Below are 121,896 nucleotides of genomic sequence, written 5' to 3' on the forward strand. Positions count from 1 at the left end.
CCGCGTACCGCAAAAAAAAAAAAAAAAAAAATCTGAGTCAAATCGCAAGAGCGCATCTGTTTCTCGCAACTCTGCCAATAATTTATGTTCTCGTTTTTATGTAAATATTAATGGAAGCTTATTGTCATTTTAGGATGTTCTTTGCATTTTTAAGTGCTGCAAAAGTTATAAAATGTGCTACTTTAAATATAGCTGAACGTCTAAAGAATGACTTATTTTGCGCTCATAAACTGGAATTGTACATATAAGTGTAATAATTAAAGGGTTAACCATTATTTTGTTAACAAAAAATGAGAGTAATGAGAATACTGACCTCACAGGGTCTGTCCTGAGGATTAAATTAGATACTCCAGGTGAACCACTCAGCACATTTCCTGGCATTCAGAAGGCATACATGACAGTTGATTATCATTTTTATGGACCTCTGTTTTTATCTTTCTAAAAGAGCCAAAAGGTATCTCGGAAAAATATCAGCTGCTTCGGATGTTATGGGAAAGTGATATCTGTGTTGACCTAATTAGAACGAAGTGGAAAATCCTTTTTGTTTAAACCTTGTTGAAAATCTTCTAAATTCTGTTAGCTCTTCTGCTTTAGCAATTAGAAGAAACGTTAAAGGTTTTCTGATAATTGAGTTGCTTATTGTGACCAAGGGCATTATTAATCCCGACATGAATGCTTACAAAAGATTACTGCAGATGAAGATAGAGAAGCGATGGGAGGTTGCAGTAAATTCGATGGAAGCCCTGACATGAGTGTTTCTTCTCTGCCTCCCGCGATTAGAACGCAGCTTACATCCTACTTAGGTGATGGTTCAGGTCCGCTACGTGCTTTTGTAGGCGCTTGGCCTTTCACAGACACCCTCGTAAGAATCATCCTCTGGTCCCTCTCAGTGTAAGAAGCCTGAGGGACAGAGGTGCTTTAACATTGAGTTTACAACGACATATCAGTTCAGTAATCCAGACAGCACCTGACCCTGCAACGCCAGTTTACACTTTGAGTTGTGTCGGCATCCGCTATAGGTTTGTGAATTTAGGAATGTGGAGAAGGTCCCCTCTCTTCCAGGGAGCATCTCTCCCTGTTTCTTAGCATATCTGAGTTTCTACTACTAAGTGCTTCACTATCTTGTGTTAAACACTAACCTCTCACTGCAGTTTCTCCTTTAAAAGCAAATGAGTTTTAGGGATGGTGTTCATATCAGATCTCTTTCTTTGGTCGGAGAACAAGTTGTTGTTGGTGGTGGGGGGTGGGTGTGCTATAAAACGGAAAAATGTCTCCAGAGGAGAAGGGAAAGGAACTAGACAAAAGTACAAAATTGTGGGAAGGGCTTTGGACTCAGCCCTGACTCCATAACTATACCATTTTCTAAGAATGTGAAAAGCTAACTTCCAATTTGTATTTTATTTTTCTTTTCTCTAAATGTCTCATATGTTCACTTGTGGAAAAAAATTTATTTCAAACCCTGGGAATAAAAGGTAGGTGGAAACACTGATCAGAGTTGTTTGTGATGCTTTGCAGGGGTCTAGCTGCCTTAAATTATTTTGTGGAAATATTAATGATCTAAACCACTCAGAAGAGAAAAAAAATCCTGTGATTAAAAAGCCATTTACCCAACTCCTTTTCAATGTCCCTTAATCTTTCCCCAAATTCTCACTTGATAGATTCCAGGTCTGTCATTAAAATCACTCTCTTGTGCTGTCACCCTCCATCACACACACCTGGCAATATCCCACCTGGGTAAAACCCAGCAGTCTGTCAACCCCGTGTCTCTTCCTGGCAGCTGAATGTAGTTGGAGAAAAATACAACCATGCTGGCAGGTTTCACAGTAACTTCTCGACCACAAATCCAACTGTATATCTCTAGTCGACTGAGTCCCTGCACCCCTAGAGAACTATTTCACACCTTCTTTCCTCAAACCCCCAACCGTGGGATGCTCAACTCTGGCCACACCTTTGAATCACCTGGAAGCCTGTAAAAAGCACCAGTGCCCAGGCCCCAACTCCAGAAAATCTGATTTAATTGTGTAGATAGAACAGGGGGCCTTGCTATGAATGTGTTTTTTTTTTTTTTTTTTTTGCGGTACGCGGGCCTCTCACCGCTGTGGCCTCTCACCGCTGTGGCCTCTCCCGTTGCGGAGCACAGGCTCCGGACGCGCAGGTTCAGCGGCCATGGCTCACGGGCCCATCCGCTCCGCGGCATGTGGGATCTTCCCGGACTGGGGCACGAACCCCTGTCCCCTGCATCGGCAGGAGGACTCTCAACCACTGCGCCACCAGGGAAGCCCTATGAACGTGCTTTTAAAATTCTCCAGGTGACTCTTGTGTACAGCCAAGATTGAGGACCAACCCCTTCCTCAGACATAGCTGATCACCCTTCTGATGACTGCACTGAGAAAATCCAATCAGTAAGGAAAAAACACCCACAGACTCTCACCAAATCTACCTGCACGGGGCCTTCACTCCCTTCTGAGAGAAGACCAACCCCTCTGCTTCTGCATTCCAGCCCATCACCATTCGAACAACCAAGGGCTTCATTTAGTCACTGCTCCCTCTCTCTCCAGCATCTCCCTTGTATCCTTTCTACTGAATCATGTCCACAACTGTTCAAACTTCTCTTGATTTTAAGAAATCTCTTCTCCAATCCCAAACCCACCTTTGCCACCTCCCTTTTCTCTCCTCTCTTTGCAGCAAAATTCCTCAAACTTTGTCTTTACTCAACACCCAAATTTCTTCTCTCATTTTCTGAAATCCGCTCCAATCACAGTTTCATCCCCTCGTTGTCAAACCCAGTGATTAATTCTCAGCCCTCATCTTACTAGATCTCTCAGCAGCATTTGACAGTTACACCTTCCTCAGAATACACGCTTAGCCTCTAAAACTTTGCTTTGTCTCTGGTTTCTGAATTCTCAGTCTCCTTTGGTGGTTTCTTCTCATTTCCCTCATGTCTAAATATGAGTGTGTGGGAGACTGGGATTGACACATATACACTATTGATACTATGTATAAAATAGATAACTAATGAGAACATACTGTATACCACAGGGAACTCTACTTGATGCACTTGTGGTGACCTGAATGGGAAGGAAGTCCAAAAGGGAGGGGATAAATGTATGTGTATGTCTGATTCATTTTGCTGTGCAGTAGAAACTAACACAACATTGTAAAGCAACTATCCCCCAATAAAAATTAATTAAAAAAAAATACAAAAAATGCAAAGCTTAAATAAATCAATAAATATGAGTGTGCCCCTCAGACTTCCTAATCCTTGGGTGGTCTTGTCCACTATCTACCACCGACCTACTGATGACGCCCACATTTCTAGCTCCAGTCCAGGCCGGAGCCTTGAATTCCAGGTTCCTCTTTTCAACTGCCTGCTTTCCAGATCCACTTAGATGTGTTAAATCCGACGCATTCAAAACCAGGTTCTTATTCTTTCCCTGCAATCCTGCTGCTCTTGCAGTAGCTCAAGTAAAAAACTATGGAATCATTCTCGACTCATCTCTTTCACTGTCTGCTTTTAACTCTTCCATAAAAGCTGTGGGTTCTACCTCCAAAATATATTCTCAGTCTGAGCAGTTCTCATCACCTCCATCACTACCACTCTGTTCCGTAACACCCTTTTTATACGTCTTGGACTATTGCAGTGGTATCCTAACTGGTCTTCCGGATTCCATCTTTGCTCTGTTCCTGTTTATCTTCCACTCAGCAGCTAGAGCGATCCATTTAAAATACAAGTCAGATCTTGTTACTTCTCTGCTTTCAGCTCGCCAGTGGCTCCCCATTTCACTCAAAATCCAGTCTTACAAGATTTAACAGCCAACTTCCTCTGCAGTTTCCTCTCCTACACTTCCCTCAGCGCTCTCTGCCTCAGCTGCACCAGCCTCCTTAGTGCTCACTGAGTACAGCTAGTGTGCGCCCACCTCGGGGACTTTGCACTTGTGTCCTTTTCCTGAATGCACTGGACTTGCTCTCTCAAGGATATGCCCCAGTGTCTTCTACCAGATCAACGTCTACCACCACACACACACACACACACACACACACACACACACCATTATCACCACCACCACCACAATCACCATGATCTCTGTCCCTCTACTTTTTACCCCTTATCAACAACGGATGTATTACATATTTATTTGTTTATTTGTTTCTCTTCTCCCCCTCTACTTGAATGTAAGTGCTATAAAAATAGATTTGTTTTTTCTGATTTATTCTCAGTGCTTAGAAGAGGGCTTGGTCCATAGTAGGTACTCAGTACATTTTTGATGAATTAGTGAATGAATCAATCAATCAGTCAATCAAGCAAGCAAGCAATGGAAATGTCAGGGCATCTCAATCCCAGAAAGGGATTATTTCCCCATAGTTTCCTATCGTGTTACCCTGTATCATTCTTTCTCTGCCTCTTTGGGTTGACTCCTAGATAAATTCTTCATATAAAATCATTTTGAGCAAGGTTAATCCTTAGGTCCCTATGTCAGATATGACCCCAAAAGTCACACCTTGCCACGTACACTGGCCTTCAACCTCCTCCCCCCACATACTGGCCATGCTTCAGCAGCTGTGTCTCTTCCTTCCTGTCGGTTCCAGGAGCTCCTTTTCAGCTCCAGCCCCCTCCTTTTGGGTGATGAACGCAATGTGGGGAGAGGCAGCAGCTGCCCCGACTCTATCTCTGCCTTCTCTGCCCACGGTGACCCAGCAACACACAGACTGCCCAAGCCTGACTTGGCCTGTGAAGTGTGGGGCTGGCCAGGCCAGTCTCTGGTGCGTTTCCATTCCCTGCAGCAGCTTGGCCATTTGCAAAATAAAAATTGTAAAAGTACCGACAGGAAGAAATATACACCATATTTTATCATTCTAAGATACCCACTTTTTTCTCTCTCTCTCTCTCTCTCTCACATTTCACATCTCAAACATCAGGAATCGTCTTGTAGTTGGTGGTGGGCAAGTGGGAATTCCTACGTAGCCTGAGCCTGTGTCAGCAAGGTTACGATTCCAGGGCATGCCTGGCTGTCTATTCCCCTCGGTACTTTAGGCTGAGGACCTTTTGATGACCAATTAAAGAAGGAAAATAAAGCTGGTTGTTGTATGAAAACCTTGGATAAGACAAACAAACAAATACCAGCATTAAGCCATGCAGAACAGAGGGCAGCAACCTGGATGATCTCAAGGCACTTCTATAAGAAGTGTGGTGTGACAGAGGCTCTGGGTGGCTCAGAGGAACATACCCGTGGGGAAAACCTGGGCATTGAAAACTCTCAGTGAGAAAGTAAATAAGACTAGTGAGATGAAGTTTTAGGAAAATGCTAACCAATTATTTTAACGTATTTTTATGTGCTCATTAGAGTGCTACATGATAAAAATCTGTATCTGTATTTAGATTTGATACTATAAATAATTATCAAAGAGGTGTTTTTGATATGTTTAAATTTAAATTATTAGGGAAAAGAAAACACTGTATCATAGTTTAAATGGTGGCATTTTTTCTTTCGTGGTGATACATACAACAAAATTGTACTATACCACGAAAGGAGGCCTAGACTCAATGAAATACGGCTACTGGCCCCAGGTGCATAAAAGTACGAACCCCTGGTTTAACAAAACCTAAGGAATCTCCTACACAAATGAACTGCTTTTGCTACCTGGAGCTCTTTGAGAAGACTATAAACCAAAAGCTCAATATTAACCTACAATTACTTAATTATATTACAACATTATATTATTTGGAAGATGTTTTCAAATGACTCAAAATTAAAAGATCTTAGTGTCACATTGGTTCTGTAATTATCCTCACAAATATGTTACTTATAAAAGTTAATGGTGTAGAATCATCATGGTAGCTTCAAGTAGGAAGTTGCCAGGCAGATGGGAAAGTTTTTTTGCCTTTTGTTTTCCAATTGTTTTCTTCCTTTCCTCTCTTCCCTCCACAATGAGAAGCAGCCACTGTCTTTAAAGGTTGGAATATTTTTACTTTTCTAGGTTTTTACTTTACTGGGTTAAACAAAGTAACATGCTAAACATTGATTCTAAACAGGACTAGTCATCTAATTTTTATTTGACAAGCTTTGGGGTAACAATTTGATTTGGAAATTTGGTCTTTTGTGACCAAATAATCCTCTTCCCACTGTTACATGCTGTGTGAGCTACAAGCACTTTGAGGTCAGGAATGCACAAAGGCCCGGCATTTCCTTGGGATTAGTACCATACAAATGCAAATTAAGGACAGTGGAAGGCTGTGTCCATCCATGTGACTCTCACTGCTCTGTTCTGTGCTTCCTAGGGGTAGCAAAGCAATCCATTGTTTTAAAAACACACACTTGCCTTAGCTGCTGACTCTCATTGGCTACCTGAAGAAGAGAAGGAGGAATTCTTTCCCATAGAATCCACCCCTCTGGATCCTATTCAATTATTTTTAATAGATAACATGAAATCTCACAGGAGTCTTACACAATTTCTAATTGCAGGATTTGTACTCGAGGTATGGAGTCTTATTTTGCTCCTTGCATCTGCGGTCTATGCTTCACATGACGCTTTGTGGTAAGCCTGAGGACCTGTACATACCCTCTTCAAACTCTTTGGCTGGTTGGCACAGTATATAGATATGTTGGAAATCAGTTCTTTTCTGTGGCATAATTCTTCCAAGGGAGTTGAAATGCTTTGCAAACACTTCTCATTTGTCAGTCAATCCATAAAGCACGCCATGTTATGTGAATCCCTTCCTTCTTATATGTTGTCTTTCGGTGATTTTCATGAAGTTCTGCCTGTACAGTGGCTCTGGTTTGGGAGGAGGAAACATGGGGGCTGGGAAGAGAGGTCAGGAACAGAAATTGCCTGCCTGACAGAACTGACCTCAGTTGATGGCAGAATGGTCCCCACATCTTTATCCTTTATGCCTGCTTAGAAATAGCAACATGCCTTTCCATTTTGTGTAATTATTTAGCTAATACCTGGTAGGATTTGTAAGCCCTCACATTGCTGTGGATTTATTTTATTTCAGAGTGATAGTGACTTTATGACCCAATTAACATCAGTGTGACTTATTGCACTATTTGTGGGAGGGAGAGGGGGCGCAAGAAGACAAGACAGACGGATCCTATGTACCACCATCAACAGGATGACCGCCACACACTCCTGTCCATGGAAGAGGGGCAGTTGGAACCTTTCTGTTCTATTTATCAGAGTCCTGAAGCCCGGGTGATTGTGCTATATTTTAACAGACGAGTGTGTCAAATGTCTGAGGGAAGGAGATACTGAAATAGCGGTGTTAGAGTAATCAATATTTTGGTGGTAGTGAATATGTTGAATTTAAAAGATGTCAAACGTCAAAGACGATGACGAATGACTATCTACCTAACTGCCGATGCCGCCACCCTCAAATTACAGGGGTACGAAGGGAGACTGACCCCAGAAATGGACCGGCGAGGCCGGCTCCTAATCGCAGCAAGGTTCCCGGAAGCCGGACAGCCCTTGTATTTATAGGAGCAAGCGGCGCAGCCCGCCGTGACCCACGGGCAGCAGCAGCGCAGAAGCAGCCGGGGAATTGTGACCCTCCGCCTACCTGGAGCGTTTCCGCAGCGCCTGATTCAGAACCACCGGGGCGGACAGCTCCCCGGCGCCCGGTGCAGGGCGCCTACTGCGGAAGGGAACGTGAGCGCGGAGGGTCCGCGCACCCTCAGCGGGCTCGGGCGGCGGAAGAGCACACTGCGTCCTCCTCAGGGAGACCCACTTGGTTCCTCCCTTTTCCCCCAGGGGCAGCGAAGGTCCTGCGGTGGCCGTCCCGGGCGGCGCGTCCCGACAGGCAAGGGGACTGGCCGGAGCCGCCGCCCGCCTCCTGCCCGCCCCCTGCCCGCCTCCCCGGCCCCTCGCCTCGCCCGCTCGCCTCGCCCCGCCCCGGTGGGGCGGACGGGGGGGCGTTCCCGGCGCAGGGCCCCCCCAGTCCCTCTCGCCCGGCCCGGGTCTGGCTCCCCATTGGCCGGCAGGCTGGAGGCGCGAGGAGGCGGGGCCCGCCTCTGGCGGCTCGCGCCCGGGAAGGTGGGCCGGGGAGCGCGGGTAGCCGCTGCGGGTAGGGCGCGCGGCGAAGCGGCGGGCGCGGAGGAGACGCAGCGGCGACGGGAGCGGCGGCGCCTGGTCCGGGCCGCAACCCCTGCTTCCCGCCGCGGCCCGCAGCCCGCGGCGCCCGAGCTCCGAGGCGCTTCCCCGGGCGCTGGGCCCGAGGCGGCCAAGACGGCGGGCCGGCCGGGCGCGGGGCGGCGGGCGCTGTGCTGCGGGCTGCGCTGGTGGGGGACGGCGGGCCGCGGCGCGGGCCCGGGGCCCGGCGCGTGCGGCTGGGAGGCGCTGTGGGGGGCCGGCGCGCGGGCGGCGGCCGGGGCCATGGCCGAGGGCGGCGGGGGCGCGCGGAGGAGGGCGCCGGCGCTGCTCGAGGCGGCCCGCGCGCGCTACGAGAGCCTGCACATCTCGGACGACGTGTTCGGCGAGTCGGGCCCGGACAGCAGCGGGAACCCCTTCTACAGCACGTCGGCCGCCTCGCGCTCCTCCTCGGCCGGATCCTCGGACGACGAAGCCGAGCGCCCCGGCCCCGCGCGGGGCCCCGGCGCCCCCGCCGTCGCCGCGCAGGAGTCGGAGGAGGACGAGGCTGGCGCGGGCTGGAGCGCCACGCTGCGGGACCGCCCGGCCCCGCGCTTCGAGGGCACCGGCGGTAAGGCGCGGCCCGGGGGCGGGGGCGCGAGAATTCCCGACGCTCCACGGGTCGGCTTGCGGGTGGCAGCTGTGCGTTTCAGGAAACACACGAGGCTGCGGCAGCGTGCCGGGGCTCCGCCGAGTTCCTCGTGGGTGGACAGGATGAGGCGAGGCCGCGGCAGCACGGGGGAGTGTACCCTCACGTGCTGGGAGTGTCCCCGCGTCCCGCACCAGAAGCCACTCGCCCCTGGGGGGTGGGTCAGAGTTAGGTTCTCCTAGTTGAGGGGATCCTGAAAACCTGGCGTGTCTTAGGGCGGGGGAGTCATTTTGCGTTGCTGGCCCCAGAGCAAGCCTTACCCGGGCGCCAGGGGTGGGGCAGGTAGCGGTTGGAGCGAGGCCCTGGGAGGGCTGAGAGGCCACCCATGGCGTCTTCACTGGGCTTTAGTTTTCTGCAGTTAATCTGAGAAACTTTCCGTGTCCGTGCCGTTGAGAATCTCTTGCGAAAAACAGGGAAGAGTGAAAGGACCAGTTGGGCAGCAACTGGCGTATGCTGGCGTATGACCTAGGCGTATGCTTTTGCACCGGAAAGCACTTTCACGTGTGTCCTGCTTACTGTTACGGTCATAGACCAGCCCCTGATACCTGGAGAAGGGCTGGCAGCTCTGGCTGCTTGAGGTCCTCTTTGCTGCCTCCTTTCTTGGGAGGTGGTTTTAAAATATCTCCACTTTCCCCGCGGAAACTCGGTAGCCTCTGCTCTCTCCCGGAGCTGGAGGCCAGCCATTTGCACTTGTCCTCTGATGCTTTTGTTCCTTGCTCTGCGCCGCCTTCCGTGGCAGCCCCTGGTTTCTGCACACTGTTTTCATGGGTGGAATGGCAAGCAGCCGGTGATGCTGACGACCAGGGAGTGGCCGCAGTGGGCATGATGCTGGGTGAGCTGCGGCTTACCCTGTGGCTCTCCCCGCGGCTCTCCCCGATTATTGTTTGACTGGTCGGGAACACAGCCCATAGGAGGACAGGACCAAGGGACCCCTGGCTGGTGGCTGGACTCGGATCAGGACATCAGGCTGCAGCCTGCTGCCAGGGCTGGCTGGACTCTCAGCAAGGAGTGGTCTGCAAGCCTCCAGCAGTCAGGCTGCAGTGTGGATATGCTAAGCTACAGCTGGGCCTCCAGAGTCCAGGTTAGCTGTGCAGTGTTGGAGGTGGGTACATTTAAAAGCAGGTTCTTATTTGGGCTTTGATTAAGAGTGTGGGAGTTTTCAGTCACATCACTCTGTATAAATCCTTTCACCCCCCCCCCCCATATTTTCCAAAACGTCATAAAGTCTTCCAGCCCCAGACAGCTGTTTTTCATATCGGCTCTTAAGAATTTGTACCTACCCAGAGCCCTGGTTTGGCAGGCTTTATGCAGTGAGTGTCTGTGATCCAGTTTTTGATCTTGGAACACTTGTGATGCGTGTCTGCTTGGGAGGATGCGGTGTTTCCCCTGTCTCAGGAGAAAACAGGGAAATTGTGTTGGGTTCAGCCTGGTTATGAATAAGATTCATGAGTATGCTGCTTTGAGGAGGCTGAACACACTGAAATTTTAAAGCAATATTATGTTTCTTAGTAACCTATAAATGGGAGAAGTTCTGCAGCAGAGCAGTTTAGCCACTGCAGCACAAACGGTCAGGAAGAGCAGCATCGTGTGTCAGTTGGCGTTAGGTTCAAGTTCTGCTTCCTTCACATGTCCACTGAGTTCACACCTGGACCTGAGAATCGCAGTCAAGCACTGTAAGCAAAGACCTTAGTGGTTATTTGATGGTATATTTATACCTATTTTTGCTTTCCTATTTTGTGTAGGAGCACAGCCCTAGTTAAGAACTTTCTTCTTCCTTGCAGTGCCTTCTCCCTGAGGGAATTTGGGGTAGCGGTGGAGGGATGACATTGATGGTTTATTAAGTAAGAATTCAGGTCCCCTGAAACAATGGAATAGGGTTTACGGGGGCTGAAAATAGGTGCAGAAATACGCTGCTGGTGAGAGAAAATCCTTGTGCCTTACCGGTGCGGAGAGAGAGGTGTGTTAAGAGGCATGAGAGCTGCATCCCGGATGCCCTGAGCAAAGAAGGGTCAGCCTGCAAAGTTTACCAAGTCCAGTAGCTCAGACGCTCCAGCCAGAGTGTGCTCCCCACTTTTAAGGAACGCAGCCTGCACCTCCCTCCATCTTTGTTTCCCAGTTTGTTGATGGATCTCACTGGGCTGGTACGGTGGGAAGGAGACCAAGCCAGAGGGTGGCATTTTGACCTGTAATCAGCCCTCATCAAAGAAAACCCCTAATGGAAATTGCTGTTGCTGCTAGAATCAGATGAGGAAAGCAAAGGATTCTAGACTCATGGAACAGGCTTCCTGCCTGCCTCCTGCTGTGAAAAACCACGTAGGCGTCTGTATGGAAATAGGCGTGTACGCATGTGACTGTCTTAAGTGAAAATGCGTTACCGCTTGTGCTGAGCCTGGTTTCTTCTATCAGAAAGAGGTTATGACCGCTGTCTGCGAGCCCTCTTGATGACCTGGAACCCTTTTCAGAGAGTCCCTGTGTAGGAGAGAGACGCTGGGCACCACTGTGCCTTTGATCTGCCTTCAGAGCCGCCTTTGATCTGCATTCAGAGCTGCTTTTGGCCGGGCGTGGGAGGGAGAGTACACAGTAGGGAGACATTGGATGCCCCGGAGGAGGGGAGGGAGGAGGAAGCATTTCTGTGGTTAAGGTTGTCTTCTCAGCCTCTTCGTTCTGTTTTTTTCAGTGTATTTAGCTCCCTAAGTGCACTTAGGGAGGCTCTCCAGAAGTGCACTTATGGGTGGGGAGGTCCTCTCTCTCACACCCCCTTCCCTTCTCTCTCCTCCCGCTAGGTCCTCTTGGGATGGTTTAAGTACAGAGACCTTGTGTGGGTCATTTTAACCCCTGGTGGGTGGAGGGGTCTGCCTGGAGGCAGAAAGTGGTTGCTGGGAGCTCAGGGCCCAGGACTGTCTTCTAACCAGACTCGCAGGGTATCCCCCTAAAATAGCCCCCTCAAGCTGTCAGCCTCGTCTGCCCACCGTGCAAATAACCATGCAAGCGCACTCTTTGGAAACAGCATGAAATTCAGCTGCTTTGGGAGCTCCTGCCCTTTCTGAGCAGTCTTGTGATTCGTTCTTTCTGAGGAGGCAAAGGAACAGGCAGATTGACAGATGCTCGGGGGCTTCTTCTGTTTGGCTTTGTGGGTCCTTTGTCGTGGGAGGCTGGGATCTGAGCTATTTACTCTTTCCATGAGAGCGTGGACTTCACAGGAGTTGTCTTCCCATGGCCCATGTCAGCCACCCTCTGTCATCATGCAGTGGGGAGGTGTGACCTTGAGAAGATGGGGGGGGACGTATGGCATTGATAATTAACACTGTGAAATGTTTTATCTTTAGAGTTTGTTGTTGGTTTATTTGGTTTAGAGTCTTTTTGACTAACAAGGAAGAAGAGAAGCACCTTTCTCTTAAAACCAGAATTAAACCGAGACCTTCTACCGTAGTGGGATTTGTCAGCTAAGATCCTGGGCCCCTCTGGTGTCAGGTAAGCAGCTGCTCCCACCTTTAGCTCTGTGGCTCCGGGGGGAGCTCAGATCATGGTGAGCTATGAGATAAATCGCATGCAGTGCTACCTAATACTCAAGCGCGTGCGCAGCCAGGCAGCTTTCCGAGAAGGGAGCTTCCTGGGAGAGGTGTTTTGCTCTCTTCCTAGGAGTCTTCTCCTGTGGTGGGGAAACTTGAGCTCATGAGGAGTATAATAACCTACAGTTTGCATCTGTAACTTGCTTTTTCATGCATTATCGCACTGAATCGGCACAGGTACTCTGTGTGGGAGTTCTCTTCTCCACTTCACAGAGAAAGACAGATGGGGCTTTTCTGCCAGAGTCTGGGGGTAACGAGATTACCTTGGTTAAGTGATCACCACCGTCTAACTGCTCAGACTTGATAATCCAGGAAAGGTAGTGGGTTGGGTTTTTTTTGTTTGTGTGTTTGTTTTTCACCTAGAATTCTTTCCAGTCAAAAATATTTATATTGGTTTTCACGTTTATACCTGGATTTGCCATTCCCTTTTCTGGAAACATATATAGTCCTGTGAGGCTTAATGCAGGTATGGATTTGTGTATTTCAGTGGGATTTCAGTCCCACAGGCCGGGACTGAAACAGAAGACCTAGGATTTTATCTAGCTTCTGATTTAATCCCTGCTCCCCTGAGCCATGGTAATGGGAGGTCAGAGCCCCTCTGCGGGGAGCAGGGCTTTGAAAACACCAGCACCCTGGGGGTTCAGTGTGGTCTAGTACTCAGTTTTACAGTGTAACACTCACCTTTATTTTTAAGAGCTGTGAGTATATTTTTTTCTTATTAACAAGTAATATATGTTCATTTTAGGAAAAAAACCAAGAAGAAAAACGGTAAAATTTTAAAAAATCCCATAATCTCCCGTTACTCAGAGATAATCACAGTTAACTCATTGAGTGTACCCTTCATAAATCTTAGGTTACATATTATCGGTGACCTGCTTTTTAGTTCTAATTAATATATCGTAAACCTTTTCCATTTCAATTTTAAAGTGTCGTTTTAATGAACCAGTTCCCTTTGGGTGGGCTTTGGGTTCATTGCCCCCCTCCCTGTTTACATATATTTATTTATATTTATTCTGCTGTGATAAATATTCTTGAAGTTTAAGTTTGTGTGCTCGTCTTTAATATATTCCTTAGCATAAAATGATCAAAGCAGAGTTGAATAAGGATTTTGCACATTTTAACATTTTTGACCTCTCTTGTGAAATAGCATTCTGGACGCGCAGCTGCTTACACCCTGGCCAGCAGTGTACCAGAAAGTCCATTAGGAAGTCTGGCTTCTAAGGCAGCAAACCAACGTGTGATTCCTGCTGGTAGTGTGGCCCTGAGAGGGTGTTCCCTGTAATAAAGCTTACTGAGGTGTGACACACACAGCACGCGAGTCACCGCGTGCAGCACAGCCCTGCAGCTCCCCAGCTCAAGGTAGAGTCCCTCCAGCCCCTTCCCAGTCAGTACCTAGTACTTTTTTTATTGCGGTACCGCAGGCCTCTCGCTGTTGTGGCCTCTCCCGTTGCAGAGCACAGGCTCCGGACGCGCAGGCTCAGCGGCCATGGCCCACGGGCCCAGCCGCTCCACGGCATGTGGGATCTTCCCGGACCAGGGCACGAATCCGTGTCCCCTGCATCGGCAGGCGGACTCGCAACCACTGCGCCACCAGGGAAGCCCATATCCAAGTCTTATTTTTACAGTCTTTTTTATTTCGCCTTGTAGCATTCCATTGTATAAACACTACAGTTCGTTATCTATTACCCTATCAGTGGACTTTGGGACTGTTTTCAGGCTTTTATGAATAAAGCTACCAATATTCTTGAGCATGGTTTTGATAGACATATACATACTTTCCCTGGGCCGTATATACCTAGGAGTAGGATCTCTGGGTCATAGAACAGGTGTGTCGTTTCAGCCTTGGCGCCGTAGACACCATGGGCCGGGGGGATCCTTTGCCGCAGAGGCTGTCCTGTGCGTTGAAGGCTACTCAGCAGCCCTCCTGGCCTCTGCCCGCTGAAAGCCAACAGCATGCCTTCCTCTAGTCGTGACAAACAAACTTCTCTCCGGGCACTACCAAGTGTCCCTTGGGGAGCAAAGTCATCTGCAGCGGAGAACCACTGCTGCAGTAGATACTGCCAAATGGTTTTCCGTTTATACATGCACCAGTGGTGCATGAGATGCGCCATGTATTCGTTCAGCAAGCATGTTGAACCCTGCTGGGGTAAGTAAGGCATGTCTCCTGGGGTCCAGTAGGAGAGACAAAGCGAAGAAAAAGAGGTAAGAGTCTGTGATCAAAGTAAACCTGCATTTAGACGGGATTCCAGAGGTACCTCACCTAATCCAGCTGGGTTGCACCTAATCCTCTGGCAGAGGTGGCCCCAAAGCTGCATCTTGAGGAATAAAAATGAATCAGGTGAAAAGGAAGGAAAAAGGCATCTCAAACAAGGGAGCAACTTAGGCAGAGGCTGGGGTGGAAGGTGGAAAGAAGCTATGCCATCTTTGCCTATGGGCAGCCCCACTCTCCCTTGAGCTGAGCATCTTTACTTGAGGCCTTAGTGAAAATGGCTTGAAGTTTGATGTTTGTCATTGTTACCATTGCAAGAAAACTGTAGCTGGAATCTGAAGTTGAAGTCCAGGCATGGGTACGGATTTACCTAGCAAATGCTGGATCCCCCAGTGAGGGGAATTTGGCAGGTTTAGCGAGAAATAAGTGCTTAGAGAGGGTGGAATCCATGGAGAGGCACTGGGGGTTTTTCTTTAAGGAAGGAAGAGGGGATATGAATGACAACCAGAGTCAGTGTGGTAAAACCTTTATGGCCAAAGGATGTATAGTATCAATATTAACTTAGGGTGAGGGGGAGAATGTCATGCTACAAGAACAATAGGATACCTAAAATATCCTGTAACGTAAAGGGACGCTCTGCCTGGATTGGCACATGGTATAAAGAACTTTCTTCCCCTTGTTTGTGAATTCCAGGAAGAATTACTACAGAAGTATGACTGTCTGGCCATACTTTTTTTGATTTATTAAATGCATACTAAATATTAGGTGTGTATTTAATAAATCAGTTTATTAAAACAATTAGAACCACAAATTCTTTCTCTTCTTATATCCTTGCCATTGCTTCCAACTTTAACCAAGGCAACATCACTCATTGGTCAAGGCATTGGAGCTTTCATCTGCTGGGATTCCCAGATTCCAGTTTTGTTGATGCCCCGCCCCCTGCTTCTATCTCTCTTCCCATTGGCTGTGGAAGAAGAGTGATCTTTACAAACCGGAGCTCATCCACTCACTTCTCTGCTTAAAACCTTTCAGTGGCTTCAACTTCAAGCCAAAGGGAATTCCCAAGTCCTTCGCAGGGCCTGCTAGCCTTCCGGTCCCACGTTCCTTTGGGTACCTGTCCTACAGCACTCTCTCGCCACGTGACCTGTCCATCTCAGAGCCTTTGTGCCTGCCAGACCTTCACCTGGAATGTTCTTCCCAATACTCGAATAGCAGCCCTTGCTTGTTGGTCATTGGTGGTCTTGGTTCAAATGTCACTGCCTCCAAGAACCTAAAGTCACTGTCTTCCCTCTGGTCCCTTTTAGCACCCATATAAGCTAACTCTTTCCCAGGGCTGAGACCTTGGATGTCTTGGTCACGGTTAGAACATGGTAATTCCTCAAGTTCTGTTGGATGAATGAATGAACAAAAGACTAGATGGATGCGGAAGTAGATTTTTTAAATGGGGGTGGGAATTGGTGTCGGTGAATAAATGTTTACAAGGACCTGTGCGTTTTTAACATCTAAATTGTGGAAGCGTGGATGGGGAATGAGTTCCTTCCCAGGAAGGCACTGAAGCAAGTCTAGGATGTGTTTAACAGGGATTTCCGTCCTGGATGGAAGACTGAACTCGTTGGCCTCTGGGGAACACTCCAGCCCTGGGCTTCTACAACCTGCCCACTTTGTAGTAGCTGGAGACCTCCAAGACAGGACTGTGTTAGGAATTTGCAGGGAACCAGCTCCTTGTACAGCTTAATTGTTTAACAAACGCCTGTGTATCACTTACTGTGTGCAAGATAGCGTCCTGAGCACTTTCTAACCTATGTAATCCTCATAACAACCCTGTGAGGTCAGGACTATTATTTTTCCTTTATTTATTTATTTATTTATTTTTTTTTTGCGGTACGAGGGCCTCTCACTGTTGTGGTCTCTCCCGTTGCGGAGCACAGCCTCTGGACGCGCAGGCTCAGCGGCCATGGCTCACGGGACCAGCCGCTCCGTGGCATGTGGGATCCTCGCAGACCGGGGCACGAACCCGTGTCCCCTGCATCGGCAGGCGGACTCTCAACCACTGCGCCACCAGGGAAGCCCAATTTTTCCTATTTTCAACATGAGTCACAGAGAGGTTAAGTGACATAGTATGGACTGGTCCCTTTGATTAGGGTACAAGTAAGCATCATACTTAAGCATGAATGTGAACCATGGTATATGCCGGTCAGATCAACTAATTAAAAATAAGTCCCTTGCAGGGGGCTCTGAGTTGAAGACCATTGTCATTCTGCAAATCTGTCTCACCCATTGACTCTCATCCCAGGCTTTGGCTGCACTTAATTTTCCAACGCCCCCCCACCCCACCCCGTGCGGCGAGAAGGGCCGATGCCTGGGTTCTGGGCAATGGAAGATGAGGCAAAGTGTGGACCCCATGCTCGGGCCTGACCAGGAGGAAGGCTCCTCTGGGCCACACGTCAGAGATGCTGGGGCCAGCAGATGAGAGGACCTTGTGTCTGAATCAGCATTTGGAGCACAGCCACCTGTGGATCAGTCATATCTGTCATGGACTAAATTTATGAAGAAATGAGCTTCCCTCCTGGCAGGGGCATGCGGTGGAGGGCGCGTTTTACAGGAGCCAGCAGAGTCCTATTTGCGCAGATGGTGAAGAACAGAGACGGGTGGGGGAAGCGCATTCAGACCAGCAGGGCTCTCGCTGATCATCTATACAGGATTCACGAGGGGAGACTGTGGGAAAAAAAGCCTAGAGAAAAAGAATGAATTATTTGCATTCTCTCCGTGAAGTTCCCATTGTAACTTTGGAACAGGTGAGATGACGCAGGTAAGCAACGTGCACGGAGTATTCTAGACGCAGTTATTCATCGCACGTTGATGTTTTGAAGTGGTAGAGGGTTTGGAAGGGGCTTGGGGGTCGGTTTCTGGTGGGAGCGAGCATGCCCAGGGTAAAGGGCCTGGGCTCTGCTGCGTGCTCGCCCTGCAGTCTCGGGCAGGGGACCCAGTGGAGCTCCGCACCGAGAATCAGTAAAGACATGCGGGAAAGCACAGAGCTGGTGCTTCGTTCCAGGTGGCTGATTCTCATTCCTTTCAACTACTTTTTTCCTATGTGGCCAAAATGGATGGATATTGTGCTACTTAGAAGGTTTTCAAAACTTTTTAGCGACCAGAAACCTCAGGACAAAACCAGGAGGCTCTCTTGGAAGCCGGAGGGAGAGGCCCCGGAACCCACCCAGCTGGCCTCCCCACCCTCTCTGGCAGCCCCCGGTCGCGTGGCACCCTGTGAGGTGTTTCAGGATCCCTCTCCCATCTGTCGAGGGCCTTCATCTGGTGGAACCCAGGCTGGGTGGGGAGAGAGACTCCACGGGCAGATGATGGACATCGGTGAGAAGCAGTTAGTGTCCTCGGCTCTGCTGGGCCCCATCCTCTTTCCCATGGTGGAGAGGAAACCAGTAGGTGAATGCAGTATTGTTGCCTCAGAGCCACCAAAAAGCTTCTGTGGCAAAGGCGATTAAAAATGTAATTACTTTAGAAGAACCAGAGAGGGAGGAGACCTGTTTTCTCAAGTTTGGAAGACAGAGTTACAAAGAGAATATAAGGGATTGGGATGAAGGATAATTTTCTGGGAAGAAAAAAATAGAAACAAGTGGAATCGTTTAGAGAGTGGTTAATGAAGGGCTTGCTTACGTGAGCTCCTTCTACATTTGGGGAAGTGGAGAATCAGTAGCATCTTCAAGAAGCTTCCCTGGGACCCCCGCTGTGTCAGTGGGGTGTGCTGAGTAAAGACGCCAAGGTTCCATGAGTGAGTAGACCTTCACTTTAGAACTCACATTTGAAAAAATCTACCCCTCCTTCCTCATCTGCCTGTAATGATGCTTGCTCTCCTTGGGCCCCAGCGTTTGAGGTAAATAAAAATGTTCCATTTGGTTTGCTCTTAGCACTATTGTATTTCAGCAAAATTCCCAGTCAGGCTTCCTTGGCTAGCTGAGAAACTGGACCACAGGTACTTCACCTGAGGGGACATGCATTCAGAATTCCAGTGGAATCTAGAAAATTACGTCATTGGAAATTGGCGATAACTCCAGTGAGAAGGCGTTTAAGATTGGAAGAGGTGAATTTTAGGTAAAAATCAGCAAGTGTAAATTCACAGTGTGTATCACACGTTTATAGACTCATTGTCTTCAAGAAGTTTGGCAGAGAAGAAGTAGAAAGATTTTGAAAAGATGACGGTAAGTTCAGGGAGACGGCAGATTCCATCAGGGAAGTTGGCGCGGCCGGCTGCCAGGGTACAGCCCAGACTCCGCGTGAGATGCTGTGTTGGGAGGGAGGGGGACCTGTCCCAGCTCAGCATCCAAAGCGCCGCCTCCTGCAGGGCAGCTCCAGGCACCCAACGAGATCCTATGTGGTCTGACAGAGGAGGCGCTCGGTGAAGTACCCTCCCCACTGTCTTGCTGGGCTCCTAAGAGCAATTCCCAGTGTCCCTGCTGCCAAAGGACCAGCCAAAGCCATGTGCCCCTTGGGGTGTGCCAACATTCTTTCACCCCAGCAGGTCATTGGCAGCAGGGCTGGAAAACGTTTAAGTACAGCTGCCTGGAAAGCTAAAGTTAAACGGCCCCCAAAAGAAAAGCTCTTGAGTTCAGACGTCATCTCTTCTTTTGAATACACTTCATTCATGTGGCCTGTGATGGGCCAGGCACTGTGTCAGCAGCTGGGGCTTGAGAAGTGGATAAGGAAAGCATGGTGCCCAGCCCTGAAGACAGGAAGTGCTCCAAGACTTGTGACCCGTATGGTGGGTGCTGTCGTAAGCACAAGGGCATCCTGGTGCTGTGGGAGCCGCCAGGACCAGCACTTCTGTAGATCCGTAAATGTGACCGGCACACGGCACCAAGGGAAGCCAAGGATGGTTTGCTCAGATACCTGCTTCTCACTGGCTCCAGAGTGGCTCCCCCGGGATGGGATATCAGGAGCTGGGCACGCGGGATCGCTCTGCATAGAAGGATCACAGCTGTGACTACGTTCTGACCTGCAGCCGATTCCCGTTTCCGTTAAGGAGTCCAGCTAAAGGCGATACTGACAACAGATCATCTTATCCTAAACTTGTTACTGGGAATTAAAAAAAAAAGTCAGTGATGGTTGTGGAGTTAAAAAGAAAAGGAATACTTCTTTTCTTGGTAGTTTTCATACTGTGCAGTCTTTTAAAAATTATACACGTGAACTGTCTAATTTTATTTACATGCGTTAATATCATACATGGGGTTTAACTGCAGTCCTGTTTCACCCTTTCTTGTTAGAATTCTCCTCACTGCCTGCCTCCCTGTCGTCTGTGTTGACCACTTGTTGCTCATTCGCAAACACATTTGTGCATATACATCATGTGTAGGAGTTTTGGGGTCACTCTTTGACAAATACAGACTCACTTTATATACTTTGTATTATGCTCTTCTCATTCAAGAATACTTCATCAGTAACTTCCTTCTATTCCTAGCTTAGTTTATTTTTATAAGGAATGACTGCCAAACTTTTAGCAAATGCCTTTATTTTTATCAAAATGCATTTATGGCTGTGGTCCTATTTTTTATTCACATTTAATTTATGGACAAAGTAAATTTCACTGATTTCCTGGTATTGAGATTCCCTTAGTTTCCTGGAATATATCCAAGTCGGTCTCTTTGATAGATGGCTGAATTCCCTTGTTTGCTGGTATTGGTTTAGTGTTTCTGTAGCTAATCCATCCTAAGCCAGATTTGTTCATTGTTCCCCCCCCCCATCTCTCTCAGGTCTGAGTATTAAAATAATGCTCAGCTTCACAAAATGAATTGGCTTATTATTGTTTAATTGCCTGTTGCCATTCAGCGGTGGAATTATGCGTTAGATACAGCTCAGCTGTGAACCTGTCTGATCCCAGTACTTCTGAATTTTCCACGTCTTGAATCATTTTGATGATTTATGTTTTCTTAGGAAATTATCTATTCTAGGTTTTCAAATTTGTTAATGTAAAATTCCATGCAGTTTTGCAAAATGGTTCTTTCGGATTTGCTTTCGTAATCTGCACTTGCTTTTATGTGTCTGTTCTCAGCCCTGGTCTTCTGTGTTTGTACATCCTCTCTCTCCCCTATCCCCTCCTCTCCTTCCCCTCCTTCCTTCACTTTCTCCACTTTTCCTCTCCCCCCATCACCCACCTTCTCTCTCTTACCCTTAATTGGGCATGTGAGGTTTTTCTGTATTATTGGTCTTTTCAAAGAATCAGCTTTGAGGGCCTTCCTGGCGGTCCAGTGGTTAGCACTCCAAGCTTCCACTGCCGGGGGCTCAGGTTCGAGACCTGGTCGGGGAACTAAGATCCTGCCAGCTGCGTGGTGCGGCCCTCCCCCAAGAAAAACCCAAAAATTAGCTTTGAGTTTATTCGTCCCTGTTACGTTTTCTTTAATTTAAAAATTTATCTTTGTTATAACTTCTTTCTTTTGATTTATTGAGCTGTCCTTTTCTAATTGGTTTAGATGAGTGCATGGTTTTTTATTTTAAAAACTCTTTAGTATTGAAGGCATTTGACACAAAAATATCCTTAGAGTATAACTTCTGGTGTATTCTGTAAGTTTTGGTATCCTTTCCATTGCTTTCAAATTTTTTCCATTCCTCCTTTTGATTTCTTCTTTGACCTAAGAGTATATTTCTTAATTTCTAAGTAGTTAAGAGTTTTTGTTACCTGATTATTTAATTCTGATTTTATTGGATTGTGATCAAAGGGCTGTCCTTTAAACCTTTAATTTGAAAGGTTTGTAAAGGTTTTCTTTGTTGCCAGATATCTAGTTAATCTTTACAAACGTGGCATACATAGGTAAGAAAAAATGTATTTTTTATTTGAGGGAAGTAAGGGTGTCTGTCTGTTTCTCTATCCTCTCTGTTTTTCTTTTTTCTGTCTAGTAGATATTCCCGTTTGAAGAGCTGAGTTTTTACCATATGCTTGCATATTTAGGAGTCTTTAGCTGCCATGTTGTTTGGTGCGTGAGTACTTATACCTTTTATATCTTCCCACCTAAGTGTGCCTGTAATAATGTCCCTCTTCATCTTGCTTAGTACCTTTAACTTTAAATCCAGCTTGTTGGCTGTTAATTTGCCTTTCCTGCTGTCTCCTCCCTTGCATTTGCCGGGTATCTCCTTGCCTGGGGCATTGTTTCCAACCCCTTATTGCCCCTATTTGTGTTTCACAGACAGCATGTAGTTGGATATATATTTTTGACACACGTGATAGACTCTTCAGTTGGAGAAATCAATCTGTACACACTGTTTTTTTTTCCATTTTATTTAGTTTTTTAAAAAATTTTTTTAAAGATTTTTTTTTAGGCAGACCATTTTTAAAGTCTTTATTGAATTTCTTACAATATTGCTTCTGTTCTTTATGTTTTGGTTTTTTGGCCACAAGACATGTTGGATCTTAGCTCCCTGACCAGGGATCAAACTTGCACCCCCTGCATTGGAAGGCAAAGTCTTAACCACTGGACCACCAGGGAAGTCCCTGTACACACTTAAAAGGATGACAAACAAGCATGATTTTATTCCTTCCATATTATTTAATTCACTTTTTTTTCTTACTCTTTTCCCTGTTTTTGGTGTTTTGATCAAGTTGTTCATTCTTTTTTTATGCAATAAATATGGAAGTTCTTTCCATTTTGGGGATAAGAGCTTTATTGAGATATAATTCACATGCCATACAATTTACCCATTTTATGTGTACAATTTAGTGGCTCTTAATGTATTCCCAATTGTGTGAACAGTCAGTTTTAGAACATTTTCATCATCCCCAAAAGAAACCTTTAGCCATCACCCCGAGCCTTAGGCAACGGCTAATTTACTTTCTGTCTCTATAGATGTGCCTGTTCTGGAAATTTCATCTAAATGAAATCATACAGTATGTGGTGATTTGTGACTGGTTTCTTACCATTAGCATAATGTTTCCGAGGTTCATCCATGTTGCTGCATGTGTCAAAATTTCATTCGTTTTAAAGGCTGAATAATATTCCACTGAACTGATGTATATACATTTTGTTTACTCATCAGGTGATGAACATTTGGACTGTTTTCACTTTTTTGTTACTATGAATAAAGCCAAAACCTTCATGTACAAGTTTTAGTGTGGGCATAGTTTTCATTTTCCTTGAGTATGTAGCTAGGAATGGAATTGCTGGGTTGTATGGTAACTCTCTGTTTAACTTTCTGAGGAACTGACAAAATGTTTTACAAAGTGGGTGGCCGCCAGCAGTGTATCACTTTTTTTTTTCAGATTTTTTTTTAATGTGGACCATTATTAAAGTCTTTATTGAGTTTGTTACAATATTGCTTCTGTTGTATGTTTTGGTTTTTTGGCCGTGAGGCATGTGGGATCTTAGCTCCCCGACCAGGGATCAGACCCACACACCCTGCATTGGAAGGCGAAGTCTCCACCACCAGGACCGCCAGGGAAGTCCTGTGTTTTGTTTTTTTGGTAGTAGCCATGCTAATGAGTGGGAGGTGGTACCTCATTGTGGTTTTGATTTGCATTTCCTTAATGATTAGTGATGTTGAGCATCTTTTCATGTGCTTGTTGGCCGTTCCTATATTTGTATATTGTAGAAATGTTTGTTCACGTTTTTTGCCCATTTTGTCCAAATGGCTAAACATTTGCCTAAGGCAGGACTGAAGCCAACTGTAGAATGAACTTCTAGGATAAAGACACAGTCTGAAGTTTTGTTCTTTTAAAAAAGCATTTATATTTTATTAAACATTTTAGGTGTCAAAATTCAAGAGGTTGACAGTATAGTACAGGAATAGCCATTTCTCATGCTGTCGGTGGCTTTCCTGTACCTGTAGTTGCACCGCTGCGCACCTGTGAACACTTGTGTTCACTTCCTGTTGGGCTAGGGAAGGGGCAAGGTGGTCGTGTCTGCCAGCACAGGGACGTGTGCCAGTGACAATGCACCTTCCTCCCTCACAGTAGCTCTTGAAGGTAGAGACTTACCTTCTTTTCATCTCCTAGACTTGAGGCCTTGGTCAGTCTGTGGGGTGATGCAATGTCATTGGCAAAATCCCACGAACTAAACCTTGGTTGACTGCTTACAGGTATTCTTTGAGTATTTTTTTGGAGTAAACTTCAGATGTTGCCTCACTTGTAATTTTTACTTCTAATATTTCTGACTGCAACTGCTACCTCCTGCAGTCCCTTGAGGAAAAACTGGGAACGTGGCAGTGGAACAGTGTGTTTTTCTTCCACGATAACAAAATCATTTCTGAATTTCTGTCTGCACCTCGAATTTTGGTATACGAGCATGGATATGTGCATGGATTTTGGCGTCTTCCCGAGGAGACGATTCGTATCACGTAAAGAACACTTACGCTCTTGTGACACGTCAGCCTGGTGACCCAGGATTCTGCGGGCCAGCCAGAAAGGCAGGACCGGGGGTAACTCCCTCACCACTGTAGGCTTTCGGCGGTCAGAGGCCTCTGGATGTGTTTGCAACCTTCACACGTGTGCTGTGCAAGATGCAGAAGGAGCACATTCATTCAGGGGAACAGATCTTCAGAATCACATTTTCCAGGAGGAACTTCGTAACTAGGATTCATAGTTTGGGTGATTCAACAGTTCTTCATCTTCTAACTACTGAAGATGGTAGTTATTACCCTCATGGTAACAGACACTTTGAGTGTAGCGTTAGTTTCCATAGGCTTAAAACTACAAGACGTTGTCTTCTTAAAGGGCACTCTTGTAAGGTTATTTTAAAACTTGACTAATGGAAACAAAATTATTCTGTAACACTTTCTTTTCTTCATACTCTATTATTTTCCATAGATTGGAAGTGATTTATTGTGGATGTTGTCATAAATGATTGTGGAATTTTTTTCTGTTCCTGAATTTTTAAGCTGGCAGAGTTGACTTTCTGATTTTAATTCATCTTCACTAGGTGAAGAATTCACAAATAGGACTTTTTCTTGAAATACTCATAGCCTGAATGAAATTGAATGATTATAAAATTACATTAAGTTCTCAAGGGCTGTTTGCTTTAGTCTTATGAAAGCTAGTGCCTGAAATAATTCTACACAGATTATAATTTTGATATAATCTAAACTGTTTTTCTGCCTTCTGTCATTACTGAAATTTTATGACTCAGTTCTGAAGGATAGATATTTTTTCTAAAGTTATCTGGACTATGTACGTGTAATGTTTGTATTAACTGTCATTCTGTTTCTTGATTTAAGTATTTGAAAGCTCTTAATCTTACTACTTTTTTAAAATAAAATGGTCAGCTATTCCAGTCTTTAATTACTGCAACATTTTACTCATACCAGTAAATATACATTTGTACTTTAACTTATAGAATTCCACCATAGAAAGCTTATAAGTTTATATTTTCAGCCTGAGTTATATCTAGAATGCTTAATTGTAGTCAAAGTGAATACTCAGATATTAATATCCAGTCTGAATTGCATGTCCTGTGCCTTGTGCCTGAGATGGCTGTACTGCTTAGGCGTGATGAGAACCTACCTGACTAAATGGTGTCGATCACCCATTACTTCAGGGGTGTCAGAAATGACACTGACGCAGGCATCGGCCTTCAGCCTCGCCAGGGCCAAGACCGTTCAGCTCGTTAGTCATCAGTTTTCGCCCCTCTTTGCTGCATGGAGTCTTGTTCTATTCCATTTGTTGTTAGAGCTTTTCCTTCCTTGTTTCTCCTCTGCTGTGGTGCCTGGTGCCTAGTGGTATATACTCTGAATTCTTGTCTTCAGAGACCTTTCCTTTTATCGTGATAGCTGAGGAGCCTTTATTTTGATGCCTGGGGAGGCATTTTCAAGTCCCGTGGTTCTCAGACGTTCTCTCACCATCCGGGCTGCTCTGACATCGTCCACAGCCAGTTCGTGTCCATCTCCATGTTCTGTTTCCTTTTTAGGTACGAGTTCGTTCTGCCTGAAGAACAGTCTTTTTTTTTCTTTGTCCTTAGATTCAGAAACTTAACTGGCATGTGGCCCTTGTCTTATCCCTTATGTCCAGAGCTGGGTGTCCTGTACTGCCTGTCCTTCATCTGTCCTTTTCTCTCTCTCTGTCTCAGGATGTAGCTTGAAAGTCTCATAGCCTGTCCCTTATGCTTTTCATTTCTTCATACTTGGGCTTTTCTGCTTTATTTCTTGGACTCAGTCTTCTGAGTCAGTGATTCAAGGGATCATCTGCGACCACCTTCTCGTTCTCTTTGCCTGAAGAGTTGTTTAGTGGGGAAATCATGTTTTATAGTTACAGGGAATCTTTTTTTCCCCCATGTGTGTTGCCGTTGCATCTCTTTGAGTGCTATTATGACTATTTTAATTAAAATTCAAGTTGGCATCTGTATCTGCCAGCAGCTCTCTCTCCCTGAGTGAATGTTCTGTTTCTTCTGAGTCACCATACTCCCTGTGCTGTGAGACCCTTGGAAGGGCGACTGTCTTTCTTTGTGGGCTTGTGGGCCTGGGTGGTAGAGAGAAGACAGCTGACACGTCCACGGCTGACACCTGCAGGACCTCCTGCTTGTTCTCTCAGGCTCAGGGGCAGGAAGCCTCGCCTGTTCTCCAGCTGTTTCTCTACCTGTGGAGCCTGGGAATCTAGGTGAGCACACAGGTGAGGCTGACCGTCCTCCCAGGTCCACAGGTGTTCTCAGGCCTCCTGCACCTGGGGCTCCAGGGCGGTCCCTCCAGCGTGAGGCAGGAAAAGGTGGGGGCAGGCTCCCCTCCCCCCGGAGCCTGCGGGTCTCCGCACCGGAGGGGCCTGGTGGGGACAGGTAAGGGCCGTGTCGGAGTCACCGTGTTCTTTCAAAGAGAAACGTCAAAGACTCTCTGAAGGAAAAGAATAAAGGTTTATTGGGTAGCATTTAAAATATTTTATTGCACACTTGGGTAAGTATTGTTATCCCCATTATACAAATGAAACAGGCTTTGCGAGGTTAAGGGATGTATACCATAAGCAGTAGTGCTGGAAGCAGGGGTCTAACTCGGCTGCTTGGTCTTTCCGCGAGAAGAGGCCTGGCACGCAGTGAGCATGCCCTTGAATGTTGGCTCGTGCTGTCCTGTACTGCTCTGCCATCCCCACGGCTACAAACGTGGGTGCTTTGGAGGAAACAGCGGAGAGGTGGGTGGCTTTCCAATGAGATTCATGTTCAGGGCTTCCATTCCTCAAACTTCCTTTTTTTGGGGGGGGGATTTCTTTCTCTTTTATTGGTGGTGGGGGGAGTATATAATTGCTTTACAACGCTGTGTTAGTTTCTGCTGTACAATGAAGTGAACCAGCTGTATGTATACATATAGCCCCTCCCTCTTGGACCTCCCTCCCTCCCACCCCCCATCCCACCCATCTAGGTCATCACAGAGCACGGAGCTGAGCTCCCTGTGCTATACAGCAGGTTCCCTCTAGCTATCTATTCTACACATGGTGGTGTATGCATGTCAATCCTAATCTCTCATTCCTTAACTTTCTAACAAGGACTTGGTCTGGTAGTTGCTGGGATGAAGACAAGAAGCCATTAAGGGCAGGAGTCTCCCTGAAGACCCTCATTCTGGAACACCAAAGTCATGACCATGTGAGCAGTGGCTTGAAGTGGCCTTTGGCCGGAGGGACGGGTGTTCAGCTGGGCCAAATGTTACATAATTGAGGCCTATTAAACGTTGTTCTTGCTACCATAAAAGACTTTTAGCCTCGCTTAAAATTATTTTGACCTATTTTCCACGCTTTCTACGTGGAGATTAAAAGACTAGTTCCTCAGAGCCAAGAGAAGGTGGCCCGTTTTCTGGTCTTGTCCCGGCCGGGTTCCGTGACCTTCAGCCAGCCCGTGTGCCAGCATCGGCCGTAGCTTATCAGACGCCTGGGCAGCTTCTGGCTTCATGTTGGGTGAAGCTTGAGAGTGTAAAGAACTTTTTGAGTCAAAGTTCCCAAGTCTGCTGTGAGTCCAGCCAAATTTTTGAGTTCTCAGACTTCCCAGCCTCTGGTAACTCACTTGGCAAAGTAATTTAACCTGAGCCTCAGTCTTCTAATCTGTAGAATGGGGACATAGTGGGTCCTCACAGCCTCGTCGGAAGGCATAACATGTTTGTAAAGTGTCTGTGTCTGACCCTTAGCCAGTCCTCCGACAGTGTGTGTCCCCTTCCCCTGCTCTGCCTGTCCCCTGAACCCTTCCCAGGCCTTTCTTGAGGATGAAGAGGAGAAACTGGGCCACGTGGGCAGCTTCTATGGGCTCCCCAGGCTCACTCCCTTCGGGGGACCAGTCAGGTGTGCGCGTGGGTGTCGGTTTCCTTTAGAATCCGTTCATCTGGACAGCGTTGCTTGTGAGAAGTGTGGATGTAGAATATGTTGAGTGATGTTTGGCACAAGCATTTCTTTTTTCAGGGAAGACCGGGCAAGTCTGAGAATTCACAGGTTTAGGCTGGATGCCCTGTTTGGCAGACGCCCCTGCTTCGATCAGCCATCACTCCTGGCAGGGGCTCTGTGGCTGGGGTCCTGCTCTCTTACACTGTAAGGCAGCTCCGGCCCTTGGTCCCCCTTCCCCAGGCCCCTCCGCATCACACTTCCGTCCAGGTGCCTCTCCCGCCTCGTCTGGGGTCGGCAGGTGTTTGCTGCCTGGGCACTGCCGGCCGTGCAGATGCCCAAGGCCTCTAGTTCGGGAGATGCCCGGGCAGCAGAAATCCTGCTCAGAAGATGAGGAAGCATGTGAAGCCTGGTTACTTACTGATGCCGACGTGTTTTCCATGTTTCTTTAACCCTCCGGAAGTCAGGGGAGAGCGGAAACTCTATACACTTCTTTTCCTCCCTGCTCTGGCTGCCATCCCCACGTTCAGAAAGAAGATACCTCGTGCTGGATCCCGGCACCCCGGGCAGCTCCCCGGCCTGACCGTGGCAGGCCCTCAGCTCCGACAAGCCCCTCCCAGCACCACGGCCCCTCTCTGCCCTTGAACTTGGCCTGTGAAGGGTCTGCTGCTCGCCCTTCTGTCCCCAGGCCGCAGGCACTGAGGTCCTCCCTGTGCCAGGTCAGGAGTTCCTTGTGAGAAGAGCTACCTCAGTGCCAGCAGGCAGTCACTGAGCTTCTCCCGGATGCCGAGGACATGGACGTTCACGTGCCCCACGGGCTGGGCGCGGGCCGCGTCTCGTGGGCGTTGTGTGCACCCCACGGCCGCGGGTGGCCTGTGACCCGGGGGCCAAAGCCAGCATCCTTTCCTCACATCCCACAGCCTCCCGAAAGGGGGACGTGGCAGTCCCTGCCCGACAGTCTGCACGGGGCTGCCCTGCTGATAAATGTCAGGCACGAGGCGGGAGGGACAGCGGTTCTTCCCAGGTGACGGCAGACAGCACACGCCTCTCGGGATGATGGAATCGCCTGGGCTTTCACGTCTCGTCCGAATTCCCAACCGTGTGCCTTGGTAGCCAAGTGACCCCCTCGGAGGCAGGTTTCTCATGTGGGAACTGGAGGCCCCTCACCCCGCCTGACCTGTCCAGCGTTTGTAAAGCCCCTTCCATGGTGCCTGCATGTAAAAGGCGCCCAGGAAGTGTTGGCCCTTTTCCTGCTCCTGGTCTCCCGTGTCCATGCGGTGGACGGTGAAGTAGACAAGTGTTTATTGAGCACATGTGTGTTTCAGTCACCGTTCTAGGCTCTTGGAATTCGTCAGCGAACAAGACAGGTTCCTGCCTGCGTGAGGTATACGTTCTTGAGGGGGAGACAGACAGTTAGCGATAACCAGGGCGAACAGATGGTGTGTTAGAATGGAAACATTAGGAAAGAAGCAGTGGACAGGATTGGGGGCTCGGGGGTGCTGGAGCAGGGGACAGCAGTCCGCTGCACGGTTCAGTAGGGCGGACGGGATTAGGCCCCGTGGAGAAGGTGAGATTGGAGCAAAGGTGAGGGAGGTGGATATCCTTCCCGGGCAGGCAGGGGAGCGGCCAGTGTAAGGCCCCAGGTGGAGGTGTGCCTGGAGGGGAGGAAGGCCGAGTTGCTGAGAGTGGGTGACAGTGCGGAGGACAGGCAGTCCCAGCGGGACGGGCTGGAGGCGGATCACGGAGGGTCTTGCTGGCCGTCGGAGGGGCATGGCTTTAACTGGAGTGAGATGGGGAACCTTTGGGGTGTTTTCAGCAAAGAGTAGCCTGGCCCAACACAACTTTTAAAGAGATGCTCTGGGGCAGGTGTAGGATCTGGCCACGTAGTGACCTGAAGAGCGGGGCTGGAGGAGTGCAGGCCGCGATGGATGTGTCTTGAAACTAGAATCAACCACGTGCCCTGATGGATCGAACGATCCGACCTTAGGGACTGAGCTTTGGAGGAATCGTCGGCAGTGTTGACGGAAGAAAGATGCATCATTTTCCCAAAAGCTTGGCTTGACGCCGGGTGGAGCTGACGTCAGCAGGGTCTCCTGACATCCTGCAGTTGAGTCACCCTCGGCCTCCCCCGTGTCCTTGTTAATATCGTTGTCACTGGTGATGGTGGTAGTGGTGTTGGTAACAGCTGTCTGAGAACCAGACCGCAAGGGCTGGTGTGCGTTGGCTGTTATGGCTGAGTTCCCAGGTATGGAGGAGGTGGGCTTAACCACTTTCCCCTATGAGGTGAGCATGTTCCGGCATCACCGGGCCAGTGGGAGGGGCTCTGGAAGAGGGGCCAAGGTTATCCCTGCTGTGGAGCCCTCCTGAGAAGACCTGCTCCCCTGGGCATCCCCGGGCAGGACCTCCAGCTCTCTGAGTAGTTGGCTCCTGAGAAGATGCCAAGTGGCCGTCGGCAAAGCTGGGAGGGCTCTTCTTTTGCAGGAGGGCTGCCAGATAGAACACAGAATGCCAGGTCAACTTGAATTTCAAATAAACAGTGAATCATTTTTTTGAGTGTAAGTTTGCCCCAAATACGGCATGGGGCATACTTGTATGAAAACATTGCTGTTGTTTATCTGAAATTCAAAGTGAAGTGGGCGTTCTGTATTTAACTTTGCTAAACCTGCCTAGCCTCTGTTGGTGTGTCCTTGCTAAGGGGCGAGGTGCACCTTCGTAACCTGTCAGGCTTGCCGAGTAACCGACTTGACTTTGGAAGAGACGCTTCATTGTGTGGGGAGAAGATTCTGTGTGTTCTTGGGTCTGTCCTTCCCCGTCGTCTGAGCAGAGAATCAGGTCTCATCCCGAGCTCTCATCAGAGCACTGTGCAGCCTGCCCTTCCTCTCCTATTTCTCCCACGTGAGTTTTGCCGGGGGACTCCCTGCTGGCCCACTGCTGGGTTTGAAGTCCTCCTGGATGAGGCAGTGCTGAGGACCGAGGCTCAAGGTCTTCAGCCCGGAAAACCCAGGACTAGGAACCGTGGGAGTGGAGTCGGGTGCCAGCGGCGCAGAGGCCTTGGGCTGGCTCTGCCCTCTGAGAGCTTATGGTCTGCTCTGCTGGGGAGACCTCTGCTTCCAGCCCTGTCCTGAGCACCTACTCTGCTAGGTAGCCCCTCCCTCTGTTATGGGCTGATTATGTCCCCTCCCTAAATTTGTATGTTGAAGTCCTAGGACCGCAGAATGTGGCTGTGTTCAGAGATAGGGCCTTTAAAGGTGATTTCATTGAAGTGAGGTCATTAGGCTGGGCCCTCATCCAATGTCACTGGCGCTTATAGGAAGAGATCAGGACACAGACACGCACAGAGGGAGGGCCCTTGGGGACACAGGGGGAAGACGGCCGCCACAAGCCAAGGAGAGAGGCCTCAGGAGAAACCACCCCTGCAGACACCTTGACCTTGGACTCCTAGCTTCCAGAACTGAGAGACAATAAATTCCTGTTGTCTAAGGCTCCCAGGCTGTGGTGCTTTGTTTTGTTAAGTCCAGCCGATGACTAGACCATCAGCAAGGAGATGCGAAAGGCAGATGAGAAAGCAAGGCAGGGAGGCTGGCCTCCCAGGGCTGAGATGAGACATCTCAGCTCTGCAGGAGGCAGGTCTCGCAGGGAAAATACCATCCAGCTCTGAAGCTACGGGGCTGTCGCTCTTCCTTGAGGACCCTGACCTTCTTTACTAAGTGTCTTAGTTGTCACTTGGTCGGTAACATGTAACGGAGGAGTCACAGCTCAGCCGAGTTTTGCATGTGCATGTACCCATGTGTTCTGGGGGAGGCTTCCTAAGAATGTTATCCTAGAGCTATTTTTATGGCAGCGACATCTCCGGGTAATTAAAATTATTTTTATATCGTCGTTCTTAGGAATGAATTTGGTAAATATTCTTTAATACCCTCTGTTGCCTAGGCTAGTTTGCCATTTAAAGATTCATCTTCTTTCGTAAAAATGTCACCTCCAGGGTCAAAAACTAAGAATTTGAAGCCTGGATTAATTTGGAGGCGTCAAAGCAGCCCTTGATTCTAGATTACTGGTTTTGTTATGCTGTAGAACTTCACGTTGTAAAATTTTTAATGTTTTCTATGTAAGTGCAATTGGTGAGTTTTTGCTTTAGATTCCACAGTTAGGGGAACAGTGTCCTAAACTTAAATTGGACAAGTTAGCCCGTGAGGGTAGCAGAGCACTTGGCAAACCATCACAGCTTGACAGCTGGGCATCCTCTCCCTCCTTACAGCTTCCTGAGCTGGGATGGTGGCCGGGGGATTTCAACCGCAGGGGCCAGGTTGAAGCTTGCATGTGAGCGTACCGGTGTGGGTGGCCGGGTAGCTGTAGATCTCATTAGCGTGTCTATTCCCAGCACCCGGAATTGGGCCATAGAGAGCTGACGATTCAGCCTGAACAAAATGGAACTCCCTCTTTGTGGCACCAGTGTGCCTCTCAGCTGTCATCTTAGGAAGGACCCCGAGGTGTGACTCCAAGCCCCTGTGGCCCCCAGGTGCGTGAAGTTTCAAGGCACCCTTCTGAGTTTAAAACTCGAGTGATGGTTTACTTAAGTACCTCATTAGTGGTTACACTAATCCTCTCATCCTCACATGGCCCACGGGTGGCTCTGTCCTGGTTTAAAGGATGGAGGCTCTCAGTGGTCCATGGGTGGGCCAGGTGCACCCAGGGGCTTCCTGTGATGCCCCTCAGGTATGCTGACCTCAGCGTCCATGGGGCTTCCTGGAGTACCTGTGGAGCTTACCAGTCCCAGAGGACCTCGGGAGCGTGTGCTCCTGGGGGTGTCCCGAACCTGCCCCTGCTGCAAAGGCACAGCAGTACTCCATGCAGAGACAGGTCTGCAGGTCCCTAGGATGGAGAGCCCCACAGGGGTGGCAGATCAGGGAGGGGGGAGAAGTGAGGAGAGAGGAGGGGGGGAATGAGGAGTTCAGGCAGAGGTGCTTAGGGAGGGGAGGGGGTGAGTGGTAGGGGAGGGCATGGGGGGGCAAGGGGGCAGAAGAGGAGGGGGGCGGGAACAGACGAAGGGAGCATCTTCCCCTGCCGGCGCTCAGAAACACTGCCCCGAATGCAGCGGCAGGGCTGGCTCAGGCCTGGGCCCTGTGGAAGCTGTAAGGGAAACCACACCAGGGCTGGTGAGGGCGATGGGCAGGGTCACCAAGCGTGCTTGCCCGGTTCACGGGTGGGAGGGGCACCTTACCTTGGTGCTTTGGGAATAATCCTGACCAAGGGGTGGGTAGTCTCCAGGGAGATAAAAAGATAATAGCATGTTTCACTGAAAACCTGGGTAAAGGATGTGGGCTGGTCCTTTGGGGAGTCATAGGTAGGGTTGGAATAGGAGAAGGGGATTATGGAGGGTCCACAGCCCAGCTGGGGATGAGAGAGAAAGGAGGGCTAGGAGCTCGGGGCCCTGGGTGCTGGGTGCCAGGGCAGGACCCCACGGCCAGGGGCAGCAAAGCCTTTAAAAGCCACCTGGGTTTCTAAGCTGAGCGGGCGGTGTGGGACCCTAATGGGTAGCCTCTCTGCTGAGCTCTGTCCCCAGCTGGTGGCGGACGCTGGAAGCAGCCAGTCTGTGCCCCAGGACCAGACCCTCCCGTGTCCCCTGAGAGCCCCGAGAGCCGCCTTTTCCTCCTCCGCCACGTTGCCCTCCAGGGCTCCTTGAGTGAAAGTGACAGAGCTCTGGGTGCTTTTTAACTGACTTTGGCGGGGGAAAGAGCTGCCTGGAATTAAACAACACTTGACGCTTTAGGTTGAAACAGGCTCAGACGGCAGCCATCAGAGCCCTCCGCCTCATCGGCTGGGCTGCTCCCACCTAGTGGGACAGACTGGGGGGTAATCCCAGCCCTAGGCCCCTAGGGTGTGGGCAGAGGCGGCCATGGGCATCCCGGTGGCCACAGGGCTTCCTCTACAGGGCCGATCCCCGGTGACACCTGGCTCCCCCACACCTCTCAGTGCCACGCCTGTGGGATAGGGGTCAGGAGGTGCTGAGGCCACCTGGAGCAGGTGCCCAAGACCAAGTCCAAGGCTCATCTCTCGTTTCTGAGTCCTCTCCTCTTTACGTCTTGCTGCAGTCCGCAGACACCACAAGAGCAGAGTTTTTCAATGATGCCTCGAGCCCTTTGATGGGAGACCCTGGTGGCTGTTAAGTGGCCGTTGCCTTCTCTCTGCTCGATCTTTCAGGATGCAGGGCATGTGAAGAGAGGGAGGATGCTGGTGCGGACCCGGCTTTGATGCCGGTGCCGATACGGATCCTCTTTGCCCGGTAGATGTAGTCATCTGTTGCTTGACTCCAGCTGGGGCCCCACCAAGCATCCCCGGCTGTGGAGCAAGTGTGAAATGCACCCGGCTTGGGTACAACCAAGGGGAGAGGAGCTGTTGCTTGTGTGCTGGGCGCGGAGTCGGGTGTTCAGCATGCGTTGTATTAGAGATAAGTGGGAATCCCTCATTTCACAGATACGAGCGCAGAGGCTCAGGGAGGTTCGGCTTTGGGCGCAGAGCTGGGTCTGGCTGCACGGCTCCCTGCAGGGCAGGGTGTGGGTGCGCCCAAACCGTCCCAAAGGCCATTCAAGGTGGTAGGAAGCAGGATCTGTTGCTTGCACCGAGGACTCCCGAGTGCCAGCCTGCAGACCACTGCTGGTCAACAGGGAAGTTCCTGTTGGTCCACAGTGAAAAGAAAATGAGTCAGGACCCTGGGGTCATGGTCTCATAATGTGTCCTTGATTGAGAGTTCGTCCTTTCTCCCTTTTTTTTTTTTTAATGTTAAAATGGTTGAGGGTTTTTTTGTTTGCTTTTTGTTTGTTTTTGAGGGGGAGGGAGTTTATGGCAAAATAAACCCTGGGACACTATGAGTACTCTTCTGTTTTTCAGATTGTTACTGATGTGTGTGAAATTGAGAAGCCTGTGGGCAGGGACACCTTAGCAGCCCCCTTCCTGCCCACGATCAGAAGGGTCCTCACCTGTCCCAGAATCGGGACCAAATCCCTCACCTGCTCCCGCCGGCCAGCACCTGCCTCCTGGCCCTTGTTCCGCCCTGAGGCCTGGGGAGGGCCAGCTGTTCCTCTGGACTCAGCACCAGGGGAGCTCACCCAGGCACTTAAAGAAAAGATTCAAAGCAGGTCAGATTTTCATTTGGGCTTGAGATCTGGGAATGAAGCTTCATGGTCCTGGGAAGCGTCAGTCCTGCCTTTTCCAGTAAAAAGTCCATTTCATCATCCGCTCCTTTCATCTTCTGCTTAACCACATCATTAAATGAGCGAATGCCCAGCAGGACACCTGTGTCTGGCTCCCTGCGGCCCCTTCCCTGGGGCAGGCTTGGGCTGCCGCGTAGCCTGGAAGAAAGGCCTGCGTTCGTGGCTTCATTTTTGTCTAATGCTGTAACGAGGATTGGCGCCAGGCATCTGGGGGCGCTCCATAATTGTAAAGCCCGTTCTGTTTATTGGGTGTTAGAGATGGTGAGGATGAGGTTTGTTTCTCTTGGAAATAGCGCATTTTCTTAACTGCACCAAAAACACTGTCGGAGCCGTATTTTATGGATGACCAAAATACAGTTCTTTGTCCTCTCAGCATCACACAGTTTGGTCTTGGACACTGTTCTGGTACAAGGAGAAAAGCACGTTAGGACTTAGCCCGTCAGGTGTTGACGGGCAATAGTCGGTGTTACATTTGCGTAGCGTGTTACACTTTTCACTGATACCAACGTCATAGGTGGGTTACCCCACAGTATGTACCATTTATAATGTTGCTGTCTGAGACGCAGGCCGTCTGTAAGACCTCTGTTACATCCCTGTGGGCAAGGAGAGAGCAAACGTATTTTTTGCTGGGGAAAAAGATGAGGGGGGCAAAATTGGAAAAGTGCTAAACAGTGGTACCATATGCGGTTTCTGAATCCTTCCTAAATGTTTTGATGACTAAATACGAGAGTGAGTCAGGACCCTGTCTCGGACCCTCACTTTTGAGCTGCGGTCACGAACCCCCTTCTGCTTTGTTCCAGATGCCTCCCGTCAGCAGCCCCCGCCCCCAGTCACACAAATGCCCAGGCAAACTCCATCCTCGGCCACGTGCCCTGTGCTCTCCTGAAGGACTGAGCCCAGTACCCGACCCGTCAGTATGAAATGGGGGTGGAGAAACGGCCACTGGGCCCTGCTAAGCCCCTGGGTGACTCTGAGTGCGGAGAGGCTGGGCGGCGTGGGAGCGCGCCAGCAGCTGGGGGCAAGGCTGGGACACCCAGCCTTAGACTAGGTTTGCCCTCTCCTTGTCGGAGGTCACCGGCAGAGACAGCCAGGAATACCACTGGCTAATAAACCTGGATCGGTGTAGTTTGCTTTGGCGGGCCGGGGGTAGGATGGGAGGGGAGCACCCCAGGGCCTCAGGTGAGAGGTCAGAGGCATCAGGAGGGCTCTGCACGGGGTCTGGGCTTCTGCTGGGTGATTCTAAGGCAGGTTGAGGACACCAAGCCGCGGCCAGTTCTCGACCGGGAGATGTCCAGACTCATCAGTGACAGAGCATCTCGGTCACCTTTATGTAGAAGGTGGAGGGTGATCGTGGGCCGGGTTTGCAGCATAAAGCAACAGTGGCCGCCGTGGCAGATGGAGCCTGGGGCATTCGGTTATTTTATGGTGTGGACGCCGCCTGTGCATGTCCCACCTTGTCTGTTCCGGAGCCTTGTTTATGGTCAGTTGGGAGCATCCCAACCTGGCAGTCACTGCGAACTCCAAAGCTGTGCTTTATTTTCTGCCCTTCCCCCCTCCCCTGGACCCCAGTGTCCATCTTTATAAAAGGGATGGGTGATGCCCTCCTGCCCTAGGCGGGCTCACTTTGGGACAGGGTAGTGTTCTCAGGTCCCATCCCAAATGATGGCAGACAGGTCCCATTCTCCACATCGAGTCACCTGGGAATTCTAAGTAATAGGAGTCAGGTTGCTGTTGACGCAAGGCCACACTTTACATGTTTTAACGAAACGTTTACTGACTGGATTTTTCAGTCCTCTTTCTGTTTTATGGAGTCGGTAAAACCCTTTTCAGGGCTTGAGCATTTCCACAGCCCTTCTGAAGGTGCTGTGTCTGCAGTGCCCAAGGAAGGACAAGGCCCCGCCTGCCTGCCTGCAGAGATGCTGGACACCTGAGCTCGCAGGTCCATAGACGGGGTTTGGGGAGTCCTTGGACCCCTTCATATTTTATGGAAAGTTTTACATGTGAGTGTGCATGTGTATGTTTATACGGAGAAATGTCATCGCTCTTGCAGAATCTCCAAGGGATTTGCACTGCAGCAGAAAGCTCGCCGGAAGCCCTGGAAACGGGAGCTTTCGGTACCGACATGTGCGGGGAGGATGCGTGGCTGGAGGGCCAGGCCCACGCCCCAGGCCGGTGTCTTCCCGGTCTCCCTGGCTGGAGGGGCCAGAACAAGAACCCTGGCCTGAGGTCCCCCCAACTCCGTCTGTTCCTCTCTCCAACCAGGCCCCTCCTTTCCCACTTGGGGACCTGACTCACCAGAGCCCGGGGTGGCCACAGCTCCTCCCGGCCATTCCCCGGGTTGGGAGGGCTGCCACCGTGCACGTAGGCAGCCCTAGGACTGTGTTTAAAGAGAAGTCAGCGGGTCTGGGTGTTGTAAATGACTTTGACCTTCTCTGTTTTTGAGGACCTGTTCTCGACTGTGTGTCTGACTCCTGAGGCACGTGCTGAGGGGCCTGGTGACGTGGGGACATGCTTGTCTGTCTTTTCATTTCTGCCTGTGGCCCGTCTTCTCCCATCTCACAGATTCCCTGGGGAACATCTGCCACCCCCAGAGGACACACTGCAAACTGTGTTCCCTGAACTTGGTAACTGCAACTCAGTCACCTAAGCTCCTACCTGAGTCACTCCTCTTTTGAATAGAATTGGGGAAATATTTGGTCATTGGCCGTGATTCAAGGGGCAGAACTCTGCTTTCTGCCTGCTCCCTGATCCACGGCCTGGCGCCTCCCAGGCCGGGCATCACCCGGGAGCTGGTTGAAATCCAGGTCCAACGCCCAGACCCCCGACCCGGCAGCGCGGCAGGTCCCCGAGGTTTCCAGCACATTCAGGTTTGATGGCTGCTCTTCACACATTTCAGTATTCAGTGAAACGAATGTATCCGAGAAGCAGAAGGAATTTGGAGAAATAGGCCTGTCGGTCCTAAATCTCTCTTAGTGCCGCTCTGAGATAAGAGAGCAGATATAGGGCTTCCCTGGTGGCGCAGTGGTTGAGAGTCCGCCTGCTGATGCAGGGCACACGGGTTCATGCCCCGGTCCGGGAAGATCCCACATGCCGTGGAGCGGCTGGGCCCGTGAGCCATGGCCGCTGAGCCTGCGCGTCCGGAGCCTGTGCTCCGCAACGGGAGGGGCCGCAACAGTGAGAGGCCCGCGTACCGCAAAAAAAAAAAAAAAAAAAAAAAAAAAGGAGAGAGCAGATATAAGCTAAATGGAGAATGTCTCTAGGCTGTTCCACTTAAGGCTGGTGGTGCGCGAACCTGCAATGTGGCGAGATGGCTGGAATTCATGTTGGGGGCCCAGGTCCCACACGATCTCAGCCTCTTAGAAACGCTTCTTCCCCTTCCTCCTTTCTCCCTGTTAAAAGACATTTAAGAAAGAATCTTTCTGTCTAGGTGTTAACGCTAATGATTTGTTTCTCTTCCTGAGCATTTTGAAGTATTTTAATTTTTATCAAGACACAAGGGTCTTGACCCAAAGCAGTGAAGTCCTAGTGATGGAATTTCAAGGTTTTCCACAAGTGGGAGGTTTTTCAAAGCAATAACGTAAAGAGAAGAGCCATGAGTGCCAGGCCCATAGTTGACCGTCTGTGAGCACTTGTTCTGGACTGAACAGGTGGAGCTGGTGATGGCCAGGTGGAGCTCCGGCTGTTGGGATCTGGGCATCCCGGACCTCACGGAGTTGGTTGATTCATTTGCTGCCATAAGGGTCACAGGGTGACCAGCCGTCCAGGTTTGCGTGAGACTGAGGGGTTTCCTGGGACCCAGGACTTTCAGCGCTAAAACTAGAACAGTCCTGGGCAAACTGGGCGGTTGGTCACCCGAGGAGATGAGTCTGTTATGAAAGCACATGCGAGGTGTTAAGGGCTCTTTAAATGCCAGATGCTGTGGTCACTTCACTGCAAGGATGCTGGCCTCTATTTAAACTTTCTCCCGTTGGCGTTTGGTGGGGAGCTCTCTGGCCGGTGGTCCTGTACCATCTCGCTGTCTCTTGAGAGACCCACACGCATGAGTTTGGGGGCAGCACAGAGCCAGCATCTGGGACTGGTGGGCCTTTGAAGGGGCCGAGCTCTGTGGGTGTTTGAGAGCTCACTGCTCAGAGCCTGGCAGCCATCAGCTGGCTGTACCTGGCTTTTACCTCCATTCCTGGCTTCCCCGACGAAAGCACCTTCCTATCGGAGGCACTGTGCGTGCTTGTGCCTTGGGGACAAAAGGCCACGTGGGCTGCCAGGGTGAGCAGTGACGGGAGTGGAAACCCAGGTGTGAGGAAGCAAGGTGCCGATGGCAGGTGAGGCTCTGGACCAAGCAACAATGGTGATGGAACCTGGGGGACCGGCGGCATCCTCGTCCGTTCCAGGCGAAAACACCTTCGTGTCCGGTCAAGCTGTTGGAAAAGCTTCTTGACTTTCAAAGAAACTGGTTTGCTGTGTGGATAGGAAGATTCCTGATTTTTTCAGGGGGAATACTTTTTGGAAAGAGGACCTGGGACATGCAGATGACAGTTGGAGGAACATTGGATCATGCGACCATTAAGATTCAGTTTGAGATTACTATTGAATTATCATGTTAATAAAAACAAGAAACTAAAGTCGTCAAAAGAGGGAACGTGTGTTAGTACTTGTGATGTTTTGACCGGAGAGTTTGGTGAGATGTAGGTTTCACAAGTGGGCGACGGGGAGGGAGAGGGGTTCTGAGGGAAACAGTGCAGAGAGATTGTGTGCAGGGACTCTGGGGAGAGAAGGACCCAAGTTCAGATCCGCCCTCTGGCATGTAGGCCTGGGGTCCTTGGGCCAAGTATAAACCCTCCTCCTAGTGTTTTCCATCTGCTGAGCACCCGCCGTGTGCTGGGCACTCTGCCAGAAAGTTGCCATATGTGCCCTCAGTCCAGCTTCACAAATATGGCAGGTGTCTTATTATCCACAGTTTACAAGTAAAGAAATGGAAAGTGAGAGGCTAGAAGTGATTCGTGCAAGCCTACACAGGACCTTGGGGCAGGATCTCAGGTCCGCTGGACTCTCCCATTACGCCATCGTGCCACTTTACCTCAGTTTCCTCATCTGTAAAATGGGCATTCTTGTGATTATAGGAAATAGTGTTTCATGTCCTTAACACAAGTCTCTGTACCCAGAGGTGCTTCCCCATCTTCCTTCCCCCTTTTAGTGCTGAACATTGCTCTAAAGAGGTGTTTCCAAAAATAGCACTGCTGGTCCAGAGCCTGCTGACTTTCTAGGCATCGTGGCTTACTCACTCTTCCTTATTCTAGTTAAAGGACTATTGTTGAGTAAACACATTTTTAGTCACTGAGCTCAACTTTGCTCTTTGCAAAGGTGGCAGTTACAATTGCTGCCTTTTATTTTGCCCAGCAGCGTAATGTACCAAATGAAAGAGGCCTGCTTTTCTTTCTTTTTTGCTCATGTGATGTACTCACACCCAGCCTTAGGTTTGAAGTTTTAGTCTCCCGCACATGGTATTTCAGGATTCGGGTGTAGATTCCCCCATAGCTCACGCGGTCCTCTTGTTCTCTAAATCACAGTGTCTCCTGGCTGTGGAGCCTTGACTTTGAATTGAGAGACAGATGCTGGGTAGTTACAAGGTTTCCTTCCTGCAGCAGGGGCTTGGCAAGTAATCGCCTTGTTTTTTAAGGGAGAATTTTAAGCAGTATTTTAAAGGGCCAGACCCACAGCTTTTACATGGCAGAAAAAAATGAAACGAATCTTTAAAATAACTTGTACCCCCCTTCCTGATGCAAAAGGGATTTTGGAAAAGAAAGCTTGACTTCCATTGAAGTGATGGCAGGATGAGCAAGGCGGGAGATGGTCCAGGCCGTCTCCGATGGACACCGTGTGCCGAGTCAGAGTCGATTTCTGCGCCCACCCCTTTCCGAGTGCACAAGGAGGGCTGGGTTATTATAGGGAAAGTTAGAGAATACAAATAAGCAAAAAGAAAAATACCCAACATTCCCACATTTTGGTAAATATCTTTCCACATACCTGGATGTGTGTGTGTGTCTATGTTTAATTTAAAGATGAGCTTATCTGAACGTATAGGGTTTGTACAGATTTTCACTTTTATAATCAGTGCTGCGGTGAGCATCCTTATACCGAATGTCTTCATCTCTGTCTGATCACCTACCTGGGATACATCAGTGGAACAGAAGGTCTTTGATGACAGATGCCAAATTTCACTCCCATCGGAAGCGTGAGTGCCCGTTTTCCCATGCTGATTCTGGCCATTATCCTTTTTAAAAAAAATCTTCGATAGCTTGATAAAAATAAATGGTGCCTCATCACCAGTGGTTAATTCATCTGCTTACTTGTGTTGTTAAACATGAATTCATTTACTTATTGGCCTTTTGTTTTATGCCTACTGTTCAGTCCTTTGTGGGTGTTCCTTTGAGGTGGTTATCATTTTTGTTCTTGATTTGGTACGAACTCTTTATATATTTAGATATTATCTCTGTGAAATATGTTACAAATGTAGTTCTAATTTCCAACATGGTGTTTTGTCCTGTTATTGGATTATGTTCCAAATGCAGGAGGGGATTTTCGGAGAGGAAGCTTGAGTTGGGAGAATGTTCAGCATCACTATAGAGACTTTCCTCCTTAAACCCACCTAAAAATCATGGCCTTAGAAGAAGTGCGTTTGAGGTTACGACTGAACAACTAACTCTAAGCCAACGTCATCTGTCCCTGCTACCTTAGGGGCTCTGAAGAACCTCACCAAACTTTGGAAACATGCATTTACCATTTTCTTCTATTTTTTGATGCTGGATTTTTTTTAGAACATGGAGCTGGAAGAACTTTTAATTTTTAAATAAAATTTGTAGTTTAGCAGACAGGTAGTATATATATGTGTGCATGTACGTAGAGTGTCCTTCGTGTAAAATTTTTAAATTTCTAAATGGGAAGGAGTAGAGGCATGGACAAAAAAAAAGACAAGACATTCATATTTTGAAATGACCTTACTTGGAACGTCATTTCCAGGATTCATTATTTCTGAGCCAATAATAAAGTCACCTTTACCGAGAGTACCTGTCTCTCCTGACCCCGATTCAGTTGCTTAGTAAGGAGCTGGTATGGTTTAGATTCAGAATTAGAATGAAGGACAGAATAGGCAGAATACAGGCTGGCCCAGGATGGCCTGTGGACCTGGGGAGATCCGCTCCCCCCAGCCTGGGGATGCCTGCGGGGCTGTGCGCACAGGGCGGCCCAGGCTGTATCTGAGGTCAGGAAGGCGCCCTGTGCTGCATTTCTGCCTGTGCAGGGGACACACGGGGGCTGTGAATGGGGGCTTCTTGAACAATCAGAGGTGACCCCGCATCGAAACCTACAGGGCTGAGGAGCTTCCCCGTGACAGGCTCCGGGCTCACAGGACGCACTGGGCAGGGCTGAGAATCCAGAGGAAGAAGTGGTTGTTGTTTTGTTTTTTTTTTTTAATTTGAAAACAATAAGAAACGTTTCACGGAGGGTCGGTGACCTGTCCTCTGCAGGCAGTGCGGCCCGCGGCATTTCACGTAGAGCTGCGGGGGGGGGGGGGGTCACGCCAGCAGAGGCGATGGCAGGCTGGGGGAGGAGCTGCGAGAAGGCTGGGCAGCCGTGGCGTGAGGGGCTGCGCAGGGGCCTGGGGGAGACGTCGTTCAGGGTGTGTAGCTGCACGGCCTGCCTTGGGAGAGGCAGGGGGTGGACGGAGGGCTGGGGTGGACAGAGGGCTCCGGTGGCCCGAACGACCGTCCCGGGGCAGGTAGGGGGCGGGGAGGGGAGGAGCCGGGGTCGGGCAGGTTGGGTCGCGAGCGCACGTGGAGCTGCCAGCTTGGAGCGTAGCCGCCGGGGTGAGCGCGGGAGGCCGTGAGGCGTGGGCTGCGGTCTGTGGACGCGCGCCCACTGGTCCTCGGGCGGCCTTACTGTCTCGTGCGGATATCACAGCAGGCCCTCGGGCGACGGCTGTCTCCTTGGGTTGTCTCTCTTGTCTTCATCCACAAAGGAGGATAAAATCGGCCCCCGTCTCGGGGATGACGGAGGAGATGGGCCGCCTGCGGGCCTCGTTCCGCACGGGCATCGTGGTCTTGGGGGCGGTGGCCGCGCCGAGATCCGGCGGCTGCGGGGAAGCCTCGTGCTCAGGGCGGAGCTTGACGGGGACGTTTGCCCCCCGGGGTTTGTAGAGCAGGCGAGGAGCAGGGCAGTGTTCCAAGGGAGGTTAAGAGAGAAGCAGCATCTTCCTGCGGAGAACGGCACAGCCTCGGGAGATACCCTGGCTCCCCGCGGGCCCCCCGTGCCGTTTCTTCCCCGACTCTGAAGCATGCTTTGGGGACGTAGGGGAGCAGATCTGAACGAGCCGCACGACTCCAGGTGACTGGGAGGGTTTTGAATGTCGAGAGAGAGATGGAATGGCAGGTGTGGCCATGGGGTGGGGGACCCTGTTTTGCCCCCATTGCAGACAGCATCAACTTGACAGCATGTCTCATGAGTGAAAGGACCACCAGAGGACCCTTTTTTTAATAATCCTTGCACAGGAGATGATGTGATTCCTTAGTGCTGTATTAGATCCTGGCCCTACCGAGAGGCAGTGGAAGGTAGGAATATCGCTTCGCGTGTGGTGGCTTAAAATCATAGTCAGAAACCCGCGTGCCAAAACAAGGTGTCCCCAAAATAACTTCCGTTGCCCTTGATCCCCAAAAGCGAAAGTGCTCTCGTTACCCGGTGATGTGCTCTCCTGATGAGTTCCTGGCCTTAGACTTGGGATGGACACCCACAATGGGACCTTGATGAGGAATCTGCCTTTTTTTATCTTCAGTCTCTGGCTGTAGCATCCTCCTCCTCACACTCCGATCAAGCCGGGGGTGCGTCCTCATTCGGCCTCACTGGTCTTTAGGGAAGAGGCTTGAGTCTCATCATCATGTCAGTGTCGAGAGGCACATGCCCCGTGTCAGCGCTTGGCAGGCAGCATCAATAGCAGTAGCTGGTGCTGTTTCCAGTTTTAGTGTGTACCAGCTGCTGCGCTGTGCTTTCTGCGCAGTGTTTAATTTTATCCTCGTGGTTACTCTTGGGGGCAGAGACTCCAATCATCCCCATTTTACAGACGGGGAAGCCGAGGCTCTGTTGGGTTATGTGCCCTGCCCAGGGCTCTGTTGGACGGTCAGCTCTGCCTGACTGCAGCCCCCGCGCTCTATTTCTGCAGAGCATCCTCGGAGACTTTGCAGGGCCAGGAGCAGCAGTTGGTCAGCTCGGTGCTCGGCAAGGGTCTGCGGTCGAGAGATCCACTCCCGGGCAGAGCTGCCCTGGCGGGACCCTTCCATCTCTGGGAACCGGGTCATCCTCCTTGCGTTGCTGGCATCATCAGCACCACAGCTGCTTCTCCTCACATGCCTGGCACCGTCGGTGGCAGCATTTCACACCGATTGCCATTGCTTCTCCACTTCTGCAGCCGCCATTCGCCTCTCCGATTCCACAAGCCCCAGCGGCACACAGCTTTAGCGTCCAGACTGAGTTGTCTGCAGGACTTTGGTCCCTCTCTGCTGTGGGAGATGAGCTTCACCCCCTTTATCTCAAGGAACTTGCTTCACAGGGATCCACACTCAGCACCTTGCACCTGCGCGCTGAGGCTCTCCTCCCGCGGCAGGGGGCTGTGTGCACCTGCGATTAGGAAGGGGCTGGTCTGGCCCGGGAGGACTGACCTCATGCCAAAGGCAGGGCAGCTCCTCACCTCCCTTCTAAGATTTCCCTGGGAGAAGGGCCCTCCCTGTAGGAGCAGTCCCTTCCCCACTGGCTGCTGTGCACGGAGCACGTGGGCGGCACCAGGCACTGCGCTCAGAACTGTTCGGATACCGTCTTGATGGCCCTGTGAGGGAGAGGGGATGTCCCCTTCTTCCAGCAGGAGCCGTAGCAATGAAGTCAGAGCCGGCTTCTTTTTTTTCTGGGGGATAACAGCTTTTTTGAGATATATTTTACGTACCATACAGTTCACCCATTTCCAGTAGACAATTCAGTGGTTTTTAGGACGGCCGCAAATACGCGCAGCCATCGTCACAGCTTCAGAACATCATCATCTCAAGGAGAAACGCCTTATCTGTCAGCTGTCGCTCCCCTACCCCTGCATACTCCTTGCCTCCACTTTCCAAGGAGGCAATAATCAACGTTCTGTCTCTGGAGATTTCGTAGGGCCTGCTTCTTGGCTGTGGACAGCAATTATGTTTTTGAAAGAGCTGGAAAGAACCTTAGGTGGTCTCAGTCCAACCCCTTTATTCTGCAGACGAATATTTGCCTGGCATCAGGCTGCTCGTGGGCGGTGCAGCTGGCCGGGGCCCATCCGTCTCCACGTGCGGCCCCGCCCCTGCTCTGCCCCCTAGTGTCGGAGCTCTCCCGTGATGCCCGCCCCAGCCAGCAGGCAGCAGGCCCCGGCCCTGCAGTGTGTGCCAAAAGTAGTCCTTGGGGTTAGAATAAGAATTCTCAGTAACGGTGACGTGAACAGACCGTTGAACGATGACAGTGACGGCCCTGGGGCCGCTCTGCAGAGCGCAGGGGCCACCAGAGGGGAAACCAGGGCCCGGGCCCTCAGTTTGCCCACTTGTAAATAGAACTGCTGGTTTGGATGATCGTTATATTTTCTGTAGTCACCCAGGACCTCAAAGTGTGAGAACCCTGGCCAGTGGATGGAGCAGGTCGGGCGGGCTGAGTCCAGGAAGGTAAGGCCTCTCGTAGACACTCAGGCCAGCTCCAGGTTTGGTGGGAGGTAGGGAGCTGCCTGCCTCCTGGGTGACTTGGGATTCTCGCCTTAGCGAAGAATAAATAATAAAAGAATAATAGGGCTTCCCTGGTGGCGCAGTGGTTGAGAATCCACCTGCCGATGCATGGGACACGGGTTCGAGCCCCGGTCTGGGAAGATCCCACATGCCGCAGAGCAATTAAGCCCGTGTGCCACAACTACTGATCCTGCGCTCTAGAGCCCGCGAGCCACAACTATTGAGCCCACATGCCATAACTACTGAAGCCCATGCGCCTAGAGCCCATGCTCCACAACAAGAGAAGCCACTGCAATGAGAAGCCTGCACACCGCAACGAAGAGTAGCCCCTGCTTGCCGCAACTAGATAAAGCCCGCGTGCAGCAAGGAAGACCCAACGCAGCCAAAAATAAATAAATAAAAATAAATAATTTTTTTTAAAAAAAAGAATAATAAAACTACACAAAGCTTCTCCTCTGTAAAGTGTTCCTTTGGAACGATGCCTCCTTAGAAGGGAAGGAGTCTGTACAGCTTGGCCGTCCCACGGCCCTCTGCCCACGCTCTGCTCTCCATTGATTCCATGTCACATCAAGAGACTGTGGCTCGACCATGAAAATAATAACAACAGCAAGAGGAGGAGTGACCCATGGTTCCTGAGTGCATCCTGGTAAGTGCTAACTCATTTAATCCTCACAACAGCTCAGTGAGGTAGGTGGCCTGAGGCCCACAGAGGAGGCATCGCATTCAAGGTCACACAGCTAACAAGTGGCAGATTCACCCCTGCGCTGCTGGTGCCGGAGGCTTCACTCTCAACCCCCCATGGTCGTGGGAGGATGAAAAAGAAGTCTCATGTAGAAGCGCCCATGACGGCTTCTGACACTGGTGCCTGTTTGGAAAAGGGAAGAGAGACGCCCTCTCTTGCTTAGGTCTGCTCACATCCTCCTGGATGTTTTGCTATTTCATTGTGAGGTTCTTTGTGTGTCTGTGTGTATATGTGTGTGTATATATATATATATATATATATATATGTAATTATTTTTTTTTTTTTTTTGCGGTATGCGGGCCTCTCACTGCCGTGGTCTCTCCCGTTGCGGAGCACAGGCTCCGGACGCACAGGCTCAGCGGCCATGGCTCACGGGTCCAGCCGCTCCGCGGCACGTGGGATCCTCCCGGACCGGGGCACAAACCCGCGTCCCCTGCATCGGCAGGCGGACTCTCAACCACTGCGCCACCAGGGAAGCCCTTGTCTGTATTTAAAACACACAAACAGGAAGGGAAAGCTCAGATGAAAACTCAAAGCCCAGCCCGAGCGGCCATCTCTCTCACATGTAAGGGGTTGCGAGGATGGAGAGTTTTTCTCCTTAGTGCATCTCCGGCGTCCAGCGTGGAAATGTCAACCTGGAAACCTGCTTTCTGATTTGGGGAGCAGCGCACAGCTGCTTGGAAGACAAGAGTCTGGGGTGCGGAGCTTCCCCGCCTCTCCCCTCATTGCTACACCCGCTCCTGCTGGGGCTCTTGCATTAGCATTTTGCCAACATCTGCTCAGGCTGCCTTTTCTTCCCCAAGTCTTGACAAACAACACCCTTGGTTACAAAGAGGAGTATCTGTAACCAGTGGCAAGCACAAGCAGGTGTTTGACTACCATGTTAACTTTTGAGGGATTCTTATATTTTTCCATAAAAAATTTACCCCCTGAGGTCTGGACTGCATTCAGTCTCCATAAGTTGGGTGTTTTGGCTTGTCCGCTCGCTAATTCCTTCTTAGAAACTTAGGTCGGGGAGGTGGAATCCCAAAGAGGAAAAAGGGGCCGGAAGTCTCTGGAAGCCTCTGAAGAGCTCTGGCCCCAGGGCCCTCTGCCCCTCGCCGCCCAGTGGGAGTGCTGTAGGCAGTGAGCTGGAGCCTGGGGGCCGCGGGCTTTAGAAGGGGGGCCTGGGGCTCGACTTCTCTCCTGCTCATGTGGCCTCCTGTCTAAGGAGTAGAAGTTGGTGCTCGAGGCAGATAGGCCGTGATGCACAGAGTATCACTGTAGAAAGGATTCTAGAAACCCCCTAATCCCACTCTAGCTTTACAAGTGAAACCAACCCTTTGCCTTGAAAGGAAGGGTAGAAGGACACCAGGACCTCAAGTGCCCAGTCTTTAAAATGTCATTTGCTCTTCTTTTTCTAATTTTAAAGGCCGTATATTTAATTATATCCATTAGTCCCAGAAATCACATTCAGAATAGTATGAAAAATGGAAATCGCTTATAATGGCGGCCCTGCCCCTGGTCACCTGCCCCCACAGCCAGCATTGCTTGTGAGTCAGCACCACCTTCCCCCAGCCCCAGACAGGGCTTCAGAATCCTCCTTAACATGTGTACAGGCAGCTGCTAACTACTGGAATTGACATGAGCTCTGGACAGGGATTGACACCTATGCTGAAGTGGAGGGTGAGGTCCTCTTCTGTTCACTCCTGGGGAGGTGAGCGCCCGTGTATGCACTGGGTGTCGGGTGGCACCTGCACAGATGGGTTTTGGACACACCCTGGGCGATACAAAGGCTACAAATCTTAGCCCCACTTTGTGTCATTCTCCATACCTACTAGCCACTCTGCCACTGGAGTGATTTAGGAAGTTGAAGCCTTTGATAGTCACTAAAGCCTTTATTAAAATGAAAACCCCCGTGGGAAGCGTCATACCTGAAGGTGTTCTCTGCTGGAACTTCAGTTCTCTAATAAGATCCTGGCAGAGCTGCAGAGCTGGAGTCGTGAGGGACAGACGGGGGTGGGAGACGCACCATGGAGAAAGGCCGGGCCGGCAGGAGGTGCCGGGAGGCCCTAGGCCACCTGCTGCAGGTCATCCTCACCCGGCTGACCACAGTGAGGCTCTCTGGAAGGGACCTGTGCGTCGTGTATGCTGATTGGCGTCTGGTTATGAACAGGGGTGAGTGGAGTACTAACTTCATCCCCGTCGACATTTAGCCAGCGGAGTCTGTTGCAGAGAGCATCTCTCTAAGGAAGATATGACGTAATCCGAGTTTCCATAGGAGGAGGACAGCCTTTCTGCATCTGCTCCAATTGGAAGGGCTACCATTGGAAAGGTGCATTCTGTGCTCTTAGCACGTATGTGGGGTGAGCTCCTTACCAAATGAGAGGACAACAGGGGGACGGTGGTGGGGAGACACGTAGGGCCTTTGCTAGGTGTGGTTTATAGTGTTCTGGGTCTCCTAACTGCTTTCACTGTTGATTATTCACTCTAGTTTTTTATCTTTATGCATGAAAATGAGGAATCGTTGTGTATGTGCTTTGCAATTGGCCTTTCTGGTGTGGAGTCACCCTTAACAGGAAGGAAATCTAAACAACGCAAAAAGTGCCGGGTCTGCGTGGTCTGGGTGGTGTGACGTGTCGGAGGGCGCGCTGAGCTGAGAGCACCCTGCTCTTCCTGGGCTCACAGCGTTACAAGTGCAGCTGCCTGTGCGCCGTGGGCCTTCGCCTGCCTGGAAGACCCGCTCCTCTCTTATGAGACGCTTAGGTGATAGACCTCACTCACCTTGGCTGGGGAGGGCTGCCCCACAACGGGACCTGTTACTGCCTTCCGTCCCCCCAGCCCGCGTCCTCGTGCTCGGTGCCCAGGGAGCTGGTGCAAGGCTGGATGGCACTTGGGGCGCTGTGGTGGGAGGCGTGCTTCCGTGACGGGGCAGCGGCATGGAGTCAGGAGGCAACTAGGGCTCACGCTCGGGCTCTGACCTTCAACAGTTGGCCCGAGGTCTGTGTCTCTTCCTCATTTGTAAAACTTCCTTAGAAATGTGGTGCTAACATACGTGAGTCTCCAGTGTAGCTCTGGGCACATCACCAGCCCTAAATGAAGGTCCCCTCCCCATACCGGACACCTCAAACTTAGGTACGTTGTGGAATTAAAGGATGTACCTCAGAGGCTCCCCTCCTGAAGGAATAATCTGACTACTGTCCAGCTTGAACAGACCTGTTGGGCACGCGACAACTGGCTCTGGGTTTCTGTTCTCAGGTTCTCTGAAGCCGGGCCTCAGTGGCGGTCACCTTTGCGCCTTCTGTTCCTCAAAGACTAAGTCTCTTTTTTTTTTCCTGCATTTTTGAGTGTTTTATTTATATCAAATTGGATAAAATGTGTGTATTTCTCAGACAGAAAAGACATGTCGAGGTAGAAATGTACCTTTCCACTATTCATGGGTGCACAAGCACATGGGGAGATTGTAGAAGTGCAGATTGTGATGCAGTAGGTCCGGTAGGCCCGAGTTCTATTTTTTTTGGGGGGGGGGGGTTTTGAGTAATGTTTATTTAAAATTTTTATTTCCTTGTATCATTTTTTTTTTTTTTACTTCTTTATTAGAGTATAATTGCTTTACGATGGTGTGTTAGTTTCTAAAAGTATGGAACGCTTCACGAATTTGCGTGTCATCTTCGAGCAGGGGCCATGCTAATCTTCTCTGTATCGTTCCAGTTTTTTAGTATATGTGCTGCCGAAGCGAGCACGACCAAGTATTTCTTAAACGTCCCTGAATCCTTTAGAATTCAGGCGTCGCTGGTTGTCTTTCCAGTGGCCAGGGGCTGGGCCCACGGCAGCAGGTGGGCCTTCCAGGCAGAGTGGCCCACGATGCACAGGTGATCGTGTTTCTAGAGCAGGTCTCATCCGGGTAATTTGTCCTACCGATAATTTTTGTACAAACTTCATCCTGAAACTGCATGATTTAAAGCTGAGGAAAAAATAACATTGCCACGAGATGGGCGACAAGAATAGCATTTGTGTTGGAAAACAAACTGCAGTTTAAAACGGCGGACACTTGTCCAAGCTCTTGCTGCCGTGGACAGCCGGGCACTGGTGCCCGGACGTGGGTTTGATCAGGTGATGGTGGAGCTCCTGGTGAAGGGAGAGGGCTCGGTCCCAGGTCGGGGTCTGTGGGCGCCCAGCCCCACCCAGACCCAGAAGGGGAAAGGAGGTCCTGGTGACACAGCCTTCGCCAAGGGCCGCCCCCCTGGGCCGAAGCTGGCGGTCCCGCCAACATGGGCCATCGAGGGGCAGCTCTGGGCAAACACACGCGAACCCTCAGCCTCTCTGCCTCACTGCCGCAGAGGCGGCCTTGTGCTTACACGTAGAAACATCAGGGTCATATAGGTCTTTGTTAAGTAAGATAAACGTGATTTATTTCTACTTACTGATAAATATATGAATATCTCCCTGGGCAGCGTTTGTGGAGTTGGGCTCCGGAGTGTGGCCTGAAAGGGGAAAGGCTACCAGCAGGCCAGAGGCCGGAGTCACCCCAGCTCACTCACTGTGACCGTGACCGTCTCTGGTCTTTGTTTCCTGGTGGGAAAGTGAGGCGGACGTGCCATCTGTCTTGGAGGCCACGGGGTGACCAGCGGGACGGGGTTAGCCTGGGCCCACAGCGTCTCCGGGGTCGCCCTCCGCGTCTGCACCTGCAGCGTCCTGCCCGTCCCCGCCCGGCCTCCATGCCGAGAGCGGGGATCCCGGGCCCGTGCTGCTTGTCCCTCACTTGCCCAGGCTTTTTCTCCCTCCCCCCGCCTCAGGGCCTGGTTCTCCATCCCAGCACCCCTTTCCTTATCTCCTGCGTTCTCTCTCCCGCCAGGGTGTGGGCGGGTGTGCAGGGAATTAGAGGGATCGCCTCAGCATCCGGGGACCAAGCGGCTCCTGTGCCTTCATTTGCGCTGAGACAGGGCCGGCACCGGCTGTCTGTCCGTCTGTGGGGCGCCGCGGGGCCCTGGGGTAGTAGAAGCTACAGCCCTGTGCTGTTGCGGCTTCCTCCTAACCCCAGCTACTCTGCAGCACCCCCTTGTCCCCAGCACACGCAGACGCTCGGAGTAAATCCAGAGGGGCTGACGGTGGAGAAGGAGGAGGACGGTGTGTGGGTCTGCAGACCTGGGCTGTGTGGCCTCAAGTGACTGACGAGTCTGTAAGAGGGGGTAATGGATCGCACCAGTGATTCTAAGCCAGGAGAGAGAGAGAGAGAGAGAGAGAGAGAGTGTGTGTGTGTGTGTGTGTGTGTCGGGGCGTTGCCCAAGAGAACCAGGGTGGGGAGCTATCACCCATGTCCTGCAGGTCTGCCTGCAGAGGGAGTCCAGTGCCACCCACCTCCCCATCTGCGCGCACGGACCAGGCGGAGCCCGCTGCCCTCTGGGGAGGGGAGCCTGGGAGCCAGCAGTGCCTGGATTGTAGGGGCCAGCAGAGCACGGACCAGCTGTCCCCACCCACCCCCGCCCATCGGTGATCTAACGGCCGTCATGTCCACATACATCCTTGACCAACTGCTGCTCAGGCCGGGCTGGGCCCCGGAGAGGAGGTCCAGGTTTGACCTTCCGAGGCCCGCTGTCTGGGGCAGGCTGCCGCGTGACCGTTACTTTCTCATTTGGCTTGGCAAGGGCCGGACCGTTTCCCTGGGGGCGTCGCAGGGCCTCTGGCTTCTCCAGACTCATCCTCTCTGGCCTGTGGCTGCGATGTTGCAGGGCTCGGGGCCAGCCTGCGCCACTTGCTTCTGGTTTGTCTGCTTCTTCAGGCTCCCAGCGTTTTTTCAGTGCCGAGACAGGGTTCCCAAAACGGCGTGTTTTCTGTGCGCGGCCCAGCGTGTGTGTCTCCGTAGCCACGTATTTAATGTCATGTGTAGGTAAGCGCAAAGGGCCACATCTAGGGTCCTGAGGAATGTGAGGCCCGGGTCCCTCACCTCTTTGGCTACACACACACACTGCATGCACGCACACACAGGTGCCTGGTAAGGGCCCCCGGCTCCAGGACCTGCCCCTTTGTCTTCCCCCTCCTTCATCGGGTTCCACAACCCTAACCCTCGATGCTTTTGACCTCCTCTGTTTACTGCCCTCAAATCCTGAAGAGCCATTTCCCTTTCACTCCCTCGTTCCCTCATTCATTCATCACTCACCCGACAAGGTATCTGCTGAGCGCCTCCCGTGGGCCAGACGGTGTTCTAGGCGGTGAAGATGCAACAGGGAACAGAAGAGACAGAGACCCCCGCCCGTGGACCCTACACGCACCCCTTCTGTTACCCTCTCTCCCGGGAGTCACGTAAGTGACAGAATCACCCTGACCTCCCCGACAGTATCCTAACAATATCCACGACTTCCTGTTGGTACATCCCCGCCGGCGTTCAGGGAGGGGCCGTTTCACGTCAGCAGCACACAGTTCTCTCTGAGGATCTCCTTCAGCCACGAGGAGACCTCCCAAGCCCACGTGCGCGCCGGTGGTTGGCTTCCAGCTTTCCCTCCTTTCTCCTGGTCAGCCGCTGCCTCACAGCCATCCTCACTGTCAGAGCTTCAGCACGTACGTGGAGGGTCGCAAGCAACCACAAAGCCAGAGGGACCCACCGTGTGGGGCGTCCGTGCCCCCGTGCGCAGGGGCATCGGGGCGAGGCTCTCCGGCGCGTCTTTCCGCAGGTCAGGTGACCTCACACGAGTTGTTCCCGTGAGCCTGAGCCTCCACAGCTGCGAGGTGGGCATCCCAGTGCCTCCTTGGTTGACCGTTGCAAGAGGAAAATACTGCCAGTTACACGCCTGCTGTGGTGCTCGATGCCAAGAAGACCCTCCACCAGCGCCTCAGGGTCTTCTGTCCTGTCAAGGGCACCCTTCTGGAAGCCTAGGGTGGTGACATCCTTTTCACTGCTTCTGCCCTGGCGCCTGACGGCGTGGTCCGCTTCTGTCACCTCTCGTGGAGGAGGGACTAGGGTGGTCCAGGGTGGTCTGGGGGGTGCGGGTGAGGTTGCCATGCTACCTGGAACTGGCCAGGGCTGGCAGCAAGTTGGGGACCTCAGTGGCCTCAGCTGAGCCCTCATGAACGGGAGGAGGTAGGTGTGGGGAAGGAGCCTGAGGAATGAACAGTGTCCCGGGTGGATGGAAGTCGGGCACGGACCCGATGCGATTGGGGCTGAAAAGCTGCAGTGGGTGTGTTGGCATCAGGGAAGATCTGGGAAGCGATGGGGGACGTTAACTCGGCATCCGGGTGGCCCATCCTCCCTGGCCACTCTGCACGAACTGGGGCTGGAGGTGGGCAGGCCTTGGACCGCTCGTCACCACCACGTCCCTCCCCCATCAGGTGCTCCCCAAGTGGGAAAGTGTCCTTCTGTCCTTTCTGTACCCAAGCAGAGCTTTCAAAATACAGCCTTGTGTGAAAAATAGACACGGTGTCTAAATGAAACACAAAGTGTGGTCGCCAAGCCTGCTGTTCTGTCACAGCCATCTGGTACGCGAGCTCCTGGAAGAGGGACAGGGGCCGGGGATGCGGGGTTCACGGATGCCGTCCGCAGGTGGCGAGGCGCTGTTACTGGGCGTCGGGCGTGTGCGACGCACCTTAGGCTCCTGACCTACGTCGCCCCACTTCATCCTCACCCAAACCCTGAATTTCATACTGTTATCTTCCCTTTACCGACATGGAGACTGCAGATCACAGTGCTGTAGACTGAGCGTTTGTGCCCCCCAGATTCATACGCTGAAACCTAACGCCCAGCGTGATGGTGTTGGGAGGTGCTCAGGTCATGAGGGTGGAGCCCTCGTGATGGGATGTGTGCCTTATAAAAGAGACCCAGAGAGCTCCCTGGTCCCCTCCCCATACAGCGAGGAAACAGACCCCTATGAACCAGAAGGCGGCCGTCACCTCGCCGGACATCGAATCTGCCTGCACTCGATCTGACCCTGCACTTTTGGCCTCCGGAACTGTGACAAGTACATTTCTGTTGTTTGAGCCCCTGCCTGTGGTATTCTGTTGTAGCAGCCCAAACAGACCAAGGCAGAGAGGTTAAGCAATGTGCCCCAGGTCGCACGCCTGGCGAGTCATGGGGACCTGGGCCCAGTGCGGGCTGTCCTCAGCGTGTCTGGACAGCAGCTATTTCAGAATGACGATATGAGACTTCTATGCGATTATTGACATTCCTCAAGATAACTTACATCATCGTCTTGTTGTTTCGTTAGTCTTGGAAGGGAGATGATGCAAGTTACCAATGAGAAGCTGAGACCCAGAGAAACAGCAGCTTCCCGGAGGTTCAGGTAGACGAGAGCCTGGAGCAGGGCAGCTCCCGACCCAGCCCCAGCCCCAGAGACCCAGCCCCAGACCCAGCCCCAGACCCAGAGACCCAGACCCAGCCTTAGACCCAGACCCAGAGACCCAGCCCCAGCCCCAGCCCCAGCCCCAGCCCCAGCCCCAGAGACCCAGACCCAGCCTTAGACCCAGACCCAGAGACCCAGCCCCAGCCCCAGCCCCAGCCCCAGACCCAGACCCAGACCCAGAGACCCAGCCCCAGCCCCAGCCCCAGCCCCAGCCCCAGCCCCAGCCCCAGCCCCAGCCCTAGACCCAGCCCCAGAGACCCAGCCCCAGCCCCAGCCCCAGAGACCCAGCCCCAGCCCCAGCCCCAGCCCTAGACCCAGACCCAGAGACCCAGACCCAGACCCAGAGACCCAGCCCCAGCCCCAGCCCCAGCCCCAGCCCCAGCCCCAGAGACCCAGCCCCAGCCCCAGCCCCAGCCCCAGCCCCAGAGACCCAGCCCCAGCCCCAGCCCCAGCCCCAGCCCCAGCCCCAGCCCCAGCCCCAGCCCCAGCCCTAGACCCAGCCCCAGAGACCCAGCCCCAGCCTCAGCCCCAGAGACCCAGCCCCAGCCCCAGCCCCAGAGACCCAGCCCCAGCCCCAGCCCCAGAGACCCAGCCCCAGCCCCAGCCCCAGCCCTAGACCCAGACCCAGAGACCCAGACCCAGACCCAGAGACCCAGCCCCAGACCCAGCCCCAGAGACCCAGACCCAGACCCAGACCCAGAGACCCAGAGCCAGCATTAACCCCAGAGACCCAGAGCCAGCACTAACCCCAGAGACCCAGACCCAGAGCCAGCCCCAGAGACCCAGCCCCAGCCCCAGCCCCAGTCCCAGACCAGACCCAGCCCCAGCTCTGCGCAGCTCTTCCTCAACCTTACCACCACCCCACCCCCCAGCGCTAAGGGAGAGGGGAAGCTGTGTCTTGGTGCCCAAGTATCTTAGTGGGATGAGCCTGGTCCAGGGCGGGCGGTGGGTCGGGAATGAGCCTGGGGGGAGGGTGGGTGCAGGGGGAGCCTGGGCCAGGCTTTCTCAGTAGCGTGGACTGTTGAAGGCCACAGCACACTGGGCATGGCAGGACTCACAGACACAAATTGTCGCAGAATAGCCTTGTTGCCTCCTGGCCTTTGGGCTACTGCCGATAAAGCAGTCAGTTACAGTGACATCTGTCGTTCGTGTGACCTCTGCGTCTGCTCTGCGGCGTCATCACCTCGCTACTCACGCTGAGAACCAGATCCGGTCGGAGGGGGAGGAATTCCTGTTCTGTCTGTACAAACATGTCTGACCTGATCTCTCTTCACGAACGGAGTCCAAAGAATAGTTTGTGCACGTGAGCTCGACTGTAGAGACACCGCTGCTCCAGACAGAGAGGACACGGTCGGGCTGGAGGGTTCCCCGGGCCCAGGGGAGCGGGCACTGCCGTCCTTTCTCTCCAGGGCTGTCTTAGCTCAGTGCACGTGGAGATGGGCACGGCCACCTCTGCCCGGCAGAGCGCTCCCAGGAGACCCCTTGGAGCAGGTTGACTTCAGGTGGAGGAACTCGAGTTGGCTGTCACACAGAAATCTGAACGTTTCGTGTGAAATAGGGCTTTCTTACGTGTGTGTATGGGCCTCATACAGTGAGTGTTTCTGAAGGTGACACGTCGGGCTCGCGTGCATGTCACCCCTTCTCTGTGTACCTGTGCTTTGCCACATGACGTCTAGTCAAGGTTCTGGATTTAGTGTCTCCATTAGCCCACTAGCCTCTTTCTGTAGGGACTCCACGCTGCTCTTCTATGGTCTGTTCGCTGTGAATGGCATCAACTCAGGTGCCCGGCGCCAAAACTGTTTTCTTTGTGTGGTCAACTGCTTTGCCAACCACTGTGCTGCATCAGCTCGAGGAAGACCACACGCACGCACACGCACACACGTGCACAGTTTACTGTTACGCGTCCCTAACGAGGAAGCCCCACAGCTGACACGTTACGTGACTGATGCGGTTCTTGGGGTTTTCCGGCCAGGTTTCTGCAGGTTTTCTAACGGCCTTAGATGTTCCTCTGTTGGAAGACACCATTTAGGGGACTGTAGCACTGATCTGAGCTCATTTCCGTATGTTGGTAAGCGTTGCAGATCAGGCCTAAGCAGAAGGGGAGCCTTGGTGCTGCCTACAGCCGCCTGGTGACATAGGGCTAGGTATCCCCCTTCCCCCTGCCACACATCCAGGGATGTCGGGAACACAGCCGGGACTCCTACCCCTGCCTGGAGACCCCTTGATCCGGCTGTGAATTGCATTCGTTGCCTGTCACTTAGCTGTGAGCAAAAGTTACGCAAGGGAAGAGGCTTTAGAGCTCTCCCGTGGCCGCCTGGCTGCGTCCTGCTGTGGAGACTTAGACCTCAAGTGTTTGTCAGACAGCTGGCTTGTCCTGCCTATCAGCCACCGGGGGAAGGAGAGCAGGATGTGAGAGACAGGACAATTACGTCCACCGAAGATGAAGACCAGCTGCAGCTGGCAATGAGAACAACGGGTCCGCCTGTCTTCTGCGTTACCCATTTATGGACTGTTGCCTTAAGGTTTTTCAGTGTCTCCAGTGAGAGGAATATTTTTGTGATGATGCAGGATGTTCCCGTTATATTTTTTTATTAATTTTTTTTTGGCCGCATTGGGTCTTTGTTGCTGCACGCAGGCTTTCTCCAGTTGCGGCAACGGGGGCTACTCTTCGTTACGGTGTGTGGGCTTCTCATTGCGGGGGCTTCTCTTGTTGCAGAGCACAGGCTCTAGGCATGGGCTTCAGTAGTTGTGGCACGTGGGCTCAGTAGTTGTGGCACGTGGGCTTAGTTGCTCCGCGGCATGTGGCATCTTCCCGGACCAGGGCTCAAACCCATGTCCCCTGAATTGGCAGGCGGATTCTTAACCCCTGCGCCACCAGGGAAGTCCTCCCGTTATATTTTTATACCGTTTGATTTGGCCTGGAGATAAGTTTTTTTTTTATTTTTAAACCGTTAATTCAAAATACTTTGTTCCTCATATATGTCGCAAAACTGCTGACTGTTTGTACCCCAAAGTGCCAGTGTATGCAAAATGCCAATCTCATCTCAAAATGAAAGCTTCAGTCTCTAAAAGGTTACGCTTTCGAAAGCACACAAAGCCAGCCTTTTCTTCCAGACAGGGCAGAGGTGGGGGTCAGTGCCACACGCGGGGTGCCCGCTGCCTCGGGTCTGGGTGGTGCAGTGCGTGGAGGGAAGGGAGCAGCTGGAGAAGCTCCTTGGGGACCGGGACCCACACCCCAGCGGGCCTCAGGGCAGACTGGCCAGGACCAGCCATTGTCTGACTTCCACTCACTCCAGGGTGGTTATTACTCCAATCGGATTGGTAAGGAAACTGAGGCACAGAGAGGTTATGTGGCCTGCCTAAGGTCACACAGCCAGCAGCTGTGGACAGGGAAGGGGGAAAAGGCATCAGAAGACGCAGAAGGGCCGGGGGGAGTTCTGCAGTGGTTTCCCTCAATCCAGGAAGGGAGGGAGGGAGGAAATTAAACCCAACAAGATCCCAAGCCAGCTCACCGAAGCTGGGCACCTGGTAGGTGTCTGTGACGCGCCCCTTCCCACATCCTGTCCCACCCAGGGCTCATCTGGCCACCCCAGCTTGGTGTCCTCAGGGAGGTGCAGCCAGGGGTGTGCCAGCTCTGCCCCACCCTGCCCGCCCACTCAGGCCTCCTGTTACACACAGAAGCTGCTGGCTGACCTGGCCTCTCCACCAGGCATTAGCACGGGGGGCTGCTGTCCAGACACCAGACCCTGCCTAGGGGGCTCAGCACCGATGCCCCTTCGCATTGGTGGGCGTGGCTCCTTCCTCCCTGCCACTCACGTTCCATCCACCATCAGCGGGAATGTGTTGAACATACCGTGTACTGGGCTCCAAGGCGGCAGGGTGATAGGACGGCCTCGACCTCTGAGGGTGGGGCAGCAGAGGCAGGCCACAGCAAGTGTCAGTCCCTAAGAAAACCACCGTAGGCTGATGAACATAAGCGGGGAGACCAAGTGGGGGCCGAGACTGAGAAGCCCGGCGCTGGTCAGCTTGCAGTTGGGTGGGCAGGAAAGCCTACCGGGGATGCTCAGGGAATCCAGAGGCCAGGAGGGCTTCGTCCCCGCAGACGGGCCTGCGTGGACGCAGGGCCTGTGGTGGGAAGAGATGCCGGGGCCCAGGCCTGACACCAGCTCCACCTGCCCGGCATGCAGCGCGGCCCAGGCGAGTCTGGGGGTGGGGCATGCAGGGCCTGCACCCTGAGCGCTTGGGGAGGAATGTGGTTCTGCTTTAAGTGCAGTGGGCGCTCGTGGGGGCGTTTTCCTTACGCAGCGGGTACTGTACTCCGGTTTATGTCTTTAAAATAATTTCCCTGTTGCTGTCAGTTATTTGGGGAGGGGGGATGCCCGTGCGGGAGGCTGCTTTAATCGTCCGGGCCAGAGGTGGCGGCCGCGTGGGAGGGCGGGCTGCATGCGCTGGTTGGTGGGCACGGTGTGGCGGTGAGGGTGGCAGGACGTGCCGCAGGGGTGGGCGTGGGCTGCAGGAGGCGCAGGACCCACGGTCGTCCAGGTGTCTGGCCCAGGTAACCGGGGGGCCGGTGGGGAGGAGCGGAGGGTGGGGGGCGCAGTGGGGGCCTGGGGTTTCGGTCCAGACACCGTTAGCTTACGGTATCAGCCTGCGTGCCAGTCCTGGTGCCAGCAGAAGTGATCAGTGGATGTGGCCGCTTCTGCATGGAGGCTCCCAGGCTCAGGCCGCCCCCACTGCCCCCTCGCCTGTAGTCCGTGCCCGTGCCCAGCACACCTGCAGGGGGACCAGGGGAGGAGCCCGAGAAGCACAGGGATGGGCCGTGGCCACCCTTCCCGCTCCGTTGGGTCCCCGCCGGGTCTCAGTGACTTCAGGAGCTGCCCAGACCTCCCCCACTCTGCGGCAGCGAGGACCCCCTGAGGTGTGGTCCGTCGTGCTCACGGTGCCAGCCCAGGTCCCGTGCCCCTCGACGCCTCGAGCCGCTTACCCTCCTCCCGGGGCCTTTGCACGAGATGTTCTCTCTGCCCGAAATACTCTGCAACGTCTGCAGCCCCGCCCCACGGGCTGATGACTTTCCACCCATGAAGCCCAGCTCGCGTGGCCCCTTCAGGGAGCCTCCCGGACCCTGTCCCCAGGCCCTGGACTCAGGGTCCCCTCGTGGGCACAGCCTTCCCCAGCCTGACATCACTGGGTCACTCTCCGTGGCCTGCTCCCCTCACCCCATCGAGAACGTCTGGGGAGGGAATACCGGTCGCACTCCTTTCTGTTCCCAGGGTCACCACGACGTTTTTCACTGAATGGTGATTCCCTGCCACCCTCGAGTGACCGTCCCCTTTCCAAACAGCACATCTGCTTTTGTAGCCGCTGCTGAGAAGGGGGGTTAGGGTTTCCTCGCATGCGGTGGGCTGGGGAGTCTCTGAGCGACTGTCGGGGCCCCCCGGTCTGCAGGCCTGCTGCCACATCCTGGGTTTGATCCCCTGGAGGCCGAGGGAGCCAGGTGGGTGGTGGCGATGGGGCCTTGAAGGAGCGGCGTGGTGACACGATGGGGTGGGTGGCCGTGAGGAGGGAGGGGAGGGAGACGGCTGTGTGAGTTTATAAGAGGGTATCAGCTACTTCCCGGTTTCTTCATTAAGCGGTCGGCCAGGCCCCTGTGTGAATTCATTTTGAAATGGTCTGAGAGGCAAAATGACTTTAAACATAACTTTTGGAAGAGAACATTTCATTCTGCTTACTCAGCATGATGTAGCCATTAAAATGCTGGTTTGCCTCCTTTTTGAAAGCTACCCCTGAATAATTTATGGCCTCACCTACTGCAAGGTTCCCGGAAATAAAATGATTTCAGTCAGGGCGGCCGTGGAGTCGCCTTCCCGGCCTCATTGTCAGGTCAGCCAGGGCGGTGCCCGTGGCACCAGGACCGCCTGGAGCCCTTCCAAGAAACGACTGGTGAGGAAGAATATGGTGGCCGCTTTGCTCTCTGGGCCTTGGTTTCTTCTTCTGTAAAATGAGGGCAGTTAGAGCATTCTAAAGCCCTCTGCCCGCCGTCAATGGATTTCTGTAGATAACGTCTCAGTAAAGGTTACCCAGTTGTAGGTACCTCCGTAGGGCCAGGCACTGTGTGCGGTGCATCCCCTGCGTCCCCCGTTCAGCCTGCCCCACACGACAGCCTGGCAAAGCAGCTATTACTGTGCCCACTTTATGAACGGGAGGGATGAAGAAATCTATCCAAGGCCGTGCAGTTAGCGAGCAGTAAATCTAGGGTTGCACGTTCCAGATCTGTCCATCTGCGTTTAAGACCTGGGATGCCTCGTGTACACTGTCAGTCTTAATTTTGCTGTAGAAAAGTTGTTTTTCAGAGACTGCCTAATTCAGTCGTAGAGGAAAGTTGGGGGTGGGCTGGGGGTGAGTTTAAGCTTCCAAAGAACGTGCACAGCTTTTATTAGAAGTCACTATGAGGACGCAGTAGAAGCAAAGCTTGCCCCTTCAAGTCTCTATGTGCTGTTAGCCTGGCTTACATGGAGTTGAAAGCCATGTCTCTCTAAGGATGTGTGTGTGTGTGTGTGTGTGTGTGTGTGTTTCAAAAGGCTGTCCTTGCATTTGTAAAAAACTGTGAGGTTTTCATTGCATTGGTGAAATTATCTAAACAAGACCCTTCAGATTTATTTACTAATAAATTAAGAGTCACCACCCAGACAGTACCTAATAGGTTGCCGTCTCGCTTGAACGGAATCTTTCGGGCCCCGAGTGGTGAAAGGATTCTTATTTCCAAAGTCACCTTAACTTACAAGGAGACGAGAGCCAGAGCGCCACGCCGAGCTCCTCTGTTCCGAATTCGCTGTGTCGCTGGTGGGGGCCCTCCACCCTCCTACCCCGCGGGCCTTTCTCTCCGATGGTGTTTCTGGTCTGCCAGAGCTGTGAGGCGGGACCGAGGGCAGGGCGCAGTGGGGAAGCGGGGCGGCGTGTCCTGTCGGGGGAGGGGTGGAGAGCAGGACGCTTCGGGGCGCGTGTTCGGGCTCCTCCCTGGAGGGAGTCGGGAGGGAAGGTGGCGCTCGGGCGGAGGCCTCGAGGGGACCCAGTGGCTGTAGCAGTGGCGCTTGGCCTGCCTGTCCAGGTCCCATCCGGAAGATGCCGCCCAGCGCCAGTGCCGTGGACTTCTTCCAGCTTTTCGTCCCTGACAACGTCCTCAAGAACATGGTGGTGCAGACCAACCTGTACGCCAAGAAGTTCCAGGAGCGGTTCGGGAGCGACGGGGCCTGGGTGGACGTGACGCTGCCGGAGATGAAGGCGTTCCTGGGCTACGTGATCTCCACCAGCACCTCCCACTGCGAGTCCGTCCTCAGCATCTGGAGCGGCGGCTTCTACAGCAACCGCAGCCTTGCCTTGGTCATGAGCCAGGCCCGCTTCGAGAAGATCCTCAAGTACTTCCACGTCGTGGCCTTCCGCTCCAGCCAGACCACACACGGCCTCTACAAGGTCCAGCCCTTCCTGGACTCCCTGCAGAATGGCTTCGACGCCGCCTTCAGGCCTTCCCAAACCCAGGTGAGGCCGCCAGCCAGGGCCGGGCCTTCAGGGGTGGCAGTGGTTTGGGGAAACGGTGGGTGGTGCCCTTGGCACCCTCCCATCCTGCCTTGACCCCGAGGTCACCTCCGGGGTATCCCTGCTCGTCCCCCAGCCCATCCATCCCCATCCAATCAGAGGGAGCTGAAGGAGGAACAGCTCCAACCCACATTCAGCGTTTTGCTCCGAGATGCAGTTTCCCTTCTCTTTTTTTTTTTTTTGCGGTACACGGGCCTCTCACTGCTGTGGCCTCTCCCGTTGCGGAGCACAGGCTCCGGACGCGCAGGCTCGGCGGCCATGGCTCACGGGCCCAGCCGCTCCGCGGCATGTGGGATCTTCCCGGACCGGGGCACGAACCTGTGTCCCCTGCATCGGCAGGCGGACTCTCAACCACTGCGCCACCAGGGAAGCCCCTCCGTCTCCTTTCATTACACTTTCTTTGTAAATGATGGTTTGCTCAGGGTAATGTTAATTTTCTTGTATCCTCCGAGTACGTGCTCATCTGCTGGTGGTGCAAGGAGGCGAGAGGCCTTCTAGGGGGTGAAGGGAACGACCCTGGGGTTGCAGCCGTCCTCAGGCCGTCGGAGTGGCTCAGGTGCTGAGGTCCCCTGGCGCGGGGCGCCTTTGGACGGGAGGTGACAGAGCCCCGGCCCTGACTGTTACGGCCCCTCACCTTCCTCGCTTCCTAAATGGAGGCTGTGTGTGTCCCAGCTCCCGAGCCCAGGCCTTCTGGTTGGCTGAGGCAATCGCACTTGGCTGTGGTGAGACAGTCTCAGAATCGTCCTCAAAGTTGCTCTGCGGGTCGGGAAACTGAGGAGGTGGCTCTTTCTAGAAATTTCTCTAAGGACAACATCAGGAGGTTCTTGGCCCACGTGAGCCCAGTTCCTTTTGACCTGTTCCATATGGAGACAGAATCTTGCTTCTCTTTTATCTGTACATTTAAAGACCCATCCACCCAACTACTTCTCCTTGTGCTTTTCCTTAAAGGCCTTCGTCACGAGCCCCAGGTTCTTTCCGCTGTTCTCTTTGAGATCCTCTCCTAATTCCCTGCCTCACCTTCTCCGCACAGCTGGAAAGCACAGGGTTTCTGTGGGGAAGATAATGTCCTGTGTCAGGTCCGCGGTCCCTGCACGGTCCTCCTGCCTCTGCTCTGCTGTCCTGTGAATGTGCCGGCTCATGAGGGTCTCCAGGTGTCTGTGACGCGCCTTCTGACTCCTGGGAGGTGTTCCCTCCTCTCTGGCTTTGCAGGTTTCCCATCTCCAGGACCCCGTGTGACTCCAGGCTTCCCGAACCCCCAACTATTTATAGGGCAACGAATGCCGTTTTGTCTTGTCACTCACCTTCCTTCTTACCAGGAGGTGGGGTCTTTGGGGACACACGCCCTGCCTTATAACAGGCCCTGCAGGACCAAGTTCAGGGCTGGGCGTGGCTTTTTTGTGTGTGTCACTGAATATTTGCTTGGTTGAAAATGAGCCAGACCAGCTGGGATGCAAGGGGAAAAATCAATATTCTGGCCATCCTTGGCATCAGACATTTGAAGAGCTGCTGGACGGGGCTGTGAGCTCACTCAGACTAAGCATCTTCCCAGAGTCAAGCAAGCAACTCCCTGGATGATTGATATTCAACAGCCTAAAGATAAGGCTGCCCAGGGTCCTTCCAGCCCCTAGACGAGCTGTACCCGTGATTACACCCATGTCTGTGTGTGCCTGCCGTGTGCCGGCCCCGGGCGGTCTGATCCCTCTGGAACTGCAGCATCAGACACCTGAGACCTGCGTCCTGGGCGATCGCCATGCCTCTGTGTGTGTCCCCAGGGTCCGTTTAGCCGGTGGGCACACTGCAGCACCCACTAGCGAATTCTGAGCTGTGTGGGCTCACCCCTTCCCAACCCCAGGCATGGGTGCCGTGAGGGGGGCGGGTGTCTGGGGCGGCAGCTCTGCCCTCCTGCGTCGCACGGCTCAGATGGGTACGAGGGGAGACCCTCGAGGGACGGTCACTTTATTCTTGCCGCCCACATCTTTTCTTTGCGTCCAGTTGTTGAGACGAGAAAAGAGGGGCTGACGTGAGATTTAGTCTGGGGAAGGGCTCGCGGCTCTCTGCTCACGTTGGGTTTTTTTGTTCCCCCCACTTCGCTTTTTCTTTTTAAAATTTTACTTTGTATTTAATTTTTATTTTTACCTTTGTATTTGCAAACTTATGTGCTCTTGTTGCTACCATTTTCCATCCCGCGCTCTAAATGTCGGTCAGGATCCCAGCAGGAAACAAATGCTATGTTCCAGAAGGGCAGTTGCAGAGAATTGGAAGCAGGGACTGTGGACAGTCAGGGTTTAGGGGCATCACCAGGGTGGCGAACACCTGGGCTGGCAGCAGCGGGAAGCCGCCGTGAGCCTGTGGCGATGGCGTGGGCAGGCAGGCAGGGCTCGCATCTCTTGTTCATCCCTCCCTCGTGGCCACACAAGCCAGGCGCTGGGGGCAGGGCCCTGGGGTGTGCGGTTTATAAGAGGTTGGCCACCAGGACACAGTGCAGGGTAGGAAGATGGAAAGGGGGTCTGGGGGGCAAACAGTACCCAGTAGAGTCCACCCACCAGACAGGAACACGAGGCAGAGGGGAAGTCCGAGTCCCTGGGACTGGCTTTCCAGTGAGCTGGTAATCACCTGGAATTTCCTCTTCCTCCTGACTCTGGGCCCCATTGAGCCAACTCTGCGTGAGGAGGGCCAGCCAAAGCACGTGAGACCAGAAAGTGCAGCGTGGATTGGAGCATGCTCAGGTCATCCTGTGGGCTGGCGGTCCCGCCAATGCGGGCCGTCGAGCGGCGGCGCTGGGCACACACGCGCACGCCCTTAGCCTTTCTGCCTCGCTGCCGCAGAGGCTGCCTCGTTCTTACACATAGAAACATCAGGGTCATATACGTCTTCGTTAAGTAAAATAAAGGAAACCCTCAAGGTTTCCTGGCTTCCCAGCTTCTCCTTTTCTGAAATCCCTGTTGGCTCTGGAACATTCCATCCGAGGAGAAGGTGTGTTTTCAAGTGGCAGTCCTCCACCCCGAGGCCTCAGGGCTCCATTGACCGGTCTTCACTCTGCCTGTTGAGACCAGTGGGACAGTCCCCGTCCCATCCCCCAGCAGACTCCGCTCCAGGCTCCGGGGAACAGCTCTGCATCGCCGCCACACACACACCGCACCTGGGCACACGGCACACAGCACCCTCTGCCCTGCAGTCTCTGGAGCCTTTTTATTCCAGCAAATGGGACCCTTTGGGATGAGCTTACAGTCTCCAGACTCCATCAGCAACCCCAGCAGTGGGGTGCGCCCAGGCACGAGTGTTTATACACAGCTACCAAATGGGGAGATGCTGCGTCTCCTCAAGCCCGGGGGCAGATTAGTTAAAGGAGGGTTGGGGGAGGGATTGCGGAAGTCAATACATGGCTGCCGTGTCTCCCCTGCATAACCACTGCCCCCCCAGCCTGAGCTCGTCATACCCGGGAGGGACTCAGAACACACAGCTGGGCGACAGCAGTGCTGGCCGACGACAGCCTGGCAGAGGAGGGGGCAGTTTTCGGAGCTCTGGAGAGCGCCCTACCCCGTGCTGCGCTCAGCTGTGACCCGTTCCACATGCCTGTAATGAGGGTAGAAAAGAGGAGAAGCCATGGAAGGCCAGGCGTTCCTGCTGGCTCTTTTGCTTCGGTGAAGCATGTGATTAAATAGAAACTTGAACGGGATTCTGTGATAAGTGCAGGTGGAGTAGAGGACGTTGGCTTTCTGGAGAGCAGAGAGAGGGCCGCATCTTCCTCACTCCCCACTCCACCTGCCCGCCCCTCCGTGTGTGGGACGTGGCCATCCTGCTGCAGTGGTTCCGCATGGGCTTTGAAGGTCTGGGGAGCCGCACGGAACCGGGCACGAGGTCAGCCTCTCCAGCCTCTCCTTCGTGAGCTCAAGGCAGGGGAGGCCGGGCTTAAGGCCCCCCGCTTCCAGCAACAGAGCACTGGAGGGGCTGGTATGCACACCTAAGACCCAACACTGCAGGGCCATTATTTATTAAGTGGAATTCGAGGTAACATTGATGGGAGAGTGGAAAGCCACTGTCCACCTCACACTCGGTCAGTGTTATCCCCTGTTCTGCCCTGGTCAGACCACTTTCTGACATCACCTGGGAGCTCGCTGGGAATGCAGAAACTCAGGCCCTGCCCCAAGCTTTCCGAAACAGAACCCACATTTCATAAGATTCCCAGGTGACTAGTTTGTTCATTCAAGTTGAAAGGCCCTGATGGAGAGTGGGCATTGGCACGCTTTTTCTGTCAGTGGCCAGGTATTAGACTTTGGGGGCCGTGTGGTCTGTGTTGGGACCTTGTAGCCCAAAAGCAGCCACTGACAGCACGTCAGTGAGGGGCACGGCGGGTTCTGGGAAAACTTCATTCACAGCGGGCAGTGGGCCAGCCCCGATCTGGAGTTTTGTGAAGAGTTCTTGGAATCATAGTACTTCCAGCATTCTTCATTTCAGTGAACCACACATGTACGCACCAATCCGTAAGGAAGCTTGAAGTTGGATTGGAAGGGAGGTGTAGCAGCTTCCTAAAATTTCCCCAGAAGTCCCCCCAAAAGCTTTAGCTTGAAGAAACAAAACTTGGGGAACCCCTGGAACCTGTTTTTATGCCATTTCTTTTTACTTTATTTGTCTTGTCATTGAAAAAGTCCTGTCACCGTGCCATGTAGAAGTGGAAATAGGTGAAGTAAGTTTAAAAATTGCCTGGGGAGTCCCACGTCAGAAAGGACGTGATGACCCAGAGGAGAGCCAGAGGCTCGGTCGTGGCAATGAGGGAACTGGGTCATTTCAGGAAGAGTTTTTAAAAAGAGAATGTTTAGCCTGGGAAAAAGAAGGTCATGGGCCAGCATGAGAGCTGTCCGGAAAACCTAAAGAACCTAAAGAATTGTGTGAAGGTGGGTCGGTAGGTTTAGGTTAGATGTAGGTCACCTTTGCGTCAGTGAACGGTTGGAGCGTCCATCAGTGGAAAGGTCTTCCTTGAAAGGAAGTGGGTGTCCCCACCAGGCATGTCCAGCTGGAAGTCAGGACCCCTGCTGGAGGTCCCTCTCCCAAGTGAGAGTTTGGACTGAGGACCTTAGGCCAATAATAACAACTGTCATGATGATTTCCATTTACTAAATACCTGCTAAGTGCCAGTTTCTCATTTAATCCTCCCCCAAACACTGGTATAGACAAATGAGGAGACTCGAGGAGACTCAAGGGGACTCAGGATCAGAGAGGTAAAGTAACTTAGCCAAGGTCACACAGCTGGTCAAAGGCAGAGACTAGATTTGAGCCCAGACCTGAAGACCCACCCTGCGCTCACGCTGCCTTCCATGAGAATCTCTGCTTTTTCTTTCCCGGCAGGTGCTACACGAACCCCTGATTGATGAAGACCCTGTGTTCATTGCCACGTGCACAGAGCGGGAGCTGCGGAAGAGGAAAAAGCGGAAATTCAGCCTCTGGGTCCGGCAGTGCTCTTCCACTGGCTTCATCATCCAGGTGAGCCCTGGGCCGGCCCTGGAGGCCGAGGGAGGATTTGGTAACCGGTGAACTTTCCCACTTACCCTTTTCACTGCGCCTCACTAGATGCTGCAGCTTAGGCTGGGCTGTGCTGCTCTCTTCCTTGCTGGGACACGGGGCTAGCTGGCGCTGTCCGCTGCACGTTCTTCCTGCCCACTCCGGCCCCTGGGGTTAAACAACAGCCGTAAACACCGATCACGGCTCAGGCCCTTACAGTGTCAGCCAGAGGCTTCACCAGAACGCTGGGCACAGAGGTCGCTGCCATGGCTCTCGAGAGCGCGCCGTGTGACGCCCCAGAAACACCCCCCAGACCCCGCCGGGGCTCTGTCCTAAGGACACCTTCTTCAGAGGCCTGCAACGGCATCAGGAGCCCGGCCCTCTGAGCCTGCCTGGCTGCCTGCTCCCTGGCTCTGCCCTGCAGAGGTGGCCGAGCTCTGCTGCGGGAACAGTGTCAGATGCCGCCGAGCTGCCGGAGCGGCAGGGTGCGGGGCGCACGGAAAGAAGAGATGGGGCTGGCGAAGCGGACCCCGGCTGGGCTGGTTCCTCCCGCCCTGCCGCTCAGGCCACTCGGCGGCCCTCACTGCCCTGCCCGGCTGCAGCCCCAGGCCCAAGGCGCAGGGGCTTTGCACACCTCCTCCCCCCTCCCCCGAGCCAGGGAAGGATTCATAGGGAGGTTCAGCTGAGCATCTCCGTGCCGCATGTGCTCGAGCCGCGGCAAGGAAGGTGCATGTGCCCCAAGCAGCAGCCCGCCCTGCCCCGCAGGCTGGGGGGCTTCAGGTCGGGCTGGGCCCAGGCTCTCCAGCTGGGCTCACGCACAGGCTTCAGGCTGTTGCTAGACAGACCCACCCCAGAGCGGGAAACACTCTGGACGTACAGCCTGGGCCCTCCCTCCCCACACAACCCCTGCCATCGCTATAGTATCTTGCAGTGACACTGCCCTGGGGACAGGGGAGCCTGTTTCACTGTATATATATGACATTTAGTCATCCTTTGAATAAATACTTACTGCTGAGTGCTGTGGCCTGCAGCGTCGTGCCAGGCACCGGGGTACAAAGTCATGGCTCTGCCTTCCCAGGGCTCTGCCTGTGCGGGTTCTGAAGGAATGTGCGCATCTGGCACCACTTCCTTTTTTTTTTTTTTTTTTTTTTTGTGGTACGCGGGCCTCTCCCTGCTGTGGCCTCTCCCGTTGGCGGAGCACAGGCTCCGGACGTGCAGGCTCAGCGGCCATGGCTCACGGGCCCATCCGCTCCGCGGCATGTGGGATCTTCCCGGACCATGGCATGAACCCGTGTCCCCTGCATCGGCAGGCGGACTCTCAGCCACTGCGCCACCAGGGAAGCCCACCACTTCCTTTTTACTGTAAACTTGACGAGTAGCGAGGAGTCACGACCATTACCTGCAAGGCCTCTCTCTCTCTCTCTCTCTCTCTCTCTCTCTCTTTCTCTCTCTTCCTCTCTGTGCGGGTTCCTCCTAGTTTCTGTGAAACCTATAAAATCCCCATCTGTCAGATAAAAGGTTCGGATGGTACCTTGAAATTCCCTTTTATTTCTAAAACTCTCTGATCCTAGGAAGCTTTGTGCAGCTTGAGGGTTTGAATTTAGAAGTCAGGATGGAAGCTGGCAGCTCCCGGTCCCAAGCAGTCTGGCCTCCGCCGAGGCCGGGGTGACTGGAAGCCCCGTGCACGCAGGTGCTGAAGGGGTACCTACCCTTGACTGCAGGCTGTCCCGTGGCAGGTGGAGCGAGGACTTCCGTGGCCTCCCCGGTTCGTTGGTCGAGATGAAGGTGTTTGTGGTGGCAGCAAAGCAGGGAGGGACACCTCTGTCTGAGAAGGACCCACGCGGCCTGAGGACGGTTGTCCTTTTAGCATCCTGGCCCTTGTCTTGGTCCCCCAGACCCTAATCCTGGTTAGGCAGTGGCCCAGGCAGATCCAGCCATGGGGCGAGGGGCAGGGGGAGCCTCCCACCCCCGAGCTTTCACACCTGCATCTCCTCTGTTCTCACACCAGCCTTGAGGTACAGGGGGCAGTGGTGTGCACACCCGTTTCCCAGATGAGTTGGCTCAGCGCTGCTGATGTTTAGGGACCCCCTCCTCAGTCCTGGGGGCCAGCTACAAGCCCAGCTCTGCTACTTCCTGTGTGAACTAAGCCAGCTTCCAAATTGTCCTGGATCTTAGTGTCCTTAGCTGTAGAGTGAAGGGATGGGGGGCCTTAATCAGTGAGGCCCCTTCTACTGCAAGGGTCTGTGATTCTTCTCTTTTTTAACATCACCTGTGGGACGGTGTACACAAGCCCATTTTCTTCATTTAAGTTTGTCAAATAAATTCTTCTTCTAAATAACTTTCCACTGGAGGATCCCGGTTGCTGAGACCAAAGAGGCTGTGGCCATGCTGCTGCCCAAGTGGCCCTTCGCCCCCTGCTGCCCTCCCGCCGGTAGCAGGTCTGAGGCTGGCCGATGGGAGGCCGGCAGACGTGGCGCATGAAGGGGTTGGAAAGGGCGTGTGCATGGTTCTCCTCTGGCCTCTCCGCCCTGACCATGGGCAGATGTCCCGGCTGGATCGCCGAGTCCTGAAACCATGAACTCATAAAAGTGATCGCGGGCCACTGAGGCTTTGCTGTTGTGTGTGACACAGTAACAGAATTGCCCCGGGGCCTGCCAGTTAGGGTCTGCAAAGCTGACCAGATGCTTTCCTCCTGTTACCCTGTCATGGACACAGCTGATACCTGGAAGGGACAGTGGATTCCAGGAGACCCATGGCCTGGCTTTGGCTTTATAGTGTCATTTGGCCAAGACTGTAAGGTTTGCTGACTGGACTGCATGCTTCTGAGGTAGGGCTGCATTGGGGATTAGCTCCGCTTGAAAGATTCTAGATCAAGGTTTAAGTGAGGAAAAAAACATTCCAGATTGGGTCGTGGTTTCTCAGGTGGTCCCAGTAAAGGTCATCGTGAGAGCTGACCAGGAGCTCCAACCTCAGAAGCGGTGAGTGCTCTAAGGGCACCCGAGCGAGGAAGGAAAACCCACAGTTCGACAGACACTGCTGCTAACAGGAAGGGTGTCCAGAGGAACCCCAGTATTTTCAGTACTCTTATAGGTTCACTACTCTTGAATTCATCTGAAGGGGAATCTCAGAATCAGATGAAAGTGGTTAAGAGTCCTGGGTGATCTAACCCGTGAGGAGACGGTAGGGCGGTGTGTGGGAGAAGAGGTGAACTGTGTCGCCCTGGAAATGAAGGAGTTAATGTGTTTCACTTCTGGGGGTGCAAGAGGGAGGGAGGGATTTCTTTCAGGAGGAAGAAGCCATCAGAGGAGGTGCAGTCACTGCAGAGAGAGTCACACCCGTGTGGAGATGCTGTCCCGTGTGATGAGGTGGTGCTGCCTCGTCTGTCCTCAGCTCTCTCCTCCAGCCCTCCTTCCAGAATCTTGTATGAGAGGCCTTGATCGTGGTGGGGCCGGTCCCCCACTTGGCGCTTGTAGAGCTTCCCTGCAGGCCTACTCACCACAAAAGCCCTCGGGTCCAAGGTGTCTACCTTGGGGTCTCCCCCTGCACCGAACGCTTAATACCGAATCAGCATGTGACGATGGCAGCCTGCAGTGCTCAGGGCCGAGGAACAATCAAATGAGGCCAGCCACACTGCCCTGGGGAGGAGACTGCTGCCTGTAGGACTGGGGCCACGAGTCTGAGGTAATCTGGCAACTCATTCGAGGACTTTGAGGGATGAAATTTGTGTTGTATCTTGTGGGCCTATCCTGAAGGAGCGTATCTTTTTTTTTTTTTTTTTATTGTGGTGAAATGTACGTAACGTGAAATTTACCTTTAAGTGGCATTAAATACATCACAGTGTTGTGCAGCCGTCATCACGATCCATTTCCAGAACTGTTTCATCAACCCCAGCAGCCAGGAGCATCTCTCTTAGCCGTGGGATGATACACGATCACACAGAAAGCGTGAATTCCCCCCGAGCAAAGGCATCCTCCGGGTACACTATAGATGCTTCTGGAGCTCGGAGGCGGGGTCACCTGGCACCCTGGTCTGGTTGAATGTTCAACTCTGGTCAGGCTGCTCTACCTGCTGGGCCTTTGGGACTCCCAGTTACGGGCAGGTGAGTGGCCGGGACAGGGTATGTGCTCGGCTTTTGGCCCCAGCGCGGGCCGTCTGCGTTCCGTGCAGGAGAGGCGCTTGCGGTCACGTGTAGTGTTCTTGGGCAGTCTGTTGTCAGGTGGCTCTGGTGCCGGGGGGAGGGGAAGGGGGCGGTTGCAGGGTGCCCGTGAATGCCTGCTCTGCTTCACCTCTTTTCTGACCCGGCCTTTCTGGCTTTACCCTCTGACGTTAGCAGGGCTCAGAGGGTGTGATGGGTAATTTCGTGCCAATTTGGCTGGGCCACAGCACCCAGATATTTGGTCAAACACTATTCTGGATGTCCCAGGGGAGGTATTTTTAGGTGACAACATTTAGATCAGTGGACTTTGAGTAAAGCAGAGTGCCCTCCCTCGTGTGGGTGGGCCTCATCCAATCAGTTGAAGGCCTAAATAGAAAAAGCCTGACCTCACTGAAAGGAGAGGCAGTTCTGCCAGCAGACAGCCTTGGATACGAACTGCAGCTCTGCCCTGGGTCTCCAGCCTGCCAGGCTGTCGTGCAGATTTTGGACTTAACGAACCTCCGTAATCACACAATCAGTTTCTTGAAATAAATACCTCTATCTCTTGCTAGATGGATAGATGGATAGAACTCTCTCTGTATCTCTGTCTCCATCCCGTTGGTTCCACTGCAGAGGGATTTCTGCTACCACCTAACTCACACAGCCTGTTTGTGTCTGAGGCTCCCTGGCTTCCTAGAGGGCAGGGACCACGGCTTCTTCAGCCTTCCCTCTCTAGAGCCTAAGGGGCTTGCCAGCTTTTTTTTTTTCTTCTGAAGTCAGAGACATCCCTATAATCAGGAGTTTACAAAATAGATGGGAAAACAAGACGTCTACAAAGGAAAACCTAAGTGCAGGTTGTTTTCTAACCACACTTTATGGGATTAGCGTTGTGCTCAGCACTGAAGACCCAGAAGTGAATGGAGCCCTAATGGCCTCCCTCATAGGAGAGATGGAAGTATGAAAAATATTCATGAGTAATAGATACAATGGAATACTACTCAGCCATAAAAAAGAGTGAAATAATGCCATCTGCAGCAACAGGGATGGGCCTAGAGATTATCATACTAAGTGAAGTAAGTCAGACAGAGAAAGACAAATACCATATGATATCACTTATATGTGGAGTCTAAAGTGTGACACAACTGACGTCATCTATGAAACAGAAACAGACTCACAGACGTGGGGAACAGACTTGTGGTTGCCAAGGGGGAGGGAGGGTGGGAGAGGGAAGGATCGGGAGTTTGGGGTCAGCAGGTACAAACTATTACATATAGAATGGGTAAACAAGAAGGTCCTACTGTACAGCACAGGGAACCATATTCAGTATCCTGTGATAAACCATCGTGGAAAAGAATATGAAAAAGAATGTCTATATGTGTATAACTGAGTCGCTGTGCTGTACAGCAGAAATGAACACAGCACTGTAAGTCAACTACACTTCAATAAAAAAGCAAGTTAAAAAATATCCCTGAGTACAGTGTGACCTGCGTGTGAGGGGTGTGTGGAATGTTGTGAGGCTGTAGGGTGGCGCCTGTGGGGCTAAGAAAGGCTCCCGGGTGCCCCAGAGGGGAAGGTGGACCGTGCAGGCAGGGATTGAGGTTGACAGGTGAGAGCCAGTGTCACTCGCCACAGGCCAGCCCTGAGCATGGCCACTGAGAGGATGCAACCTTGACAGGCGTCTTGCTGTCCTTACTTTACACCTGGGAAAACCGAAGAGATTGAGTCATTTACCCCAGATCTCCAGGCGATGATAGATGGAGGCAGGGATGTGAGCCACAGGGCTGGCCGGCCCCCTACTCCACGGTCTCCGCTCCCAGGACCCCTTCAGGGAGGGAGAGGAGACACCCGGTGACCCGGCTCGGGGCCAGTGCGTGCCCATGCAGTATCTTCTTTCAAACACGGGCGGGCGTCTTTGACACCCATCGGAGTGTTTCTGTGACTCACCTTTGAAGTGTCCATTTCCGGAGAATCAGGTGATCCGCGGCGTTTCTGTCCACAGTGGAGAATCCTCGAGGCTGACGGAGGCGCCCACGGCCTGGAGTACTTGTCGCGGGTCCCCTGGAGGATCTTTAGGCTTTGTGACCCCAGGTTTTGACGGCAGTGGAACGAGCAGGTGGGGGAATCACTGGTGACGTGAGGCTCTGACCATCCCGAGACACGCTTGCTCCTCGGGTACAAAGCTCTGTGCTCTGAGACCGCGGCTGATGCCTTCTTTTTGCAAAACCACTGCCGTTTCCAGATCAGAGGCATGTGGTACACTGGAGAGAATGTTCTTGGTGAGTTACAGGCCTGCCGAGAGCTGCCCCGACCCCAGCAGGTCCTCCGGCCCGTGCCGCCTGTGAGCTGAGGTCCCCGCCTGTGCCCTCGTCCATGGCTCCCAGTGAGCTGAGGGGTGCAAGGAGGGGTTTGTACAGAAGAGGGCATGTCCAGTTTCAGGGGAAGCCGTGTCACCGGGCGTCCGTGGGTTCTTAGTCGGCGACACTGAGGTCCCTCACCTTGGAAGCCTGTGACCCTTCCATGGGCACAGGAGGAAACTCTCTCTGTAGAGACTGTTCTGTCTCTACCACGTCAGAAAGATTGAGAATAAAGTGGGGAAAACGAGCACAGTTTAGTTAATGCTGTGTTGACCTACGGTGGTTAAGAGCAGCCCTGAGACTCTTTGGGGAAGAAAGAAAAGAGTCTACTAATGGAAAAAAAAAAGCTGGTATGGTCAAAAGCGCCGAATTCTCCCATTTGAATGTGTTGAAATAGGCTGCCTGCCTCTGCAGTGTGAGACCCAGGGTCCCAAGCCGGAGGTGGCAGCTGGGAGAGCACCGGGCAGAGCGGGGCACAGAGCAGAGGCCTGGGAGGCCCGTGAGGGACCTTTAGTTAAGGGCCGGTGCTCTGCCTGCAGAGGACAACTGGACAGTCTCTAGAGGGTTGAGTGCTGGGTGCCAAGCGGGGGCAGAGCCGTTCTAAATGGCAAGCGTGGTCCTACCGTTCAGTGAGTGCACCTACACCAGAGACTGGGCTTCAGAAGCCGGAAGCCAAATGGAGCCCCCAGGCCAGGGGACCCTGCCGCCTGACCCCGTGCACGTCACCGGCGGTGTCCAGGAGACCCTGGGAGCATCTGTGAGGGGCCGCACACTTGGTGTGGCTGGACCAGCTGCTCTGGAGCCTTTTCCTCCCTTCAGTCTAATCAGTAGATTATGAGCTGCTTCTGCAGTTCAGAAAATGACAGTTTGCATCCGTGGAGCGCTTGCCGCGGGCCAGGCTCCACAACTAAGCACTCTACGTGCAGTGCTCATTTTCTGTTCACAGCCGTCTTGGGAGGTAGGGGTGCTCCTGCCTCTGTTTCACGGTAAGGAAGCCAAAGCCCAGAGAGACTCGCTACCTCGTCCGAAGTCTCAGCCTAAAGGGACAGACCTGGGATTAAACCCAGCCTTCCCCACCCCGGAGCCCACCCTCTGGACCACTAGGGTATGGTCTGTCCCAGGGAGATAACTTTTCTCCCTTTAGACAAAAACCAAGTCTCTGTTTCTTACCCGACTTGATTGTTGTGTGATTGATGTTCTAGCCTCAAATTGTCACTGGTCTCCCTTATTTGAGACATGCTTTTTATATTGAAAGAACTTGAGGATTTTGCACTGAAGGTTTTTTTTTTTCTTATTTGACTTTTAATTTTTTTGTGTACTAGTGAATTGCTCCTGACCTAAAACTAACCGGATTAGCTTGAAAAATGAGGCTCAGAATGGAATTAATTAACAAGAGTGAATTTTGCTTGTGGAATCAAAAACTGGGCAGCACATATACCCATCTGTTTAATTGTGCAGTGGCCGGGATGCTGGCTTCAATCCTGTCCAGGTTGAATGTGGCTATGTCCCAGGATGGAACTGGCCGGGGCACAGGACATCTGTCACAGACCTGAGTGTCCTTGAGCAAGTGGCTGAGCGCTAATCCCTTCCTCATGCTGTGGAATGGTTTAGTTTGCCCAGCCCTTCTTACCATATAGGGAAGGAGAGACAGCAAAGAATGTAAGTGCCGTGTAGGTGCGTCAGGCACTAACTGGACCAGATGAAACCCTGGCCCTCTCCCCAAGGAACTACACTCATGTGAGGGGTGCAGAGCCACCTTCTCCTCCAATCCGTTGTTGTTTTTTATTGAAGTGTAGTTGGTTGATTTACAATGTTGTGTTAGCACAGCAAAGTGATTCCATTATATATCTATTCTTTTTCATATTCTTTTCTGTTATGGTTTATTACAATATATTGAATATAGTTCCCTGTGCTATACAGTTGGTCCCTGTTGTTTATCTATTTTATATATAGTAGTGTGTATAATTTATCCCTAATTTATCCCTCCCCCTCTTTCCCCTTTGGTAACCATAAGTTTGTTTTCTATGTCTGTGAGTCTCTTTCTATTTTGTAAATAAGTTCATTTGTATCATTTTTTTAGATTCCATATATAAGCAACATCATATGATATTTGTCTTTCTCTGTCTGACTTACTTCACTTAGTATGATAATCTCTAGGTCCATCCATGTTGCTGCAAATGGCATTATTTCATTCTTCTTTATGGCTGAGTAGTATTTCTTTTTTTTTCTTTTTTAAGAAAGCATTCTTTTTTTAAAAATTTATTCATTTATTTTTGGCTGCATTGGGTGTTCGTTGCTGCGCGCGGGCTTTCTCCAGTTGTGGCGAGCGGGGGCTGCTCTTCGTTGCGGTGCGTGGGCTTCTCATTGCTGTGGCTTCTCTTGTTGCAGAGCGTGGGCTCTAGGCATGCAGGCTTCAGTAGTTGTGGCTCGCGGTCTCAGTAGTTGTGGCTCGTGGGCTCTAGAGCACAGGCTCAGTAGTTGTGGTGCACAGGCTTAGTTGTTCCGCGGCATGTGGGATCTTCCCGGACCAGGGCTCGAACCCGTGTCCCCTTCATTGGCAGGCGGATTCTTAACCACTGCACCACCAGGGAAGTCCCTGAGTAGTACTCCATTGTATATAGGTACAACCTCTTCTTTATCCATTCATCTGTCGATGGACATTTAGGTTGTTTCCATGTCTTGGCTGTTGGAAATAGAGCTGCTCTGAACATTGGGGTGCATGTATCTTTTCGAATTAGAGTTTCCTCCGCAATCCGTCATTTTGAAAGACGGACTCACCGATTATTTGAGCTTTGGGATAAAACAAAGCAAGGTTCTTGTAAGGGCCTGTAGTACCGAAGGTGCTGGAGAAGACGGGGTAGAGAACGGCCTCAGTGCACAAGCCCTTCCTGGCCGTGGTCGTGGCGAGAGGTGACCTGAGAAAACACTGGTAGTAAAAACCATCCACAGGGTGATGGCATGGAGACTTTGCTGGAAAACCAGGCTGGTGAGCCAAGGATGGCGTAAGGCAGCACGTCCAGTGGAACTTCCCGTGAGGATGGAATGTCCTGTACCCGTGGGCTCCACCACGGCAGCCACTAGCCACATGTGCCTGCTGCGTACCTGACCAGTGTGACTGAGGAACTGAGTTTTTCATTGTACTTAATTTCAGCTAATTTAAATTAAAACAGCCCCATGTATCTCGAGGCTACAGCACAGATATGGAGCTTTGCCATAAAAAAAAAATCACTTCTGTGCACACGACTTGCACGTAAAGACAGTGGCCTTGCGAGGTACAGAGAGTAGTACTATCCTTACAAATGAGGAAGTCAAGGCTCAGAGCAATTAACTAACTGGCCCCAAATCACATAAGCCGCTAAATGGCAGAGGCTTTGCCCATCGGATCCAGGACTTCTGCCCTCATCGTCTCCTGGTGGCAGACTCCGTTCCTCGCGAGAGGAGTGAGCATCCTTTAAACCTGATGGCTCTCACGTGTGGCCGTCCCCCCGCATGGGTGACAGCCCCGCCCATCTCCACGTGCTTGTTCCGCGTGCTTTCCATGAGTGCGGCCCCTGCACTTCTGTGCTGTTGCCCCACTGCTGGGATTACAGCCTACACCTGCTCTGTGCACCGTAGTCCCCGAGGAATGACTTCCCCGTCCCCAGGTATGCCCTCCACCAGCCATGGAAAAGCTCGATTCTCGTCTGTTCTGCGAGAGAAGTAGGGCCAGTGGTCAAGACCAGCAAAGCCCAGGGACAGCTTAGTGGAGGCATCAGCTGGTGCATCTTCATGACCCTTGAGTCCATCCGTGACGGCAGCTGTCACCAGTGTTCTTTTGGGGGAGGCGGTGATGAACTAGATCCCACCTCTCGAGGTCTTGGGGCATTTCAGAAGTAGGGCTAAGATAGACAGTCACGTGGTGCAGGCATCTCCCAAGGCATTACCGCTGTACTCCATGTTTCCTAAGATTCTTTCTGTTACGATGTCAATAAAAAATACACAACATTAGTAATAACATCCTGGGGCAAAATGTAATACCGTATGATATCATATATCAATAAATGTTCTTCCTTCTCTTTCTAAATCTGTATATGAAAAAGTCAATAAATCCTAGGAGGAAGAAGAACTTTTTTACAGGAAAAGTGAAAAGCTTGGCAACTGAAAGATGCATTTTTCTGCCCTAACGACACTTGTCAAACGAGCTTGTAGCTCAGAGGGGAACGGTCTCAACCGCACATTCCGTTTTACGCAGTGATGGGAGCCCCCCCGTGCCCCTCCTTGCTGGAGGAGGGGCTGTTGTACAGTGACGGTGCTCTCTGCGTGCGTGGACGGAGAGAGAGAACGCTTGAAAAGCCAACGAGGCAGCAATTACACACTTAGGTGTGTGGCGTTTCCTTGGCCGCCAGCGCGGTGTATGGGTGTGTGGGGGTGCTCGGTGGGGCTGCCTCTGTCGGGGTGTGATGGGATTGTCTAAGGCGGGCTTTCACATCTGCACACGATCGGCCGCCTGTCTTCAGCAGCTGGAGCAATGGCGTGTAGTTGGGGTAAGATTCCATGGGAGCTTATGACTGTTTTCATAGAGTCATAGGTTCATTCATCCAACTCAGGGGTACAGGTTCACATCTTAGACCAGCTAAAGTTATTCAGTCAAAGCAAACCCAGACCAGTGGGAGCTGGACCAGGCTGACCCAGCGGCGCTGGTCAGGCAGGTTGAGTCCTTGTGTGGCCTTTTGACTGCCCAGTTTAACACTTCATTGGAAACCGTGCCCCTCAGCTGGGACTTTTGAGGTTACTATTTTTGTAGATCATATATATATATTTTTAAAGACTTTTTGACGTGGACCATTTTTAAAGTCTTTATTGAATTTGTTACAATACTGCTTCTGTTTTATGTTTTGTTATTTTTGGCCCCGAGGCATGTGGGATCTTAGCTCCCCGACCAGGGATCGAACTCGTGCCCCCTGCATTGGAAGGCGAAGAAGGCTTAACCACCAGACCGCCAGGGAAGTTCCTATTTAGACCCTATTTTATATTCACTTTATTATTATTATTATTATTATTTGCGTTACGTGGGCCTCACTGTTGTGGCCTCTCCCGTTGCGGAGCACAGGCTCCGGACGCGCAGGCTCAGCGGCCATGGCTCATGGGCCCAGCCGCTCCGCAGCATGTGGGATCTTCCCAGACCGGGGCACGAACCCGTGTCCCCTGCATCGGCAGGCGGACTCTCAAACACTGCGCCACCAGGGAAGCCCTATATTCACTTTAAACATAAACTCACCTTACCTTCTAGTACGAGTGCCATAATTCAAGACCCTCCTTGGACTCCTATCGGTGCCACTTTTTGGCCTCAGGCTTCTTCCAGATTTCCTAATAGGAACAGGGAGACGTCTGACCCCATACCTCTCCCCTTCTCCTGATGCAGCAGCTGAGTGTCTACTCCTTGGGAAGGGACTGGCTGGAATCTGGGGAAACACCAGTGTTCAGACTTGCCTGTGTGGGCATACGAAGCTAAGTCATCTGAGATGGTCCTGTAACACCACCACACGTCATGGCTTTTGGAGAAATGTGTTATCCCAGCGAAGAGGCTGTCATCACCTCCAGGTGTGGGCTTAATGCAGTGCATATTAACAAGCGCTAACTGAGGTGGGGCTGTCTCGGGAGTAGATAAGAGTTCCACGTGGGCCTATGCTTGGGTAACCCTGATGGGGGGCTCTTCTATAATTATATTTAGCTTGTCTTTTTTTTATTAAATTGACTTGAGTGTTTAGCATGCAAAACAAAAATCTCAAATTATCTATACTTGCAACATATAAAAATAGCCATTTAAGGGTATAGTCAACGTATCTACATGCACACACGCACACGCGCACACGCACGCGCACGCGCACACGCACACGCGCACACAAAGATTGTACCAAGGCAGCGTTCCCAGCAGTGATGAACACTCCCAAACCCTCACCCGTGTGGGGTGTTTGGGTAGGGAGGTCTCACTGCTGGTCTCCGTACGTTGTACATGGAATCAGTCTATTTTCAGGGAATAAAGTTGACATCATCCACTTTACTTTTACATCAACAACTTTATGACATCATCAGCACCCTGCTGGGTTTATTACTGAGATGGGGGAGCATTGCCTTCATCAGCCGTGGTGTTTGGGTCCGTCAGGTGCATAGGCACGCGGCTGTTGAAACGCTGTGCCCCCGTGGGTGGCAGGCAGAATCGAAGACGCCCACAGATTCCTCACCCCCGTGTAATGGCCCCAGCTCTTCACTCAAACGCTGATCTAGGTGTTGCTGTGGAGGGAATTTGATTTTGCGGGTATAATTATGGTCCTAAACCCGCTGACTTTAAAAAGGAGATGATCCCAGGTGGACCTGACCTAACGAGGTGAGCCTTTAAAGGGAACAGGGCTCTCCTTGGCAAAGGGACGTGCAGCACAGGAGGGACTCAACCCAAGGGAGAGTCTCCACTGCCGGCTCTGAGGATGGACGGGCCCCTGGGGGGAGAGGGCAGGGGCCTCTAGGAACTGAGAGCCCCCCCGGCTCGGCCAGCAGGGGACGGGGCTCACACAGCCAGCGATGCTGATTGATTGCAGCCCCGAAGTACCCTGAGCAGAACCTTGACGGTGCCCTGCAGAGCCGGAGTGCCAGCAGGTGTTGTATAAGCCACTTGGCTTGTGGTGACTCGTGACCCAGCAGAAAAGAGGCGGCAAGTGCACAGTGTGTCTACATTTGAGTGTGGATATCTGTCCGGAAATACTGAATGAGTTGCGTGAGGAGAGGACAGTTGTGTGTGTGAAGGTAGAAATCGTCCTTTAGACCGGATTTTAAATAACGTGTAGTTAGAAACAGCATTTCTGTTTCAGTTCTGCGTCGAGCCCCGTGGCCTTGGAGGAGTCACCAGCGTCCTCGGGTGTCCCCCCCCCCCCCCCCGGTCACTGCTTTCCAGCCGGGCTGTTGGGCCTTCCTGAGCCCTCCCTCCTCTTCCGGGTGCCCTCCCCCCCATCCCCTCGACGCCTCCCTGTGAGCCCCTCCTCCGCGGCCCGCCCCCCAATGCTGGCGACCCAGGGGCCCGGCTCAGCCCCTGGCACCCACAGGCGCCGATTCTTCCCCTGTATCTGCCCGCCCGACCGTCTCCTCTTTCCACCTTCCTCTGTGCGTGGCTGCTGCCCGGACGGCCCTCAGCGCCACCACGCCAGGGCCCGCGCATCCCACCCGCACCACCTGCCGCCCGGGCCACCGCTTCACGGCCTTCGTGTGTTCCTCCCTTGCCCACCCGCCCGGGGCCGACGGCTCCACAGCACGACGGGATCAGTGCCGAGGCCCACAGCACTTCAGGGGCCTGCGACGGTGTTTCTGTTTCTCTTAAAATCAGAAGGGACAAAATAACGAACTTGTAAGTTGCAGGAAGTGCTTCGACGTGTAATACTTCTCTGTATGCCAATGCACTTGTAAAATATAATTTCAAATACTTTTTCATGGAGGAAGAGGCCCGTGGAAGCAAAAGGGCCCACGAAAGTCACAACGCAGTCCTGACGCCACACTGTTTTGCGGAGTGACGACGTTTGCCCTGAAGGGGGCATGCGCCACCTTGCCCGTGGCCTGGCAAGTAGGGGAGGTACTTTGAGACACGACCTCGGGGGATGTCTCGCAGCTCTGGGTCCTGGGGAGGGCTGCACATCACTGCTAAGTGGGAGCTGGTGCCTCGGCCCTCTTGTGCCCTGATGGGTGAGTCTGAGACAGGACGGTCCTCCCTTGCCTTCAGTTCCTGGCTCACATATCTTGGTGCATGTCTTATGATGAGCAGAAGCGGCCAGTCCCTCGGGGCCGTGTGAGGGATCCACTGTCCCCTGACCAGGCGCCCCGGTTCCCTTCCCAGCATTGTCCCAACAGGGACTGTGGCAGGTCCTCAGCGCCCCTGCGTGCCACCCCTTCCCCACCCGCCGACCCCGAGGACATCCACGCTTCCAAAGAGGGCGGGGGCGGGACAGGGGAGGACACCAGTCTGTGCAGCTGAGTCGGGTCTGGAAATCCAGGGGGGGTGATGTTTTGAAAGCATCTCCTATCCGGGAGCCTGGATAACCCACCTTCCAAAACACTGGCTTTATTGCTGGAAACGAGTTTATAAGGCCCTGGCTCACGCAGTGCCTCAGCTGGGAAAGCGGTTGGTGAGAAAGACGTGATTCTCTCCAGGGTATTATTAGATCCAGGAGGGAAGCGGTGTTCTCTGAATTCAGACTCCGACACCCTTTGCTGTTAGGACTGACGCAGGGCAAGGATATGCTTCAGGTGTCGCCCGCCCTGCGATGGCCACGTTTAGCCTTGCTGGCTCCAGGGCAAGGTTATGCTTCTGGTGTCGCTCGCCCTGCGATGGCCACGTTTAGCCTTGCTGGCTCCAGGGTCTTATGTGCCGCTTTGTTGGGGCACCTGAACTTGGCATCCGTGTGGTTCTGAACCGTCCTCTGACACTGGCATACACCCCCTGTACTTGAAGCTCAGACCTCCCGAGCGGCCACCAGCTTGTCCTGGAGCCTCTCTGAGGCCACCCATTCAGTGTTTGGACAGCTCTGAGTGTTAGTAAGGGCTCTGATGCTTGCAGATCTGTTTTCTGTTTGTATACATTCATCTTGGTTTTGCCTTAGAAAGCTCTTCATCATTCCATGACACAGCTCTCTAGCCAAAGCAAAGTTCTTGGAGTCCTCTGTGCTCCTCTGTGGTTCTTTGTCATGGCAGCCCTAGCAAACTAATATGCCAACCACCACCCTTCTCTTTACGCCTGACCAGGGAAGGATGAGATGCTCACCACCCTGGTTTTTAATGCGGGTCATGATCACTTAGGCCAGTCATGGTATCTGAGGCCTGCAGTTGGCCATCTCCAAGGGTTTAGTGTTTGTTTTCCAAAAATATTCTTGCTAAGTCACGTTTCTTGCATCCTGTACTAGATGCAGTTAAGTTTTTGAACTTGGCTGTAGGATTTTGCATTTCATCCTACGACATATTGCCTGCCTCGGGCCGAGTATGCCACGGTCTGCCCGTCTCTCAGGGGACTTTGGAAGCCACATGGGGTGTCATCAGGGTTGGCCTGAGAGTTTCCAGCAGCACATCTTCTGTTTCCTGGTGAGAATCCTGGGTGTGTGTAGCCCGATGATTGCTTTTCAAGGGACACACGGGACAAAACTAGCTGTCCCCAGGTAGGTTTGGGGATACAGTGCCCAGCGTGGCAGTGCCAGCAGTTCAGGCAGGATACCTGGGAGGGGCCGTGAGTCGGAGCTGGCCTCGGTGCAGAACCCATGGTGGGAGCCGCAGGACTGGGCTTTGCTGAAGGAGAGCAGGCGGGTTCTGAGGAAATGTCCTGGCTCGGTCGCAACCTCACGTGACACGTGGCCAAGACGATTGGCTTCTCTGTGTCGGTGTTTTACTCTCTATCAGAGAGGTTCCTCCTGGGAGTGAGGCGGTGAAGGCGTAAAGACCCCAAAATGAAGTGCTGGGGTCCTGCTGCGTGATCCCGCTGTTGCCTGCTGGGCTGCGGGCAAGTCGATCCTCCCTGGGGACGTCTCAGATGAGTATTCGGGACAGAATTAGCCTTGGAGGATGAGCTGCTTTTAGAGAAGGACCTACACCGCCTGCTGTTCGTCTGCCTCAGGAACCTGAGACACTGTATTTTGCAAATGATTGTCCGCAGTCGTTTGCCTGAGGGCGGTACCGTGGACTTGGCGGTACCGTGGACTTGCCGGTCCTCCCTGTGCCCGCCCTCGGCTGTGCTCAGTCTGCACGGACGGGCCTGCACTCAGCAATTCTGTGCCTCGGAGGACAGTCAGGGTCCCTGATCAGTGTGACGGGCACACTGTCTGTGAACCGCTGCCAGCAAAGGCACCCAGAACATTCCATGAGAAGAGCTGTTCTCCCTGAAGGAGGTCAGTGGTTAATACCCATATGATAATTCTGCGTGGCTCAGTCAGCCGTAGGGAGGACCACACGCTTCTTGGCTCCGTTCCCACTTCCTGCACCCACCTCTTAGATGATGTTCCTCGAGGATGTTCACGGACAGAATTTAAAATTATTGTGTACTAGTTGCAGCATATCCTTGCTGGTCCTGGGACGTCAGGTGAGTTTTAAATCCCTGATCCTGTCCCCTCCTCTGCAGTATGAAGTCAATATTACCCCTTCTGCCCACACGGTGATTACTGTAAAGAGTAAGGGGGTAATTGTGGATGTGCTCTGTGAATTAAAAAGCTGTATTCAAACAGAATGTGCACGGATATGTTTATCTCTTACAGGTGAAGTAGCCTTTACTTCTGTTTACCGTGAACTGACTCCTGTGCTTCAGAATGGGGGGATGTGTTTGCTTTTGATCCCAGCTGCCAGATTCATTACTTGTAACAGTTTGACCTTTCCCTTCTTTACCTTGACATTTCTAAATTGCAGAGTCTGGGGCTGAGGCACCAGCTGATGGGCAGCCTTGGGAGTGACTGGTGGCCTCTGTGGGCCACGGAGATGCTGGGATCAGTGGGGACTGTGGAACCGGAAGCCCGGGGAGGAGTGGCTTTCCCACGCACCCGGCCTGAAGACGGAAGCCTGTGCTTCCAGAATGGTTGGACCCCTGCCCGACCTTTCTGTGAGCTCACTGACCCTTGTGCGTTTCTGATGCAGATTTACGTCCACCTGAAGGAAGGCGGGGGCCCTGATGGGCTGGACGCGCTGAAGAACAAGCCACAGCTGCACAGCATGGTGGCCAGGAGCCTGTGCCGGACCGCGGCCGGGAAGAACTACATCATCTTCACGGGGCCCAGCATCACCAGCCTGACCCTGTTTGAGGAGTTTGAAAAGCAAGGTTTGGCAAGTGGGGAGCGAGTCTGAGCGCAGTCCCCCGCCCCCAAGAAGTGGTGGGCAAGGCTGGGGATGCAGGCGTGTGGCGGGCAGCACAGAGCACAGGATGCCGGGCGGGGGGGCCCGCCCCCGGGGGGACAGGTCATGCCAACCTGCCGGCTGCCTGCACCCTGCTGGGCACTGGAGGTCTGGAGGGAGACCAGACTCGTGGTCTGGGGGACAGGTCAGTTCAGGTCTTCCGGGCACATCTCTTTGTGTCCTTTGTGGTAAGGCCATGGCCATCCGAGGAGTCCTCCTAGTGTTTTAGTCCATTCGGGCTGCTATAACAAAGTACCACAGAGTGGGTGGTTTATAGACCACCCTATAAATCCTTTTATCGTTCCTATAAATAGGAATTCACTGCTCACAGTTCTGGAGGCTGGATGTCCAAGATCGGGGTGCCAGTGTGGTCGGGTGAGGGCCCTCTTCCAGGTTGCAGACTTCTCCCTGTGTCTTCACATGGTGGAAGGGACTAGGGAGCTCTGTAGGGCCTCTTTTATGAGGGCACTAATCCCATTCATGAGGGCTCCACCCTCATGACCTAAGCACCTCCCAAAGACCCACCTCCAAATACCATCACTTCAGGCATTAGGTTTTCGGCATAGGAATTTGGGGTGCGGCGGACACAAACGTTAAATCCGCAGCACCAAGGCACAGCTCCTACTAAGACTCTTAGGAAGTCTGAACTCCCCACCCCAGTCTGTAACGTGGCCCCTTCCAGCTGGGCAGAGAATTGTGTGCATTAATACAGGCAGCAGTACAACGGGCCTCAGAAAGGTGTTAGTTCCCCTCAGTGCTAAGATGCCTGGTTCGTTTGTTGCAAAGACTGGGCAAGCCTTCCAGGGCTCTGGCAGAAATGGGGCTATAGAGACAGACCTGGGCCGAGTCAGGAAGCCCCATGGCAGGTTGTATCTGCCTTCACTTCATCCTACATCTGGGATTTATATCCAGTCCACTCGGGAGAAACACAGAAAGCCCCCACTCAGCTACTCCAGACGCTGGAATTGCAGACCTGTTGCTTAGCAACAGATCTGATGTCTGCCCTTAAAACCAAACCTCCTCTGGACTTCCCTGCTGGTCCAGTGGTAAGGAATCCGCCTTCCAATGCAGGGGATGTGGGTTCAGTCCCTGGTCGGGGAACTAAGATCCCACCTGCCGCAGGGCAGCTAAACCCGTGCACAACTACTGAGCCCACATACCTCAACTAGAGAGCCTGCATGCTGCAACTAGAGAGAAGCCTGTGTGCCACAACTAAGACCTGACGCAGCCAAAAAAAAGAAAAAAAGCAAAACCCTCTCAAGTAATGGGGAGCCCACAGCTTCCGACCCACGGCCTCAGCCTGGACCCTGTGCTCTTGCCGGCCTGGGCTGCGTCTTACTCATCTGTAAGGCTGGTCCCAACGGGGCTCAGGGCTTAATTGTTGAGCGAATTCCGTGTGGAGAGGTCAGACTATGTGAAGAGGGGCCGTGGAGTCAAGTTGGAGAAAACTGGCGCTGACGCACTTTAACCCAGCACAATGGGTGCCCGTGTCAGAGCGTGGGGTGACCCGCTGGCCCGCTCGTGCGGGTCCCAGGATGAGTGTCACGTGCATGGCCGCCGGGGTTCCCAGAACTGCCCCCCACGGCATCCGTGTGCCCTGCAGGCCCGCTCCCTGCCCCACACCGTGGGTGTCCCTGTCTCCTGGGCCAAGAGCCGCATGACGTAGTCAGGACCCGCTTGCAGCATGTGGGCTGGTGGGGTGCTGAGTGAGGACGCCAGAGGCTTCCCTGAGAGCTGGGCCACTGGCCTGGGCCCTCCCCGCACGGGGAATTAGCGGAGGATGGAGGAGAATCTTCCAGTGGGAAGAAAATAATTAGACATGGAATTTGAAGTTTTCCGAGAGCAGACAGATTTCTTCGCCTGTTTGTTAGAAGCATCTGAGGCTGTGAGCCCTCCCACATGACCTCCTGGGCTTCCCCTGTGATGATTGACACGCGGGGAGGTTGTCTCCACGTTGCTCACGGATGGCTGCCCCCCATCCGCAGGGACTCTGACTGCCTTGTCTGGCCTGGTGCCCCCAGGGGCGTCTAACGGGCAGGGCGGCCGGGGTTGAAGACAGGCGTCCCAGCTGAGAGTCTGGCTGTCCCTCCTGGGCGCACGGAGACTGCTCTGTAAAACAACAGCCAGGAAGGATATTCACGCAAGATCGGCTGTTTTCATAAGTAAACCCGTGGGCTGCTGGATTCTCTTCCTCCCCCGTTAGGAGAACGCAGCTGCGTGGGTTCACCGAGCCCGATGGGCGATTTAAAACGTTATCCCCATTCGTCTAATCCTCTTCCCTGTTTGGAAGACACGTTCTTCTTAAATCTCAAGGCCAGCGGAGTCTGGGTAGTTGGATCTGTAGAGATGGGAGCTGCAGGGAGCCCTCTTTTTTCTGGCAGCAAGACGGGGCCTGCCCCCCCCACCCCCCCGCGGGTGTTATTCTTCACCCACTGCTGCTCCTGGGGCGGCAAGGAAGACAGGAAGTCATCAGCGGTCCTTTCAGCATTGGGGGGGATGCAGTGGAGAGGAGCGCATGGGCCTGGGACATGTGCCCATAGTGTCAGTGAGCCCGGAGGGGCGGACTGCTCGCGGGCCTTCAGTCAAAGTGCCCCTTCACGTCCCCCTCCCCGCGGGTGTGGGGAGGGGCGGGCTTCCCCACGGCTTCCTGGGCTCAGGGAGAGCCGGAGACCACGAGCAGGGAGGGCTGGGAAAGACCTTGAGTCCCGGCGGAATTTAGAGAAGCCTCCTTGTTCCTGCTGGTCTCTGCCTGGAGGGTCTCCTGCCCCGTGGAAGGTGCTGGGCGTTGAGGCCCCCCAGGAAGCCCCGCCCCCAGGAAGCCCCGCCCCAGGGAAGCCCCGCCCCCAGGGGCCTGGTGTACAGCACAGGCAGGACCCCGTGTAGCGCGCGTGTCCTGTGAGGACTCCCTGCCTCCTCTGCCTTTCACTTGGCTGCACGGGACCGGGGCTGCCCGGGTGCCCAGTGAGTCTTGGTGAGGGGGCAGGGTGATTAGCTGGGTCAGGCTTAGATGGCAGACAGATCTGTGCTAATGATGTCCGTCTCTGCCCGCCCAGCCGGGAGCCTGCAGTTCTGGTGCATCGCATGTGCTCAGAAGTTTTTAGAAGCAGGTGGGAGGTTGGGTCCTCGGGCTCAGCCCTGTGCTGGCAGGTAGCCAGCCCTCTGGCCGCGAGAGCTGCCGTTGTTACTGCCGACGCCCTGCTTGCGTTAGCTCTTCCCTGCTATCTTAGTACGTCCGGAAGTTGGGGGCGGTGGCACATCTGGGATGAAAGCCCCCGGACTTCACCATCTCTTCTAGGGGGCCCCCGAGGGCCGAGCCCGGGGGGTCGGGGGGAGCCGCCCTGAGGCCATGCGGTCCGTGTCCCCGCAGGGATCTACTGCTGCGGGCTGCTCAGCCCCAGGAAGAGTGACTGCACCGGCCTGCCGCCCTCCATGTTGAACAGCCCGGCCTTGCCGCCCGCCCGGGGCCAGCACAGCATCCGAACGAAGGGGAGCATGTCCCTGATCTGCTGGTACAACAAGGGGCACTTCCGCTTCCTGACCAATGCCTACTCGCCCGTGCAGCAAGGTGGGCACGCGGTGGGCGCTGGGGCAGGGGTGTGGGTGAGCTCTGGCGTCGGGTGACCCCTGCCCCTCTTCGGCTCTGGACCGCAGGGTGACGGCTGCTGCCCTTCACGGGACGGCAAGCGCTTCCTGGGCCCGCAGGCTGTCCGCTGCCTGGGACTTGCCAGCCGTCAACAGAAGCCATGAGGCTGGCATTTGCAGGTCCCCCAGGTCGTACGCGGTGTGATTAATAGGCTCCGTTTGAACGGTATTTACACGATCATCATCTAGGATTCTGTGAAAAATCTGTTCTGATGGGAGGCGGGGGAATAGTCAACCATTCTTATCTTTGAAATGTCTTCCTTAGAAGTTAATCGCTAGCGTTGGGTTTTTGGGGGGTTCAGCTGGTATCATTGATTTTCCTTGGGATTTAAAATCCATTGCTAACAAGGGGATTCATTTAGCAAGGAGCCTATATTTAAGGTAACCTACAGCTCAAACACGATTAAACAACAGAAAAGGAAATTGCAGTGACAAAGGGACCCTTTACAAAAATATTTATCGTTGCGTAGTGTATTTGAAAAGTCCCTTGTGTTCCTTTACATTAAGCCATCTTTCCTCTTCTCTATTGAAGGAACACTGCCAAGGAGCTCAGGGGTGTGCGATGTGTGTGTGTGTGTCTGCGTGTGCGTGTATGTGGTATGTGGGTGTGTATTTCGTGCCTCTTGTTCATTTATTCCCATCCTTCACCCCCCACACACACCTAAGTTGTTACTTTTCAGTGGGGATTGCAATCGAGGGACTCAAGCACGTGGGTGTCGTGACCCTACTTACGTGTAGGGGGTGGAGAAAGCGCCCCCCCCCCTCGAGTGCTGTGTCAAGGGCACTTAGAGGAGAGGTTTGGAATTGACCTTGTCAGCTGAATGCCAGTTTGAATTGGACTTCGGCTCTCTTGCGGTTCGGGCCTTGGGGCCAGAGTGTCTCTAGGAACAGGTTTGGGTGTAGGGCATGGGAGCTGCTTCCCACCAAGTTATGTTAAATGATAGTCTCTGAAACGATGTCCCGAAGCAAGGACTTCGCACCTGTCTGAGCTGGGTGAAATGAGGTAGCAGAGAAAAGACCGCACCTGGGGAGGTTAGGGAGAAGCCTGCACTAGGACTGAAGATGACACACCTGAGAACCCTTAAATCAGGCCCCAAGGGAAGGAGGCGGGAGGCTGTTGAGGCTAGATGAGAAAACTGGGAGGGGGGATTTTTAAATACGCCGCAACTGGTATTTGTGTTCAATTCCGTGGTAGTTTTCTAAAGTACGTACTCTATTATACATCATGCAGTCCCCAATCCTAGTCGCCCTTGAAAATTCCATGGAGTGTGTCCACAGCCTGGCCACAGACTGACCCCCACCGCCAGGCCCCTGGGCACCCCCAGGGCCTGTGGACACTGGGAGCCCGGCGGGTGAGAGGAGACCCTGGGTGCGGCCCAGGGGGCTCAGAGCGGAGGCCATGTGGCCGGCACGCGCCCCACCGGGAGTCCTTCTCCTGGCCCACATCCTAGGGCCTCGTTTCTTAATGAAGGAGGTAGTATTCCTTTCTGTGTACTTCAAAGGCATAATTTTTAAAAAGCACCTCGTGGGCTTCCCTGGTGGCGCAGTGGTTGGGAATCCGCCTGCCGATGAAGGAGACACGGGTTCGTGCCCCGGTCCAGGAAGATCCCACATGCCATGGAGCGGCTGGACCCGTGAGCCATGGCCACTGAGCCTGTGCGTCCGGAGCCTGTGCTCCGCAACGGGAGAGGCCACAACGGTGAGAGGCCCGCAAAAAATAATAATAATAAAAAGCACCTCGTATTCCATCCTTAGATGTATCATAATTTCTTTATCTTGGCCCCTATGAATGATCCTTTTTTCATAATATGAAGAATGATGTGGTGAAGATCTTCACATGTAAATCTTCAGGTACATCTTTGATCACTTCCTCCAGGTAAATCTAAAAGTTGGACGGCTGGGCCAAAGGGTCTGAGCGTTTTTAAGGCTCTCGATGCTGTGTTACCAAAAGGCTGTGCTCACTGCCGTTGCAGTGGGTTATTCCTCCTGCTTTATCAACACTAGTTTTTTTCTTTTCTAAATTTGTCAATATGATGGCTGAAAATGCTGCAGAATTTTAAATATAATTGCGGTGACTGTTGGTGGGATTGAACGTCCTTTCCTGTGTTTTCAGCTAATTTTCAATGCTTTCTTCATGTTCTTGGCAATTTTTCATTGGAGGTATGTGTCTTCCGAAATTGAAAGCAGATTTTATGCCTATAGCAGACATTTTTCTTCGTTTGTTTTCCTTTTGCTTTTATTTATGGCCAGTAATTTTAACATCAAAAGCGTTTTTCATTTCCGCCTAGGCACAGCTGTTGATCATGTTATTTGCTCTCATGCCTAAAAGCCCCGGCTGTGTCCCAAGGCCAGGCAAGTGCAGTTCACCTGGTTGTTTCATAGGGTGATTTTGCGCTCTTCGCAACCATCCACTTGGAATTTATTTTGGTCACGGCACCAGTCGGGCTGCTACGATGTTTTTTTTCGTTAAGTGGCAAAGGTCGGTTGACCAAGCAGCCCCACCTGTGTACCTGCACCATTTATCAGATAATTCTTTTATTCCCTACTTACTTTACACGTCACCCAGATGACAAAGTCTCCTGTATTCTAAAGGCTGCATCTCAGCTTTATACCGTCTTCTACCGTGACCGTATTTGCTCTTCTAGAACATGAGCAGAATTTCGAATTTTAGCAAACATGTAACTAGTTATGAACATTTTAGGGATTGATTTATTATTCTTTACTCCAGGTTCTAAGGGGAAATGAGCCCTCTTTCAGAGATGGTGAGCACATGCAGGCTTTCATTCATCCAGGGACATCCCCGTTGAGAACCACATCCTTTTGCGTTTCTTCTAGAATCCATGTTGAGTCTACCATCTCGTTGCCATCTCCGTCTTTGCCCACTTAGGGTTCAGTTTCCCTGAGGCTAATGTGAGTGTGGAATGTCTGCATGGGTCTGTGAGTCAGGTCTTGACTCATTCATTCAGACTTACAGAAGGACGGAAAGAAGGTCAGCCCAGCCAGAAAAAGCCTGGGGAAGGCAGAAGACAGAACTCACTGGAACATGAAGACAACGTGGTTCTCTCATAGGCCCACGTGGACCTACAGTGTCACAGAGGTAGACACGTGGAATGAAGCTGTGCGCAGAGGGTCCCCCACACGGCTGGAAACGTACAGGTGCACCCAGGAGAGCACGGCATTCCTGGTTATGATGCCAGGGGACACAATAAATGTCACATCACCTCTTGTCAGTATTTCCAATGTCTAAAGCTTTTCAGTCCTCAGAAAAGGATACTATAGGACAGCAGTCTTACCCTTTCCAGCTCGAATAGTATCTAAAATCCAAAACGTCAGCAGAGAGGAGCGTGGACTGGTTTATGAACTTGGGGAAATGCTCAGAGACTGACGCACACCTGGATTTTGCAACCAGTCCCCTGAGATTTCCAGCTGCAATCCTCATGCTGAGTTAAAACATTCGAAGGGATGGGAGGGAAACGGAGAAGGAAAGCAGACCCGGCACGGCTGGGTGTGCTGGGACAGCGGCGGCCCTGGCTGTGCAGAAGGCGGCGGCCGGAGCTGCAGGCGGGGAGCCCCAGGGGCACGGTGCTGGCCAAGGCCCTCGGACAGTGGGCCTGACCCGCTGGGAGCCCTGGTGACTCGGAGTGAGTTGTCCTCTTCCTCTGGGAAAAGAACGGAGGGGGTTTTATTTCCTTATGGGATGGTCTGATCTGCTCATACACACGTGGACTCTGGGGAGCCCTACAGGCGCCTCCTTAGTCCCAGAGGAGGCTGTGGTCGAAAGTCGGGCAAATTAAAATGGAGCTGGAGGTGGGAAACCTCCCAAGGCCATGTGCCTGGGCCGGGGTGTGAAACTGGGGTGTTTGCCCACTTGGACTTGAGGTCGGGTGGGGTGGTGAGCAAAGACACCAGCACAGGTCCCCTCAGGAAGGGTGCTGCAGAGACACAGCCCTCCTTGGAGGCAGGAGCCCAGCCTTGGAGGATGCACGTGCGTCTGCATCACCCGACCATGGAACGTCTCTCTGAGTGGGAAAAGGATCCCTAAGCAACCAGGGCCCAGGACCCTCTGGCCAGGAGCCCAGCCGTGGAGGATGCACGTGCATCTGCATCACCCATCCATGGAACGTCTCTCTGAGTGGGGGAAGGATCCCTAAGCAACCAGGGCCCAGGACCCTCTGGCTGGGCACGGAGATCCTCTGAGCTTTGGAGGTTTTAGGAAGTGTGTTGCCCGGGTCCTGCCCCGGGCGTCCCCAGACCACAGCTCTAGGGGCGGGGCCTGGCTTCTCAGTCTCTCACAAGATGTCCAGGTGCTTCTTCAGTGCAAAAATTCAGTACTGGGGGAGCGGGGTGGGAGACAAAAAAGATCCCGGCTCAGGGCTCAGCCTCAGCACATGGACCCGTGTGACCATTTTTACTTCAGTTACGCCTATTTAAGTAGTGCTGAAAGCCCCCAGCCCTTTGAATGGCGCTGTTCTGCTATCACACAGTTCTGCGGGCAGCGGGGATGGGGGCGGGCTGCGCGGAGGAAGCGCTCTGTAATCCCGACCTCGCTCGCAGGAGCGTCCTTCCCGCCCCCGCGTCACCTCCGTGGGCGCAGTGGACGTCCACCCAGGTGGGCGGGGCAGGTCTTGGAAAACAGGTTGTTGGGCAGCAGGCTGAAGAGGACTGATGACCTCTTGCTTCTCATGCCCGGTCAGTGGGCCGTTTGAATCTTGCCGTGACCTTGGCGAGTGGCCCTGGGACGCGGTTCCACGTGTATTTGGGAGGAAGAGGCGTTTGAAAGCGTGTGAGAGAGGGAGCACCAGGGGCGGCTGGGTGTGAAGCACTCTGTGCGCGGCGCGAGGCGTGGAAGAGCCTGGGGTCGGGGCAGCTCCTGCCTCTCCTGAGCCTCTAGTGCCACCCTCTGCCTTGATGGGGGCAGTGGGGCAGGTGGAAGGGACCCCCGGCTCCCTGACCTTGGTGGCCACCTCCTCCCACCCCGCTCAGACCCTGGAGGGAGGGGTTGAAGCCCGGGGGAGGGAGGGAGGGAGGGGGAAGGTGGGTCCTGAGCTCCCCTTCTGCTCTCAAGGCCCCATCGGGTGCAGCGGGCCCTGCCGTGGCCCGTGCCGTGGCCCGGTGTCCCGCACTCCCCTGAAGCTGCGGTGGTGGTGTTGGTGGTGGTTCCCCTCCATCTCCTCCCCTGCCGTGGCCCATGCCGTGCCCCCGTGCCGTGGCCCCGTGCCGTGGCCCTGCCGTGGCCTGGTGTCCTGCACTCCCCTGAAGCTGCGGTGGCGGTGTTGGTGGTGGTTTTCCTCCATCTCGTCCCCTGCTGTGGCCCGTGCCGTGGCCCTGCCATGGCCTGGTGTCCTGCACTCTCCTGAAGCTGCGGTGGCGGTGTTGGTGGTGGTTCCCCTCCATCTCCTCCCCTGCCGTGGCCCATGCCGTGCCCCCGTGCCGTGGCCCTGCCGTGGCCCGGTGTCCCGCACTCCCCTGAAGCTGCGGTGGCGGTGTTGGTGGTGGTTTTCCTCCATCTCGTCCCCTGCTGTGGCCCGTGCCGTGGCCCGTGCCGTGGCCCGGTGTCCCGCACTCCCCTGAAGCTGCGGTGGTGGTGTTGGTGGTGGTTCCCCTCCATCTCCTCCCCTGCCGTGGCCCATGCCGTGCCCCCGTGCCGTGGCCCCGTGCCGTGGCCCTGCCGTGGCCTGGTGTCCTGCACTCCCCTGAAGCTGCAGTGGCGGTGTTGGTGGTGGTTCCCCTCCATCTCCTCCCCTGCTGTGGCCCGTGCCGTGGCCCTGCCATGGCCTGGTGTCCTGCACTCTCCTGAAGCTGCGGTGGCGGTGTTGGTGGTGGTTCCCCTCCATCTCCTCCCCTGCTGTGGCCCGTGCCGTGCCCCCGTGCCGTGCCCCCGTGCCGTGGCCCCGTGCCGTGGCCCTGCCGTGGCCTGGTGTCCTGCACTCCCCTGAAGCTGCGGTGGTGGTGTTGGTGGTGGTTCCCCTCCATCTCCTCCCCTGCCGTGGCCCATGCCGTGGCCCATGCCGTGCCCCCGTGCCGTGGCCCCGTGCCGTGGCCCTGCCGTGGCCTGGTGTCCTGCACTCCCCTGAAGCTGCGGTGGCGGTGTTGGTGGTGGTTCCCCTCCATCTCCTCCCCTGCTGTGGCCCGTGCCGTGGCCCGTGCCGTGGCCCGGTGTCCCGCACTCCCCTGAAGCTGCGGTGGTGGTGTTGGTGGTGGTTCCCCTCCATCTCCTCCCCTGCCGTGGCCCATGCCGTGGCCCATGCCGTGCCCCCGTGCCGTGCCCCGTGCCGTGGCCCTGCCGTGGCCCGGTGTCCCGCACTCCCCTGAAGCTGCGGTGGCGGTGTTGGTGGTGGTTCCCCTCCATCTCCTCCCCTGCTGTGGCCCGTGCCGTGGCCCTGCCATGGCCTGGTGTCCTGCACTCTTCTGAAGCTGCGGTGGCGGTGTTGGTGGTGGTTCCCCTCCATCTCCTCCCCTGCCGTGGCCCATGCCGTGCCCCCGTGCCGTGGCCCCGTGCCGTGGCCCTGCCGTGGCCTGGTGTCCTGCACTCCCCTGAAGCTGCAGTGGCGGTGTTGGTGGTGGTTTTCCTCCATCTCGTCCCCTGCTGTGGCCCGTGCCGTGGCCCGTGCCGTGGCCCGGTGTCCCGCACTCCCCTGAAGCTGCAGTGGCGGTGTTGGTGGTGGTTTTCCTCCATCTCGTCCCCTGCTGTGGCCCCGTGCCGTGGCCCTGCCGTGGCCTGGTGTCCCGCACTCCCCTGAAGCTGCAGTGGTGGTGTTGGTGGTGGTTCCCCTCCATCTCCTCCCCTGCCGTGGCCCATGCCGTGCCCCCGTGCCGTGGCCCCGTGCCGTGGCCCTGCCGTGGCCCGGTGTCCCGCACTCCCCTGAAGCTGCGGTGGTGGTGTTGGTGGTGGTTCCCCTCCATCTCCTCCCCTGCCGTGGCCCGTGCCGTGGCCCCGTGCCGTGGCCCTGCCGTGGCCTGGTGTCCTGCACTCCCCTGAAGCTGCGGTGGCGGTGTTGGTGGTGGTTCCCCTCCATCTCTTCCCCTGCCGTGGCCCGTGCCGTGGCCCGTGCCGTGGCCCTGCCGTGGCCTGGTGTCCTGCACTCCCCTGAAGCTGCGGTGGCGGTGTTGGTGGTGGTTCCCCTCCATCTCCTCCCCTGCCGTGGCCCGTGCCGTGGCCCCGTGCCGTGGCCCTGCCGTGGCCTGGTGTCCTGCACTCCCCTGAAGCTGCAGTGGCGGTGTTGGTGGTGGTTTTCCTCCATCTCGTCCCCTGCTGTGGCCCGTGCCGTGGCCCGTGCCGTGGCCCGGTGTCCCGCACTCCCCTGAAGCTGCGGTGGTGGTGTTGGTGGTGGTTCCCCTCCATCTCCTCCCCTGCCGTGGCCCATGCCGTGCCCCCGTGCCGTGGCCCCGTGCCGTGGCCCTGCCGTGGCCTGGTGTCCTGCACTCCCCTGAAGCTGCGGTGGCGGTGTTGGTGGTGGTTTTCCTCCATCTCGTCCCCTGCCGTCTATGTGACGAGCAGGCGGGGGGAGGGGCGCATTTTGCACGGGGGTCTGCGGGGGGCGGCTCAGAGGGGATGTCCCGTCTGTTTCCCACAGGAGTGATCATCAAGAGGAGGAGTGGGGAGATCCCTTGCCCCCTGGCCGTGGAGGCCTTCGCCGCCCACCTCAGCTACATCTGCAAGTACGATGACAAGTACAGCAAGTAAGTGAGCCGGCGCCCGGCACGGGAGGCCTCGCCGCTGAGAGCAGAGCGGCTGCTGGGCGGTCAGTCTCCCCAGGTTCAGAGCTGACAACGGGAGAGCCCGAGAGAGAAAATCCTGGGCCCGCGGCCTGGCCTGCCCAGCCCCCCACCTCCTGCACCAGTGCCCTCTCTGCCCCTCCCCCCCGGCCCAGCCGCTGGCCTTCACCCCACACCCTCTGGGCCCTGGGCGCCGTCGGGCCGGGCCGCGTGTTTTCCGGCACTGGTTACGGAGCTCTTTCGCGTGCGGGCGCGGTCTCAGGTGTGGGGTCGTCGTCAAGTGCCCGCACGGTGTGCATGTACCCGGCCCCCTGCTGTCTCGGGGCGAGCTCCTGTGTCCACAACAGGAGGGAAAAAGTGATTGCCCTTGAACCTCGGTCTGCCTATGAAATGACTGGGCCTGAGCCTCACAGCCTGAAACAGGGTTGCACTAACCCCAAAGGTGGTGGGCATTTTCTCAGCGCTCCTTGAGGGCCACGGACGTCTCCCCGGGCTGCTTGTGGGCGGGGAGGGCAGCACGTGGACCTGGGTCCCTGGGAAAGCCCGGGTGTAAGAGGGAGCCCCGCTGCCCAGGGAGTCACTGGACGGGCTCCGCGGAGCCTGCAGCGTGCTTGGCACCTCGCGGGCCTGCACAGTGGCTCCAGGGGAATCGGCACGATTGAGCGAATGGACATCCGTGGCCGCCCTGGCTGGGCGTCTCGGTGGTGCCGAGGCTCCTGGCCCCCGGGGTGCAGAGACACACGTGCAGACGGAGGGCGCGGTGCAGGGATGGGTTCTGAGTTGGCGGTCCGGGGGGAGCGCCGTCCTCCGCCTCGGGGCAGAGGAGGCCTCCATTGAGGGCAGGCGGGCGTGGTGAAGAGACACGCACAGAGCTGCGGGCGGACGCGGCGCGAGATGGCTTGGGCTGTGCCGCAGTTGCGCAGGGCCCTCGGCGAGCAGGGGAGCCCCTAGGCCCGGTTCCCGCCAGAGCTCCGGGCTGCACCGCAGAGGCCCGGCTCCTGGTCTCGGTGTCCCCTGTGGTGACCCGCCTCCTCCCACCTGATCTTTGATAGGGGTTGTTTGCACGTTCAAGTACGGTTCACGTGACCGAGCCTCAGAGCGAGGCTGCCCCTCCCCACAGCCGGATTCCCACGCCGCGTCCCCTGCAGCATCTCGCTGACCCCGATGAGGCCTTTTGGGGATGTCTCTCCTGCACCGGGTCCCTGGGCACCGTCTGAGCCAGGCTTTCTTGCCGTTCTGTCCTCGTAGGTATTTCATTTCTCATAAACCAAACAAGACCTGGCAACAGGTGTTCTGGTTTGCCATAAGCATTGCCATCAATAACGCCTACATCCTGTACAAGATGTCGGAGGCCTACCACGTGAAGAGGTACAGCCGGGCCCAGTTCGGGGAGAGACTCGTGCGAGAGCTGCTGGGCCTGGAGGACACTTCTCCAAGCCTCTGATGCCAGGGGCGTGGCCCAGGTTAGGTAAGGACCAGGTCCAGGGAGGGAGGGGGAGCCTGACGTCCGACCCGCCGGCCAGAGACCCGGAGACGCCCTGCGTGGGGCTGCGGCCCGGGAGGGGTGCTCGGGGCCTCTGGAGGGACCAGGACGGACCTGGTCAGAGGATGGCGTCATCCCGCTTTCCACGCAAAGAAGAGCACGGCCTCCCTCCGGAGAGCGGCCACCGCCTCGGAGCGAGCACCCGGCAGGTGTGGCCCTGAACCAGACCCTCCGTGCCACCAGCGGGGGGCCATGGAGGGCACCCTCACGACCCCCCGGAGGCCGCGGGAGAGCCCACTTAGCACAGGGGACCTGGGAGGGCTGCTGCCACCAGGGGCGCCAGGGATGGGATGAGATGAGCCGGAGCGCGCTCTGCTTGGTGAAGGTGGAGAGACATCCGTGACATGGTCCGCGTCTCGCCGTGCCTGCAGGGGGCGGGAAGCGAGCCGGGTGGGCTCTGCGCAGCTGGGACCGCTCAGGTGTGTGTGGGAGCCCGGAGGGTTTTCCAGCGTTTGCCCCGCGCAGGCAGCTTAGAACGGGGCTCGTAGAAGAAGAAACACAACCCGGCGCCATTAAAAGGCAGCGATGGCGTGGGGAGCGGGGCCCTCTGATACGTCCACGCGGCCTTCCTGCCCATCCCTGCGTGGCTGGTGGACAGGGAGAAAGGGACAACGGCGATAGGATGACAGCGAAGTGTGAGGCTGCTTTTTGTTTTTAAATATGTCTTCAGGTTATTTTCTTACTGTTGCTTCAGATCTTCTGTAAAAGGAGATATCCCTCTTCTTTTCTGCCCTCCCCCTCTCACCCCACCCCGTCGTGGCTCCTCGCATATGATCACAGGCCTAGACCTGGGCCAGAGAGGCCACCTCGCCTCCATCAGAGCACGGGGGCCTGCGGGCCTTGAGCTCTGTCACCATTAGCAGAACTACCTGTTCTGGAAAACACACAGCATGGCTGAGACACCAGAATGTCTCTGCGGATGACCACTGGCTAACTCTGTCCCTCGCATGGTCACCGGGCGGCGTCTGCCGGCCTCACAGCACCCCTCAGAGCGCTGTGGTGGGCATTGGCAAACCCGCCTGTACCAGCTTGGCTGGGCCTGATTCCCACGGGCCCGGGGCCTGCTCACCGCCAGCCAGAAAGGCCTATGTGACGAGCAGCTGGCAGCAAGGGCTTTGCTTACTGCCCAGAACACTTGGGCCTTTTCTGAACCGAGGTCCACAGGTCTCCCTGGGAGACCTCGGCCAGGGTGGTCGGCTGGTCTGGCTGTCCCCGCAGATAAGAAGCAAGTCATTCCTAGAGTTACGTGATCCCCCTTCGACCCAGTTTATGTCGCCCCCTTATTTTTACAGATGCAAACCTACTCTACTCAGGCTTTGGGACGTTCTTCCTTGTCACTCAGTTAATTACAAGTGTTGCTGGCGGCATGCTCCCAACTCACATTTCTGTCCCCGGGGTCATGACGGTCACCTCGCCTGTGGTTTTAATCTGCTGCCACGGATCGTAGGCCAAATTTTAAATCGCGTCTCAACACACCTTCGCCGTGTCCTTTAATTGGATTGGAAGCACTTTTACCACGTGGAGAAATCTATTTTTAATTTGTGATGCTTTTCTACAAGGTCCACTATTTCCGAGTTTAACGCGTCTCCAACGCTTAGGGAGACTCTAATGAAAGCTGATGAATTTTCTTTTCTGTCCAAATAAGTAAAAGAAAAAAAATAAAAGTCTATTTAGATGTTGACTCTTTGTTAATACGTGAGTTTGTTGAAAAGGTCAGGGACACAAATCCAGGCTCCTTTTTTGAGTCTTGATTTCTCGTATAATCCCACGTACACGCTCTTGACTGTCTAGCACCATGAGCCCGTGAGCAGTTTAGAAGAGGGATTCAGCTAAAAGTGTTGACTGGTAGACACGCGGACGGAGGCCTGGTCCCCCCCGTGAGGGTTTAGTTGTACTGCAAGTGCCTCTGCCGTCGGGCACGTCGTGCCTGTCTCCCAGCCTGGCGGTCCGCCCTCTCCCGGGCTGTGTGTCATTCTGATTGAACACAAGAGGCGCTGCCGTGACCGGTAGCAGGTGTCTTCACATCGCCAAGTGATTACAGAGTAATTACACCATCTCAGTGCTCTGAACTCAAGACGGTGGCCACCTGGTTTCTGAGAAATGACTGAGGGGACAGCAGTTCAGCTGGGTTCTAGTGGAGGCTGCGGCGACTGCACCAGCTCTCAGGTTGAGAGCAGCGTCTCTTCCCTTTCCAGGAGGAGGACAGAGTGACAGGCAGCACTGATTAGGAAACCCTGCAGGGACCCGGACCTCACCCTTGGATGGGATGTGGACTGACCTCACCAGGCACCGTACCTCCCTGGGTCTGAGGGCCGGCGGGTCCCCACTGGACGGGCTCATTGAGAAGCTGCCCATTACTGGTGACCAGGAAGGGGCCCAGTGCGAGGTTCGCAGGGGAGGGGCGGCCAGCACAGGCCTGGCAGAGGCTGGGAGGCAGGTGGCCTCCCTGCATCCCGTGACTGCTGGGACCCCTGTCCGCGCAGGTCCTGCCACTGTGGCATACCAGTCCCGGTGGGAGGTCTTTGCTATGGGGTCTAGGAAGGAAGGACAGACAATGCGCTCCCAACCTGGTTCAAAACAAAGCACCACTGGAGCGTCTAAGCTTCTCCGGAGAACATCTGTTAGACCGAATGCAGGTTAACCTGTTTGGTTCCACAGTTTGTGACGTAGTCACGTGACCTCAGCTGTCTCTGGAAGTAGGTAAGGTGATTCTTAGGAGAATATGACTTGGATGAATTTCTGATTGTATTTGGTGCTTTCTTTCTCCGGGTCTATATTCCAGACGCATCGTCTTTTCCCCCCGCACTCTGCTTCCCCAAAAGTCTCAGATTTGAACAATATCTTACTTCGGTCACGGGAACATTACATGAGTATTTCAAAACTCAGGTGAGTGACATAGGAAAACCTTGGTGTCTGGATCATTCTGGGCAAAGGTATCCAGTTTATTGACTAAATTAGACAAGGCCTGGCCACCAAAATCGAATTGACTCTGCAGCTGTGGCCAACGTGAGAAGGTCACAGAGCCCGGCCGGAGCGGGGAGGTCCTGGGTCACAGTGTGTGGCCGGGCACCGCTGTCACCCTCCGGAACCCCGCTCCGGCATCCGCAGCGAGGCGGGTGTGAGGCAGGCTCGCCATCACCAGTGAGTGATGCCCCTCCCGCCTGCGGTTAAGGGAAAAAGCATCCCCCCCCCCACAGCAGGTCCTGGAGGTCCAGGAGAGCAACTCAGCTACAGGGTGATGGGAGAGAGAAAGGGCGTGCCGTCCACCACGAGGCAACCACGGGCGGCCATGGGCAGACAGCCAGGGCCACGTCCGTGCAGCACAGAGAGCTCCCTGTGCCCCGGCTCTTCTCCTTCCAGGCTCCCTGCTCCCTCCTCCCGTCACCATCCCCAGCTTGCGGGGGGGGGGGGGGGGGTTGGACAGCTTTCCCAGGTGAGCCAGCGGACCTGACACTGAGGCCACGTTCTCGCCACTGCACACACACCGCCCAGATCCGCCGTGAGGGTCGGCAGCTTTAGGCCTGATTCACGTAACGCCTTTATACGGTGTTCTCTCCTGTCTGGGGCTTTACGGAAAAGAGAGCTCAAACCTGTCTTCTGATCTCAAATACTGCAGACAGTCAAGGTGCACACCCTCCCTGTGTCGTTCTCACTCACTCGTGTTCCCTTCTTGCCCTGGACCAGGTGGGTGTTTTTTGGCTGAAGGCCTGATGCAGCCCAACTTGACCTGGTGGTGAGCTGTGGTCTGGGGGGCGTTGGCCAGAGAAGGGCCCTAGGCTGCAGCTGGCCTCTCCTCACCAGGCAGCACGAGGGGAGGCCGGCCTGGAGCCTCTCCCCAGGTGCCCAGGTGCATGCCGCCCTGTGGGTGGTGGGCTGGGGTAGGGGGTGCATCTCCAGAATGGCCTCGATCGTCCTCCTCAGGTGCTGCCCACTGGCCAGCATGTGTCTGGTGTTGTCCCCGTGTTGGGTAAAGGCTCGTCAACAGTCTTGGGTATAGAAAGCCAAGGGTACCAGAGGAAAGGGAACCCCCAAAAGATCACAGCACGGTTCCCAGGAAGTGACCCCAGCCCTGCCCCAGGGACGCCACAGCCCCCTCTGGAAAAGAGCGATGTCGAATAGCCCCTGCATTTCTGTAGCCTTCACTGTCACACCCAAACACCTTCTGTCTGTTTCTGATAGATCTTTATTGGAGTATAATTGCTTTGCAATGGTGTGTTAGTTTCTGCTTTATAACAAAGTGCATCAGTTATACACATACATATGTTCCCATATCTCTTCCCTCTTGCGTCTCCCTCCCTCCCACCCTCCCTATCCCACCCCTCTAGGTGGTCACAAAGCACCGAGCTGATCTCCCTGTGCCACGCGGCTGCTTCCCACTAGCTCTCTATTTTACGTTTGGTAGTGTATATATGTCCATGCCACTCTCTCATTTCATCCCAGCTTCCCCCTACTGTATCCTTATTTCTCGAGGGGGGGAAGGTGATGCCTCACAGCCGTGAGGGCTCCAGGGGGCAGAGGCGCGGGGTGGACCTCAGTCACTCCCACCAACGCCCGGGCGGCTCAGCTTTCCTGGCAGGCGTGGTACCAAGAGCCACACTGCAGGGTCTCTGCCTCGAGGGCGTTGGGGTGCAAGTACGTCGGGGCTCAATGGAGGCTGAGGTCTGCCCAGAAGAAAGGTTTCCATGAGGGGCGAGCCCCCCACGTGGTGGAGGTGGCAGTCAGCGTTGCTGCTGGGTGCCCGGCACAGCCCCCTCGGAAATGTGGGGTGTTTCACGTCCGCAGGCACCAGACACACCTGCTTACACAGACCCGGAAAGATGGGATCTGAGCATCTCGGAAGGCTGGGACGAGACTGCCTCTGACCAGGACTTGCCGGTTTATACATAAGTGTGTTTAGAAAGCGTGGCATCTGTGGGGCAACAAGGCAAAAAGTGGTCTTAGCTATTCAAGAGGTCATCACCAAGCACGAAGAAAGTTTCTCATCTCATCAGTACTCATATGCAGTTATGACCCTTTTCTTCCTTTCATTCCCCCAGCAACTTGTACCTGGTTCTGTTTTCTCCCAGGAAGCGTGGTGCGCTCACCTCTTTCCCCACCTTCCTCCACTAAGAAAGGGCCGCAGCTTAGGCAGAAAAGTGGTGGAAAAAATGATTAATTGGGCAAATGAGAGTTTTAGCTTTTTTAATTAGCTCTTTCCCTAGACTTAGCTGTTTAAAAAGAAAAAACTGCATCTAGCTTCGCAGTTGGGAGCTTCCTTCCTGTGAGTAGAACACAGAAGGAAGGAGGGGAAGGGGTTTCTATGATTTCAGTAGATTAAAAAGGTGGACTCAGAACAGTTGGATACATTTTTAGGTGTGAATTTAAGATCTGGAGTTGTGGGATTGTGGGGTTTTTGATTGAGGCATTTTGGGGTAACTTTCATCCATTTCAACATAATGGCATAGTATGATGTGACTCAGAAGTTTCGTCCCCTTATCACTACTCATCACTAGAAGTACAGTATCCAAAGTGGGACGGATGCTCTTGTCAGCTCCTGTACCAGTCAAGCCACATGTCCAGTCCTGGCTCCTCCCTACAGCAGGAGACATCGACCAGTCAGGGGTCCAGGAGGCGAGGACAGTGGGTCCACATCAAAGCTGAATGCTACGAGTGGCAGTTGTGCAAATGGGGTGATGAGTGTGGTGCAGCGCTGACTCGGGGCAGGGGTGCGTGCCAGGGGTCTCTGGTCTCCTAGTCCCTCTTGGGATACAGTGGACATCACCAGCAGGCAGCCTTCAGCTCAGTGGGGAAGCGCTTTCCAGCACTTAGAGCTGCCCCACATGGGCACAGGACGCCTCCGAAAGCAGGGGACACCCTGCCTGTTGCTAAACATCCCGCACCAGAGACAGCGTTCTTGGTGGGCAGGAGGTGGGACTGGGTGGGACACCCCTGCTGGCAGCTGGACACAGGGTCTCCGCTAGGCAGATCCTGTCTGGGGGCAGCGGCTGACCCACCTTCCCTGTCACCCTCCCCCCATGCCAGGAACTGGAAAAAGGTGGGGTGAGCTCTGCCCTCTCATGGCTGCCCCAGCTCTTAGCAGCAGCCTGACCTTGGCCAGCCTGCATCAAGCCAGGTGGTAGCAGTGGCTTTTTTATCCACAGTCACCATCCTCCAAGGCAGAAAGTCTAGAGACCACAAGTAAGCAAAGCCCTAAATTGAGACGGCCGGCCAGATAAGTGTATTCATGAAGATAACAGGACGGAATATTTTAAACCCTGGAAGGATTGTTGTCCTGCTGTAGACTGTACAAGCGCTGGGAAGGTGTGGGCAGCTTTGTTTGTTTTCAAGAGTGTTAGAATGAAAAACGATGTTTTCACACCTGGTCTTTGGTCCAGCCCCTGCCTTCCCAGAATCCGCCTGCCTTCCGTGAGCCTCTCCACGTCCGCCCAGCAGAGGGCGGCAAAGGACACCTCGTGCGCCTCTCGCGGCTGCAGACACAGCGCGTTCCTTCCATAGAGGTGCTGAGTTAGGGTCCCACAGGGTTCTAAGGCACCGTGGATGCCAAGGTAAGAAAGACACACGAGGTCTCTATTGCTCCAGAGCGAGGAGAGAGAACCATTAACAAGTCATAGACCTCCAACCGTGCTGTCACGGGGCGGGAGTGGGAAGGGAACTTGGTGCTGAATTCCACGTTCATTCCTCCTGCAGATGTGTGCTGGGTGCTTCCTAGGTCCAGGCCCTTGTGGGTACAAGACAAAGACCCCTGCCCTCCCGAAGGGCGGAGAGGACGTAGCAAACCAAAAAGTGCCTGTATAGTATTTGTGAAGAGATCCAGTTCTGCAGAAGACGGGAAGGTTCAGGTTTGGGGAGCGCTGAGGCAGCAGGTGGTCAGGTTAGGCTGAGAGGGTCTGTTTGAGGGCAAGTCCCAAGGGGAGAGTCGGCCCAGCAGCTTCAGGGACCCACGACAGCCTCGTCTTCAGCCGGGCTGTGCGGGGGCGCGAGGGCTGCTGGGCCCATCCCAGGCCGAGGTTGGGCGCTGCGGGTCTAGAGCAGCAGCGCCCGGTGCCCTTGGGGAAGAGCATGACCTCAGGCCGGACAGGCTGCGGTGGAGGAGATGACCAGCCCAGCAGGACGGGGAAGACTCACTCAGGGACCCCGGAGGGTGTCGGAGCAGAAGCTAGCGTCATGTTTTGCATGTAGTAGGCATTCAAAGAATGTTAATAAAATATAAATGCACTCTTGCATTTGGGTTAGAAAAAACACCTGCACATGATAGAGGAAACCGACTTTAACAGTTTCCTGGCTTACTTGACCGGCTGATCCACTATCAAGAGGAAGTGGTTCCTGAATGTGGGGAGGAGAGGGAGGGAGGGAGAGAGAAGAGGGTGGGAAGGGGAGGGGGAGGGAGAGGGAGGGAGGGCTGCGGGTCGGGCCCCCTCGAACAAGCTGCCCTGGTCTCCGGGTGGTCTCAGCTTCCAGAACCGTCCCCTCCTCTGGGGTCTCCCCTGGGCGAGCCAGGTGAGCCTTGACTTCTGACTGGGAGTCTCCCAGCTTCCATTTTGGCCACACCCCCAAAAGGCCAAGGAGAACATAGAGTCTGACCCCGCAGAGCTGGTGGGTTCAGCGTGGGGCCCCGACACCCTTTGGGAGTTTCCAGAGGGCTGCCCGGAGCTCTCTGCGTGTCCCCTGTGTGTCCCTGCAGCCTCAGAGGGGCAGCCTGGAGCATCTCAGGAGGCTTCTCCCCACCATCGTGACAGTGGCCGAGCGGGAAAGGAGGACAGGATGCTGCAGGGCCGGGCCGTCCCGGGGCAGAGAGAACTGGCCCACAGGGAGGGGGAGGCGGAGGGAAGGTGTCTCCTATGAAGCCCAGGTCCTGCCGGCCCCGTACAGCCTGGCCCTGCCGCGGGGGTCCCGGGGATCCCGTGCTGGATGACCCCCTGCAGGGGGGATGCTCTCTGAGGTTTCGGAGCTTCCAGCCGAGCACAGGCTCCGCCCTGAACGCGCCCACTGCCTCTCTGGGCCTCGGTTTCTGGGGATAAAATACCTACCTGGCTTCCTTCCCAAGGTTACCCTGATGATGTGAGGGGTGTAGACACCCAGGCACTGCTGCCCCCATTAACGACCGCGAGCTCGGCCGGCTGAGTGACAAACCCGGTGACACGAGGTCAGCTCTGTCCCAGGCCTCCTGCCCTCAGGCCCTCCGGGGGCCTGGTGTGCAGCTACGCACACCCCCCATTCCCCCACCTCCCCACCCCCCGGTAACGGAAGGCCAAGTAAAGGATGGAACGCGCAGGGCACGTTCCAGGAAGAGGCCGATCTTTCCAGGGTGAAAAGTTAGACCCCCTGAAAGATGAGATCCCGGGGGGGGGTTTCATGGGGGATCCCGTGTCCCCTTTTTCTTCCAAGCCACGCACCAGCAGAAGCCGGTGGAGACACAGTCCAGCTCAGGCTGGGGTTAGGGGAGCCGAGGGACCCCACGGGTCCAAGGCATGTGGGCAGCGGGATGACGGCAACGGGCAGGGCGCCGCAGGGGGCGCCCCCTGTCCACATCTTAGGAGCTGGAGGCCAGAACAGATTTCGGAAGCCTCCTAGGTCCCTCCACCCCCAGCCCTGTAGGGGTTCCTTTCTTCTAAATCTGTGTCTTTCACCAGCCGCCCCTGCTTGCAGAGTGCCCACCCTTCCTTTTGGTAACAGGCGACATTTGCTACTAAAAGGTCCACTAATGTGTGCACATCTCAGGGCACAAGAGAAGGTGCTCAAAATATGGGGATGGATAGAGGACACCCAGGGGCCCAAAGCTGACTGTGGATGTCCAGGTGCTTTCAGAAGAGGGTCTGCCTCCAAGTCAAATCAAAAGGCTTTAATTAGGTATTAAGACTGTGCTCTCTTGACCAACTACCACCAGAGTCCAAAGTAGAAAACAGAGGAGTCTCCAGGCTGGTTTCTGCAGCCGCTGCACCGCTTTGCATCCTCCCAGAAGACGTCCAAGGCTCCCAATTTCTCCACATCCTTGACAACACTCGCCATCTTTGTCTTTTTGATAATAGCCAGTCTAACAGGTGTGAGGTCTCATTGTGGTTTTGATTTGCATTTTGCTGATGACTGCAAAGTTAGCTCCCCCCCCCCCCAACCCTGCCCGCCGTGTACCTGTTGGCTATTTGTATGTCTTCTTTGGAGAAATTAAAAATAGAACTGCCACGTGATCCAGCAATTCCATTTCCGGGTATTTATCCAACAGAATTGAAATCAGGATCTTGAAAAGACATTAGCACTCCCATGATGACTGCAGCACGATTCACCACAGCCAAGATGTGGAAACAACCTGACGTCCACCGACAGATGAATGGATAAAGAAAACGTGGAACATACATCGTGGATGAAAAGTTAATCAATGGTCAATCTACGAAAGAAGTGGAAGTTTTTATTCAAGCCAACATGAGGTTTATGACCCAGGAGACAGTCATTCATGAAGCCTTGAGGACAAAGCACAGTTGTGTACATTTTTGAGACAAAGGATCCCACATCACGGTAATATGTGGACAGAGTACATAGTCCAGCAAGGTGAGTAGCGGGTCACTGTGACCCCTTACAGGATTGAGAAGGGAATGTTATCTCCTGAACACTTACTATGCTGGCGCCGGGAGGAAATTGCCTTTCTCTTTTGGCGAGCAGGCTTTCCTGCGTCCTCTAAGGGACGTGGTTAACATGTAATGCAGATGCGCCACGCACACTAAAGAGGGGTAGGGCCCAAACGGACAGAGAGAGAATTTTATGTTTAAAACTTTCGCTTGTCCTGCCTTCAAAAGAATTTTTATTTCGTCAACATAAGATGGAACGTTAGTCCTTGAAAAGGATATTCTGCAAGAGTGACAATGTGGATGAACCTTGAGGACCTTAGCCTTAGTGGCAGGACTCTACCTACATAAGGTCCCTAAAATAGCCAAATTCACAGAATCAGGGAGGGGAGTGGTGGCTGCTGGGGCTGGCAGGGGCGGGAATCGAATTGCAGTCAGGGGGCGTAAAGTCTCAGGGGGGCGAGAGGAGTGGGCACTAGGATCTGCCGTACGACATCCTGTGTCACGTTGGCCGTGGTCAACAGCACCGTGTTGGATGCGTACAAACCCGGCAGCTCCAGGCTCGCGCTCCCGCTGTGCTCTTACCACAATAAGATAAAATGTAAAGACAGAAGACGCAGCAGCCAGACACCCGGCAGGGAGAAGCTACGCTCCCCACCCGTCTCCACTGTGTGCTGGGCTCCAGCAGCTGAATCAGCAGGGCTTCCCTGCCGTCCAGGGGGGCTGCGGCCTCAGGGATGTTGCAGGAAGGACTGGGTGCCTTTCTTTCGGGATGTCTTTTGGGACAAGCGTAAACAAACTGAGAATGAACAGCGCAGACACAGGGACCTCGCGGGTCTCTGATTATCTGAGGATTGGCTCACTCAGCAGGAGTGCGTTAGAATAAGCAAGTTCTCTGCTCCTGCAGATGGTACCCTGCAGGGTACAGTCACAGCTGACACCACGCTCTAGCCAAGGAGCCCGGCAGTGGGCAGTGGGCAGGGTGGGCCTCATCCCTATGATCTCATAGACCCTGCACTGTCCCCTGCCCACCTCACTGCCCACCGTCTCTCATTTAAGATAAAAAGTCCCGGGCTTCCCTGGTGGCGCAGTGGTTAAGAATCCGCCTGCCAATGCAGGGGACACGGGTTCGAGCCCTGGTCCGGGAAGATCCCACGTGCCGCGGAGCAATGACGTCCGTGCATCACAACTACTGAACCTGCGCTCTAGAGCCCATGAGCCACAACTACTGAGCCCGCGCACCACAACTACTGAAGCCCGCGCACCTAGAGCCCGTGCTCCACAAGAGAAGCCACCACGATGAGAAGGCCATGCACCGCAACGAAGTGTAGCCCCTGCTCGCCGCAACTAGAGAAAGCCCGTGCGCAGCAACGAAGACCCAACGCAGCCAAAAAAATAAAATAAAGAAAAATTTTTTAAAAAGAACAGCATATTAAAAAATAAAGTAAAAAAACAATAATGTCTTCCATTAACTGTTTAATGTAAGTTAGTTCATTGCCATCATTCATTCAATACATTCAACCAGTCATTCAAGGAAGAACCTTGCACAAATAAAGGATCTTAACTATTTCCTAAATGCCAGCGACAGCCCTCGGTGAGACCCAGATCCTCCACAGCAGCGGTCCTGCCAGGAGGGGACGTCCTGATGCAGAAGCAGTGAGCACTTGCACACTCAGGTTAGAGTTCTGTGCAAAGTGCCTCGAAACCTGAAAGCCTGCCCTAGGGAGAGCAGCTGACTGAGAGGAACTGGGGCTTCAGGGGAACCCGCTGCGCCACCGGGAGGGATGTCCGCTGGACAGCCACTGTAGGGTGAGGGAGCGCTGAGAAAGGGACCTGGTGGGGACGGCAGGGCAGGGAAGGGTTTGTTCTGCTCCCCTGTAGGGCAGGTGTAGGGACTCCAAGGGTAAAGGAAAACAGTGTTTTGTGTATGCATAGGTTTGTTTTTGTTTTCTGGAAAGAAGGCTGTAGAGTTGATCAGATTTGCAAAGGAATCTGTAAGCACCCCTGACTTATGTGAGGGCAAGACTTTGGGAGCTTTTGAGTAGCGGTGTGTTCGTACAGAAACACACCGCGCTCTAGAAGACCCGGCAGACAGCTGCGCGGCCAGAGCAGGACGGCGGCAGTACCACGAGCGTCCGGGCACAGACAGGCCTTTCCTCCTGGACCTCGGGACCCCTGGGCCCCGTGTGAGGGGAGGGCAACCGTCCACCGTCTAGAGCACGAAGCTGGCGTTGGTGCAGTGCTGCTAACTCAGGCACAGCCCTGATTTAGATTCTCTCTCCGTGTAGAAATTGTGTGTACAGCTCTGTGACGCCACATCACGTGTGCAGCCCCCAGATGCCACCACCACTAGCAGGATAGTTCCATCTCCACAAAGAAATGGCTCATTGTTTTCTTTCTTCTTTTTTCTTAAGAGAGAAAACGTGTGTGGTAAGTTGTGTCAGTTGCACTAATCTTAAGCGTATAAGCTGTCGAATAAAAAAATAAATGGCGACGAAAACTCCCTTTTAGTGTATAGCTGTATTAAGATGTAATTTAGATACCCCAAATTCCCCCATTCGAAGCATACAGCCCAGTGCTTTTTAGTATATTTATAGGGTTGTGCGGTCATCACCGTAATCGAATTTTAGAACGCTGTCATCATCCCCCAAAGAAACCCCCTACCCATTAGCAAACACTCCCCTCTCCCACCCCCGTCTCACCCTCTAACCCTGGGCAACCGCTAATCTACTTTCTGCCTCTGTAGATTTGCTTATCCTGGACATTTCATATCAGACAATACGCGGTCTCTTACGACTGGCTTCTTTCACGCAGCGTAATGTTAGCGAGGTTCGTCCACGTATCAGCGCTTCATCCCTCTTTAGGGCTGGGTACTATTCTCATGTATGTATATCCCACATCTTATGTATCTGTTCATCAGTTGGTGGACGTCTGGCTTGTTTTCACTTTGACTATTTGAATAGTGCTGCTATGAACATTTGTGTGTACACGTTTTTATGTAGACATATATTTTCATTTCTTTTGGGAAGACGCCTCGGAGTGGAATTGTTGGGTCATACAGTAAACTCTATAGCTCACCTTCTGAGGACCTGCCAGACTGTTTTCCAAAGCAACTTTGCCACTTCACATTTCCACCAGCAATGTGTGAGGGTTCCAATTTCTCCACATCTTTGCCGACACTTATTATTATTGTCTTTTGTATTATAGCCACCCTAGTGGGTATGAAGTGGTGTCTTCTTATGGTTTCAGTTCGTACTTCCCTAGTGATTACTGAGGTCGAGTATCTTTCCGCTTGTGATCTCTTTCTAACAAATCACTTTAGATGTTGGGAAAGACAGTATTGAAGAAAGGCAAGCATGGATGCAAAGAGGCCCATCTCGGGGCTGCTGGCCGGCCACAGAAGGTAGGGGCTTGGTCTGGGGTAGCTGCGGAAGATAAGCGCCACCCCTGAATTGGGGTATGTTTTGGAGGAAAGAGTGATGAAGCCTGACTCCCAGGCCTTGGGGAGCATGTGTGGACTGGGGGTCAGGAGCAGAGCCTCTGTTTCCGGAGGTACATGAGCCTGGCTGAGGGGCCTTGACTATGTTGCTTAACTTTTAGCTAAATCACTTATTCTTGACTTGGAACTTGGAGCACCATTGTGGACCCTTGAAGAGTTCCTAGTTGTCAAGTATTTGAAGTGCTGTCAGATCAAGAGCAAATGGACTAATTCAGTAAAATTAGTGGTCAGAGTTAAGGGCAGAGTTGGGCTCCGTGTAAGAGAACTTGTTCTGATAATGTGAAGATCTGCTGTGAGTTGTGCCACCCTGGCAGCTGGGAATCTGTTCACTGAATGGTGAGCTGCTGGCATGGTTCGAAAGGGCTTCTCTCAAAGAAAGTGAGGGTAGACTTGATGGAGGGTGAGGTCCACTATGACCCCAAGCTCTGGACTCTTCCTAGACTCCAGTTTCACCATCCGTAGATGGAGAATTGAGACCAGACGCTATGTAAAGTTATGCAGGTGCTTTCACACAAGTGTTCTTTCGGAATCATTAATAGTTACTGAGTGGAGGCACTGGGTGCCTAGTATATTTCTGGGTGCTGCAGGGCTTATAGAAAACTTTAATGATAACAGCTGACATCGTTTTCATACCACTTATTAAGTACCACACACTATATTAAGTGCTGTACATAAATTAGTTCTTTTTAATACTAACAACAGCCCCAGCAGCAGGCACTGTCATGGTCACTAATCTGTAGATGAAGACACTGAAGCACAGAGAGGTTATGTACTTGGTCAAAAATCACACAGCCAGTCAGTGACGAAGCCAGGGCGTGAACTCAGGCAGCCTGACCTCACCCTCAGCTATCACACGGCATCACTAAGATGTGGCTTCAAGTCCGTTTTAGCCAGTTTGGGAAAATAGGATTTCACCGTATGAGACCATTTAGAAAACACGCAAGGCAACATAAAATCCAGGTTGGTTGTTGTGGCTTCTTAGAAATGCAATTTAGGGACTTCCCTAGTGGTCTAGTGGGTAAGACTCGGTGCCCCTAACGCCCCGGGTTCCATCCCTGGTCGGGGGACTAGATCCCACATGCACGCCCCAACTAAGAAAGATCCTGACCGCGGCAACTAAGGCCCAGTGCAGCCAAAAGAAAAATAACTAAATGAAAATGCAATTTACGTTGAGAGAAGCGAAGGTTCAGAGTAAGAGCCCCTGCCCCACATAGCGAGGGGTAAGGGGGCCTGGGAAGCTGCTTCCCTAAAGGAGGGGGACCGCGGGAGCCCTGGCTCAGCGCCGGCGGGAGGGAGGCTCCGGAAGGGCATGGAGACAGGACCCCAGCCCCACGCCCCGGTCAGCTGGCTCACGCCAGGCATCTCGGGACGGGCCCAGCAGGTCTGACCGCACCACCTGACCCCGCGTCCTGAGCAGCCCGGGAGCCAAGGAACCTCCGAGAGGCGCCTGGGAGGCCTCTGCCCCTCGGGACAGCGTCTGGCCCTTGGCCCCGGGGATCGGGCCCGGGACACAGCAGCGCCCAGCACCCTTGCCCCCACCGAGCAGTGACCAGCACACGCGATTCTGTCACCAACCGGTGATGCTAAAGCTTCGTACTGAGCAAACCCCCCGCTGTTATTTTTCTTTGCTTTTTTCTTTTCTGGTGGAAGTTCAGAGGGTGGAAGGGGGGGCTTTGACCCCTGACTCTCCTGGGAGGTCAGCCACCGGCCAGCGCTTCCCTCTCCCCAGGCTCTGCGAGGGGAGGAGGTCTGCGGGGCTTCCTGACCCCGGAGAGGTGGGATGGCTGTGGGGAGATGGGAGGGGTCTGTTAATACAGCCCCAGGAAGCCGGAGCTGATGCTTTTTCTTTCACAACAACAAATTTGAGAACACCCTCAGCTGCAGCTTTCTCGGGGCGTCTCTAAGCAGGGGTGTCCCGGACCCTCCCTGCACCGCAGCTTCCCTCATACAGGAATCCGATCTCTCCGTACCCAGAGGCTTCATTTCTCTCCCTAAAGTTGCAGGCATTCGTGAGCACAAATTTCTGCCTGTCTTCACATTGCCTTCTCCTCCTTGGTGGCATCTCTCCCCTGCCCCTCTTTTATAAGGACATTTGCTATTGGATTTAGGGCCCTCTTGCATAATCTAGGGTCATCTCCCCATATCAAGATCTTTAAATTAATCACAACTGCAGAGACCCTTTTCCTTTATAAGGTACCATTTACAGGCTCCAGGAATTAGCACCTAATATCTTTGGGTGGCCATTATTCAGCCACCCTACAGCAGTCCCGCCTCTGGCCCCTAAAGTTCATGTCCATTCCAATTACAAAATATATTCACCTCGTCCCAACATCCCCCAAAGTCTCAACCCATTACAGCATCAATTCAAGTTGAAAATCTCATCTAAATCTATCAGCTCAAAAGCCTCAAATCACAACATGTAAATCAGGTTTCGGTAAGACTCTGGATGTGAACCGTCCTGGGGGAAGTTTCCTCTCCACCTCTGGACCTACGAAACTAGAAGATAAATTCTTTATTCCAAAATACAAATGGTGGGACAGGCCTAGAATAACAGCTACAGAAATTCTCATTCCAAAAGGGGGAAAATGAAAGGGGAAAGGGGGCCACCAGTCCCAAGCCCTTTGGAAACGCAGCAGGGCAGCTTCCATTAGGTTCAGGGTCTGGGAGTCACCCTCTGGGGCTTGAGGCTCCATCCTCTGGTCCCGTGGCTCAGGCACCAGGGATTAGGACCTATTATCTTTGGGTGGTTATTTGCTGACTCTGCTGCTAGCACTATGCTGGTGTCCGTTGATATTATTGTGTCAAAGAGTATCTTTATTAAGAGTATTTAGCACAACTGTATCTTAGTTAATAGAATACATTTTAGCACAACTGTATCTTAGTTGATAGAATACATTTTAGCACAATTGTATCTAAGTTAATAGAATACATTTTAGCACAATTGTATCTTAGCTAATAGAATACATTTTAGCGCAATTGTATCTTAGTTAATAGAATACATTTTAGCACAATTGTATCTTAGTTAATAACAGACAAGCCTGACTGATGATTATTATGCAGGCCGCCTGACCTTTACTGAACTAAACTTGCCAGCCCCTTTTTCTTTCTGGCCTGTGGGTCAGCTCTGGGGTAGCCGTCCACAGCTGTTTGTTTTTTTTTTGCGGTACGCGGACCTCTCACTGCAGTGGCCCCTCCCGTAGCGGAGCACAGGCTCCAGACGCGCAGCCTCAGCGGCCATGGCTCACGGGCCCAGCCGCTCCGTGGCATGTGGGATCTTCCCGGACCGGGGCACGAACCCGCATCCCCTGCATCGGCAGGCGGACTCTCAACCACTGCGCCACCTGGGAAGCCCCCACAGCGTTTCTTTCCCTTTTGAGCAAGGGCCTCGGCGAATGTGGCCGCCCCGGCCCTCCGCAGGCCCCCTTGGATGCTGAGGAAGACAGGGGCAGGGGCGCCCGCCTCTCCTCTACTGGTCACCTGTTTGCTCACAGCGACCTGTGAGGCAAGTCACTTTGCACAGGGAAGTGACCACTGAGCTGGGCACCCAGCCCTGCCGGGCCAAGTCTGAGCTCTTCCGTCACCCTGGCCCCCAAATTTCCCAGCAGGAGCTCCACGGATTCCTACGTGAACGACAGCCTCCTGTGAGACCCCATCCACAGCCTCTCCCCGCACACGGTGCCTTGGAAGGACCCACACGTCACATGCTCTGAGGAAGCCAGCCGAGTCCGTGCAGGGCAGGAAGGAGGCAAGCTGGGGCGTGGCCTCGTGGCGTGAACGTTCCTGGGAACAACGGGCCCAATCACAGATCCATGTCCTCTTCAGCTGCCGCGAGACCAGGATGTCCTGAGTCCGCAGGGGTGACCAGGGCTCTGCCCTGCAGCAGTGTCCCCGCTGCCCTCTGCCTAGCATCTCACCTCTGCCTCGATTTCTCTCCAGGTGCCTTCCGTTGCCCAGTGTCCCCTCAGCCTCTTCAGAACTCACCTGCCCGTGTCCTCAGAGCCCGCACGCTAGTCTGGACGCCAGCATGGCATCTGGCTTAGCCTTGTGTGCGGTGAGAAGCCGTGTGTCTTCTTAACAGGAAAATGCCTTAATAGAAAATGTCTTAGGAAGAAGCTTTTACGAGCCTCCTGGAAGTGAGGGCTCTTCATTTCCATGATGACGGGTGACTCAGAGAAAGAGCCCTGGGCCAGGCATCGGGGCACAGGCAGCGTCTGTCAGGAACCCCACTGCCCCATCTTGTGATTGAACGGGGGTTCTGGCTCCCCTGCGGGTGTCTGCCCACTCTCGCTGCCTGTGAGGCTGTCATCTGGTTGTCAGGGGAGCTCGGTCTGCGAGTAGTTGATGGTCAAGTTAAAAAGCACCGTGGTCCTCCCTTCTCTAAGACTCATATCCATTGAGGGACAACGGATTTTAATGATAATACTGCTGGTGATGTGACAGACTGACAGGTCATGATAGTTTGAGGTGACGCGATCTTTTAAAATCCCATCACCCAGGCAACCTCTCCGTGTAAGAGCTGGCTTTAGACGCTGGCCACTGGAATGCAGACACGGACCTGGCCATCTGGTGCTTCTGCAGTGGTGTGACCACGGGCATGCTGGAGGCCCTCGCTGCACAGCGGGCTTCTAACTATTGGAGACATCCCTCACAGTCTGGATCCTCTGTCTCTTGGGGTGACTTGGCTAAAATAAAAGGATGCAGCAGTGAAAGACTGTGTTGGGAGGGCAAGTCTGAGTTTTCATTAAGTGAGAGAGAGAGATGCAGCTAATAAAATTCAGGTCCGGCATGTGGGACCCAAGCTGATGGTCTGAATAGCTCTTTCCCCAAAACTATCATCATGAAAAGAGACTTGACAGACGAGAGCACTTATCACTTTGGCAGCTCTGCTTCCGGCCCTCCCTGGGTGGGAGCCACCGGCCCTCTCAGGAGCCCTGCTGTCCCAGGAAGGCAAGGACACGGTGGGTGTTTCTCGGAGGGAGGGGTCGGCTCGGCCGACATGCCCAGGGCCTCAGGAATGCATCTCCTCCCCTTCCGCACGTGCTCCTTGCAGCTGAGAGCACGGGGTAAAGGCCCGTTTATTACAGGGACAGAGGGACACGTGGTGAGCTCTGGCTGCAGGGCTTGTGAGAGCAGCCACCCGGAAAGAGGACCCGTGTCCCAATCGGATCCTCACTGCTTCCCCTAAAGAACTGGCCTGAAGTCCATATGCTTCCTTAAGGAGTTGATACCAAAGAAACCGACTGAGCTATCAGCATAGAACAAAAGAAGAACTTGCACTAATGTACTTTCTTTAAATACATTTCTCAGTTCTACTTCCTCCCCCTTTGAGGGAGGTGATGGAAGTGGGCCTGTCTATGTTAGTTTATTTATCACCTAAGTCCCCGATCCAGCAGGGCTGGTTAGAGGTGTCGGAGATACACACAGACCTTCTCCCAGAGTCCAGGAATGAGCCGTCGGCCTCAGGCTTGAGCCCAGGGGCCACATGGAACTGGATTCTCTGGTCCCTGCTCCGATCAAGCCGTTCTTTTCCCCCAAGAAGCTCTCACTGTCTATATTTGAATGCTTTCTGCAACCCTTATTCATTTTATCGCCTACTTTATCATTATGATAAGTTCTGTCACTCAAAGGCCTCTGACCCTAAGGATACTGGCTTGCAGGATCTTAGTTCCCCAATCAGGGATTGAACCTGCGCTCTTGGAGCTCATCATGGGCTATGAGCTTAGAGGCCCTGTCCAGTGCTGAGGGCTGTCCCTGCAGATGTGTGCACCCTATGGACATCTGGTTCGGAGCTGGCAGGAGGCCAAGCTGAGCTGTGCATGTGGCTTTGGGGATTCATGAGGGCAACAGTGTATTAGCCAGTCAGAACTGCTATAACAAAGTATCGTGGTGGGGCAGGCATAGGATAGACATTCACATTCCAAAAGGGAGAAATTGGAAGGAAGAAAGGGGTGACAGTCCAAAGGAAGTCTGAAACCTACCAGGGCAAATTCCATTAGATTTTAAGGTTTAAGAATAATCCTCTTTGATACTGCAAAGAAAGAAGATCGCAGGTCAATATCTTTGGTGAATATAGATGCAAAAATCCTCAACAAAATATTAGCAAACAAATTCACCGATATATAAAAGGGATCATACACCATGATCAAGTGGGATTTATTCCAGAGATGCAAGGATGGTTCAGTATCCTCAAATCAATCAACATGATACACCACAATAACAAAAGCAAGGATAAAAATCACATGATTATCTCAACAGACGCAGAAAAAACATTTGACAAAATTCAGCATCCATTCATGATAAAAATTCTCATCAAAGCTGGTATAGAGGGAACATATCTCAACATAATAAAAGTCCTCCATTAAAAACCCACAGCTAGGGCTTCCTGGTGGCGCAGTGGTTGAGAGTCTGCCTGCCGATGCAGGGGACACAGGTTCGTGCCCCGGTCCGGGAAGATCCCACATGCCGCGGAGCGGCTAGGACTGTGAGCCATGGCCGCTGAGCCTGCGCATCCGGAGCCTGTGCTCCGCAACGGGAGAGGCCACAACAGTGAGAGGCCCACGTACCGCAAAACAAAAAAACCCACAGCTAACATCATACTCAACAGTGAAAAGCTGAAAGCCTTTTCTCTAAAATCAGGAACAAGAAAAGGATGCCCACTCTCACCATTTTTCTTGAACATAGTATTGGAAGTCCTAGCCATAGCAATGAGACCAGAAAAAGAAATAAAATGTATCCAGATTGGAAGGGAAGAAGTAAAACTGTCCCTATTTGCAAATGATACGATACTATATAGAGAAAACCCTAAAGCCTTCACCAAAAAAATTTTTGAGCTAAGAAGTGAATTCAGTAAAGTTGCAGGATACAAGATTAATATACAGAAATCTGTTGCTTTCCTATACATTATAATGAGCTATCAGAAAGAGAATTCAAGAAAACAATCCCATTTACAATTGCAGCAAAAATAATAAAATACCTAGGAATAAACTTAACTAAGGAGGTGAAAGATCTATACTCTAAAACCTATAAGATATTGAAGGAAACTGAATGATACAAAGAAATGGAAAAATATCCCATGTCCATAGATTGAAATAATTAATAAGGTTAAAATGTCCATACTACCCAAAGCAATCTACAGATTTAATGCAGTCCCTATCAAAGTACCTCTGACATTTTTCACAGAACTAGAATAAATAATCCTAAAATTTATATGGAAACTTAAAGACCCTGAATAGCCAAAGCAATCTTGAGAAAGAAAAACAGAGCTGGAGAAATCAGGCTCCCTGACTTCAGACTATACTACAAAGCTACAGTAATCAAGACAGTATGGTACTGGCACAAAAACAGAAATAGAGATCAATGGAACAGGATAGAAAGCCCAGAAATAAACCCATGCACCTATGGTCAATTAATCTATGACAAAGGAGGCAAGACTATATAATGGAGGAAAGACAGTCTGTCTCTTCAGTTAAGTGATGCTGGGAAAACTGGACAGCTACATCTAAAAGAATGAAATTAGAACATTTTTCTCACACCATATACAAAACAAAAACAAAAAACCCTCAAAATGGGTTAAAGACCTAAATGTAAGACTGGAAACCATAAAACTCCTAGAAGAGAACACAAGCAGAGCACTCTTTGAGAGATACTGTAGCAATATTTTTAAGGATCTGTCTCTTCAGGCAAAGGAAACAAAAGCAAAAATAAACAAATGTGACCTAATTAAACTTAAAAGCTTCTGCCCAGCAAAGGAAACCATGGACAAAATGAAAAGACAACCTACTGAATGGGAGAAAATATTTGCAAATGATATGATAAGGGGTTAATATCCAAAATATATAAACAGCTCATACAACTCAGTATCAGAAAAACAAACAACCTGATTAAACAAATAGGCAGAAGACCTGAATAGACATTTTTCCAGAAAAGATATACAGATGGCCGACAGGCACATGAAAAGATGCTCAACATCACTAATCATCAGAGAACTGCAAATCAAAACCACCATGAGATATCACCTCATACTTGTCAGAATGGCTATTGTCAAAAAGTTAAAAAATAACACATGTTGGCAAGGATGTGGAGAAAAGGGAACCCTAGTACACTGTTGGGGGGAATGTAAATTGATGCAGCCACTGTGGAGAACAGTATGGAGGTTCTGCAAAACACTAAAAATAGAACTACCATATAATCTAGCAATCCCATTCCTGGGTATATATCTGAAAAAAATGAAAACAGTAATTTGAAAAGATACAAGCACCCAATGTTCATAGCAGAATTATTTACAATTACCAAGATATGGAACCAAGCTAAGTGTCCATGAACAGATGAATGGATACATAAAATGTGGTATATATATGTATATGTGGGGTGTGTGTGTGTGTGTGTGTGTGTGTGTGTGTGTGTATAGAATAGAATACTACTCAGCCTTAAAAGAAAGAATAAAATTTTGCCATTTACAACAACATGGATGGACCTAGAGGGTATTATGTTTGTGAAATATGTCAGACAAAGGCAAATACTGCATGCTATCACTTATATGTAGAATCTAAAAAAATAAAACAAATGAATATCACAAAACAGAAACAGACCCACAGATATAGAGAACAAACTAGTGGTTACCAGTGGAGAGAGGGAAGGAAGATGGGGCAAGATAGGGGGAGGGGATTAAAAGATACAAACTACTGTGTATAAAAGGAAATATTGTACAGCACAGGGAAACATAGACATTATTTTATAATAACTTTAAATGAAGTGTAATCTATAAAAATATCGAATCCCTATGTTGTACACCTGAAACTAATACAATACTTTAAGCCAACTCTACTTAATAATTAAAAGAAAATAATCCTCTTTGGCTCCATGCTCTTCTCTCTGGGTCCACCAGGGTGGCAGCCGTGACCCTTCAGCCCTGGAGTGAAATAGAGAACTCAGCTCTGCCCCCCCGCGGTGCCCTGGGCCGTGTGACAGGCAACCTTAAACCACTCTTCAGGGTCATTCTTCCCTCTGCCTGGAGGATGAGGCATGTTTGCCGGGCTGGCGCTATGGTCCTGTCCTATAGAATCCTGGACAGCCTTTCCTTCATCTCATCCTGTCTCGGTCTCCTTCAGTCCAAGCTGGTGGCATTTCTGCTGATATAAAACTCTCAGAAACCTTGGGTCTGGTGGGTCTAAGCCACCAAACAAGAGGGTCTTCTGCAGATCTCCCCTGGAGAAGCTCCCCTCTACCCTGGCTTCTGCTGCGATGGCTGATTGGATCCATCAGGCACATGTCCATAAGCTTCTTAGCAAACACTGCCCAGCACCACTCTAAGTGCTCTCTCCAGAGCACAAGCTTTTCTCATTTTTTATAGTGTGGATTGGTTGGGAATTTTCCAAATCTACACGTTCTGGTTCCCTCTTCAATTTATCTCTTTCCTCTTGAATTTTACTATAGGTAGCAAGGAGAAAATAGGCTGCACCTTCAACACTTTGCTTGGAAACCTCCTCAGCGGGACTTCCCTGGTGGCGCAGTGGTTAAGAATCCACCTGCCAATGCAGGGGACACTGGTTCAAGCCCTTGGTCTGGGAAGATCCCACATGCTGTGGAGCAACTAAGTCCGTGTGCCACAACTACTGAGCCTGTGCTCTAGAGCCCGCGAGCCACAAATACTGAGCCTGTGAGCCACAACTACTGAAGCCCACATGCCTAGAGCCCGTGCTCCGCAACAAGAGAAGCCACCGCAATGAGAAGCCCACACACCGCAACAAAGAGTAGCCCCCGCTCGCCACAACTAGAGAAAGCCCGCGCGCAGCAACGAAGACCCAACACAGCCAAAAATAAATAAAATTTAAAAAGAAGAAAAGAAAAAGAAACCTCCTCAGCTGTGCATCCACGCTGGTCACCTGCAGGTTCTGCTTCCACAAAACACTAGAACACGTGATGCAGCTGAGATCTCTGCCGCTCTGACAGGGAGCGCCTTCCTCCAGGTTCCCTTCCCCTTCCCCGTCTCTTGTTCCTCATTTCCCTCCGAGACCTCACCGGGGGCACCTTCAGCGGTTATGTTTGTATCCTGTCTGTGATGGTGTGTGTGCTCCTCTCTGTAGGGGTCTCTGTAGGCCCCCTCTTCTCTCTGGATCACCTTTCACACCCACAGTCTCTTCAAGGCGACCCAGGCTCTATCTAACACGCTCCTCGAAACTCCTCCATTTCTGCCCACTATTAGTTCGAAAGCCCCTTCCACACTTTTTAGGTATTTGTTACAGTAGCACCTCACTTCCTGGTACCAACGTTGGCATTAGTTAGGGTTGCCAAACCAAAGTACCACCGGCTGGGTGGCTTAGTCAACAGAAATGTATCTTCTCATGATTCTGGAGGCTAAACGTCGGAGATCAAAGGGTTGGCAGGTTGGTCCCTTCCAAGCCCTCCCTCCCTGGCTATTAGACGATCGTCTTCTCCCCGTGTCCTCCTGTTGGTCCTTCCTCTGTGCTTGTCTGTGTCCTAATCTCTTCTTATAAGGACACCAGTCATACTGGATTGGGGCCACCCTGATGGCCTCATTTTAACTCCCGTCTTTAAAGACTGTCTCCAAATAGAGTCACATTCTGAGGTCCTGGGGCTTAGGATGTTGAGGTCCTAACTTCAACATACGGATTTTGGAGAGAACA

At 53.2% G+C, this 121,896-nt stretch overlaps 1 protein-coding gene and 1 non-coding gene across 4 annotated transcripts; one reads left to right on the plus strand and one right to left on the minus strand.

The window, feature by feature from the left end:
• Nucleotides 1-8,356: 8,356 nt before the first annotated feature.
• PGBD5 (piggyBac transposable element derived 5) lies at nt 8,357-121,523 on the plus strand. Of its 3 annotated transcripts, none has more exons than XM_067711131.1 (8): nt 8,357-8,692; nt 61,949-62,376; nt 67,777-67,911; nt 85,045-85,225; nt 88,667-88,864; nt 96,516-96,621; nt 97,906-98,125; nt 120,686-121,523. In XM_067711131.1, the coding sequence occupies exons 1-7, from the start codon at nt 8,368-8,370 to the stop codon at nt 98,099-98,101; spliced, it is 1,569 nt and encodes a 522-aa protein (XP_067567232.1). In that variant the 5' UTR covers nt 8,357-8,367; the 3' UTR covers nt 98,102-98,125; nt 120,686-121,523. The 3 variants fall into 3 exon arrangements, with proteins under 3 accessions (XP_067567232.1, XP_067567231.1, XP_067567230.1); XM_067711130.1 differs by lacking the exon at nt 120,686-121,523 and adding an exon at nt 99,493-99,881; XM_067711129.1 differs by lacking the exon at nt 120,686-121,523 and having other exon boundaries at nt 97,906-99,881.
• LOC137209531 (U6 spliceosomal RNA) lies at nt 50,148-50,256 on the minus strand. Its single transcript, XR_010936085.1, has one exon. It is a non-coding gene; the product is annotated as a U6 spliceosomal RNA (small nuclear RNA).
• Nucleotides 121,524-121,896: the final 373 nt, after the last annotated feature.

This window comes from Pseudorca crassidens, chromosome 16 (genome assembly GCF_039906515.1).
Source record: "Pseudorca crassidens isolate mPseCra1 chromosome 16, mPseCra1.hap1, whole genome shotgun sequence".
Classification (NCBI taxonomy): Eukaryota; Metazoa; Chordata; class Mammalia; order Artiodactyla; family Delphinidae; genus Pseudorca; species Pseudorca crassidens.

Coding starts and splice junctions, on each gene's coding strand:
- PGBD5 (XM_067711131.1), top strand. CDS start 8,368: ATGGCCGAGGGCGGCGGGGGCGCGCGGAGGAGGGCGCCGGCGCTGCTC. Junction 8,693..61,948: donor GCGCTTCGAGGGCACCGGCG/GTAAGGCGCGGC, acceptor CTGCCTGTCCAG/GTCCCATCCGGAAGATGCCG. Junction 62,377..67,776: donor TCAGGCCTTCCCAAACCCAG/GTGAGGCCGCCA, acceptor CTTTCCCGGCAG/GTGCTACACGAACCCCTGAT.